Source organism: Phyllostomus discolor, chromosome 13 (genome assembly GCF_004126475.2).
Source record: "Phyllostomus discolor isolate MPI-MPIP mPhyDis1 chromosome 13, mPhyDis1.pri.v3, whole genome shotgun sequence".
In the NCBI taxonomy this organism is placed as follows: Eukaryota; Metazoa; Chordata; class Mammalia; order Chiroptera; family Phyllostomidae; genus Phyllostomus; species Phyllostomus discolor.
The window spans coordinates 58,502,560-58,639,052 of record NC_040915.2 but is presented as its reverse complement, the minus strand read 5'-3'; the positions used below and the strand labels follow the sequence as shown (position 1 = coordinate 58,639,052).

At 49.3% G+C, this 136,493-nt stretch overlaps 2 protein-coding genes, 1 long non-coding RNA gene and 8 gene segments (V, D, J or C); all 11 read right to left on the bottom strand.

Moving 5' to 3' along the window:
• Positions 1-11,124, bottom strand: part of LOC114509438 — a 14,232-nt gene extending 3,108 nt beyond the window's left edge. Inside the window, 1 exon segment of the V gene segment in view lies at positions 11,054-11,124. Coding sequence covers positions 11,054-11,099 — 46 coding nt within the window.
• A 7,891-nt stretch (positions 11,125-19,015) lies between these two features.
• LOC114509436 lies at positions 19,016-19,591 on the bottom strand. The segment is given in 2 exon segments: positions 19,016-19,386; positions 19,495-19,591. Coding segments are annotated over 2 exon segments (468 nt in total).
• A 7,797-nt stretch (positions 19,592-27,388) lies between these two features.
• On the bottom strand, positions 27,389-28,001 carry LOC114509431. The segment is given in 2 exon segments: positions 27,389-27,816; positions 27,933-28,001. Coding segments are annotated over 2 exon segments (474 nt in total).
• A 50,721-nt stretch (positions 28,002-78,722) lies between these two features.
• LOC114509998 lies at positions 78,723-79,550 on the bottom strand. The segment is given in 2 exon segments: positions 78,723-79,338; positions 79,455-79,550. Coding segments are annotated over 2 exon segments (399 nt in total).
• Positions 79,551-83,704: 4,154 nt separating this feature from the next.
• Positions 83,705-85,763, bottom strand: LOC118497839. The segment is given in 3 exon segments: positions 83,705-83,736; positions 85,164-85,547; positions 85,668-85,763. Coding segments are annotated over 3 exon segments (462 nt in total).
• Positions 85,764-90,368: 4,605 nt separating this feature from the next.
• Positions 90,369-106,191, bottom strand: LOC114509430. The segment is given in 2 exon segments: positions 90,369-90,866; positions 106,086-106,191. Coding segments are annotated over 2 exon segments (495 nt in total).
• On the bottom strand, positions 93,436-94,233 carry LOC114509893. The segment is given in 2 exon segments: positions 93,436-94,021; positions 94,140-94,233. Coding segments are annotated over 2 exon segments (390 nt in total).
• Positions 106,192-110,189: 3,998 nt separating the features above from the next.
• On the bottom strand, positions 110,190-115,219 carry LOC114509427 (immunoglobulin lambda-1 light chain-like). The gene is made up of 3 exons (XM_036013656.1): positions 115,093-115,219; positions 114,517-114,969; positions 110,190-110,488 (listed from the first exon to the last, which is right to left on the bottom strand). The coding sequence occupies exons 1-3, from the start codon at positions 115,136-115,138 to the stop codon at positions 110,190-110,192; spliced, it is 798 nt and encodes a 265-aa protein (XP_035869549.1). The 5' UTR covers positions 115,139-115,219.
• Positions 115,220-118,504: 3,285 nt separating this feature from the next.
• LOC114509425 (immunoglobulin lambda-1 light chain-like) lies at positions 118,505-123,349 on the bottom strand. The gene is made up of 3 exons (XM_036013655.1): positions 123,201-123,349; positions 122,670-123,077; positions 118,505-118,794 (listed from the first exon to the last, which is right to left on the bottom strand). Exons 1-3 carry the CDS (start codon positions 123,244-123,246, stop codon positions 118,505-118,507), a joined length of 744 nt encoding a protein of 247 aa, XP_035869548.1. The 5' UTR covers positions 123,247-123,349.
• A 3,686-nt stretch (positions 123,350-127,035) lies between these two features.
• On the bottom strand, positions 127,036-127,335 carry LOC118497945. Its single transcript, XR_004900465.1, has 2 exons — positions 127,251-127,335; positions 127,036-127,145 (listed from the first exon to the last, which is right to left on the bottom strand). It is a non-coding gene; the product is annotated as an uncharacterized LOC118497945 (long non-coding RNA).
• Positions 127,336-133,414: 6,079 nt separating this feature from the next.
• Positions 133,415-133,956, bottom strand: LOC114509424. The segment is given in 2 exon segments: positions 133,415-133,785; positions 133,903-133,956. Coding segments are annotated over 2 exon segments (402 nt in total).
• Positions 133,957-136,493: the final 2,537 nt, after the last annotated feature.

The following is a 136,493-nucleotide window of genomic DNA, read 5'->3' as shown; positions in this document are numbered from 1 at the left end:
ACTTTCCCCTGAGCTCAGCCTGTGGGGCCATGACCAGGCTGGGGTGTCATCAGGACAGTCCAGTGCGAAGGTGGGACTGCACCAAAGGCCACGGATCACGGAAGGGCCTCTGAACTCTGGGTCCTGAGAGGACAACTGCTGTGGGGAAGGCCCCCGAGTCTGGTGTGTTGGGCCCAGGGGTGAGGTGGGGTCTATGGGCCTGGCTTGGGGCTCTGATGGAAGGCTTGCATCTCTCTCCTCTCCGGGCTGGTGCCTCTGCTCAGCCCGGGATCCCTGCAAGTCTCAACATCCATCGTCACCTCCTTCCCTCCTGTTCCTTCTGCCTACAGGAGCCCAGAGGTGTCAGGAGAATGAGCGACCAGTCTGACACAAAAGGTACAGTTAGGGACCCTGAGGGTTCAGGACATCAGTGTGACTCTTTGGGGCTCCTGTGTGGGAGCCGCTGGTGCCTGGACACAGTGCAGCCCGACTCAGCGGCTTCTTCCAGGGCAAACAGCTGATGTTCCAACCAGAAGGGTCCGGTCAGCTGGGACAGTCCAGACCACCCACAGGGCCCTGGAAGGGACCATGTGGCACATCTGAGGAAGAGCCCAGCCCTGAGAAGGCCCAGTGACCCTGCCTGCTGTCAGTCAGCGGAGTTTGTGACACACAGATCCCAGGAACAGTGAGGAACTTGTATTGTCCCCTCTGCTGACACCCACCCGAGCACCCTCTCAAGGGGATGTGCATTTAAATCAGTAATAACATGTAAAGGAAAAGTGTTTGTATAACCTTCCTGCTCAGTGCTGATGGTTTACAGTGTTTGTGTGTAAGAAGGTATTTCACAACAGGTGAAATTTCTTTCTTATTGATTGCTGAATATTGTGTTTATTTTCCTACAGACGTTGTCAAAGATTTTGTTTAATATTGGGAAAAGAATAGCATATACTTTGAACTACTTGTAGAATTATACACCATTTTTATTCATTGTACATTGGAAACTTTTTAAAATATTTTTTAATAAACTCTCACAGTCCCCTATCTACAGATGGTAGTTTCCACCACTTTAAACTTAAATTGACTCCTCACCTCCAAATATTCTCATTTTTCGTGCTTCTGTTACTGATTTGACACTTCCGCAGTCACACCTGTCACAGCAGCTGTTCACAGTGAGGGCCAATGAGAGGATGGCAGCTCTGGAATATCCAGGAAAGAAGCCAGTGGTCACTGAAAGAGATGCAGGACGCCCAGTCAGAGTTTGGGTCTGAGTTGACCAGAGATGGTGCCCCCATTCCAGGGCCTGGGCTTCAGAGCAGAGCCACTCTGTGTCCCCAGCTGATGGGGAGCTGACGTCCTGTTTTGCCTGAGACCTGTTGTCCAGGAAGGGGGCTGTGTGAGGTGCTGTGAGGACATCAGGGGGGGCAGACACATGCACTCCCCAGGGACAGCCCTGGAAATACCTGGCCTAGGGTGGCGGCTCCAGAAGCAGAAGCCACAGGTGTCCTAAGCCCCACATGCTGGGACGTCCACTCCTGGAAGATGAGAAGCAGCTCCTCCTGGTCTCAGGTCCCACAGGCCTGCAGCTCTGTGTGAGCAAAGAGGGCACTGTCACAGGGTGGCTGTGAGAGGCAGCCTTGTCCCCAGCTCTCAGGACAGTGAGGGTCAGGGACCCTGAGATGCCCGACCTGGTCCCATGAATGGATCGTGGGCCACACAGGGTGGATCTATCCTGACTGATGGGCAGGGTGGAGGCCAAGTAGGGGCATGTTGGTGACAACACACACACTGGGCCTTCCTGATGTGCACTGACATGGACACAGCTGGTTTCCGTGTCCCTGATTCTTGCTGACCCATCATCAAGGACTCTGTTCCCAGCACAGCCTCCCCCTGACACACAGGAACTTCCCCTCATTTCAGAAAACTGCACAATGTGTTGCTGCCACAGACAGGCCTCAGAGGCAGCGTTCAAAGGATGTGACAGAAGTTCTCATCACAGTCCCCTGTGGAGGGTCTCAGACCTGAGTTTAGACCAACCAAAATGAGAAGGCAGCTGTCTTATCAGAGGAGTGGGGACTGCCCCGGGGAACTGTACTGCAGGGGACAGCAGGTTTTTGTCTCACTTCCCCACGGCCCTGCAGCACTGTGGGACCACTGCTACTGCCATCCCATGCTGTGCAGTAATAGTCGGCCTCGTCCTCAGCCTGGAGCCCACTGATGGTCAGGGTGCCGACGCTGCCAGACCTGGATCCAGAGAAGCGGTCGGGGATCCCCGAGGGTCTACTGCTAGTACCATAGATGACGGTTTTAGGAGGTTTTCCTGGGAACTGTTGGTACCAATGTACATAATTACCACGCCCAATGTTGGTGCTGCTTCCAGTGCAGGAGATGGTGACGGTCTGTCCTGGGTTCCCAGACACTGAGGGCGGCTGAGTCAGCACAGCCTGGGCCCAGGACCCTGGAGGAGGGAGACACACAGAGATGGTGATTCTGGGTCCAGAGGCAGGAACAGGAAGAAGACCCCCAAGCATCCTCTCAAGGTCTCCTCCCCTATCCCCTTATCCAGTCACCTGTGCAGTGAGCCAGGAGGGTGAGCAGGAGAGGGGACCAGGCCATGGTGGAGTCCATCCCTGAGTCCTGCCTTCTGTGGCCCCACAGCTGAAGCAGAGCTCCTCCAGACCTCTCCCTTCCCCTCTTCATACTCTGAAAGAGGGAGGGCCCACTCATGCAAATGAGACCCCCGCCCCCATTTTTGATCCCTCCCTGGGCCCTCTGTCAGGTACCTATGCCTGGGGATTTCAGGGGGGTTGGGAGAGAGACTGTGTGAAGCCCAGGACATGACAATGTCACAGCTGTATCCTGAGCAGAGGGCACCAGGCAGTGTCAAGTCACAGGTCCCAGCTCTGAAGACCCCAGACCTGCAGAAACAGTCCCTGAGCGCCCCCTGGTGCCCAGACCTAGACACACCACTGTGTGACATGCTGGCTGATTCCCATCACAGACAGATCCTGCCTCCCCACAGCCCTGTTCCCTGACCTGCTTCCTTAGTAGTGGTCCCGGTGCCCCCTATGGGGGATCCCTGTCACTCCAAGACACTTTCATGTCCTAATCATACTCTTCAGGGTGAGTCAGTCCACTTGTCCCTCAACTGGTCTGCGGGGTCAGCACCACGCTGCTGCTTTCACTCATGTCGTCTTCCCTGGAGCCGGGTCAGGCCCAGAGCAGTAACTGTCCCACGGCAGCATGAGCCCTATTTCAGGACAGTTTTATTTTTTACTGTGATTCCTCCCCTGTTAGAAATTAATCACTGTTTCTCCAAGGCACAAAAATACTCTTTCAATGTTTTTCCTTTTTTCAGCAGAAATTAGTATATTTTTATGCATATCATTTTGGCCAAACTTTCCCTATGACCTGGTGTGGGGGAGGTTTGCCTGCAGAGCCCACCCCTCCACTGCAGATGAGAATAAGTCTGCCGAGACATGATCTGCTTGGGGAGGAAAGGTGGCCGATCTCTGAAGGAGAAGGACCAAAAGCCACTTCCTCAATGAGTTTTTATTGCGTTTATTTGCGAAGAAGTACAGGGCCTCTATGTAATGCTCATCAATCATTGTCAGGCACTAATAATCAAACAATAGATAACCTGACCTTGTCTTGGCAGGACCAGCCACACAGTGCCCCCTGCTGTTCTCGGATCCAGGGCCCACCTGCCCCTGGACTACACCCCACACCTCTGGAGGGCAACCAGATTTGGCCCTGGTACCTTTGGGATGTCAGTACCAAGAACAGGGAATGAGTGGGTTTCTCCGTGGGGCTGGAACTAAGACATTATTGTCTCTAGATAACCAATCACTTCCAGGTGACTACATGGATGAGGCATTCACCGTGTTTGTGTCACCAAAATATTTCAGGTTTTCTTGACATGTCCTCTTGCTTCTTCTCCTTGTGCGATGCCACTTCACATATAGAAACATCTTCATCCAAGTTCGAGGCTCAAAACCTTCACCGCACTCTGCTGGTTCACACTGACAGAGAGTCTATGGGATCTACACTTATTCGATGACATGGTCTTCTCGGTGTGCTTTGGAGACACTGCTGTTCCGTTCCCACCCCCGCTGCCCAGGTACTGGCGGGCTGCGTCCCTCTCGGTCTCCGTACTCAGTGCCGTCAGAGAGGACGTGTCCTCCTGCTCTCCTCTCCGGCCTGTCACGTCCCTTCAGTGCTATTCTGATACTTTATTCTTTCCTCCTTTGTCTATATTTTATATTTATGATGCTTTCCCCTTTAATCTCTTTCAGTCTAATCTTAAAATTACGTGCATTCTAAAGACTGAAATCTACACCTTTACTATAAACATCCTTTTGTGTATATTGTTTCTCCTTTTCAATGTAACGGCCTCATTCCACACCGAGTCATAATCAACTCGTGTGAAAATGCCTCCAGTGTTGACCTGGAAGAAAAACCAGAGCTTTCTGGAAATGTCCTTGTGCTTTTCATACTTGATGGAGCTGAGGGTTGCCTCATAGGCTCTAGATGCCAAGAAACTGATGTTTTTTTAAAGCCTTTAAATAATTAAGATTTTTGTTATTAAACTGGTGCTGGTAAAGGTTAAGAGCCTGACAGCCAGGACCTTAAAGGGACAGGGCTCCCTCCTGTTCCTGGGAATCCAGGAGTCGTTTCTCCTGAGATTTCTCAGGAGAAAGAGAACACTCTGCTGTGTGCAGATGTCAGACCTCAAGGAATCATCAGCACATCCTGGGCCAGGCTCAGGGGACCTGAAGCTCCTCCCTGAGCAGCTGTGCAGCAGGGACCACAGCAAAGTCCCACAGCGCCCCCTGGTGTTGGCAGGACACACATCTCCAAGTTCCCTGAAGGCCTTGGAGCCCAGGTGGTCCCTGCAGCTCAGCAGGTCACTGACTGTACCCCATGTCTACGACACAACTCCCCAATACTGCGATTCTGATGCACTGTGTGTAGTCACAGCACAGTCCCTCACTCCATAATGGAGGCCCCACCTGTGCCTCATTCCTGACTGTGAGACACACATGCCTCTCAAATTCCGATGACGCTGTCGTTCTCAATGCTCTGCACACAGTATGTCCACAGTCCCCACATCTCCCTGTCCCACTCCCGGTGGCCACAGGCAAGTTCCCATCTATACTCTCCGGGGCCACGCAGGTTCCCCTGACTGCTGCTAGAGTTTGTCCTCACTTTATTGTGTTCTTTGCATAATTACCAGTTCTATTTCACATGTACACATGTGGTGAGGCCACTCTCTGATCATAAATCTCTCCTACATACCCTCTCTACAGTAATTAAGGGAAAATCTTTGGTATCTCATTCAAGGTTTTGGTGCCGGTCGGCATTGGGTCCCATATCCTCCCTCCCATCTCCCGTCTGCAGCCTGTGAATGAGCACATGTGGACCCTGGGGGCTAAACTGAAACTTACATCTGGACTCTTTGGGGTTAAATACTGGTCCAACACCCTCTCCCATTTCCTAGCATTGTTGTTACGAGAGACACTAGCAAACCTTCACCCTACTGCACATCCAGAAACAGTGTCAGCTTAGACCTACTGGGGGATGACTCTTGGCCATTGGGCAAGGCAGGAGCAGTTCTGAAAGAGCTCACGGCAGGGCACCCCTGCATCCGCTGGTGTCGTCGCTGGCTCTGTTTGGAGCCTCCAACCTCTGCCGTAAGTCCCAGTAAGACGTCCTCAGGAACACCATTTAGCCTGTTTTCCTGAGGGAGGTGGGATTTCGAGATGCCTTGCCTGTGAAGAACCACAGGCTCAGCTACTAGAGCTGGACACTGGCTGTAAGGATGCTCACTGTCCTCTTCTTCCACCTCCCATTCTGGATGCCCCGCCCCTTCACTGAGCACCTGGTCTAGATTTCTCCCTGGCAGGGGGTAGCAGACATCAGTTCCATATGTCCATATGCTCCAATCCCATGTCCTTCTCAAGATGTGGGCTATGTTTTTATTATGTTTCTATTATGTTTCACTCTAACATTTGTCTTCAAAAATCCTAGCTCTATAGTATCACTGATGTTAACCTGAAAACTAAAAGCCAATGTGAGAGGCTACAAGCATGTATTTGGGATAAAAAATCATTGCAAGCCTGGGGCATAGTTTCCTGCAGAAAGCCACATTGTGTTCAATTATGCAGTGAAGGCAGTGGTTTTCATGAGATATGGGAGGAATTAATGTCATGGATAGAAGAGAAATATTTCTATTGGTAATAATGATCCAACAAATAAATTTCTACACTACAAATAAGCAAAGTTATTCTGTAGCTGCACTCCGTGGGTCCAGTTCTAAGGAACGTCTTGAATGGTGAGCCCTGTACTCAGGCTGTCTGCTCCCCCGTCAGCTGTGCAAACAGCTGTCTGGAGCAGGCAGTTGCTTTGACCCAGAACAAAGGTCAGGCATTCCTTCCCTCAAGCACCACAGAGGCTGGAGAAGGAAGACGAACACGAAACCTCCTCTGGGACGGGGGCTCCAGCTCCATTTCCCAGTGGCTCTGCCTCCTCTGCTTCTTTGCACCCGATTGTGAAGTTGTCTTGGTTGTTAAAAGCCAGCCAAGCCACCCTCAGACCTGACTGTCTGTGTGTGTGTGTCCTGGTGGGAATGACCTTTCCTTTGCTGTCCTGCCCATTCCCTGTGATATTGTGGGTGACATTGGCTCCTCTTTTAAAGAGGACTTTGTCTTCATGAAATGGTGGGTTAAATCCTGTCATGGCTTAGAAATGCGGATCTGATTGCACCCCCTGGGGCTGTAGAGAACAACCCTCCTGAGCCCACATTCCCTAGACCAACTTCTGTGAAGAGGACACGGGGTGGTAGAAGCAGAGGGTGCACTGAGCTCTGGGTTTTTGTCTCACTTCCCCCCTGCATGTGTCACTGTGCTGATAGCCACCGTGCCACAGAAAACAATAGTACTCGGCCTCGTCCTCAGGCTGGGCCCCCGACAGGGTCAGGGCAGCTTTGGCCCCGAGGAGGGACCCTGAGAACCGGGCAGGGATCCAGGAGTGTTTGCTGTTTGTATTATAAATCAGTGTGGTGGTGACTTGGCCAGACTTCTGCTGGATCCATTGTGGATAGTTATTGCTGGTGACAGCTCCAGTGCTGGAGGCACAGGTGAGAGTGACTGTCCCTCCTGGGGACACAGTCAGGGAGGGCTCCTGAGTCACCACAGCCTGAGACCTGGACCCTGAAATAAAAACAGACACATGTCAGGGATGAAGAGTAAAGGCAGAGGGACCCCCTCAAAGGCTGGTCTCTAAAGCATCCTCGGACCTGGGCAGAGGGTGAGGAGGGGGAGCAGGAGGACAGGAGTCCAGGCCATGGTGGACACTTTCCAAAGTCCCTGGCCTCAGGCTGGCACTGCTCTCTGGGTGTCCCTTTATCTCCCCCTCAGCTCCCTGGGGGAGGGCTGTGTTTGCTGGGTCATTATGCAAATATGATCCCACAACACCATCAAATTCTGAGTCCCCAGGAGAGTTTTTGGCTTTCCTGTGAACAGATCGCAGTGGTTGCGTGAGCTGTCAGTCTGTCCCTTGAGAGGAAGCACCTGCTGTCAGTCAGGTCTAACTCAGGGCACGCAAGTGGGCAAAGAACTCTTTTTAATGGACCCATTTGAGTGGGTTTCAGCCATGCCCCTGTGAGAAGACCCACAGCGCCCGCTGGTGATGTCCTCTCAGAAACAGTCATGGTGGATGGAACTGCAGAAGGATGGTGGCACTTCCTGAATGAATGAATGAATAAATGAATGGAAAAAGTTGACCTATTCCTGATTTCTTGCATAGAGTTTTCTTTTTTAATTTTACATTTTGTGTTTTAGTTCTATAATTCCCACTTGGTTTGTTCTCGTGACTTCTATTTACATTCGTAGTTTTCTCCTTTCCATTTGTACCAAGAACGCTCACTGTTGCCCTTCAGAGGGATGTCAGGGTCACTGCCAGACTGATGTCTGTCACTGTGTCTCCTCATCACAGTCCTCTCAGTGTCTGTGTCAGGTCACTCTCTATTCTCATCAAGTTTTTACCTCCTGCTTCTTGAAAAATCAGGTGGGGTTTTACTGGATCCAGGACTTTGGGGGGTCACAGGAGGAGCCCCTGAGTCCCATCTCCTCTGTCTTCCCTCAGGCCCCCCTCCTGCGGAGCTGCAGCACAGAAGGTCAGGGGGTGGGTGTTCAGCTCCCACTGGCCCCACAGGGGTGGAGCCCTGATTCCACTGCTGTGTGCTCTGACGCCTTCCTGGGGACAGTGAGGCAGTGGCTGTCACCTGCTGGTTCCCTTCATGCAGGGTGACAGACACACCCACTGCTGGCCCCTGCTGACCTCAGGAAGAGAAGCACAGGGCTGAGGCCAGTTTCTGTGCTCACTCCCCACTAGACTCTTTGGCCCTAGTGACACCAGGGAGGGGAGGGGACACCTGCAGTGCTAACTCTTCTCCCCCATCTCATCCAGTCACCTTTATTCAGTGCTGTTAGTGCTGGTGGGGTTCTATGCTGTGCTCTCCATGGTTCCCACACTCACCATCAGGGGGCGCAAGGGAGCAGACTAGCTTTGCCTTGTGCCTTTTCATTAGGTGTCTTTACTGAGTGATGAAGTTCAAGTTCAGCTCACCCCTGAGTAGCTAGAATCATGAGTGAGAATTTTTTGTCTGGTTAGAGTAACAGGAAAACATGGTCTGGCAAAGTATGTTGGGGAATGTTTCTTTCTCCTCTGTTTCCTTTCAAACTGTGTGGTCATTATTATTTCCCAGTTAAACTGTTTACTAAAATTAACAAAAAGTCTACCTGAGGCCAGATTTGTGTTTTTGAGCTTTGAAACTACAGCGGTAAAGAGCTGTCACGGCAAACAGGAAAGTAAACAGACGCATCTCTCATTCTGTCAGACATCACAGCAGACACACAGGGCACGTCGTCACTCGCTTGTGATTCTACAGCCAGTGTCGAGATGACTACAGATTCAAAATGAACTACACATTGTTGATAGATCAATTAGTCCAGTGATTTTGATTAAGGTGATGTATTCTGAAATATAAAGAGGTGAACCTGTTCAAATCTAATTTGCAATATCGTGTGAATCGTTTCTCGAGTGTGGCCATGACAGACAACATAGTGTTTCCTAACACTCCAAGGTCTCTGGGTCCCTGCCTGGGAGCTGAGGCCCCAGGGAAGCCAGGTCACAGGTGTGGGAACCCTGTATTTGTTGTCATGCCACCAGGAACTCCGAAACCGGGTCCACAGTGATTTTGTTTGCATTAGGAAACCACGTAGCAAATGGGACATTTATGTTGAACCATAAAGACAGACAGGGGTGGGACCGTGAGGTCTCTGGGTTCACAGCACAAGTGATAACAGAAGCCAAAACCTGAGCCAGTGTTGGTCACAGTCAGGGACAGGACAGTGATGGGTCACCAGAGAGGGGAGGGCACATGTTCACTTCACGTCCATGTGGCATGGGAGCTCTTTGTGGCTGGAGGTTATGAAGGCCTGTGACTATGCTAATCAGCCTCCTCATCAGGCTGGTCCTCACAGGTGGTCAAAGAGGCTGTGAGCACCAAGTAGGAGCTGGTGAAGAGGGATGACTCTCAGGGACCTTTGTCCCAGGTCCAAAAGTGGAGTGCGTAAGTGATGTGACTTCAGATTTTGGGACCATTACCATGGCAATGTTCAATGTGTTTGCTGACATACGTTCAGGAGAAGGTCATGTTGGATCTGGGCTCATCAAGACCCCCCACTTGGGGGGGAATATGACACAGGAACAGGGGGAGCACCCACTCCTGCTGCCCCATAGCCCAGTCCACAGCCAGTACTGTTAACATGCTCTAGTGGGTTAAGAGAGGACAAGGGGACAAAGTGCCTGTGGGTTTAGGAAACCCCACTCACAGGGGTCCCCATGGGCCTGAGTGGTGGCAGCTGTGAGAGCATCTCATCCATGGACCCACTTCACCCACGTGCCTGGAGCAGGCTCAGCATTTCCCCAGCACTAGCAGAGCATCCCCACCCTATAGTGACCCAAACAGATATCTCTGGGATACAGGTCACAAATGGCCCCTTTAATAATCCTTTCACATGATTTAGCTGAAGGCTTGGGGACTCAGAAAAGGCTCCAGGCCAGCTCTGTGCATGGAATTCCTCCTGGGCCTGAGTCTGTGCCAAGGATCTCACCTCCTAGCACCTCATCAGTGCTACGCAATGCTTTGCAGCCAGCCTTGTGCTCAGGAGCCTGGAAGGAAGGACAAGGTCACTGCTCTGCCCTCCAGGACAGCAGAGTCCCTGCTGTGGTGGACAGTACCCCACTGGGAGGGACCCCAGGCTCTGGGAAAAAAGAGCTCTCTCCTTATTTCAGGAGAACAGCAGTGTCACGTGCTCTGGTTATACTGCACTTGGGAAACAGGTAACACTTCGGTGACATCATGAATAATTCATTCCGTGTTGGTTCTGTTTTCCTGAGACTTCAGAAACACGGAATAAAACTTTCACACTAGACCCCTTGTAAACCCAGAGATACTTTCAAGTAAGTTTGCATATAGTAGAGCTATTTTAAAATGTTCATTTGTTGTGAACCAAAACTCTTTTAGGCTGAGGTTGTTGTCACTCGTCCCCATCTGTGTGAGTCACTGTGAAAAGCACCATTGTTCCAGTTCCCACAGTGATAGTGGGCGTCGTCCTCAGGCTGCAGCCCCGAGATGGTCAGGAGCCCTGCATTGGCCGAGGTGTCTTAGGATCCAGAGAAGCGCCTGGGGACCCCGGAGCCCTGGTGCTTCTCTGAGTCCGATTTATATGCCAGGAGATACCGGGGAGGGCTCCCTGGCTTCTTCTGGTACCACCATATGTGGTGGTCGACAACACTGATGTCACAGCTGAGGGTACAGGTGAGTCTGGCTGTGGCTCCCAGAGAAGCAGAGAGGGAGGGCAGCTGAGTCACTACACCCTGGGAGAGGGAACCTACAGAAACACAGACACTTGTCAGTGCTGGGGCAGAACCAGGGGAAGTTTCTCAGGAGATGGAGCAGGAAGGGAATAAACTTGGGAACTGAGCCCTGGTCCCCGAGGCCTCTCCCTACCTGTGCAGTGAGAGAGGAGCACGAGGAGGAGAGGAGTCCAGGCCATGGTGCACACAGTCCCTGAGCCCACAGTGGGGCTGGCTGCCCAGGCCTCCTTTTCTCTCCACCCTCTGCCAGGGGAGGGGCCATCCATGCAAATGTGTGTCCACCCTAGGGCTGCCCAGTCCCTCCCTGAGCTTTTGTGCTGGAGCTCAACTCACACCCCAGACAGAAGGCAATGGAGTTTGGTTTCACCCTTTAGGAGAGCCCGGAGAGCAAGCACCTGCTGAAACCGCACAAAGGATATTCCTCAGGAGAATCACGAGGCTAGAGAGGGCACCGCTGCTGAGTCCCCATCAGGGAACACAGAGTTCAGCTTCCAGGCCCAGGCTCCCTTGAGTGAACAGTCCTCACTGACCCCCTGCCTGTACTGCCACCTGCTGGTGACAAGGCACACCTGACTCTCTGGACCAAAACCCTTGAGAGCTCAGGTGGTTTCTGCAGCTCAGCAGGTCACTGACTCTGTTCACACATCCAGGGTCTGGTTCCCAGATACCGTGACTCTCATACTAGTTACTGTAGCATCTCACTTCCGGGGGTCCCCTTCTGTGGGAGGTGGAAACAGGAGCATATATGACAAATTGATTTGGCTTCACCCCCAGTGAAGATGTGGCACAGCACATGCACAGGGAGCTTCCAGTCCCACATGGCAGATGACGGACAGCTGATCCGGTTTGGAGGGCTCACAGGGGCTGCTCGGGGAAACAACATAGAAAGGGGGTTTCTCAGGCCTGGCGTTCATGTGGGATGCTGCTGGGGTCCCCAGTGACGTCAGGTGCTCACCTTGTAACAGGGTGCAGCCGAGAGGAGAGCCTCAAACAGGGATCTGTAATAAGATCCAGAAGAGACTGGAGATAATTGGCTCCACACCACAGGGCCACACCTGCCCAGAATCTGGCAGCTGTAGCCAGTTGTGAGAGGAGCTGGAAATGGGGCTGCAGAGGAAGATTGGCGCCGGGATTTAAACCGAGATGCGGCAGCCATTGGAGGGGGAGAGCCATGCGCAGCCCTGCAAGAGAGAACCACACAGCTTTAGCACAGTGAGACTCTCGCGGCCCTGAGGGAGAGAACCACGCGGCCTTGACGGAGTGGGGACTCCCGCAGCCCTGAGAGGGGGAACCACGCGGCTCTGGCAGAGTGGGGACTCCCATGGTCCGGGGAGAGAGGACCACGTGCCTTTGCCAGAGTAGGGACCCCCGCAGCTTTAGGAGATATGGTACTCCGGACTGGGCAAAGGGGGAAGGAAGGAAGGACTGTGTCTGTTGGTGGGTGCTTTAAGGGACTTTAGGATTTTTGGTGAAGACATTAGGTCCCTACTTTAAGTTTGTATAGCATTAAATAAACGTTTCCTTTTCCTTTTCACAAATCTGTGGCATTGAGAGATGTCTTTCCTGTGGCGGCGGACATAACAGACCTGGGGGCTTCTTTCAGTAATAGCATATCGTCCCAGGCCCCCCTTGTTTGTTCTGTAACAACCTCACTCCCCCTACCAGGAAGGTGGTGTCTCTCTTAGAGCCGCGCTGCCCTGGCTTCAGAGAGCATGACGGGGGGATGTGACACTGTCCTTCCTGCTCCCCTCAGTGTGTCCCGTCTCACCCCTGTGCCCCTTGCTGGCGCTCTTCACTCACCTGCAGCCCCTAGCTACTGTGAAGGCATCTTCCCACACACACAGATGCACAAACTGCTGTGTCTGGGAGGCGACGAGCCCTACACACTCTTCCTCCTCGGCCTTGCTTATGCCAGCCTCCTCCCCAGATGCAGTTTCAGTGCAATAGGGGCCCGGGGTAATCTCGCCGAGACTGCACACCTGAGTGGTCGGGAAGCAGCCCAGTGACGTGCACACCTCCCACCTCCCCCACCCACCCTGGATTCTCTTCACCTCTGGCCACAGGTCTGCCGACCTCAGTGTTCACCTCCTGTGGGCCCCTGACCTCCCCCACCCAAGACTGTCTCGTCTCTAACCTCTTTCTTCTTCAAGGCGCTGTGGCTGCCACTGAACACCGGCCACATGATCTGGTCTCAGCGGCCCAAGCCTCACCTCATGGGGAGTCTCAGTAAAAGCCGTGTGTGGGTGCGTTAGTGTCCTGATGTGCTTGGGAAACAGAAACGTTCTGCAGGAGGAAAACCGTTGGCATGGGTTGACAACCGAAGCCACTCCTCTCTTTGTTATGACATCAAGACTGACCTTGTGCGGGGCCTCAAATTCTGAATGAGACAACTCTATATCAAGAGCTTGTGTACGCAAACGCTCCAAGTTTGGATGGATACGTTTTTAGAAAGAAGCAGTAACTGTACTGTTGTATTCCAGAGATCCCCTCAGGTGGTGGGAGGGGTGGAAAACTGTTACAGAACAAACAAGGGGGGCCTGGGACGATATGCTATTACTGAAAGAAGGCCCCGGGTCCGTTATGTCCGCCGCCAGAGGAAAGACATCTCTCAATGCCAAAGATTCGTGAAAAGGAAAGGAAACGTTTATTTAATGCTATACAAACTTAAAGTAGTGACCTAATGTCTTCACCAAAAATCCTAAAGTCCCTTAAAACACCCACGAACAGACACAGTCCTTCCTTCCTTCCCCCTTTGCCCAGTCCGGAGGACCGTATCTCAGGGAAGGAAATAGGAGTCCATGGCTCAGGTAGTCCTCTGGTTCTTCCCAGGTAGTACTCCCTCTCGACTGGGAGACCTCCCTGGGTTCCCGGCACCCTCGGCTGAGTCACCGGGATCTCTGCTAAAACCAGGTGGTGGTTCCCCCTTCTAAAGCTGTGGGGGTCCCCACTCTGCCAGGCCACGTGGTTCTCTCCTCAGGGCTGCAGGAGTCTACACTCCATCAAGTCCACGTGCTTCTCCTTCTCCTCTCAGGGCCAAGGGAGTCTTCACTCTGCTAAAGCTGTGCGGTTCTCTCTTGCAGGGCTGCGCATAGCCCCCCCACCCCCAATGGCTGCCGCATCTCGGTTTAAATCCCGGCGCCAATCTTCCTCTGAAGCCCCATTTCCGGCTCCTCTCACAATTGGCTACAGCTGCCAGATTCTGGGCAGGTGTGGCCCTGTGGTGTGGAGCCGATTATCTCCAGACTCTTCTGGATCTTATTACAGATCCCTATTTGAGGCTCCCCTCTTGGCTGCACCCTGTTACACAACTACAGTTGGGAGATTCAAGTGGGAATGAGATTGTGAAGGGATTTGGTGCCGTTCTACTTGCTATTTATTCTCCCCACAGAAGGATACCTGGGGATGGAAATTATAGCGAGAACTTGAGAACTTTTTTTCTGAAATCCTAACGTGGAGACAGAGTTAAGACCTGAAGAGCCAGAGGGAGAGAGGAGGGGGCGAGGGGGCAGCAGCAGAGCAGGGCAGGGGAGGGCGGTGAGCGGGGCTGCTCAGTGTGCATCTGCCGCCGTTGTGACCACCTTTGCTGTCGGCTGGTTCACGTACAGAGAAAAGTGTGTCTATAGCCCGGGTGAATGTTAATACATCACTAGGGGCCTCTCATTCTAACACAGGACTCAGACTAGATGGCATGAGATTTATGATGAACATGATTGCCCTGGTTATTGTTGGTTGCTGCTGACAATAACATTTCTTCTTGATTAATCACTGTTACCCACTCCATGGGCACTTGAGTCCTGTTACATCACCCGAGGCTGTTGCTGGGACACCTTGGGAGTACTCAGGTAACAGGCATCATAGTGGGTTACTTTTCCACCTTCAGGGTCAGGTCTGACCACACAGGGGCGTCGCCTGCAGGTGTCATCACAGAGCCTTGACGGTACATGGGGCTCAGAGCCAAGGGCTCTGGGTCCAGAGGTTGTAGTCTCACTTCCTCGTCTTCTGAGCCACTGTGAGTCACTGTAGCTGCTCCCACTGCCATGAGGTGTGCCACAGTAATAGTCCGCCTCGTCCTCAGGATGCAGCCCAGAGATGGTCAGGAGCCCTGCGTTGGCCGAGGTGTCTTTGGATCCAGAGAAGCGGCTGGGGATGCCGGGGCCCGTGTTCTTGTCTGAGTCTGATTTAAACTGCAGCAGATACCGGAGAGGGCTCCCTGGCTTCTGTTGGTACCAGTTTATGTAGTAGCCATCAACACTGAAGCCACTGTTCATGGTGCAGGTGAGTCTGGCTGTGGCTCCTGGAGATGCAGAGAGGGAGGACGGCTGAGTCAGCACAGGCTGGGAGAGGGAACCTGCAGACACAGACACTTGTCAATTAGGGGGCAGAGCCAGGGGAAGCTTCTCAGGAAATGAGCAGGCAGAAAATAAAACAGAACACAGGCCTGGTCCCCGAGGCCCACCCCTACCTGTGCAGTAAGAGAGGAGCACGAGGAGGAGAGGAGTCCAGGCCATGGTGCACACAGCCCCTGAGCCCACAGTGGGGCTGGGCTGCCCAGGCCTCCTTTTCTCCCTACCCTCTGCCAGGGGAGGGGCTGTTCATGCAAATGTGTGTCCATCCAGGGGCTGCCCAGCCCCTCCCTGAGCCCTGGTGCTAGAGCTCAGCTCACACCCCAGACACAGAAGGATGTAGTTTGGCCTCACCCCTTTAAACATAACAGGGATCAGACAAGATCAGGTGCATTCACGGTAGCATGACCTTACAGACTATCTGAATGAACCTCCAACACTAATTGGAAGGAACATAAGCACCCGTATGGTCATGGCCCCATTACTTGCAGTCGCCAAGATATGGAAACAGCCTCAGTGTCCATCAGCAGATGAGTGGATACAATAACTATGGGACATTTACACAATGGAATACAGCTCGGCCATAAAAATAAAGTTTTACCCTTTACAACAGTATGGGTGGACGTGGAAAATTTTATGCTGTGTGAAATAAGCCAGTCAGAGAAAGACAATGAACATATGATTTCACTCACATGTGCAATGCAATGAACGAACTGAACTAATAAGAAAATAAAGACAGACTCTGAGATAGAGATCAGGGTGACAGCTAAGGGGGGAGGGTCAGAGGGTGGAGAGACTGAGCAAAAAGGAAACAGGATTCATGGACAGGGACAAGAGTAGGGTGATTGTGGGGGGAGGGGTGATTAAGGGGGACTGAATGATAATGGAAAAAATATAAGTAAAGAAAGGAAAAGCCTGGGGAGGAATCACCTGCTGAGAGAGCACAAAGGCCTTTGCTCAGAGGATCTGCCAGGCCACAGAGGACCCCTCACCAGAGTAACAATCAGTGAGTTCCAGCCCCTCCCCCAGCCCCAGGCTCCATTGAGTAAAGGGTCCTAGCTGAGCACCTGTGTTAGGAGTCCAGGACAGTCCCACAGCGCCCCCTGCTGATTGCAGCCCACATTCCTCACCATGGCCTGAAGCCCCAAGAGCCCTGCTGGTCTCTGCAGCTCAGCAGGTTGCACGTGGTTCCTTGGGCTTCATTCCTAAAACCAGAACGACTTTATGATCTAGAATTCCACTTGTGGGTATTTATCTGAGAAAACTAAAACATCTTTGAAACACATGTGCAACCCCAGGTCCAGGATAGCATTGTTATACAACAGCCAACATATGGAAATCACCTAAGTATCTGTTCATGGGTGAATGGCTAAAGATCATGTCATTCATAAGATATAATGTTAAATCAGTGTATCAATGTGCCTTTGAGAGAAATGAAATCTTGTCATTTGACATAACATGAATAAATCTTGGGGACATTATGCTTAAAAAGTAAGTCAGAGAGCAAGACAGGTACCATGATCTAACTTATATGTGTAATCTGATCAACAACAACAACAAAAAACTAATAAACACAAGATACAGAGAAGAAATTGGTGGTTGCCAGATGCTGAGGTAGGCTGGGACAGAAATGAGAGAAGAAGTTCCAAGGTACAAATTTGCAGTTATAGCGTAAATCAGGCCCTGGCCAGGTAGCCCAGTAAGTAAGATGTGTTGAGATGAGACAAGGCTGTGGGTTCAACCTGTGGTCAGGACACGTACAGGAAGCAACCGATGAATGTGCAAACAAGTGGAACAACAACATCCACTTCTGTGTGTGTGTCTCTCTCTCACTGTTTCTCTCCTTCTCTGTCTCCCTGTCTCTCTCCCACCCCTTTCCTCCCTCTCTCTCTAAAGTCATTTCTCCTAAGAAGGCATCGTTATTTTGTAGAGTGTTATAGAAGCCAATATCTGGGAAAAGGCAGACTCATCACACTGGGCACCATCATGTGCAATTCCACTCAGTGGACAGGACAATGAAATATTCATGAGTGAACTAGTGCAGGAACAGGCACATTTGTAAACATTTCCCACTGCAATCCTACGTGCCCATGAACCAAACCTGAGTTCATTCTTGTATCTGCAACTCTGACACGTCACTGCCGGGAGCATCACGCCTCCTCCCCCTGGTGATACCTGTCAGTTTCCATTAATAAGGAGAGTAGTCTGACTCCCACCCATGCCCACCCACTCACGTGATTATGTAAGGACAGTGCAGAGCACAGCCACACCTGCACTGTTACCTGTATCCCCCTGGGAATCCACTTTGTCACTCCGAGCACAGTTTTATGTGCAGTTTCCTTTGCTGGTAGTGTGACAGCAGCCCCCACTGTGACAGGTACTTCAGTCAGTAACATTTCTCCACACCCTTCCCCTCAGGGCAGGGGCTCACGCCTTCTCAATCTAAACTGATGGGCTCCTGTCACCCTTCGCATTCCACCAAGGGACCCTCAACCTCCTAACCTGCATGTCAAGTGCACACGTTAAGGTCTATCATTGTGTTTCACAGTTTTCAATGCATTTCACAGCGTCGTAGTGCCATTTAGGAGACATTACACTGTCATACAGAATAATTCAGTTGTTCCTTTTTGTTTTCACACAGTCAAATTTAAAACAGATGTTCCCACTCTCCCTACAGTTTTGCCTCTTCCAAAATGTGACATCATTAGAATCATGTTAAAAATGACATCACCTTTTAAACAGAAGCCCCTTGTTGGAGGACCTCATGGCTGCTCCCGGCTTGGGGTGAGCCCACACACAGCGCTAATACACACCCATGCACGGCCTGTCGGTTGCTCTCAGGGTGGGGAGACTGTTGATAAAGATACGTTAAACTTTCACATGCAGGTGTTTCTCTGAACAGAAATTCCGATTTATTTTTATAATGTCATTTTATTTACTGTAACTTTTAATTGAGATATAATTGATATACAATATTATATTAGTTTCAATGGCACAACATCATCAGTCTATGTTGATAAATATTGCAAATTCATCCGCAAAATGAGTCTACTTAACTTCCCTCACTACACATGGTAACAATGTTTATTATTTCTTGTGCTGCGAATGTTGGGGATCTGCTCCTTCAGCTGCGTTCACACACACACAGCCACAGCATCTCCGCCCCAGTCCCCGTGCTGTCCACGACATCTCCAGAGCATTCATTCCACAACTGGGAATTGGTTCCCTCTCACTGCCTTTACCCACGTGGCCACCTACTTCACCCCAGACCTTTGGGAACCACCAATCTGTTCTTTTTTTATGCTTTTACATGGGCATATATTACAGAAAATGTATTGAAACTCAGAAGACAAAACAAAGCAGTCAGCAGTGATTACACTGAAGGACATTATAAAGTGAGATGCAAACAGCTGACTCATCCTTCACCCACAGCACACACAGTGCTCAGGCCCCATGGTGGGTTCAGGGGCCCAACAAAATGTTTTATTTATTTGAACATCGCAAGAAAAACTGAATGCAAACCAGTCTTGAAGTCAACTGTCTCCATCGTGGGGGAAAACGGATTTTCAGTTTCATTTAGGACACTCAGTCTGGGAAAGTGCTGCTGTGAGTGATTGTGAAGACAGAAGGGAGAGAAGCATCCTCCAATCCCAGAGAGTGTGCTTGGGGGAACCTGGGCCAAAAACATCAGCAAGAGAATGAGCAGAAGTCACAGGGCACAGGCCAAGCCTGAGCAGCAGCTGCTGCAGGGTTCAGCCAGCTCCCAGATGACACAGGGGTTCTTGTCTCACTTCCCCACAGGCCTGCAGCACTGTGCAACCGTTGAGACTTTTATCATGGCTCTGGCAGTAATAATCAGCCTCGTCCTCAGCCTGGAGCCCAGTGATGGTCAGGGTGGCTGAGCTGCCAGACTTGGAGCCAGAGAATCTGTCAGGGACCCCTGAGGGTCGATTGCTATTAGCATAGATGAGGAATTTGGGGGCCTTTCCTGGGAGCTGTTGGTACCATTGCACAATATAACCCCCAATGTTGGAGCTGCTTCCAGTGCAGGAGATGGTGACGGTCTGTCCTGGGTTCCCCGACACTGAGGGTGGCTGAGTCACCACAGACTGAGCCCAGGATCCTGCAAAACAAAGACACACAGAGATGGTGATTCTGGGTCTGGAGACAAACAAGAAAGTACAGCATGAGTTTGCCCAGGGCCCCATCCCCTGTCCCCTTATGCAGTCACCTGTGCAGAGAGCCAGGAGGGTGAGCAGGAGAGGGGACCAGGCCATGGTGGAGTCCATCCCTGAGTCCTGCCTTCTGTGGTCCCACAGCTGAAGCATGGTTTCCCCCAAACCTCTCCCTTCCCTTTGTACTCTGAGACAGGAGGGCGCATTCATGCAAATGAATCCCCAGCCACACCTCCTCAACTATTTCATTCGTCCCTGAGTCCAAACCACCTACCCCTGCCCCAGGACCCTGTGCATGACCCCTGTGAGGTGGGGCTTTGTGAGACCTGTGCATTAGGGAAGTCACATCTCTAAGCCTCAACTGGCTGGTCCCAGCTCAAATCAGCCCAGTTCCCTCAATAGCAACACCTGAGCGCCCCCTAGTGCCCAGGCCCAGATCCCATTGTGTGTGGTGACCAGAACCCAGAAGAGACAGCCTCTGACTTCCCCTTTCTGTCCACTGAAAACTGCTTTACGGCCAGGCCAAGTGTCCTACCTTGTGGCTTCCCCATCACCCCAGGGCACATTAGCATTTAGTGCTGTCCTCAGAGACCTCAGAGTGAGCCTTTCCTCCCCTCCCTGGGCTGTCCGTGCTCACGAATGACATGGTGTCTCTAACATAAACCCATGAGCTAGTGTCAAGTCCAGAACAATGAGCTGCCCCAGGCAGGCATGTCCCCTGCCATAGGGTGAGCAGAGAAAGCTTCCACTGCCCCACTCCTCTGCCCCGTCCTCCTGCCTTAGAGCCAGGCCAGCCCCGCCCTCAGCAGCTTCCTCATTATCTCAGGGCAGACGTTTTGCTGTACACAGACACCCCGGGGCGAGTCTGTCCATGTCCTCCTTGGCTGTGCTGTGGTCAGGGCAGGGGTCTGGCGTCTTGTACAACCTTCTCGGAGACCAGGAGCAAGTCCAGAGCATGACAGCCCCCATAGTTCATGACCTGTTCTGTGTTGGAAACACATTTTCCCTTACATTGACCCTTCCTTTTCTGCCAGAGCTCTCTTCCCTGTGGAAACCCCAGAGCCTGAGAAGATGGGGGTCCTTCTGTCCAGGGATTTGGGGGTGGAGAAAGGAAGCCCCTGTGGATACCCAGTGGGCGGTGGTGTGGACCCCTCAGTGTCTGCCGGGATCTCCTCCTGGAACCAGTGAGCCCCACACGGAGAGCGTGGTTCCCTGTGAGACTCTGTGCCCAGGTCACCGCCATCCATCCTCAGGGGCCTCCCAACCTGACCTTGTCTGCTCCTTTTCCATGTGATCAAACACAGCACATGTGCACTAGGTTCCAGAAGAAAATGACTTTAACACTCAAACTGTTTTACAGGGGATGATGAAAACTGCGTGTGCACATTTGTTGAGAATGGTATAGGAGCCACTCTCTGGCAAAAGGCAGACTCATCACCATGGCGAGCCATCTCTTTCAGCTCTGTGGAAGGACGGGACAATGAAACACAGAGGAGCACAGTGAGGCAGGAACACGCACGTTTATGAACACTCCCATGTGCAATCTCCTGCCTCCATGACACGGAACAGGAGTTTTCTCTGCTGTCTGCAGCTCTAACACGTCACCACTTAAATCCGTCAGGCTCCTCCCCCTGGTGATAACTGTCAGTTTCCATTAATAAGGAGAGCAGTCTGGCTCCCACCTGTGCACACCCACTCACCTGGTTATGTAACCGCAGTGCACAGCACAGCCACACCCGCACTGTTAGCTGCACTTCCTGGGAACTCACTTTGTCACCTGGGCACAGTTGTATGTGCAGTTTCCTTTGTTGTTAGTCTGACTGGTGCCCCTCACCGTCACAGGAACTCCAGTCAGTAACTTTCCTTCCCCCACCTACCCAGGGCGGGGCTCATGCCTTCGATGTGCAAACTGATGGGTGCCTGTCACCTTCCACATTCCACCCCAGTACCCTCAGCCTCCTAAACTGCATGTCATGGGCACACGTTATGGCGTGTCATTGTGCTTCACAGCTTTCAATGCATTTGACAAGGTCACAGTGACTTTAAGTGTAATTACATTGTCACGTAGAATAATTTTATCACTCCTCAAGAAATACCCTGGGTTCACACAGTGACGGCTTCTCCTTCTAAAGCCATGTGTACCACAGGTGCTCATGCTCTCCCTACAGCTGTGTTTTCCAAAACGGGACATCATGAGCACCACACTGTGAATTGCATCCCCTCCTAAAAATGAGCCAGTTCTTGGGGAACATCACCGCTGCTCCCAGCTTGGGGTGAGTCCACACGCAGCTGTAATGCACACCCGTACACTTTCACGTTGGGGAGACTGTTCATAAACACACTTTAAACTTTCACGGGCAGGTGTTTCCGTGGACAGAAATTTGGATTTATTTTCACCATTTCATTTTATTTACTGTAACTTTTTATTGAGTTATAAATGACATACAATGCTATATTAGTTTCAAAGGTACAACATTGTTGTTCTATATGAATACATTGCAAAATCAACACCAGAGTCAGTCTAGCTGACATGTGTCCTCAAACATAGTTACAATTATTATTATCTCTAGTTCTGAGAATGTTGGGGGTCTGCTCCTTTACCTGTGCTCACACACGCACAGCCACTGCATCTCTGCCCCAGTACCCATGCTGTCCACGACATCCCCAGACCATTCATTCCACAACTGGGCTTGGTCCCTTTTCATTCCCTTTATGCACATGGACCACCCGCATCATCTCCCACCAACAAACTATTCTACTTTTATACTTTTTAAAGACTATATTTTGTACTAAAAGTCAGAAGAGAAAGCAAAGCAGTCAGCAGGGATTACACTGAAGGACATTACAACACGAGACGCCAGCAGCGCTGACTCATCCTTCATGCACAGCACACACGGTGCTCAGGCCCCACGATAGGCTCTGGGCCCAACACAATGTTTCCTTTATGTGAACATCACAAGAAAATATTAATACAAATGAGTCTGGAAGTCAACTGTCCCCAGCTGGAGGGGAGATGGACTTTCAGTTTTACTTGGTCCCTTGGTCAGGGAAAGTGCTGCTGTGAGTGACATTAGAGATAGAGGGAGAAGAGAATCCTCCCCTCCCAGACAAGGTCCCTGGGAGAACCTGGGCCCAGGACAGCGGCCAGAGAATGAGCAGAAATCACAGGGCACAGGCCGAGCCTGAGCAGCAGGAGCTGCAGGGTTCACCCAGCTCCCAGATGACACAGGGGTTCCTGTCTCACTTCCCCGCAGCCCTGCAGCACTGTGAGAGCACTGAGACTATCGTCCCATGCTGAGCAGAAGTAATTGGCCTCGTCCTCAGCCTGCAGCCCAGTGATGGTCAGGGAGCCCGAGGTCCCAGACTTGGAGCCAGAGAATCGATCAGGGACCCCTGAGGGTCGATTGTTAGTATTATAGATGACATTTCGAGGGGGTTTTCCTGGAACCTGTTGGTACCAGTGTACACTTCTACCCCCAATGTTGGAGCTGCTTCCAGTGCAGGAGATGGTGACCCTCTGTCCTGGGTTCCCTGACACTGAGGGAGGCTGAGTCAGCACAGCCTGGGCCCAGGACCCTGGAAGAGAGAGACACACAGAGATGGTGATCAGGAGTCTAGAGACAGGAGGAGGAACCCATCTTCCCAGTGTCCTTCCCCTGTCCCCTTATCCAGTCACCTGTGCAGTGAGCCAGGAGGGTGAGCAGGAGAGGGGACCAGGCCATTGCAGCAACCATCCCTGAGTCCTGCCTTCTGTGGCCCCACAGCTGAAGCAGAGCTTCCCCCAAACCTCTCCCTTCCCCTCTTCATACTCTGAGAGAGGGAGGGCCCACTTATGCAAATGAAATGCCCAACACTCTGCTATATTATTCCTCCCTGGGCCCAAACCCGGTGCCTCTGCCTGAGGAGGCCATGGGTGTTTGCAGGGTGGGGCTGTGTGAGACCCAGGGGTTGGGAAAGTCACAGCTGTTAGCCCAGGACAGAGGGCACTAGGCAGTGCCAGGAGGTGGGTAACAGCTCAAAACACCCTGGTCCCTTGAAACAGCACCCAAGCGCCCTCTAGTGTCCAGGTCAGGCACAGCACTATGTGACATGGTACCCAGAACCCATCAGAGACAACCTCTGCATCCCAGGGCTCTCTGTCCACTGAACCCTTGTAGGCCAGGCCAGGGGTCCCCTCTTGTGGCCTCCCCGTCACCTCAGGGCATTTAATGCTCTACTCAGCATTGTCTGGTAGTGTCTGTTCCCAGCTCCCTTGGGACTGGTCAGTGGTCAGGACTGAGGTGCTGTCTCTCACACAAACTCTTAGGCCAGTATCAAGCCCAGAGCAATGCCAGCCCCAATCCTATTTGCTGTCTGACCAAGACTTGACCGTCTCTGTGGTGGAGATCAGGCAGTGTGACTTAGGTCCTCGTCCCAGACCCAAGCAGTCCCTCCCGAAGCCCCTGGGTCTATGGGCAAAAGTGCCTTCGACGGCCCCGTGTTCAGCCTCCCGATGCTCACGAATATTCTCCACCTGAGCCTCAGCCTGTGGGGCCATGACCAGGCTGGGGTGTCATCAGGACAGTCCAGTGTGAAGGTGGGACTGCACCAAAGGCCACGGATCACGGAAGGGCCTCTGAACTCTGGGTCCTGAGGGACAACTGAGTGTAGGGAAGGCCCCCAAGTCTGGTGTCAGGCCCAGGGGTGAGGTGGGTCTGTGGGCCTGGCTGGGGCTCTGATGGAAGGCTTGCATCTCCTTCTCCTCCTCCTCTTGGGCTGGTGCCCTGGCTCAGCCCGGGATCCCTGCAAGTCTCAACACCCATCCTCACCCTCCTTCCCTCCTGTTCCATCTGCCTACAGGAGCCCAGAGGTGTCAGGAGAATGAGCAACAAGCTCTGGACACAAAGGAACAGTTAGGGACCCTGAGGGTTCAGGACACCAGTGTGACTTTTTGGGGCTCCTGTGTGGGAGCTGTTGGTGCCTGGACACAGTGCAGCCCGACTCAGCGGCTCCTTCCAGGGCAAACGGAGTTGACGTTCCAACCAGGGGGTGGCCAGTTAGCGGGGACAGTCCAGACCACCCACAGGGCCCTGGAAGGGACCACGGGGCACATCTGAGGAGGAACCCAGCCCTGAGAAGGCCCAGTGACCCTGCCTGCTGTCAGTCAGTGGAGTTTGTGACACATGGATCCCAGGAACAGTGAGGAACTTGTATTGTCCCCTCTGCTGACACCCACCCGAGCGCCCTCTCAAGGGGACGTGCATTTAAATCAGTAATAACATGTAAAGGAAAGTGTTTGTATAACCTTCCTGCTCAGTGCTGACGGTTTACTGTGTTTGTGTGTAAGCAGGTATATCACAACACGTTAAAAATTCTTTTTTATTGATTGCTGAATATTGTGTTTATTTTCCTACAGACATTGTCAGATAATTTTTTTAGTATTGGGACCAGAATAACATATGTTATGAACTACTTTTTAAATTATACACCAATTTTATTAATTGTAGACTAGAAATTTTAAATTATTTTTAAGGAAACTATCAATTTGGTCTCTAGACTCCTATCTACAGATGGTAGTTTTCCTCACTTTAAACTTCAATGGACTCCTCAGCTCCGAATCTTTTCATTTTTCTTGCTTCTGTTACAGATTTGACACTTCCGCAGTCACACGTGTCATGGCAGATGTGTCAGCAGCCAGCACGAGGGCCCACGACTCCAGGGTGGTCTTGTGTCAGATTCTGGTAGGTTCCTCACTCCTGAGCTGAGGACATTGGCATCAGCCTCCCACTGACCCCTCCACTGCTTGCCCAGAAGGGGCCTGTGTCCCCGGGTAAAGTATCTGCCTGGCAGAATGAACAGACTGGGAATGTGAAACCAGAAAGGATTCCCTTCTCCTCAACACCAGAGACACTGGGAAAGTCTTCAGATCCTCGGAGGGCGCTCAGAGATTGAACAACCGAGTCACTTCTGACATGAAGTCACATGAAGGGAAGTGAGCACAGATGGTGGGACCACAGAGGGAGGGTGGGGGTCGTATATTCAGTCCTCACGCTGGAACACACTGATGCAAACATTTTCTACCAGGCCCTACACATCAGCCTGTTCTCAGGACTGGATGTAAAACTCGTGTGGGAAGTGTTCTTTGCCAAACCTGAAGCCAGACTTTCCATTGAAAACGCTCTGAGACACATGTCCCAGGTCACCCACTCCAGGGCTACTGCTGTCCCCGAGCCACACTGTCCACGTCTGTGGTGCTGCTTCGGCAACAGGTGACCTTGTTCCTGAGACCCAGCCCCACGTGGTGGCTGCATGAGCCAGCACAGCCTGCAGGCAGGAACTGGAAGACACAAATAAAGAGGGAGTGAGATGTGGGGCCCCTGCTTCTTTGTCCCCAGATTAATTTTCTCAAGAACCAACACCCCCAGAGGTTGTGATGGTTCCAATGGGCTCAGAGTGTCGATGAGATTTCAGGAACTTTGTGTGTCAAAATCACCCAGTTCTATCCCTGCTGCTGCCTCTGCCAGGACAGTAGCTCTTGACTGTCTGTCCTGGTCCCAGGCCTGAAGGAGGCTGGGTGAGCAGGGAGAGATGCAGGACCTGTGTGCACAGGGCAGGGACCACACTGCAGGGAGGGGCGGAGCTGGGGCGGGAAGCCTGAGGGAGCCTGAGCCTCAGGGAGCTTCACCTGCATCGGGTGTGATCGGTGAGGAGGAGGGGAATCCAGGACGTGGGGGAAACAACCTGAGCCCTGATCTAGGCCCGGGAACCAGCCTCACACCCTCAGCCCCCTCCGCAGCACATGTGCTGGAAGATCTCGCAGTTAACTAACCGCACGTCCTTCCATTTGGGAGAAACTGTTGTCTCGGGCACACTGACAATTTGGAACCACAAACTAGGATATTTCCTTAAGTTTAAATTTCTTGTCATGTTTTTTTCTTTTCACTGTATCAGAGTATCCTTTCTTTCAGATTGACCCTTAAGTATTTCATGTGTATGTTGTTACGAATAGTCCTGGAACCGAACAAGCCAGTTCTGGTGCCTGCTCCAAAGAAAGCCAATTGGTGAGGCAGGAGCTGGTGCAAAAGACCGAGGTTTGTTTAGGTGCCTTGGGACCTGGGAGATGGGTGGACTCCTGAGTCCAAGCCCATGTCCCCTTCCTGCTCAAGCCCAAAGTTCTTACAGGAGTAGGAAGGGAGGGCTCTTCTCTTCTTTGCTACTGTCTTGTTGGTATTCGGTAGGTCGGGTGATGTCCATTCATCTTACCAGCTATTGGCAGCTCAGTGTAAGTGTGTTGCTTAACCTTTGTCAATAGGGAAGAGACTCCCCGAGTCCCTGACTCTCTCTGGTACCTGGGTCAGTGGGGAGGAGGTGAGGGCTGCAGGACACTCTGTCAGGGACCCTGGAGACCCGCAGTCCTCAGCCCACACCCTGATGCTGGACAAGGTGCCCAGGCATCCTGGGGAGCCCATTTGGAGTCCCGGGAGCATCCCTGGGTCCCAGCCTGCCCACCTGTGCTCTGTGAAGCATCCACATGGCCCATGACTCACAGTGGCCAGCTGGGACCTCACTTCCACTGGCAGCAGCCTATGGTAGCAGTGCTGCTGTTATTTTTACATTCTGAAAGCTCACTGCTAGTATATACAACAGGGTACAGTTCATGCCGACGTGTCGGTTTGCATCACCCAATTCAGACTTGAGCACTCAGACTAGAATCCTGTCTCAGCCGCCCCTCCAGCCTGAGCTGGCCTTGGCCGGGATCAATGTGACTTAACCTCCTCAAATGTCTCTGATGGGAAATGGTTCTCTCTCAGCAAGGAATTTCTGTCTGTGAAACAGTTAACACAGTGAGAACATATGGGCAAGACCCGTTCTAAAGGTTGCACTGAAGGAAAAGACGTGCCATTGTCAGAACTACTGGTCCAAGGAAACTCAGGCGCAGAAGGAAGATCTGACCGCACAGTCAGCGCTGAGCTAGAGCGGGTCAGAGGCACCGGCCAGGGCGGCTGCACTGGGACTGGAAGAGCAGAGAGGAGGTTTCTGTCGCACTTCCTGCTGCATTTGAAACACTGTGCAAGTCTTGGAGTTCCGGTCCCATGCATCACAGTAATAGTCAGCCTCGTCCTCGGGCTGCAGCCCAGTGATCTGCAGAACACCGGAGTTAGTTGAGCTGTCTTTGGATCCAGAGAAGCGGCTGGGGACCCCAGAGCCCTGGCCCTTGTATGAATCTGTGTCGTAGTACAGCAGATACTGGGAAGGGCTCCCTGGCTTCTCCTGCCACCAGGCTATAACATAGCTGCCAACACTGAAGCCACTGCTGAGGGTGCAGGTGAGTCTGGCTGTGCCTCCAGGAGATGCAGAGAGGGAGGGCAGCTGAGTCAGCACAGGCTGGGAGAGGGAACCTGCAGACACAGACACTTGTCAGTGAATGGGCACAACCAAGGAAAGCTTCTCAGAGCTGGAGCAAGAAAGAGATAAACTTTGGAACTGAACCCTGTTCCCGCAGGCCTGTTCCTACCTGTGCAGTGAGAGAGGAGCACGAGGAGAAGAGGTGTCCAGGCCATGGTGCACACAGCCCCTGAGCCCACAGTGGGGCTGGGCTGCCCAGGCCTCCTTTTCTCCCCACCCTCTGCCAGGGGAGGGGCTGTCCTTGCAAATGTGTGTTCATCCAGGAACTGCCCAGACCCTCCCTGAGCCCTGGTGCTGGAGCTCAGCTCACACCCCAGACAGAGAGGATGGAGTTTTGCTTCACCACCTTGAGAGCCCTGGGGGGAAATACCCGTGCCACCACACTAGGTCTCTGCTCAGGGGACTCTGCCAGGCCAGAGGGGAGACAGGTGCTGCACCCTCTTCAGAGACCACAAAGCCTGACCACCAGGCCCTCACTCCTGGGAGTGAACAGTCTTCTCTGAGCAGCTGTGTGAGGACCTCAAGGCTGTCCCACAGCACCACCTGCTGGTCATATGTGTAAAAAACATTTTAAAATAACAAAGCTAAGATTGCTAACCTTTATTTAAAAAATAGATAAAATGTATACTTTCCTAGGAAGATGCAACACCAACCACATCAAAAATAAAATAAATAACAGATTAAATTTCTCATAAAAGTGGAAACTGTTGTGGAACAGCTTCACAGAATGAATTTTTTCACTGTAACATCCAACACATCGTCACAGATATGACGATTCTGAGTTATTTTCGTCGTAATTTCCAGTAACACTTAAAAAGATGTAAAACAGGTTTGTTCTTTTGGAAGCAGTTTTCACAGTGGGAAATGCAGCAGAAATTACAGACCAGTGACATTAAGTACTGAGGCTGGTGCCCGAAATAAAATATGAACAAAGGGAAGCAAAGTAAGGAGTGAATGTGCAATTACAAAGTGTCATCTAATCCAAGTGTTGGCTTTCAGTGTCAGAAATATGTAGTATTATACACCATAATAATACAGCGATAGACAATATACATATTGCTTCCCTTTGTCGTGAAAAACATGTAACAAATTCAACAGCAAATCCATGCAAGCCATATATACATGTATGTCTTATATATTATCAGGTAAATGCGTGATATGGCTTTAGACACCTGGCACGGGTGCAGCAGTGACAGCAGAAGTCTCCCCAGTGAGTGACCTGCCAGCAACGCTACCCAGTCCTGGAAAGAGTCGGCGGCAGTGGGGCAATGGACGGAACAAGAACAGTGGGGAAAACCACTGGCCCATGTGCCGGGGGGTGAACAGACCCTCTGAGCTCTGAGCCACCCCCCAGGTCTGAAGTGACAACCTGCCTCCCATTCAAGCTGAGTCCTCAGGAACATAAATCATCCCATTATGGGGCTTCTGTCTCAGACCCAGGATAACCCCCACTGCACAGACTTCCAGTGCAGGAAGGGATGACCCTCTGCCCAGTGACCAATACACGGAGACAGAGAGCTGGGAGTCTGGGGTCACAGCACCTGGTCCGTGTGAAACTGAGGAGAAGTCGGGTCCTCTGGGGTCCCAGGAGCTCCTTTCTGTAAATTGTGACAAAGGCTCACGACATAAGCACTGACAGAGGAAGCCTCCGGAACACAGTGGTGACACCTCAGAGCTCTGTGTCCTGTGGTTCTGTGGGCAGATTCAGCCCAAGGCCGAGTCCTATTTCTGGAAGCTCACTTCCTCCCTGGAAATGCATTCTGGCTCCTCGTTGTCTACAAGCTCCAACCTGCCCCGGGTTTGGCCAAAGACTCCACAGTGAAAAAGGAGGAGAGGACCCACATTTGAAGCACTGAGGTAGGAGAGCTAGACCCAGGAACTCACGGAGTAATGGTGGTCTCCTAGAGGGAGGAGGGTCACACATAAGTAAGGACACAGTTTCCCCAACTCCTCTAGACGCAGTGAGTGGTTTACCAGCTGTCTGGCTCAGCACCCACACTGTGACACAGCATACTGCTCCCCCTGCTGGTCACAGTGGTCTCCTCCACCTCCTCCTCCTCCTCCTCCAGCCACTGGGTTACCCATACACACACCACACAGACTGGTCTTTTTACACTGGTCTTTACTGATGTTACTCCCAATAGGTGAGAGAGGACCTTTCTAAGTCTCTATGGGAACAGTAATGCACTCACGTTTGAACATTCATCCCCATGGAAAACTATATTTTTTGAAAACGTCCATTTTTGCCCACTGCACCCATGCAGCTCCAACCTTGTTTGCTGTGGCAGACACTGAACATTTATGTAAAAGGACAGGTGGCAGGTGCAACAGGAACACGTGTGGTGACGTTTCCCCGTGTGCATGTTGTGCTGTTCATGGAGTAGGGGGGCCCAAGAAGCCTCTTCAAAACCTTGGAGTGTAGCCTTGTCCAGATGGCTCGGGAGATCAGAGCTCTGTCCCTTACACCAAAGGGTTGTGGCTTCGACCCCCTGTCTGGATACGTACAAGAGGCAAGCGATCAATGTTTTCTCTCACATCAATGTTTCTCTCTCTCCCCCTCCCTCCCCTTCTAAAATCAACAAAAAAAATATTTTGGGATGAAGATTGAGGAAAATGATGGAGTGAAATTGGATCTTTCAGATCAGGCAGGTGATCACCAGGGCAGAGTGGGGACGAGCCCTTGAGTCCGAGGGCAGAGCAGGTGCCCAGGCCAGAAAAGGGGAGGCTGCTGCTGACGACCCCGGGGAACGACTGCAGCAGGTCAGACAGGTGGGCCCTCTGAGCCTGTGTATCAGGGGTCTCCGAATGAAATTTAAAAACACTCCCTTAATTAATCATTGAAATCCATTTTTACCACTTGTTAATTTGTATGAATATTTGATCATGTAGCCACAAATATATTCACCATTATGTTGTCTACATAAATTGGCTAACTGTGCAGGTATACTTTCTTTTCACTTACCTTATTCTTATTAGTCCTTAGTAGTGCACACCGCTGTGGGTTCCCCTGGGGCAGTCAAGTGGTGGGTGCTCTTTGAGGTCCCCACAGGCAGGGTGAAGACGGCGGGCTCAGGGTTTGTGTCTCACTCCCCCACTGGCCTGGAGCTCTGTGGGACCATGGAGGCTGCTGTCTCACGCTGAGAGGTAGTGCTCAGCCTCGGCTTCAGGCTGGAGCCCAGTCAGAGTCACTGCGCTGTGTCTCCCAGGGTCAGAGACTCTCCAAGAGACCTCAGAGGGCCTGTTACTATTCTGTGGGTCAGGACTTGGGGGATGTGGCTCTGGTGGTGCTCCAGTCCCCTCAGTCTGGTAGCCAATGTAGTTTTTGTTTCTAGGTCAGGTGAGGGTGGCCATCTGTCCCAGGAATTTGGCCCCTGCGGGTGGGTAAGTGAGCCCTGCCTGGGCCACAGACACTGTGAGGAGGACAGAGGTGAGGGAGGGCAGGATCGCAGGTCACTGTGAATGAGAGGGACATGGGGCAGACCTGGGTGTGGATCCCACAACCCCAGGGAAGGTGGGCCTCCCCTGAGCAGGGGGTGAGGAGGGTGAGGAGGAGAGGAGTCCAGGGCGCTTTGCAAACTTCGATCTGACCTCTGAAGCTCTGCTGTGCAGACCGAGCTTCCCCATCATGCCTGATACACCTGGAGGCAATGTTTGTTCATTCAGCTAAGCCCTTGTCATCTTCCTGCTCCTGGCCTCCCAGCCTTGGGTCCTCAAGAATCAAGAAGGAGTAAGAGGAGGAGGACATGAGCTGACCTAGAAGGCAGAAGTGCCTTGCTTTTGATCACCCTGGTAGTTAACTAGTTATTAATAAGAAAGAGAGCAAAAACAATTAGACATTGAGCTTAATAAACTGAGGAGCATAAGCCTGCTTGCCTAGCCAGGAAGCTAGAGCATTTACAGACTCATTCACACACTCTAGAAAGCCACTGCCAAGGAGCCCTAATCCTAGGAGCACAGGAAATATCCCCAGGAGCACTGTTCGCCCACTGATATTGGACTGTTGGGGGCGCAGTGAGAGGTAAGAACAGGAGCAACAGAAGTCACAACGGTGGAGGCGGAGGTGTTTGACCGTACAGGCCTGTCAGTCAAAGGAGGGGTGGACCCATCATAATAAGCCCACAAAAGCTTGGAAAGTCGCTTGGTTGTTTTGGAAAAGCTGCTGGTTACAACCACAGGGAACAAAGAAGCCCTCTTTCTCCCCCACTGCCCTCACTCTTGGTGACCTGCTCTTCCCTGTTTGGTCATGTAGTCACTGTCTTGCTCAGGAACACGAGCAACCATATGGTGTGGCAGCCATGTTGGCTCCCCAAAGACCACACAGGGTCAAAGGACTAAGCTTCAAAATGAAACAGAAACTCTGGACACCGGCCTTTGCTTTGGCCCGCTGAAGACACGGTTGGATGTTTTCCATGGAGGAACAGACAGAAACAGACATTGGGAACCCAGGGACAAATTCCTCCTGAATAAACCTTGCCACACCAGAGTCTCCTCCTGTGCGTGGGTCCGCGAAGTGCTTTTCTCACGATCCTGTGCAAGAGCCTGATTTCTACTGGCAACAAGAGGAGCAGCAGTGTCCTGACCCACTATGGAGGTGGGTGGAGCCTTCACACTCAGGGAGGCCCCCTAAAGGCTGGTGCTGGGCCAGGAGCAAAGTCTTTGTAAAGATATTTGATCATGCAGACAACATTTTCTGGTGGGTTATAGACAGTTGCTTGATTGGTATTTTATCAGCTGATAGTCATCAAGCATGCATGGATTCATATAAAGGCCAAGAAGATTGAATTTGTTTGGGGAAACCAATGAATGGCCCTAAAAATGACTTAAAGAACTAAACCATCATGGATATTCTCATTCAAAAGTTATGTAATTAAATTATTTTGTTTTTGTCATAATTTTATCCTCCTGTAAAATATCAGTGTCCCATGGGAAAAGGAAAACTATGTAAAATGAGCTTCTGACTTCAGCAGGCTGCTTTGGTCCAGCGTTTGTCTGAGATAAATCTTGTCATAAAAAAAGCATTAAACAAGTAAGTATTAAAGATTAGAAAACCTGCCCCCCCCCACGAAGTTTGAAATGCATTTATTTTACACGGGTAGCAAATGTGGGGTTTTTTTTGTTTTGTTTTGTTTTGTTTTTTTGTTGTTGTTGTTGTTCATAGAACAAACAATCCACCTCAGTTCTACTCACAGTCAGGCACAATTCCCAATGCTATGTAAACTGTGTAAACATACAGTGCACATTTACACTCTGTCTGTATGTGTTGGGAAACATGTTTCTACGTGGGACCATGCTGAGGAATACAGGCTCGGTGTCAGTCTGCCAGCATCCAATGCTGGCTCTGTTCTTTAATAGTTTATTTCTTGACTGACTGTAAAATGAGAATAAAATGCGTACCTACTGTATGGGTTTTCTATAAGGTTTAATCACAAGAGGTAAGTGTTTGAAGGCCCAGCACACTAAGTCAACGTTCAAAATCTGCCCATTACTATTGCAAGTCATGTACGTCCCAGTGATTACTGTGGACTGTGTGCGTTTCATTTTTAATTGTTCTTGGGCCGTTGGCTGTTGTTGTCATTTTTAGCAGCAGAGCACGTGTGGTGAGTTTAGTGCCTCTTCCTTTCACAGGGGGCTTAATACTAGTAGAGAGATCAGAGGGGCTAAGGCTCCAGTCTTCTTGCATTTAAAGCCCACATTTGAAATGCCTCTGCAATGCCGTTTGCCTTAGAGAATCTCTTGAGCAGGAAATAAGAGGGTACACATTTCCACTCCCCCCAAATTCTCAAAACACTAAATGCCTTAACATTTTCTCAGAAGCTTAATGTAACAACCAATTGTATACTGTATACCGTAAGTAACGGTCTGGCTCTAACACAAAATTAAAAAGCGTGTTCAGAAATCTAGGTACAAACACATTCATGGGAAAGCACGTGACACCACCCTCACAGCGCTCAGAGATTCCAAGGAGCAGCGCTTGGGCTGCCACGGCTGACCCTGAAGACGAAGGAAGAGCGCCACGGAACGAAGCCAGCCAGCCAACACAGGGCGGGGGGAGCAAAGGTGAAAGATGTAAATCATAGTTAACAAAAGAAGAGAATCTGTGTGAGAACAATGGGAAGCCACTGGAAAGTCTTAGGCAGAAGAATAATAGGATCTGACTTTCAGTTTTAAGAGCACATTGGCTTAGAGGGAGAACGAGGGGGCAGGGGTGACTCCTTGGGAGTGGGTGTTGTGTCCAGGAGAGAGACTGATCCCGTGTCCAGCGGCAAGAGTAGGGACGAGGGTGTTAACTGGGAGATGGTGAGAAATGGAGGAGGGGTTTGTCACCAGAACCTACCAATGGGGTGGGCCTGAGGGGACAGGAAAGATGCGTCAACGATGCCACCCAGGGTTTTGTTCTGAGTACCAGGCTGGGTGGTGGAGCTTTCAAGGGAGTCAATAAAGAACAGAACATGGATTCACCAAACAGCGTGGGGTCTGGGGACCTACACGTAGCTCAGTGCTGCTGAAATGCAACACGTGACCCTACCGGGCGAGTAAGAGGAGAGACTAAAATGGAGAAACGCTACATTGTGGAAAGCCTCCTTTCTCGGTGGGCTGTTTTCATACAGGCAAATGGATAGCCTCTGGCCGCTTGCTTCCAAGAAATGGTGGCGTGATGTTGAGAATGCTCTCTCAGGTGTCGCGGCCGAGTTTCAATTACTGGAAACAATGCTGACAGGAGGAGACAGGCGAGGAGGCTGGAGCGAGAAGTCAGGCTGACTAAACATGTCCTCCACTCACCCACTTGTCTGGGAGAGAATTCCCCATGATCAGACATTAGCATTCTTTTTTTGCTAAATCTCTTCATTTTCAATGCCAATTCTAAGGTGCTTTCTGCTAGGGGAAATTATCTAATTCTCTGTTACCCAGTGTGCACGGCATTCTCGTTTTCTCTCCTTTTTCCCCCTTGGAGAGTGTGCAGCTACTGGCTGGCCCTGGAAAGACGATGGGACACATCTCCTGTCAGCATGGCCTTACTGGGGATAAGACCTCATGGAAAAGGAGCCCCCCACTCCCACTGCAGGCACAGAGAGGTCATTGACTTCTAATTACTGAAATAGTATGTCTCAAGGAGGGGGCACATGCCCGCTTTCCAAGGCTACAGGCAATGAGCAAATGGGTTTGAGGCACCATGCAATGGCCCAAGGAGAGAGATGGCCGAGAAGAATGAGGCTTTGCAATCACCTTTGAAGATTCACTTATGGCTTTTGCAGGATGAGCTTCTCCCTATGAAGCCTGGAAGATAGCGCAGTGGTTGGGACCGAGGGATGTCCCTCAACAGTGCGATCCTGAGAAGGGTGTCCCAGAGTCCCATGTGGTCCCCTGATGGCAAGGGGTAAAGAATATCAAAGAAAGGGAAAGAAATAAACTGAGCCCTTCCCTTTGCTGCTCATGGACAGTTATGGTGTGACTGTGTGTGGTGTTGGGTGTAGGGTGAGCATCAGCACTCCAGAGGAGCCCTCGGGTGGATTTCACCTGGGGAGTCCAGGCTAGGGACACCAGACTGTGACCTCACTTCAATCCTGGTAACCGAGCAGCCACATTCTAGAGAAACCCCTATGCAGCTCACTTGACTAGAGACATTTAGACGGACAAGATGTTTTCTTGCTGGGGCCCCAGGTCACACGGCCATGGCCTCAGAAGGGCTTACAGTGACAGCCTCTTTAAATGTCACAGACTTTGGGCCAGCTCTCACTCCAAGAGTCTCTGGCCTTTTTCTTGCAGGGACCCAAGGGAAGCACAGGGAGACCCAGGGTGGTCCCATTCATACCAGGCCACCCTTCTGATCTCTCCTGGGCATTGCCACGCCCCACCCAAGAGTGTGTGTGTGTGTGTGTGTGTGTGTGTGTGTGTGAAGGGGAGAAGTTCCTTAGGGGAGGGCTTGCTGTGAGCAAGAGCAGGCTGAGTAGGGGTCAGAAGCCAGTCATGTTCACACCACAGATCAAGGCTGGCTGGGTGGCGGGATGTGGAGTATGGGGCGGCAGCCTCTGCCTGAGGTTTTCCCTGATCCCTGGAAGTGAAGCTCATTTCCCCCATCCCACTCAGTGGAAGACTGAGCAGACCCAGGGTTGCACTTAATTTAAGAACAGAAGGTCAAATGGTCAGAAGAGGCAGCAAAGAACTGGCAGGGCTCCGATGCCTCCAGATCCGCTGCCGGTCACTGTCATTGCCGAGCTCCCCACAAAGGAGCAGCGAGGGGATGGTCGATTGAGAAGTGAGCAGGCAAGTGTCTCAAACTGCCACCAGGGTCCCATGCAAGCTCAAAGTGACTGCGGCTACTATGGGATCTCCACAAACAGGGCCAAGGGATGGTTGGGGGAGGCCCATCCAGACGCTGCCCAGGCTACTTCCCAGGGTCCTGTCCAGTTTCTCCGTGCAGTTCGGCTTCTGCATCCCTGGCCTATAGCACCACGTCAGCTCCCTTGTTCTTGGCTTGAGAACCTGGAGCCCTCAGATGCAGAGACTGATGGGGAGAAGGCAGTCGTGGGGGAAAGGGAGTGGTGCCTGTGAGCCTATGGGGAGGGTCCTGATCTGAACACCCAGGGAGGACCTCTGATTACTGACTTTGGGTCTGGAGCCAAGTCTGGCCTCAGACCACCCACCTGGAGGACTGCAGGCAGGGAAGACGTGCTGTGCTGGGTCCTGAGCTGACACTTCTCTGGAAGGCTCAGGCTGTGATCTGTCTTTGGGGGGCACACAGAAAGGCAGTCACGTGGGTGATCTTTTTTCCCCTCGTAGCTCCAGCCCCAGCCAGGAAGCAGAGCGGCTCCAGCTTCAGCGCCTGCACATCTTGAGGTGCCAGGCGCAGCGGCAGAAGCCAGTGCAGAAATAAAGGCCACTTCAGAACCAGAGGAACGTCCACCCTCGGCATCCACTCTAGAGCTGCAGGCAACAACAACATCCATTCCATCAGCAGCTCTGCATCAAGTGCCAGCCTGTGGGTGGCTCCTGCAGGAGCTGACAGGGAAATCACCAGTCCTGCCAGAAAAACCATCACCTGCACTTGTACTAGATCGTGTGAAGACCATGAGCTGCCACATGATCCAATACCCAATCTGAGGCAACCACTACCTGAACCTGCAGCCCAGAGCTGGCAAGATACCCAGCGCCCCTGTGGGGAGAACCATCACCTGCACCCACAACGGCTCCTGCAGGAGGGGAGAAGCTGGCACATTACTTAACACCCCTGAAAGCAGAGCTGCTTCTAAAACCTTCTACAAAGCCAGTTATGGAGCTTCTCCTTCCACCTGCTCTCCCACAGAAACCCCCCTTTACCCTTCCCTTTTCGAGCTTTGCTTTCATGTTCTTTATATTTTATATTTTTTACATGTTATGGTTTCACTGATTTCAAATTGAAAATTACACACACTAAAAGTGCTGTTTGAAATCGTACAAGTCACGGGCATCGTGCACCCTTGCGAGGCTGTGCAAACATCACCAAAATATATTTGCAGACTATTTTAACTCTGCAAGTGAAAACCTTTCAGCAAGAGTCTCACTTCCCATTCCTCCTCCCCCAGTTTGCTTCTGGTCTGCGTCCCGTGACCTCTCCTGGATGTTTCCTATAAACGGAATCTTACCACGGTTTTCGTTTTTGCGACTGCTCACACGTTTTAAGAAGGAACTCATTCATTTGTTTCCTGTTTTTATTTGAACTGTCACTTTTGTCATTTGAAAGGGAAACCCAGGGTAAATTAAAGATGAGGTGTGAGGAGACCCATTTAGTCACTGTGTGCATGACCCCCGGGTGAGGACCACTGTGGGGAGGGTGACCCTAACCTGTAGCCAGGCAGAAAAAGGCAAGCTGCCCATGCGCCCAGAACAAAACTAAGAAAAATGCAGAAAGCTGGAAAGAAGAACCACAAACTGGAAAGCAGCCTTATAACCCCAGGCCAGAGTAAGTTTCAACAATCCCCGTGATGCAGAAAACTCTCATAAGTCAGTGTTTTTAAAAATATGAGGACCGTTTGCACTTCAGTGAGAGGCAATGCGCACGCCAGGGCACGACCGAGATGCCTGGCCTCCCCGATGGGGACACACGCACTGTAAGCCCTGGAGGCAGCGCTGTCTCCATCAGACTGGCAGGCTTCAAGTCCGGAGGGGAGCCGCCCTGGGGACAAAGTCAGGAAGCAGAGAACCCAGCAGATCCCCTGGAGAGAGGTGAGAAAGGCGCCTCCCCTGGGGGGATGCTACGCTGAACCCTTCAAACTGCCCCAGGCCCTTATCCCAGGAGGTTGCCCCACAGAAATACTGGCACAATTTTTCAAAGATGTATGTTCAAGAGCCTGTCAGCGCATCGGTGAAACTGACACAAACTGAAGAAAACACAGTCTTTGGAGAGGGATCGGTACCCATCCATCCCAGACCACTTGGAGGAGTGAAGCTCAGCTGCTGCTAGAGTGGGCGCAGGGGTCTCCACGTGCGGACAGATAGAGACCTCAGGTGTCCACATAGGTGAGACACCCGGACCAACCCTGTGCCACCAGGATCCCCCCTCGTTAGACCACGCACGTGTGATTTCAATAGGCAGACCCCCATGTGAGTAAATGAGTTTGTGTGCGACAAAAAAAAAAAGACAGAATGAGAGGTTAAGCCAGAGAGATGCCCCTAAACTACGCATCACGGTCACTTCTGGGGGTGGCGCCTGCAAATCCCTCTTAGGTGGCGGTGAAATTGTTTATAAGGTGCATTACTTTTGTAACTCCAAAAAGATTAAAATATGTGAATATCCATTTATCACTCCTCTGTGGACTAAAGTACATTATTTAGCTTTCATTTTTAAAGTTGCTCATTACAAGGACAACAGGGCTTATTACATAATCAAATAGTGAATTCTGAAAGAAATAAAAATGACGTAAACTTTAGAAAAGGCCCTTCCCTCAGAAGCAGCTCCCTTGCCGGTGGCCGTTGGCAATTCAAGGATAAAAACCAGCTACAGAATTGGGTCGACTTCAGTGCCAAAGACCCCCAAACACATGTCCTGGCTGGTTATAAGACTCCAGGTAGAATCGATGGGTGACATTTATCAAGAATCTCAGAATTTATCAGCAGTGGGTTTGAAAAAGTAACACCGGGCCAAGGAACAGGGGGTGCCCGACCTATGCTTAAAGTGAAGGTACTGTGAAAATTCAAGTTTTATTTTGGCTCATGATGAATAGTCATAGGATTTTTCATTTCCCATATGTAAGACAAAGCTGTACAAAGACCCTTTGTTGTGCGTCTTTCCTGCTCTCTGCCCCTCATTGTTGGTCTTTGCCTCAGCAGAACAATTCAGCACTACCTCTGGTGCCTGGCTCACACCTGTCAACTCTCTCTAAGGAGTTCCCCTCGCCATCCCTCAGTGGATTTGTCATATAGAAAGTCAAAGGCCAAGGGTCAGAATTCTCCAAAACCAGCCATCATTTCCGACAGAGTCCATCCATTAACAAGCTTCAGGAGAAAGCACCGTGGAAATCCAATCATCTGCTCCTGTGTTTTGAACTCATAAAGAGTTAAAAAAAAAAGTGGTGGTGGGAGAGGGGGCATCCGTGGCCATTCTTTTCCAGATTTGGCCACGATGTGGCAACTGTTTTTATAAGGAAAAGGGTGGTTTCTGCTGTGAACACTCTCCTACATCTGAGTTGTTGAACAGCTGTGGCCAGCGGCAGGTGGTGCCCGGAAAGGGGACCCGAGTACGAAGGAACGCCTCAGCCAGAAGACGAGGGGACACTCCAGAGTGGCCGAGGTACAGTAAGTGGGGAGTGAAAAGGCTTTATAGCGATCAGGTGTAAAACTGAGGCATTCTGGGTTACAGCCAAGCGGCGGCTGTATATACCCGTGCTGCATGCCTTGTTACTTGCACCGGCGCTAAAGGCCCAGCCATGCAGCTGGAGCAACTTTTAACCTTGGTACAACGAACTTGCCCTTGGTTTCCTGAAGAAGGCATGGCAAATGAACGTATGTGGGCTCGGGCAGGCCAGAAAACAAGAGAGAGGTATACAGCAGAAGGGTCTGTGAGCATTCCAATCTTTGCCTTCCCTTTGTGGATCCTGATCAGGGAAGCTCTAGGTCCTGTGAAAGAGAGATGTAGGGCGCGAAAAAACAGTGGCTGAAACCCTCGCTACTACTGTAGAGGGATTTACTACTTTGAAGGCAACTGCTCCCCGCGCTGGAGCCTGGTGATGAGCCGCCGCCCCAGAGTTTGAACAAGAATTAGAATGGGAAGCCAGCCGCTGAGGACCAGCAGCAGAGGATGCAAGGGGATGAATCCCCTGATAATTCTGATGAGGAGGATTCAGCAGTAGGATTCATAAAGCAAATGTCTCAACTATCCTCTCGAGACTGAGCTAAGCTCACAGAAGTACTTTCTCCCACTAACCCCTCATCCCCAAAAGCTCCTCCTCCTTATCATAGTCCAGTAGGACCACCAGAAACTACTCCTTTACAAAAGGCTTTACTGATAGCTGCAGATCTGGAAGAGGACATACAGGGATTTAGGCTGTTCCCTATGTTTGAGAAGCCAGATGTAATGCCTTAGAAGCTATAGCCATTGGCTTAGGAGATAGGGTAGAAGCCTTGACTCCCCGTTCCAAGCTGCAACGCCATCCTCAATACATGTATGTCTGTAAAACTCCCGTCCCCTATGATACTTCTATATGGGGCTGAGGCACAATGAAAAACCACCTAATGGGAATTTGGAGTCATGAAAACATAAGTTTAGACCTAAAGCAATTACATTCTGAAATGCTACAAACACAGAATGCACATCTTTCTGTAATTGACCCTGCTCCAATAGTTCATAATCTGCTACAAGAATTACAGGGATTTAGCCCCTTTAATTTGTTAAATCATTCCTTATGGTATCTCATGGGCTTAGGTGGAGCGTTGCTAATTATGTCCTGTACTTTTTCCCTAGTCTGCCAAACACTGCGAGCCCAACTGTTCCGTACGCGAGTGAAGCTGCATCAGGTGCAAGTAGAAAAAAGGAAAGCGGGAGCGGGAGGCATGGAGGGCCAAGCACGATAATGCGTGCCAAGGGAGTCGGGAGCAGGCCTCGGGTCCAGCACAGCCGCCCTAGGCCACAGAAGACTGCCTGATAGACTGTTGTAAGAAAAGAATGGCTTGGCTGCCTGCTACACCACTGTACCAAAAAAACAGGAAATGTTCTTAGAAAAAATTGTGCTTGGCCTTGAGGTTTGTTCTTCTCACGCTCTGCTTCAAAGCTTGCTCAATATACACAGCCCAATTTTACCAATAAACAGTTCCCTCCTCTGCATCCCAGAGAAAGGACTCCACTTGACCCTGCTTTGACTTTGCCTCTTTATTTCTTAATCCCCCATCGCCTTCCCTCGGGATCTGGTCACCCAGCTGCCCTGGTTGTGGCACACAGCGGCACCCCATGCACTCTCCAACCTCCTGTTGGATCCCCTGCATGTTGCAGGCCCTGCAGGTGTGAAATCCAGGGCACCCGTGGACTCCCCTCTCTCCTGCCACCCCCTGCCCTGCCTGCAGCCAGCTCTAGGGTTCAAGGCCAGTGGCGTCGCCAAGCAGCATCGCCAGGACTGTTACCAGGGGAAGAGGCATGGGCAGTGGTTCACCTAGTGCTAAAACAAACCCAAAGCACAAGCAGAGGCAGATATATCTCCTCTGGGTGTGAAATAGCATGCAAGAAAAAGTGTACCATGTCCTTGGGAAGTCATGTTACCTTATCGATAAGAAAAATAAAATGTACACATTCTGCTTTCTTTAAAAACAGAAACTTGTAAAAGTGCACAGCTTTTTTTTCTGACCCTCCCAGTGGTTTTCTTTACTGCTGTTGCAGATGCCTCAAGCATCAGGGATGTTAGTACTGATTCTGGAATGTCAAGCTGGCTGAACAGGGAAAAAATGGCTCTCGTCAAAGTAGCCACTCTACTTCAGAGTCCTGAAACAGGCAAGGGGGTGCGGCTAAAGAAAATGGTCCCCCGTGTGGGAGGTTTATGCTGAGTGAGTCTCTACGGAAATGCTGTGAATCCAGAAGAAAGAGCGTGGTGATCTGGTGTCGGCCAGCACAGCCCAACTGCTGTCCGGCAGAAGGGGTGAGCCCTTTTCACTAATCAATTTGGCCATGATATACCTGTTTTTACAGAGTGCATTTCAGAGGCTGTTAGTAATGCAATCTGTCCTTCTGGGTACCAACGTTCCTGGAAAATCCAGCGTGGTGCGCTCCCAGGGACATTCAGCACACACTGACAGTGTATGAGAAACGCACGTCCTGCGCAGCACCCTGTGCACCAAGCCTGTGTTCAAACCAGGGGTGCCCAACCTTTCGGCATCTCTGGGTCACACGGGAAGAAGAAGAGTTGTCTTGGGCCACACATTAAACACACAAACACTAACGAAAACTGATGAGCAAGGAAAGTCTGTGTGTAATTATCATGATACCCACCAACACAGATAAGCAAAAAAGTCCTCATATAATAACCCTAAGTATGCAGCGGCCCTTTGGATAATCCTTTAAAAAAACATTCATCAGGTCCCGAGCTTGTGATTATTAATAAAGAAAATGTAAATATCTAAGTAATAAAACTAAGTAATGTCAAGTAAATTTACGATTTTGTGTTGGGCCACATTCACAGCCATCCTGGGCCGTATGCCCCCAGCGGGCTGCAGGTTGGACAGCCCTGGTTTAAACTGAAGGTACTGGAAAATTCCAATTAATTTTTACATGATGAATCATCATAGGTTTTCAACTTCCCATATGCAAGAGAAAATGATACAAAGTCTTTGTCTGATTTCTCTCTGTTAGAATGTATTGGGACACGAAGGACCTAAGCCACCAGCTACGCTGCAACAAAGAAGGTGTGCATCACGGCTGAACACCTGACCTTGGGGTTCCCTGTTACCAGAGGCAACGGAGGCAGAGCCGCTTGCACCCTGCTGGAAACCCGTTGACTCCTCGCTGCCCCTCCCCTCTCCCTCAAGCTTTTCCCAGAGGCAAGGCGCATAAACCTGGACTTTAAAAGTCCTTATATCATGTCCTGGCTGGAGTAGTTCAGTGGATTGAACTTGGGCTGTGAACCAAGGGGTCACCGGTTCAATTCCCGGTCGGGGCACATGCCTGGGTTGACAGTGGGGGACACCATTGATGTTTCTCTCCCTCCCTCGCCCTCTTGAAGAAAATAAATAAGTAAAATCTTTTTAAAATCCCCGAATCAGCCATCCCTGATGAGAGAAGACATTGTCTTGCAAACCTGGAGCAGACCAGCTGGGTTACCCACCCTCCCCAGGGATCTGCTACACACCCTTAAAAACTCCTCCACCCGTTCCCGAGCCGCTGCCATCTGCTCAGACTCAACCTCCTGATCGCAGTGTCCTGCCTTGAACAAAAGCCCTTAATTGCAACATTCTGGCTCCTCGCCCTTTCTTAGCCACCTCTGCTCCCTAACACTTTTCCTGCTCCTCTTCTTCGTCATCTATCCTTCACCCAGTAGGATGGTGCAGCAGTTCAGTCCATACTATTCACTAATCACCTTCATCCCCTCTGGCCCCTTGTCCAAACCAAGAAGAGTGCCCTGAGTGGTCTGGAATGAGCAGCCACCGAAGTGCTGACTGCTACACAGTGTGCTGTGTGCCCCCAACTCCGTCTGCCGCCCTGCTGCGGTCAGAGAGTCTGGGGTCCCAGTAAGTCCACTTTTACTGAAGCTACAGAGCAATGTGACTTCGATAGTATTTTTCCTTTCCAAATTCAGACACAAAAGTTCAATCTTGTGTAATTAGCACGATAGAGTGCCTTTGACGTTAGGTTAATATTGACCTGTCTTTGACCATGTGATATCTGATTGAAGAGAACAGTTAGAAATGACAGAATCCATCACAGACTGGATGGTGGAGTCTTTCCTCACAAGTCCTTCCCCACCTTGGATTAAGTAGTTAGCCATTGGAATTCCAATGAACTTGAGTGATACTTGCTCCCCGAAAAGCTTCTGCCTTTCAACAGAGGCCGTCTCTACTTGCTTTTGTGGTCTTTCACCTTTGATTCAAACCCTGTTCCACTTTTTTTTTAACTCATCAAGAAAAAATAGCCCCATGTGAATCCTACAGCTTGGTCCTACACTCCCCAGTGGTGCAGCTGTCTCAAGCATTGGGGATCTTGCCACGTACCCTGAAATTATTCACTGACTGAAGTCAAACAGGAGTTGGCTTGTGTCTACATAGCCACCCTCATTCTGGATACGGCCACTGAATGAGCATGGGGACGTGGTGAGAGAAACGGGCTTCACGCGTGTAGTTCTGTGATGAGAGAACCTCTAAGTAAATTGCTCTGAAACCAGAAGAAAGGGCAGGGTGGTCGGGTGTCAGCCAGCTCAGCCTCGTTGGCGTCGGGAGGAAGTAGTGGTCCCCTTCCTCTAGCGACTCTCTTTCTGATGTCTGCATTTCAACAGAGTAGATTTGGGGGAGCATTAGCGATGATGAAATCTTTCTGGGCACCCTCATGCCGGACGGCACCAACGGGGAACACTCCCAGCAGCAGTCAGAATACACCAGCAATGGGTTGGAGAAAGGAACGCCCAGCCAAGCAGCGGGCCGCCCCCTCCCTGTGTTGGGATTGAAGTTTCTGTGAGAATGTCAATGCCCACATGATTCATGTTGAGTGATGGCAGGTCATTCAATTTCCGAAGAGAAAACTGTACAAAGCTTCTTTGTGGCCTTTAGCTCCTACTTCTCTCCTTTGCTAGCTGTGTCTCACCCACTGGAATGTCCTCCAGCAGCAGCAGCAGCAGCAGCAGAGACCTAACTCCTCAAACCACTTCCACACCCTCCAGTCGGACCACACCCAGCAAAGCTCCCCGCGTCATTCATAATTAGCAACCCCCATACTGTTTTTCTGTGTCCCCCCAGCTCCCCTAACGTTGGTGCCCAGGGTACATGTCTTCATCACTGACACTCTGAGACCCCTTGGAGGCAACTTCTGAAAAGGAAAAGTATCACTGCTCGAGCACGGCCCGCTTCACTTCTCATACAGATGATGTTTGCCTCCTTGGCTTTTTGTTTTTACTTTTAGATCCAGTTCAGATATTATAATGGGACACAGTATCATGTACATGACATACACAGCACCGTAGTGTGCCGGCTTGGAATTTACTGTGAATCTTTCATTATTTGACAGCTGAGAGAAAACATTGTGAAATGGAGCATCTGTCATAAACTAGATAGTGAGAGCTTTTGCTCAGGACCAATTTCTCTGCTTGGATTAAGTGTGTGCATTTTTGTAATTGGGAGTCCAATGTACTTGGCAGGTACGTGCTCCAGGAAAAGCATTTGCTTTTTAACTAGTTTCCTCTACACTTGTTTTTGGAGTCTTTGATCTTTGAGTCAGCCCGTGAGCTCCATCTTTTAAAAAAAAAAACTTAGCAGAGTGAAAAAACAAATACCCCTCGTAAATGTCCACAGCTTGATCTGCCCCTCACAGTGTCTTCCTTTCTACAGCTGCAGACCCCTGAAGCTCAGGGGTAGTGGTATGTATTCTGGAATTACTCACTGGCTGAGCAAAACTGTGTGTTGGCTGTTGTCTCTATAGCCCCCCTAATCCTGGGTCCTGAAATGGAATGGGGGTGCATCTGGTAAGAGAAAAAGAGCAGGGTGATGTGGTGTCAGCCATACAGCCTCCCTGGTGTCCAGAAAGGGGGCGAGTGAGCCCTTCTCCCTAATAAACTTTCCTCCTGGTATTTGTTTTTACGGAGATTTTAGAGAGTGTGTGTGTAGGGTTAAAATCTGTCCTGCTGTGTAATCAGTTTCTAGAAAGGTCCAGTGAAGAATGGTTGCCAGGGGCAGTCAGAATATACAGACAATAATTTTGAAAAAATTACATCCTGCCAAAAACAGGACTGATTATCCAAATGAAGTCACTGTGGAAATTATATTTGCAGTTGATTAAAAATAATGGTAGCTATTTAAGACCTCATATGTAAGGGAAAAATGTGAGAAGGCAAAGCCATATTCTTTTCATTGGCATGAGGAAGATCCTTTTACTTAGCCAAACAGTGTTGCTGCAAGCACAGATGGAAAGATTCACTTAAGAGTCAAGTGTGAGGACAACCACTGCCAGGTTCATCAGGTCTCAGCCAAGGCTGCACAGAGAGTATTAATAGCTCAGAGATCGTGAGTCGGCAAAGTATCAGGACCCACAGACTTAGTCCATTAACCCACCGAAGTGCCAGCCCAGGTGGCCACTTCCCCACTTCGTTGCATTAACTGCTCTTCCAGGGCTGGACAGTTGAAATAACTGCTGGTTCTTGGCAGAGCTATCATGTGACAGTTGGTTTAGAATGTTCCGGGTTCTGAGACAGTTTGAGAGTCAAGCAGACCCCTAGTTCTAATATGGTCCTCTGATCATGAGAGGGACTCAGTTGGGCAAAAGATCCGACCCTAAATATGTCTGTGTGTGTGGCAACGGGCTTGGTTTTCCTAAGGGACCTCACTCAGAGAGGCTTTGGCTGGAGGAAAATGAGCAGGAAGGAGGCTGGTCAAGTCTGAGAATCTTCCTGTCTCAGGTCTTTTTGCCTGTATTTCTTTTCCCAGTTTCAGGCAGGTGGCCTTGATTTCCCCTGAAAGCCTGAACCAGTGGCAAAGATGACAGGTGGGCTCTTTGGTAGAGAAAGAGAAGATACACAAGTATGCATGAGCATAGTTTTATATAAATAAGCCAAAGATGCCCCGCTCATTGGCCCTGATGTTGACTGCACCGTTTGTTAAAAAATCAGACAACCAACTGAGCTACACCCGCCAGAGCCAGACAAGAACATTTATTTTAATATAAAGATTTAGAAGGGCCCTGGCTAGTGTAGTTCAGTGGATCGAGCACAGGCCTGTGAACCAAAGGATCACCAGTTCGATTCCCAGTCAGGGCACATGCCTAGGTTGTGGGCCAGGTCCCCAGTAGGGGGTGTGTGAGAGGAAACCACACACTGATATTTCTCTCCCTTTCTTTCTCCTTCCCTCCCTCTCTCTCTAAAATAAATAAATAAAATCTTTTAAAAAAAGATTTAGAAGGACATCAAGTCTCTAGGGAATTCCTAGAAACCCAGAGGAAAGAGCAGAGTGATGTGGTGTCAGCATCACAGCCTCCCTGGTGTCCGGAATGAGCTTTCCTCCTGATGCCAGTTTTTATGGAGGAGGTTTTAGAGGGTGTTAGTGATGTTCAAATCTGTCCTGCTGGGTAGTAAGTTTCTAGAAAGGTCCGATGAAGAATGGTTCCCAGGCACATTCAGAATATACTTGCAGTACATTTGAAAAAATTACATCTAAAAGTCATATGTGGGTACAGCCACTGACAGCTTCTGTAGGTCTCACGGCAGGCTGAATGGGAAGTGGCTGAAATCCTGAGTCAGCCTTATACCAGGGCCTACAGACTTGATTCCTCAAGCCACCGAAGCCTCAGCCCAGGTGGCCGCTTTCCGTTTGTGGCATTAACTTCCTTTCCAGGGCTGGTCAGTTGAAATAACTGCTGATTTTTGAGAGAGCTATCATGTGACCATTGGTTTGGAATGTTCCGGGTTCTGAGACAGTTTGATGGCCAGGCAGACTGTTGGTCACCAGTGTGGCCCCCTGATCGTGAGAAGGACTAGGGCAAAAGATCTGACCCTGAATATGTCTGTGTGTGGGGGGGGGATGAAAAGGGGGTGTTACAGAACAGACCCTGGGGGGTGAATGATATACTATTACTGAAAGGACCCTCCCTTTTGCTCCGGAGTCCCCTGACCCTGCATTTGATTCGCCTTGCCTGCTGCCAGGAGAAAGATGTCTCTCAATGCCAGGGACTGGTGAAAAGGAAAGATATTATTTATTTAAAAAGTTATACAGACTTAGAGTAATGATGTAATGTCTTCATTAAAAATACCAAAGTCCTTTAGAATACCTACAAACGCACAGTCCTTCCTCCTTCCTTCTTCCCTCTGCCCTAATCGGGGGTACCGTATCTCAGGAAAAGAAGTAGAAGTCCATGGCTCAGGTTCCTGGCACCATCAGCTGTGTCACCACCGAGATCTTCAGTTAATCCAAAACCATGTGGCACCTTCTTGTGGCCCACCAGCAAGACTCCTTTCACCCCTTTTCTTCCAGGCAAAGTCTCTTCTGCTTCCTAAGCCATGTGGCAAAAGGGAGCTCCCAAAGCCACATAGTCCCAACCCAGCATGGCTATGGTGCCTGGGTTTAAATCCCAGTGCCAATCTTCCTTTGCGCCCCATTTCCAACTCCTCCCACAATCATTTACAGCTGCCAGCATTCCCGTATTCATCCAGCTTTACTCAGCTGCCACAGTAAGTCTGGGCAGGTGTGGCCCCAATCATCTCCAAGCTCTCACACAGGCTCTGTAACCAGCGGGAGTTGCCCCCCAGTTACATCTTGGGTATAAATCACTTCCATTCCCCTGGCTTAAAGCATGGCCACAGCTATTTAACATATCCATGAAACCAGTTAAAGGTTATAGATATGTTAAATGACCCCACCAGAGGTTAGCTACAAAGCTGTTGTTATGCAAAACAGCTCTCAATGGCCCTGCTTCATGTGTCCCATCCCTTAGCTCAGACTTGTAGAGGTGAGGACATCCTATATATATCGTTTTCTAATGTTTCCTGGGCACCCTGAGTTCTGGACCCCGTTACAAATCCTATTTGCCCTCCCCGCCTTGACTGCACCCTGTTACAGGGATGCCTGAGTGTTTGTTTTTCCCCAGGGACCTCAGAGAGGCTTTGGTTGGAGGAAAATGAGCAGGAAAGAGGTTGATCAGTTCTGAGAACTTTTTCCTGACTCAGGTGTTTGCCTGCATTTCCTGTTCAAATATCAGGCTGGTGGCTTTGATTGCTCCAAGGAAGCCTGAACCAGTGACAAGGACAACAGATATTGGCTATTCTATGGAGAAAGATAAACTACATGAGATGATACATAAGCAGGGTTTTACATAAATGAACTAAAGATCCCAGATCATCAGCCCTGTGGCTTTTTCACTGCACAGTGGGCTGGACCATGTTTTCAAAAACTACCTGTCCCAACCCCAATTCTGAGTCATACAATTGTTTAAATATAGCTGAAGTAAGCACATCTTAGCCATTTAATTCCTGCCCGCTTTACACAGTGTAAAATCTGCACCACCATTTCCTGGCTGTGAATAAGATAGACCCTGGGGTTGTGAACAGACTCAACCCATGGTAGCCCTTGTGGGTTCTGTGACCCGGAGCCCCTCACTATGCTGCTGAGCAAACTCATGAGATACCTCAGGTCCCTGAAGGATTCCCTTCTCCCCATGGAGCTACCTGCACTTTTTCATTTCTAGGTGGGACCCCATGCTGTCGGCTCTAAAAGGCCTCATCCTGGGAGGGTCTCCCCCTGCATGCAAACTTGTCAAAGCGCTTCCTAAATAAAGCCTGCTGTGTGTGACTACTTCCTTGGTGTGAACATATGTTTCACCTTGATCAGCATGAAATCCCTGAACTCAGTACACAGGAGAGTTGGCACCGATAACTGGGTGATGCATGCTGCAAGGGGTGACAGTGATAGGTAAGGTTTCCACCTGCACCTCACCTACCCAAACTGAATGTTGAATGGTTCCGGCAGAAGAGCATGCAGCCACACTTCTTTATAAATGTGTGGTCCAGTGGGTGTGACTTCAGTCCAACAAGATGCCAACAGCTCTCTCTATTGTGATTTGTTTCCCAGGGTCTTGTCTCAAAGTTACAACAGGAGCTGACACTTTGTTAGGAAATATAGAGGCTGTTTTGGGAAGTAGGTGAGAAAAACAGGCGTCTGGCCAAACACCTGGGTGCACTGTCCACACAGCTCTCTGGAAAGTACTTTTGAAATTCAGTCATTAAGATGATGCAAGCTGCCAGGGGTGGGAGTGGAACAGAGCCCCTAGAGGGGTGGGGGTGTAACTGTAGGTAGTTAACTAGTTATTAATAAGGAGGAGAGCAAAGGGAATTGGACATTGATTTTAATAAATTGGGAAGCATACGCCTGCTTGCTTAGCCAGGAAGCTAGAGCATTTACAGATGCATTCACACGCTCCAGGGCACCACTGCTGAGGAGACTTCATCCTAGGAGCACAGGAAATCAGGAGCACTGCCTGCCCTCAGGTACCAGACTGTTGGGAGTGCTTGACCATAGATACATAAAAGTTCGATCTTCTTCTTGAACAACAAGAGACCAGGCATGAATCTGAGGTTCTATCAGAAGCCGTCCTTGCTTTGGCTTTTCAGGCACTCAAAACGATAGACTGAGACCAGCTTAGTGGTGAGAAAGATGCCCAAGAGAAAGATCCCTCGCTAAACCCACCATACTTGTGAGAAACATGGGCCATGTTGACAGAATGGGAAGCAGGATAGCCTATTGGAACAGAAGCACATGGGAGAAACAAGAGCCAGTCAATTTTCAGGTGGCATTTGTAAATAACATTGCCTATACTCTTGCTGATAGAACCATATGTCTCTCAGAATAGCTTCAGACAGCCAAAGAGGGCAGGGTTAGGTATAAATGAGGACTAGAAGTCCAGGCAGTAAATGATTTCATTCTACAGAATTTGCAGGTTTGGGGCCCTAGCTTTATGACTGTGTGGAGGAGTCCACATAGTTAATCACATCACAGCTTTCTTTTAACTTGATAGAGCTTCTGCTGTACCAGGCAGATAAAAACTGAGAAGGATTCATTTGGTTTTAAGCTTTGGGTGGGAACTGGGTTAAATGGTGTTCCCAGCTCATTTTTAATATGTCACATTCTTAAGCCAAATGAAAAACACCCATCCCATCAAGACTGACACACAACTAGGTTTCACTTTGTATGGAAAGGCTGTATTTTTAAAACATGAAGCATGCCCCAAGGGGTTGGTTATGGCTGAACTTTCACTCCAAGTTGGGTCCTGTATCCCTGTGTGAGTTAATTTTAATGAAAATTGGTAAAACTGCCGTCTATCTCTTGGCTGCCAGCAAGACCAGCTGTGTTTGGAAGTTGATTTTGATTTATTTTTTTCCCAAGGGATAAAGGTGCCTCATCAAAGGCCAGTTCTTGCATCGTGTTTGTAGTGATCCCATCATTCAAACTGGGATACTTTTGAGAGTGAAAGAACTAATATTACTAATTATGCTGGTCGACAGATGTAAAGTAAGGCTGTTACTAGGGAAACTAGGATGGAAGTTCACCCTGCCTGCAAGGAAATGGAGGTGGTTTCTTCCAGTGCATTGACAAAGCGAGAAATGTGCTCTGTCTCAAGGTGCATCGGGTGATGAATCAATGCCACACCCATGCGAGGACCTTATAAATCCCTGGCCACCAAGAGCATTACTGGAAAGAAACACTAGATTGTTACTTATCATTCACCCAAACTTGGTTTAGGATGTTCTCCTTTTTGTGTGACACAGATGTTTTGTGAAATATGACAGAACCTAACAAAAAGTGCCCTCCAGAAGGATTCATGGACATGTCAGATTTTGCATAGAATCCCACAGAAGTCTTTGAGTTTCTACAAAACCACCGAGGAAAATATGAGCCCTAGATCTATCAGTCCTGTAAGGTGTGAACTACACAAAATATTTGTTATTTTTATCAAAGATGTTAAAATAAGTCGAGGAGCACCCCAGCTGGGTGGCTCAATTGGTTGGAGCATCATCCCATACACCAAAATGCTATGGAGTCCATCTCCAGTCAAGGCACATATAGAAGCAACCAACTGAGGTTTCTTACATTGATGATCTCTCTCTCTCTCTCTCTCTCTCTCCCTTCCTCTCTCTCTAAGATCAATAAACATATCCTCTGGTAAGGATTAAAACAAAATAAGTTTAGGAACATGTAACTTACAGAATTTATTGAAATAGACATGATCAAAAGCCATTGTGTAAAAGGTAACAAGCAATATGTGTATGAATATAATTCATAAGTGGTTGCCTCAAATTTACTGCTCTGAATAGGCGTTGTTACAGAACAAACAAGGGGGGGCCTGAGACGATATGCTATTACTGAAAGAAGCCCCCAGGTCTGTTATGTCCGCCGCCACAGGAAAGACGTCTCTCAATGCCAGAGATTTGTGAAAAGGAAAGGAAACGTTTATTTAATGCTATACAAACTTAAAGTAGGGACCTAATGTCTTCACCAAAATATCCTAAAGTCCCTTAAAACACCCACAAACAGACACAGTCCTTCCTTCCTTCCCCCTTTGCCTCGTCCAGAGCACCGTATCTCCTAAAGCTGCGGGGGTCCCTACTCTGGCAAAGGCACGTGGTCCTCTCTCCCCGAACCACGGGAGTCCCCACTCTGTCAGAGCCGCATGGTTCTCCCTCTCAGGACCACGAGTCTTCACTCTGCTAAAGCTGTGCGGTTCTCTCTTGCAGGGCTGCGCATAGTTCTCCCGCCTCCAATGGCTGCCGCGTCTTGGTTTAAATCCCAGCGCCAATCTTCCTCTGAAGCCCCATTTCTGGCTCCTCTCATAATTGGCTACACTGCCAGATTCTGGGCAGGTGTGGCCCTGTGGTGCAGAGCCAATTATCTCCAGTCTCTTCTGGATCTTATTACAGATCCCTATTTGAGGCTCCCCTCTTGGCTGCACCCTGTTACAGCATCACTGACTGACTGTGTACCAACTGGGAGGCCATTAAAGCAATTCATACAATATATTCAGAAGTTAGCACGCCTGATCTCAAGATTACTCCATGAGAGGTGTTAGGTTGTAACAGCAATCATAATTTGGTAATATTCTTTCTTTCTTAATCCAAGTAGGTTTATTTTTTAATGACAAAAAGCTTGTTAATAAAGACACTACATATTGAATAGAAAAATTGTTAAAGCTAGAAGTTAAAGGCACATTGAGGGAGAGTGCTTTTTTAATCCAATTATTTTTCTCTTTCTCTTCTAATTTTAGCTAGGAGGAAGGTTGGGGGAACCCCCTAAAAATGTTCCTTGCCCCCATTCCAAGCTCCCAAGTACACCTCACACCCTGGCCCATCCCTTCACTGGGAGTGAGGTGCTGCGTACCATTTAATCCAATTTAAAGGAATCATTTTTACATATCAACAAAACAAAATTCAAGAAAGTTATTTTAAAGTGTTTTATTACTGACAATTTTAAATAAATCCCTGGTTAACCATCAATACTTCATAAATACAAAAAAAAAATACTACCCTAAAAATCTATACTATAAAAAAATACTATTCCTAGTTCTCTTCAAAAGGCGTAAATACATGGCACCTATAAAAAGAAAATGTAATAGGGGACCTAAAACTAATCTAAGGAATTTAGGGTGCTGCCAGGGAAATACATGGCACAAAAGGCTTTAGAATGTTGTTACTTGTCCAGATATTTTAACACTTTTCACTTTCAAAAAAAAAGTACATAGAGGAATTAGGCTGCCTCACTAATTCTGGAGGTATTTTTTCACGTTTCAAAAGAGTTGACATAATACACACCCCCTTTATTCTCTTTCTTTCTCAATGCACTGAAACGAGCTAATGAAAGAAAAACCTCGTGAAGGGTCCCACACATACCTAGCACTCAGCTGTAAAAAGCACCTAATTCTTCACACTAACGTGATGGTGGCTATTTTACCAATGAGGCCACCAATGAGGCCTTCCTAACAAGGTATATGAGGGAGGATCCCAAAAATAAAAAAAATGTTTATTTATAAAAAATTGTGTGTTCTTACATGTTTAAACTTCAGTCACTTTAAAAGGTACCTTCCCTTTGATCGATACACCTACTGACACAGTTTTTCCATGGCTCCAAACCATTTTTCAACTCATTAATTTTTATACCTTTCAGCACTTCTGCCTTTGTTTGTCTCACCTCTTCCATGTCTGCAAAATGTTTCCCTTTGAGGACTTTTTTCATCCAGGGAAACAAAAAGAAGTTGCTAGGGGAGAGATCGAGTGAATAGGGGGGGTGGGACATAGGGGTCATGCCATTTCTGGTCAAAAACTGCTGAACACTCAGCATGATGGTGGGCAGGTGTACTTATAAGTCACTCACGAAATGGGCAAATGCCTTGAAAGACTCTTCAGAAACATTTCAGTGAAGCCAGACTCAGCCTCTCACAACAATACTAGCTGGCACACTGATTACAGATGGTTCCTAGAACACTCACCTAGGGCGGGCAGTGGGAGCCTGTACTACAAGGGGACTGCCGTCCAAAAGATAATTCCGGTTTTGAGGGGATCCCTCAGGTATGCAGCACCTAGAGATACTTGCTCCAGCTATTAATGAATCAGTCCTATTCAATAGGACTTACTGTGGATTAATTAATCCTCATTTTGGTCCCCAGGGAAAAGGGTTTTAGAGTCTCCGGACGGGATTGAAGAAATGGCTTGTCTTGGATTAGAGACTCAAGGTACCCCTGTTCCTGCTGCTGCGGCTGAGACCTCAGATTTTGTAAGCTTCATGGGGTGCCCCAGTTCAGGTTGGGGCTCCTGAACTGAGACCCCGGGCTGGTGGGACAGCTGCAGTAAATCTGAGCCCATGCGGATCCTCCGGCTCTCTGTTCTCAGGTCTACACCTAACTCACGCTTGCCTCTGTGCCGCAGCCGCTGAGGTCCGAGCTCTCCGTTTCATCTCCTGTCTGCTGTTTTCTGATAGTTCTGGTTGCAGCGGCTGCAGCTTGCACTTTCCTGAGCTTCTGCTCCAACATCTCCATCTTCCTGCACTGGCTCTTTCTTTAACGATCCTTTTCTCACTTACTCAACTGCTGCTTCAAAACGGTTTTCATCTTTCCCTACTCCAAGAGCTGTGTTTGTTTTACGTAGTTGAAAGCTATTTGCTCATCTACGTGGTAATATCTCACCACTGTCTTTTACATAGTTGTTCCGCTGATGTTCAATTTTCCTTTATAGGCCTCAATTTTGTTGGTCACATTTACTACCTTGAATTTAGTGTCAGCCTGCACAGGGATTCCGTCACCAAGGAACAGCGGCCTGACTTCCTCCACTCCTTTCATATAGTTCATCATTGTGCTTTTCTTTTCCACAGCCCCCATTGCTGCTGTGGTTGATTCCAAAACATTACTACCAAAGGAAGACATTGTGCAGTGCGAATGCTAGGGTCCTCAGCAAACAGTCTCCTGGAGTCTGGGCCTTCATTGTCCAGGTTACTGGGAGGGACGGGCAACAAGGAGGCGGTGTGAGGGGCCTGCCAGTTGCTTTCCACATAGGCCCCTGTGGCATGGGTTCTCGATGTCCAGAGTCTGGTCTCAATAGGAGCTGCCTGCACAGCCCAGCACACTTGCTCCCGTCGGCCACTGAGAGGCTGAGTCCTGCCCACAGTAGCTTTGAGTGGCACCACACTGTGAATTGGGCCCCAGAGAGGCACCACGGGCATGCATGGCACACTGGTCTCCAGTGTCACTGATGTTTTAGGTGGTTCTGGTCTGGATGGTGCACCCTGGCTCTCTCGTCTCCAGGGGCCCTTGTCCCCACTCCATTGACACTGAAAGGGAACCATTCAGCACTTTCCCTTCTGGGCATCCTCAGGAGGCCCTTTTCCACTACACTATGCAGAGCTCTGGCCTTTGGCATCCCTACAGCCCTGGTCACCTGCTCTCTGCCATTGTTCTGGGTTGGATCCCAGGATAGGTTGACACAGGAAGATACAGCCTTATGTCTTGGCTCTCTCTTCTCCAATCTGATAAGCTCACTTTCCCAGCTGAGAATGAGAAACCTTGAATGTAGGCCTCTTCTTTAAAGCCAAGAATCGGTAATGGGGGACCTGACCCCCAGAAAAGGAGAAAAGGTTGAGCTGCCTCTGTAAGCATCACACTAAATCCAGGGCGACACACGCTGGCTGCACGAGGGATGCTGGCGGAAGGATTTAAAAAGGAGTGCACGGAAATGCCACTTCTTTTTATCTCCCCCTCATCGGGCACCTGGGGCTGTAGGTCCTGGGCCCCAGGCATCGGAGCGGGAAGAGGGGAGGGGAGGAAGCTTTGGCCTATCAATGGCAAGCCCCTCACTCTTCCCCCATGCATGCATGTCACTCTAAAATATTAGTTTCAGGGGTTTTATAGAGGGAGAAAAACACTAAACGGGATCAAAGTTTTATGTGTCTTCTTCAGTGGTTTTAAATGACTTTTATCATTTATCAGCATTCTAGTTTTTCAGGAAACACTTAATTTTTGTAACCTGAGGCACATGTTCCTAAGAACAAGGATATTTGTCTGGTCCAACCAGACCTTGGTGATGAGTCATAAATTGAAAGCTGCTTTATAGCAAGCTCAATTTAGCACTGTAAACAGAGTGTTGTCCTTGCGTTATTTCTAGTTCTTGGATCTATGTGGTGGTTGTAATAGGTCATATTCTGGCCATTGTCCCCCCTTACCATTGTTACCCAGATATTTTGCAAATTACATAAAAGATTCCTTTTCCACCAAACTCTGTCTCCAGAGTTTTTGCATGTTGGCAGAGCAGTCAGGTATCAGCTCCATTGTGACCCAGGCAGAGGGGTGAAGCCAGCTAAGCTCATAAGTGGGCTATGGCCCCAGTGTGTTTGTTGGTGATGGGAACATTTTTCTTGAAACAAAAAAATATTCTCAAGTTCCTGTGGTGGGCTTGCTGCTGTTATAGTCAGCTGCTGATGCTGGGCCTTGAGGTCTGAGTCCACATGCAGCTCAAGGAGAGCCTAGGAGGTACCAGACTCTGACTCACCACTGGGCTTCAGCATCTTGGTGCTGGATCCTGGCTTTCTCAAGCTTTTTCTCATTGTTGCTTATTTCTCCCCTTCCATAGTGCCATTTGCAATGGCTTTCCACACCTCCGAGATTTTCTTTTTCTCGTGTATTTAAATAAATTATTAAATGTTTTTGGGCATTTCTGAATCCTCTAACCATGTCCTTAGAAAGATGGAAACTCCTCAAATGCAAGGATTCAACAAGAAAATGGATAACCTTAGTTTGTAACATTTTTTTCCTTTATTATTCAGTAGAATCCAACTGTAATATATAGCCTTGACATACTTTGGATTACCTGGGTAGATTTTCAAATATTAGCATAATTTCTTTAGTGGTCTAAGGACTATTTATGTTTTCTATGTATTATTGAGGGAGCTACACTAAGTATATATTTGTAGAAAATTGTCCACTTTATTTAGACTATTAAATATATTGGCATACTATTAATAAGATATAATTATTATTATATTACATCTTATGCTGAACTTATGGCTTCATAGTTGTTCCTAATATAATTTGCAGCCTTTTTCTGTTTCCTTCTTGGTCTTTTCTAAGGAAACATATACATTAGTTTCTTCTCATGTTAACAGCTCTAAATATATTCACATTCAAATACTAGACCCCATGAAAATACATGAATTTGACTTGTGCTCTTCAAACAAACCCAAAGTGATTCTAATAACAGACATGTTAGGCATGTTTTGGTAGATGTGTGAGTTAAACTCAAGACTTATTACAAGCTGCCCATTCTGCTCATAAATAGGACTGTTTTACTCTTACACACTGCCCAAGTCTTTTGTTGTTGTTGTTGTTGTTGTTGACCAATTTAAAAATTTAAGAGCATATGCAAAATAAGTTCAAAGCACACAGCCAAGCAGTAAGCTAATTGATTACTTCCTTCATTAATTCAACAAGTGTCTATGAGACACATACCATGTGCCAGGCCTGATCTGAGGCACACTGCACTGCTGGGCACTGCCCCACTCTTGGCCCAGAGTGTACAGTGCCCCTGTAATCTGAAGTGCCCTTGTAAATGATTTCTAGAAACCCTAAGAAAAACAGAGAGTTCCTAAAGGCCAAATCAGCAACGGGATGAAAACACGGCATCAAAACAATTGGATGGAACTGAAACACTGGGCTTTCTTCTCTCTGCCTCCCTTCAACCTCCGTCCCCGTGCCAGGCTCGTGTCTCCGCAGGCTCCTCTCCTGGTGCCACTGTTTGCACCAGATGAATGTTGCCGAGTGGGAGGACCATTTACTTCATACCATTTAAATTGTTGGTGGAATCTGAGCAGCGTGCATATTTCTTTAACTGATTTATTTTGCATTTCATCACTGTCGTTTCGAATGTATTCTAAGAGAGACTTGATTACGTAGTTATTTCCACTCACATAAGGCCAAATACTTTGGTTTTGAGACTACATAGTGTACAGTGGTATTGCCAAAATCTAGAGGCCAATTGGTTGGTTAGGTGACAGAGAGTTAAAACTTTCTATTTTAACCTGTTGCAAATTACTTTTCTATGGAACAATATGTGGTGGGAAATAGACATTAATTTGCAATCTCCATTATTAATATACATAAAATTATCTAAATATGCTTTGAAGATAGTTCTTATTCCAGTGCCCATTTAGATTTGCCTTTAGTATTTTTTTTATGGGACTTCAGGCATTTCAGAATCGAGTGGTTTTCAGTTAACATCCATCCTGACACAACTGAGCAACTCACAGGCTGTCATCAGCAAGTGCCATTCCCCATCGGTGATCTGTTTGGGGTGGTAGGATGTTTATAAAAATCCCCAAAGAGGTTTTGCACAAAGGGTGACTACTATGAATATTTGTTGAGTGTCTGCTGGGCATTAAACACAAAATACTGAAGATACAGGACTGAGCAGATTCGTCACTGTCCTTTTGGGATTACATTATATTGGTGGACTTTTGTCATGCACTTCACTGCTCCAAGGCAACTCTGAGGCCCCAGCCCAGCTGTGGGACCATCCTCTAGGCACAAACACAAAAGTCAGTGCAGCTAACATTACATGTCAGAAAGTCAACTCTGCCTCCTGCAACTATGGCATGTAAGGCATAGAGATCTGCCTTGAATCAAAACCACAGACAGTTGGTGGAAGGCAGGCAGGAATTGTCTCTGACCTAGCCCCAGCTGAAAGCTCAGGTGAACACACCTGATGTTGAGGGGCTTGGTGAGCCAGCCCTCTAACCTCCAAGACACGCACGATCCTATCAGAGTTAGATGGGTTCATAGATCTCATGGTGTTACAGAACAGACGGGGTGGGGAGGCAATTACTGGCCCACCCAGGGGCGCCAAAAACTGTTACAGAACACACCCACACACAGGGCCAAGGGGGGTTACTATATACTGTTACCAAAAGGACTCCCACTATGTTCGATTGTCTGACACCTTAGGAAAGACGTCTCTCAATGCCAGAAATTTATGAAAAGGAAAGGAAATGTTTATTTAAAGCTATACAGACTTAAAGTAGTGACCTAATGTCTTCATTAAAATATCAAAGTCCTGCCCTGGCTAGTGTAGCTCAGTGGATTGAGCACAGGCTGCGAACCAAAGCATCGCAGGTTCGATTCCCAGTCAGGGCACATGCCTGGGTTGCAGGCCACGGCCCCCAGCAACCGCACATTGATGTTTCTCTCTCTTTCTTTCTCCCTCCCTTCCCTCTCTAAAAATAAATAAATAAAATCTTTAAAAATTTTTTTAAAAAATGGTTACTTAAAAAAAAATATCCAAGTCCTTTTGGATACCCACAGACACCCACAGTACTTCCTTTCCCCACTGCCCTAATTCAGGGTACCATATCTCAGGAAAAGAAGTAAACATCTGTGATTCCGGCCACAGGCACCATCAGCTGTGTCACCAACCAGGCAGGATCTCTAATTAATCCAAAGCCATGTGGCACCTTCTCATGGCCTACTGGCAAGAGTTGTTTCACCCTTCTTCCAGGAAAAGTCTGTCCTGCTTCCCAGGCCACATGGCCAAAGGGAGCAGCCCAAAGCCGCATGGTCCTCTTCTATCAAAGCTGTGGGGTCCCCACTCTGGCAAAGCCACATGGAACCTCCTTAATGGCTGCCATGTCTGGGTTTTAAATCCCCGAGCCAATCTTCCCCTGCAGCCCCATTTCCAACTCCACCCACTATCGGCTACACTTGCCAGCACTCCCATATCCTTTCAGCTTTACTGGGCTGCCAAAGTAAGTCTGGGCAGGTGTGGCCTCATGGCGTGGAACCAGTCATCTCCAAGCTCCCACGCAAGCCCTGTAATCAGGGGGACCTGCTCCTCCAGTTACATCTTGGGTGGAAGTCACTCCCTTCTCCCTGGCTCAAAGGTGACCACAGCTATTTAATATATCTATGCAACCAGTTAAAGGTTATAGATATGTTAAACGACCACACCAGAGGTTAGCTGCAAAGCTGTTGCTATACAAAACAGCTCTCAATGGCCCTGCTCCATGTGTCCCTTCCCCCAACCCACACCTATGGGGGGAAGGGGTTAGGACATCTTATATGTCTTTCTAATATTTCCTAGACACTCCAAGTTGGACCCCATTCCAAATCCCTATTTGGAGCCTCCCTCTTGGCTGCACCCTGTTACAACAGGGCCTCGTGACCAAAGCGCCCCATAGTATGTCTTGTTTGGATTTTAAATTAATACAATAGCTTCAGACTCAAATATTCAACTAAATTTTTTATTTTTAAAATCAACCGGACATTAGCCAGGGTTCATTTAGGTCCTCTGGTGAATTGTCCATTCTATCCCTCTGGACTCACCTACCAGTGTTGAACTACCACAACTTTTCTCTTTTATCTCACTTATTGGGGACATTCTGAGATGCCAGTCACTAAGGATATAAAGGGGAACAAAACATCATTCTTGCCTACAAGGGATCATATTGGCCCAAAAGAAAGATGGACTTTGTTAGGTAGCTGAGGTGGCTAAGAAAGGACCAGGAGCCAAAAAGTTTGAATTAAGGGCTTTCATTTGAGGCGGGACACTGTGATCAGACAGGCCGAGTCCAAGAAGACTGCAGCAGCATGGGAAAGGATAGAGGGGTTTTAAAGGGTGTGTAGCAGACCCCTGTGGAGGGTGAGTTACCTGCTGATCTGCTGCAGGTATAGGTGTTTGCTACAATGTACGCTAATCAGGGATGGCTGGCTCAGGGAGATTTATGGGCCTTGCCTTGAAGGGGGAGGGGAGGGACAATGAAGATTCACTGGGTTTCCAGCAGGATGCCGGTGGCTATGCCTCTGGTAATAGGGAACCTCAAGGTCAGGTGTTCAGACGGTGATGCACACCTCCTTTGTTCCAGCATAGGTGGTGGCTTAGGTCCTCCAAGTCCCAGTTCTAACAGACTTTGGGCTGTTGTAGGAACAGGTATTTTTCAAGAGTATCTCTCTGGCACCATTTTAGTATCTGCCAAAACTGTTCCAAGCACTTTAGGAATTTTGCCAAATTAGAGACACCTCCTCATTCTAGGTGGACCTTACTTTGTGTTGTATAACCACAATGAGATGGAAATTTAGGACAATTAGAAAGACAAGCCAAAGGTCTTTACTGTCCCTTTATGCCTGGAAAAATGTGGGCCAAGCAGTACCAGGAAAACACCAGCTGTGCCCCGCTCTAAGCATGGGCTGCATCTTCCCCACCAGAGCAACTGGCCCAAGACTCCTAAGGCTTGCTCACAATCCACAGCCAAACTGTGGATGAGAGAGACCTGGTTCTCCTTGCTGACACCTGTAAGAATTACAGATCAGCAAATCTAGTAGTGTATAATCAGTTTATTAGTGGCCCATTCCCATGGAAGAGAACGGGACTGGGTAGAGTAGGGGGTGAAAGGCAAAGTTTCAGAGCAAAGTAGGTTGGCAAAAGTAAGAGTGGCTAAAGACCAGGGTGGCAAGCCCCCAGGGAAGCCTGAGGCTGGGGGGCCAGAGACCCAGTGACCAGGGATCCAAGAGCATCAAGAACACCCTAAGCTCCCAAGAGAGAGCAAGTCCTTTGTCCTGAGGACTTATATAGTTGGTGGGATAGGAGGAAAAGAGTTACATATTGATTAACGGGTAAATGCAGTGCCAGCTTTCCTGGGGGAATGTGACTACCCAAACTTAGGTATGTGTGGGGGTTTGTTAGCCCAAATCTTTATCTTGCTCCAGACCCCCCTTGCTCATCATGTTGTGACAGGAGGCAATTAATTAAAATTGGGACACTTTCCAAAGTTATTTATGGGCTCTTTCTGTAAGACTCCCTCATAAAACAGATAGTGACCAGAGGTAGGCAATTCACCAAAGTTGTTTCATGGGCTCTTTCTTTGGGCACGGGGGACCCTCTCCCACATTCAGGCCTTGGGATGAAAGCACAGCTTCAAGGCTTTCTTTCCCAGATAGTGGAAATGCTACATAGAATTTCAAAGACTTCCCTTCTTTCTTGCTAACATAGTTTCTTGTGATGTTGGAATACCTGGCCATATTATGAGACCAGGCTCAGGACTGCTGAGTTAGTATGTGAGACTTGTCTCCTTCCTCCTCCCTGCCTCGGTTTACTGTTTATTCTACCTAATTGGTAAAAGGTGCTTCCTGGCAACCAGGATGCTAGACGCTGGCCAGTGACAGTATTGCAGTCTCAGAGTTCTTCCTATGCTGTCTCCTCTCTCAAAACCAAATGCCATGATCTTGACCAGGTAACAGCTTCAAAGGATGAGGAAGAGCTTTGTCCTTTTGATACCTCCTGGGCCTCCGACTGTGCATTCTGATTGTTACCACCAAACAGTATTTGGGGCCCTGCTTCCTACCGCCACCCCCTCGGCAAAATTCCAGAGGCAAAGGTTTGGTGATAAGGAAAGGAATCCTTATTCAAAAGCTTCACAATTTTGGCACAACAGCCTTCCACATGAGTTAGTCACTTAGGCCTATCAGTTAAGGCTAACCTCCTGGATTCTCCTGTCATTCCCCCTGTTAGTTTTTAGTTGTCTTACTGCTATAAGATTAGTTTACAAACTAAAACAACATAAACAATTTTGGAAGAACGACAGACTTCTGCCTCAGAGCTCATCATCTCCAGAGCACCCAAAGAAGAGTAACCCTGCCACCCTCTGCCAGGCCAGCCCGAACACCACCCTAGGTGCCTAGTCTGCACCCAGAGTTCCTTCCCATCCCGAACATCACCAGCTGGGAAATCAGGCAGCTGCAGCAGAGCATCCAGGCCCCCTCAAGGAAGAGAGAGCCCCAGAGCTGGAGCCAGCCAGTCCAGGAGCCAGAGAGCCCGAGTGGGCGCCCAGAGCCCTTCTTTTATTTCAGATCTTCTTGCCCATAATTCCATGCGCTCTGGAGGCATGCAGCTTCTCAGCCAATCCCACCCTAGACTTTTACCGTTGCTACTCCCTACTTTTTTTCCCCTCCCTACTTCTCCAATGATGTAATCAGTCTCTCAGTATCACGATCACAATTCTTCTGGTGAGTCATGAATGCGTGTGACACTCTCTGTTATAGAACCCCCAAACAACATGCAAGTTTTGGGGACAGAGTTTAATCCCAGAAATTTTATGAAATCAGTACACTTTCTCCCCTGTGTAATATGTAGCATTTCTTTCACAGTGAATTAAGAAGAATAAACAGTGAGCACAGTTTATTAATGCTATGTTTCCCATGACGAGAAGAAAAAAATAATAATGTGTTAAAAGTCGAGGATTTTTGAGGCCCTTGGTGATGGTTAATTTTATATTTTAACTTGACTGAGTTATGGACTACCAAGATAGCTGGTAAAAGCATTATTTCCCAGTGTCTTTGTGAGGGTGTTTCCAGAAGGGATTTGCTCTTGGATCAGTGTCCTGAGATACTGAGTAAAGAAGGTCTGCCCTCACTGACATAGGGGGGTGTCACTAATTCCTGGAGGGTCTGAAAATATTAAAAAGCAGAAAGAGGAGGAATTCATTCTCTCTCTCTCTCTCCCCCCACCCCCCCACACCTCTTCCTGTTTCTTTCTCTCCCCTCTCTCTCCCCACTGCTCCTTAAACTGGGACACCCATTTTCACCTGCTTTTAGGCATTGGAGCTCCTCGTTTTGGGTCCTTTGGATTCCAGGACTTATACTGGTACACCTTACCCCTCCCAGTTCTCAGGCCTTAGGCTTCACACTGGGAGTTAAACCACCAGCTCCCCTATTATCATGCCTTTAGACTTGGACCCAATCCTACCACCACCTTCCCTGGTTCTCCAGCTTGCAGATGGCATATCGTGGAACTTCTCAGTCCCTATAACCATGTGAGCCAATTCCTATAATAAATCTTCTCTTATATATCTCTGTGCATACGTCCTATTGGTTTTGTTTCTCTGGAGAACCCTAATACACCCCTTAAAGGAAAAATTGACCGAAGTCCTCCCATGGCAAACATCTAGCACAGTGCTGCGCACACAGACAGTTTGTGACTTATCACTAATTTTAGTCCTATTGTAGGCTTCTGTAGGAAACAGATATATACTTTCCCTCCACCTTATTCACATTCTCCTTGAGTTTCTAAATAGTACTGAATTCTACATAATTACTAAATTTTTGCCAACCTCTCCCCACTTTGCAAAGTAATGTCAATCTTTGATGCATCCAAATGAGTGACTCATGCATACAGCTTCTTACCTATTGGCTATTCCCGCCCTGTGTGTCAGCGACTCCAGACTGCTGGAATGAAGTGGACACAGGCATGGTGACAACCATGGCCTTCACACAGAGCCAGCAAAGTCATGGGGTGCCTGTTAACCATGACTGAGTTTTCTTTCTGGCCTGCATCCATTTTAGACATCACTATTCTAAGGCTATTATAGTCTTCCCACTTAATTGCACTTGCATGGGAACGTCTCTCTTCTCCCTGAACTGTCACAGACTGCAAGGCAGCCCAAGATCCTCTATGTGGCCAGTAGAGTCAGCTGACATCTGCTCTGCAGACCCAACTCCCTCCAGGGCCAGTCCAAGGTGGAGATTTGGACAGAGGTAGGAGGAAGCCTCTGACTTTGCCTTGGTTTCCAACAGGAAGACCTGGGCTTTGGGAAGGATTCGTTCTTGATTTAAGAACTAATCATTTTACTTATTAGCCCTGAATTAGTTTTCTATTTATTTGCTCTTAGAGGAGAAGAAAGGTAATTAATTGGTACCCTAGAATGCTAACAGACTTAGGATAGGCTATTTCTGCACTGACTGAATTTCACCTTCCAAGACACTTTCTTTTATGATGACGCCATGGGCACATGGGCTTCAAAGGCACACGCAGGCAGAGTGAGCACTGACTCCTGTAGTTCTAACTGCTCTGCTCCCTCAGTGCACACCCCAAGTCTGCAGTTCAGAAGGCAGATCACAATCGAGAATATCCAGCCCATTTTATGGACCAGCTGGCCTCCATTTCCTTCCCAAATGATGAAGGTGAGATTCTATTAAAGGAAAAAAAACACAGAAGGTATATGAGAGGAGAGGTTAAAAGCCACATTAAGTAGGAAGTAAATTTAACCTTAGCAGAAATAAAAATCCTAATACTGAAAATCCTTAGCAAAAAGCGCAACCCACCACTGGGAATGTAATGTAATGGAAGCTGGGTGGTCACGGCAAGGGGCTCGAGATGGGATCTACAACTTGAATGAGAAAGTCAAGATTTGCTGTGACCCACATACATTACACAGTCAGGAGATACCAAGCTGCCGTCCAGCCCAAGTACAACCTAGACTGGCTTCCTTTGCCCAGAGAGCACGAGAGGACACTAGGTGTCAGTGAAAGCAAGAAAATAAAAACAAGTCCTTGGGTTTTGAGGGCTGGTTTTGTTTTTAAGTAGCTTGCCTAAATTTACACCAGGAGACAACACTTCTGGACATGTTTAAGATTAAATAATAATAATAACAACAACAGCAAATACAGAAACTCATAAATATTATCAAAAAAAAGTTCATGAACACTAAAATAAATGAACTCCCAATTTCTCTCATAGCATCAGAGAATATTTTAGTTAACAAATGCCACATTTAAGAGAGGGAAAACAATAACCTCTATTCAACAGATATGTAGCAAACGGCAAAGTGACTTTAATAAACTTGACTGCCAGGTGCATTCCCACCTGGGATCAGCACAAGCATCATGAGTAATGTACAGCTCCTGGAGGCTCACAGCTGTTGATTCATTCCAAACACTTTTGGCTGGCTCTCCCACACTCCCCATGAGAATGATATTGCTTCACATTCTTACTGGCAATAGAGAAGGTCCTGCCCATTGGGAGAATTGCTCGTGCCACACAGATTTAAGTAATTACAGTCCACTCCCTCTAGCCTGTGTGGGACCTAAATTGACCCTGTGTGGGGGAGATCGGCAGCCCCCCAGGAAACTTTATACCTATATGCTTCTGGAGTCACTGTGTCCTTGTGGGGGGCTTCCCTGCACCTTTAAATTAGCTACATTAGGGAGAACTAGCTACCTCTCTCTGCCTCAAAAACAAAATTCCTCCTGAGGAAATAAAAAACAATGTTTGTATACCATGTTATACTTACAAGACAACACTTTCATCCATATTTGATATTAACAGGAATCCTGTTTGTAGGTCAAAAAAATCTATGTCCGTTTTATAGATGAAGAGATCAAGGCTCAGCCATGAACCCAAGTTTGCACATAAATGTTCCATTTGTAATTTTTCTGAGTCAGCTCTAAGAACAAATAAAAATAAACAATGACCCCTATGGCAGAGCAACACACACCATCCAGCTTATTTTATTAGAAAAGGGAAACCTTTCTCACACAAAGTATATATGGCAGCCTAGTGTGCATAAATACGTATATATAAGGAACATGTGTTCGTGTATGTGTGTTTGTGTGAGTGTACCAGTGACTGAATTGGCTGAAGATTAAATAATGGCCTTTGGCAAATGTTGGTTCTATAGAAAGATGAGACAGTCAACACAGAGCTATAAAGTTCCCGTAACAAAAGTCGAGTGTGTGCTGTGAGAGACTGTGGACTACCTTTGAGGGCAAAGATAACGTGTTCGTTCATTCCTCATTCATTCTGCAGTGACTGACTACCTGCTTGGCCAATGGAAGATTAGGGGAATGGCAGAATAGAGGTTGTATTAGTTGCTGCATAATGAATTAACCGCTCAAATGCAACAGCTGAAAGCAAAAAAAATTTACTGTCTCAGAGTTTCTGAGTGTCAGGAGTCTGAAGGAGGCTTTGTTGGGTAGATCTGGCTCAGCGCCTCTCATGAGGTTGCAGTTCAGATATCAGCCAGAGCTGCCGTCATCTGAAGCGTTAACTGTCTGGAGGATCTGCTTCCAGGGCCACCGCTGGGGCTGAGCCCACCGTCCTCAGTTACTCAGCACATGGACATCCCCATAAGACCGCTCACAGCACGGCAGCTGGCCTCCCTAGAAGCATGTGATCGCAGAGCAAGAGAGAGCAACCAAGAAGGGAGCCACCTGACCTTCTCTTTTAATTCATGTGTGTTTGGAGCCTTGAGTTGCCGTGTAAGAAATCCTGCTACCCTAAAGCCACCAGGCTGGTGAGAGCACTGGGAGCAGTCGCACAGACCCCGAGAAAGATGCCAGGGGGCCCCAGCTGCGGCAGCCCTCTGCCCAAACAGCACAGCACCCAGCCACTGAGGGACTCTGAGCCCACCAGAAACTCTGAGCAAGAACCACCTAGCTGGGCACAGTCAGCTCTCAGGACCATCAGAGGTGAGAAGTGATAGTTACCGGGTTTTGAGCCACTACTTCAGGGTGGTTTGTTCCGCAGTAACAGATAACCTAAGATCTTGCGGGAGTAAAAGCTCCTTCGACCTCAACTAACCAGAAAGGGGGATTAAAAGGCAAGGAGCAGCCGGGACATAATCAAAGATGTGGGATGAATGCTGTGAAGAGTTACATCCCAGAAACCAAGAGATCAACATGTTAGTCCATTCAGGCTGCTGCAACAAAGATATCGTAAACTAAGTGGCTCGTGTATTTTTTCACAGTTCTAGAAGCTGGAAGTCCAAGATCAAAGACTGGCAGATTGTCTGATAAAGGCCCACTTCCTGGTTCTCAGGTGGCCATCTTTTCCTTGTGTGCACATGGCAGGAGGGGGCAGGGAGCTCTCGAGGGCTTATTTTATAAGGGCACTCATCCCATTTCTGAGCACTCCGCCCTGATTACCTAGTCACCTTCCAAAGGCCCCATCTCCTAATACTATCGCTTTGGGAGCTAGGACATTAATGCATGAATTATCGGGTGGACATTCAGACCACAGCAGAGAGTTTCAAGAAGGGTGTTACCAAAGATGAGAGAAGCTACACATTACATACATAATTTACAGACTGAAAGGTGCCTGTTTAATAAGATGGATTAGACAATAATGAAGTTTAAAAAAGACCAAAATTGCAGAGAAGAAGTAACCTAGAAAAAGGAAACAAATCAACCTAGCAGAATAAGAAAAAACTTGACTTTGCCCATCTTTTGGATAGAAGCTTCCTTTCCATCCCTCCACAGAGCTCAGCACAAAGATTATCCAAGTATTTTCCCATGCAATCCAGATTCGTTTTAAGTTGGACAAAAGATATCGTATCGTTAAAACAAAATATTGATTGTCTTCCCCAGTTTCCAGGAGGGAAGTCCCTTACAGGACAATGTGTCCTCGGTGGCATCTTTGTCACTCCCATATCTGAGTCCAATTTTTGGTGTTAGTCCATCCCGCACTTCTGCTCTCAAGTGTTAGAAGCTAAAAAAGAAAGAAAAAAAGAGTAATAAATATAAAAGATGGAAACCTAGGAAGAAGCTAAGTGTTGACTTGGTAACTTTCTATATCATGGATAGTTATGCTCAAGATTGTAATTTTGTTATTAACTTAAAGTATGTTCTTGGTTCATATAATAGAATTAACTATGTCCATTTTTTGTGGTGTTCTAAAAAATACCATGAAAAAATGGTACTTTTTTTGTTTTATACAGAAAAATCTGGGCACTCTGTCTCCTGAACAAATTTGCAAACCATTGGTGTAACACATTAATTTGCATGAAGTGAACAAACTCCCAAATTGTTAATATATATTCCCGCAATAAAAATCGGAGGAACAATGGTGCAACAGGATCCTAAAAATGAAGAAATGATGACATTAAGGCCAAAGTCAAGGCCAAGTTTATTAGTTACCACTTACTTGTTTTTTTATTTATTGATATAAGAGAGAGAGGAGATCAGAGGATGGAGGTGAGAGAGAAACATTGATTTGTTGTCCCACCCATCCATGCATTCATTGGTAGATTCTTATATGTGCCCTGACCGGGGATCAAACCTACAACCTTGGCATATCAGGACAACACTCTAACCAACTGAGCCACATAGCCAAGGCTACCACTTACATTTCTCATCAGAAATCTTAGAGTGAGTGTGGCATGGAATGTGCCTTCTAGTAAAAAAGAAGCTCTCTCCTTTGTGCCTAGAGGAAGATGATTGTTGCCAAGGACATAGAATATTCTAGAATGGGAAATGAGATTCTTGAGAGAGGTTGGAGAAACTGGATAATTGAAGAGAAGAATGGATATTTTAGTAAGTAGTACTCTTTCATTTCCCCTATTATTATTCCCAAAATAGCACACTTGAAATGTTTTAGTTTTTTCTAAACTCTATTTTGGGGTTCTGGATTCTGTGTTTTGAATGTTAAACTGCTCCTTACACAGGGTTGCCTGAGTCTTTGGGTTCACAGAGTCTCATCTAGAATTTCAGGTGCTCTCAGGGCCCCTCCCAGGCTGGTCTCTAGGGTCGACTGCAGTGACTTCCTGAGCAGAGAACTTTCTTCTCAATGACCCACTGAGAATGTGTTCTCTCTGCATATCACCCACCACCTCTGGGTAACAACTGAGCAGGCCAAAAAGTTCATTTACTTCTTTTCTATATGATGGCTCCAGTAGTGCTGAGTTGTTCTTAACTTCATTTGAAACAATTTTGTTAGACGGTAATGTGACAGCTGACATGTCAGCATGTGTTTTAAAAAAAATATGGGAATTGGTGAATTTTTCTGCAGCCATTTTAATATTGAAGATGGAAGAAAGTAAGCAACATTTTTGGCATATTATGCTTGATTATTTCAAGAAAGGTAAAAACACAACTGAAACGCAGAGGAAGATTTGTGCACTGTGTGGAGAAGGTGCTGTGACTGATTTAACAAGCCAAAAGTGGTTTGTGAAGTTTCTTGGTACTATTGACAATCTGTCCAAATAATTCTTTGTTGTGAGGCTGTCTTACTCACTGGAAGATGTTTAGCAGCACCCCTGGCCTCTACCCACTAGAAGCCAAGAGTGGGAGATAGCCCACATACTTAAAATATCCAAATCAATAAAGTTATTGGTGAAAATGAAAAGTGCACCTTTTATTTTATAGAAAAAAACTAAGCCAACTTTCTGTCAACCCAATCCATCCTTGGCAAATGGCTCTGCCCTCCTACCTGCAGCTGGGGGCAATTGGTCTCCCAGTCTTAGCCAAACTTCTAAGGACAAGGAACCAAAGGCCTTTATCCCACAGTGAAAAGTTACTCCCCCATCACTGGTATGCCATCATTTTTCCATCCAGCCATCAAATGAGCTGCAAGAATTCCCATTTCCTCCACCCATGGGAGAATTAGCTGGAACTGATTTACAATTCTGGACACCCTTTCCCACCTACCGAGAAAGCGTTTCTCACTGGGTTATTCTCAGCTGTGGCCTTTTTCTGACTCAAGTGTTGAGCGTTCTGGTAGGTGCATTTTGCACCCTGGTTGTGGCCTTAGATGTTGGCATTCATAAGCCTGGTATATTTCTGTCATCACCCACATGCCAAAGCTCGTAAGAAAGCCACATGCGTACTGGGGGAAAGGCAGCTGCCATTTTCTCTAGAGGACAATACAATGCAGAATTGTTTTAGCAACAAGCTCAGCATTGCCTTTGGGGAACAAGAGGTAGAGTTGGAGAGCTAAGGGAGTTCAGGCCAGAGGAACAGGCCCCCTAGAATCAGATACATGAGTCTGACGAAGAAGCTCAAGGAGAGAGCAAAGTTGAAGGCAATGGCAAAAGATAGGGCCTCACCCCTTTCCTCATTTTGCCCAAACCTTTGCCTGATGCAGCACCCAGAAACTTCATCCTTGATTCTGCCTGACAAGGCAGAGGAGTGGAATTAATTTCCAATGCACTTTATGTTGTATAGGCATAGCAGGAACTGATTGGAACAAAAGGAGCCAAATGTAGATATAGAGATAAAGATGTAGATGTAGAGATAAAGGTGTAGGTGTAGAGATAAAGGTGTAGATGTAGGTATCAAAAGCCATTCTACTCAACTTCATTACCTGTTGATTGAAATATCCAACACTTTCCTGAAAGACAATTAGGTGCCCTTTCTATTTTATCAAATAAAAACAAGTAGATAAGACCACTGCTTGAAGGAACACTTTAGACACTGAAAAGAATATGAAATACTAGAGGCATAAATTACCTTGGTACTAAAATTCTCACGTCCCTCACTTTGGGTGAGAAACCAGGGAGTCAAAGCGACTTCATCAAGGTCAGCTGGCTGGTTAGTGAGAATAGTAACTTTGATGTAATTATTTACCCAAAAATCATTCGTCATTTTTCCAGGCATGGTACTGGGCACCTGGGAGTACTAAGGAGAAATAAACTTCACTCTGAGATCCTGAGGGCAGGGGCTATGGTTTCCCACAGGGAGGTCAAGGCTGAAGAGTCACAGCAAGAACCACTCATTTAGCAACTGTGTACACCGTGCATAACTCCACCTCCCCATAACTAATAAATGTAGAATATGTAGAATCATATATCAAATTATATCCCCCATGAATAATATGCGTGTGATGGTGGATAAGTCCAGGGAGATGAGTTCATTCAGGTGCAATGTGCAGAGAGAAAGCAGGACACACGAAACCCAGTCGTGGTCTTGCTTCTCCTCACGAGTCGTCCAAGGTTATCTCCACAAGTAAGTCCTAACCCTGTCAACGCTTTCAAAAGGCAACTGTAATGTGACCATCATAACATTATGTTGCAAAATTTTGTGATGGGAGAGAGTTTTACGTGAATGGAAAAATGTTTATTTATTTATTTATTATCAAATTTATTACCCAATGCTCTGAAATTTTATATTTGTACTGGTTACTGTAAAACAGATTCTGGTACATAACCCAAACATACCAGACTTCAGGGCTGAGGAGGACATGTTTTCCGATAACATGCAAATCACAACAGTTAGAACCCCCTCACCCTTCAACTTGCAATCTTTTCCAGGTTGCCTTAGCCCCTTTGGGCCCTGCTATAACAGAATGCCATAGATGGAGTGGCTTTCAAACAACAGAAATTTACTTCCCACAGATCTGGAGGCTGGAAGTCCAAGATCAAGGCACCAGCAGATGTGGACTCGCTTCCTGGTCCTCAGGCAGCCAACCCTTTGCTGTGTCCTCACATGGCGCAAGGGGGCGAGGGCTCTATTTTATCAGGGCCCTAATCCCATCCACGAGGGTTCTACCTTCATGACCGAGTCACTTCCCAAAGGCCCATGTCCAGGTAACATGACACTGGGGATTAGGGTTCAATGCATACGTTTTGAGGGAAACATAAACATTCGGTGTACAGCACAGGATCTCCTCTTCTAACAGTCTCTGAACATCTCAGGGTCTGGTGTACCCCCTAAATCCCCTGTCAGCAGCCCTCTGATTCTGGACTCTGTAAGAGCTGCCTCTCACCTCCTGAGAGCCACCTGCAAGTGGGGCCGAAGCCCCCCTTCGTACATGGTTGTAAAAGCAAACCATTTAAACAACAGTAACAATAATAACATTCCAGAAGTAATTCAAAGACACTGCACCATCCTCACCCCCTTCTAGCTCCCTTACAAAGAAATTGTACATCACATCCTCTATCCCAGGCCCCTTGCTCAGACACAAAGGTTTATCCTACACCCTAAAACTATGGCTGCTCCATGTACCTCCGCACTTTCATGCCTACACCAAAGGGAGCCCAGACCTCAGAGAAGGAAGGTACCATAGTGCTTCTGGGACTCAAGAAAACTATATAAAACAGTAAATAAATAAGGTGAAGTCAAAGAAAGGAACTAGGGCCCATGGGAGGAAGTTTTAGAAAACTGGGTTTCAGAACAAAATACAAAAAAAAAAAAAACCCATCTTGTGTTATTGTTTAAATGAGAATTACTTAACCATAAACTGAGCCCAACTGTGAATCAGCTCTTCCAGCAGGTGCATGCAGGAGCCCTGATTCAACTGAGAGGCCAGGCCAGCAGCCTTGAGAACAGCCTCTTCCCACAGAGGGGGTCTGCACTGTAATCACCGCACCCAGAGGCGGCTGCCATCTGGGGCCCTCAGGTCCTGAATTCTAAGATGTCAAACTGGGAATGCAAAAGAGTTAAGGTCATAAAAGGGAAATAATCAGTCTGATTTCAGGTAAGATAAAGGTTGAGATATCCTACGATGGCATTTCTGGACAGCGTTTGAGACAGATAACAACATCTGAATTTTGAACCTTCAACCTCCTTCCCTAAGAACTAGTCTTGACATTGGAGCCATGTAGATAATGTTAGAAATGTACAGTGGACCTTCACTACCTGAAATGTCGCTTTAACCGTGTGGAATCATCACTGTGGCAGAAAGACAAGGATGATTCATTTGTAGATATTTGAAACTTCAGTTACTGACTACTTCCTCCTCACTTAAAGAAAAACAACTCATGAGCTTTATCAAACTCAATTCACAGACTGTCCTTATCTCCCTGTGAAGATCACAAGCCTTTCTTTATGCCTATGTATCTGAGGCCAGCTTGTCATAAGCAGTAAGATTTGCAGCTATGTAGCCAAATCCTGGCACCTACTAAGAAGTTGTTCTGATGATACTTCTGGTCTCCTCAGACACCGATTTAAAGCACACAAAGACACCACTTCTTTGCTATCTCCCTCTCCTATCTCAGCAAGGGCATTCTAGCAGCCTCGTTAAGGTATTCAGATTTTCAAACATCAGACCCCACAAAGTAGCTCTCCAGGTTGGAACTTTACAGAGCAGGAGAACATTTTTAGAGTTTAAGATGAAAATGTAATAAAATATAATGCAACAGAAGGAGGACATATTGCTATCCTTTTTGAAAAAATTTTTTAAAAATTGTTGATTAGTCCTCACTGGAAGATTATTCACGGACTTTAGAGAGAGGGGAAGGTAGAGCGGAACATCAATGTGTTTCTGAGCTTGAATCCGGAGAGCTTGAAACCAGTTGCTATTTCAATTCTATTTATATCATGGATTTCTTCTACAACATGGACAAATCATTTCTTCTGCAGTTCAACCATCCCACCTATAAAGTGAAGATGAGATATATACATGTTTTCCCACTTTGCGTTGTAATCACGAGATGCTTGGATTCTTTTCAGGGAATGAACCTAACACCAGAAGCCACATAGACTCTAGCAGCATTTGCATACTCACTGAAGTCAATTTGAAAGACAAACGGGATGTCCTAGAAGCTCATTTGTACAAGATACAACATAATTCCTTGACCATCATTCACTTTGTCTTTGCTGCTTCAGCCTCATTAAAAAGCAGTTTTTAAATGACAGGGAATTACAATCATGTACTCCCTTGTATTAGCTATTTGCTATAATATTACAACTTTTTAGGCAGTTACCAGGTTTTAGTAAGCACAATTTTAAGCACTTTACATATATTAGTCATTAATCTGCATAACAACCCTGTGGTTAATACTATTTTTGCACCCTTTTTACATTTAGGCAAACTAAGACAGAGTGGATAAATATATTGCCCTAGATGTACTGGGTTCCTATTGGTATAAAAAATTACCACAAACAACTTAGAACTGCACACATTTATAAACTTACTGTTGGTCAAGAGTCCACACACATCTTAAAGGGACTTTGCTCAGGGTCTTAATGAGGCTGCCATCAAGGTGTCAGCTGGGCCACCCAGACCCTAAGGAATAGCAAAAGTAGGAAACACGAGTTTGAGCTTCTGTCCCTATACTCTTAACCACTTCCCTGTGCTTGTCAGATCATCCAGGACGGCACACACACTGCCAAGGAGAGGACTTCACCTGCTCCAGCACCCCACGTCTTGGTTGCTGAGCACTGTTGGGTGAGTGTGACTTTACATTATCAACCACCACCTCCCTCCTTAGAGAGAAAGTTTCCTTCAATTCTTGTGTTTTACATTGAGCCTCCTGGGACATCTTCACCTGACCCAAGTGTTTTACTAGAGAAATCTTTTCTTTTCAAAGAAAAGAAAAGGAAGTACAGGTTTTAAACATTCCTTGACTTTTGAAGATAAATATTTACTTTGAAGAAAAGACAAGAATTTAAAACATCTTCCTTAAGACTCTGGTCAAGATGGAGGTATAGGTAAAGACACTTTGCCTTCTTGTGCAACCATAGAAAGAATGACAGCTAGGCCTGAAAACAAGTAACACCAAGAACCATCAGAAAATCAAGCTGTGTGGAAGTCCAACAACCAAGGATTTAAAGAAGCCACATTAATCCAGATGGGTGGGAGGGGTAGAAACGTGCAGAGACAGTTAATGGTTTGAAACAGAGATGAGGCAGAAGCAGAGTGGGCAGTCCCACATTCACGTGTGGTGGATAAAAATAGGGAGGATACCTTGGGAGTGAGTGATCTCCACCTCAGGCCAGATCACACAACCCAGGGTTCCAGCACCAGGGAGATAAATGCCCATAACTTCTGGTTGTAAAAATCAGTGAGGCAGCAGGCAAAACTGCCAGATTTTCAGGAGAATCCACTCAAAGGGCCCAGAAGAACTTAAAATGCGGCAAACCTACCCCTTCTGGGATTCAGCACCATGGCAACTGCTGGAAGGGCACCAGTCACACAGGGTAAATGCCAGGTGAACCCCCAGAAGGCAGGCAGTGACATCGTCCCCTCTCCAAGACCACCCCCCTCACAGAGCCACAAAATGGTAAAGCAGGTTGCCCCACCCTGGTGACTACCAAAGTTTCTGCCTCACACAATCTACAGGTGCCTTTTCTGCAACAGGCCACACTACTGAGACAGGGAGCCAAAGCAGCTCTACCTAATACACAGAAACAAACACAGGGAGGCTGCCTATCTGAGGAGCCAAAGAAATATGGCCCAAATGAAAGAACAGAATAAACCCCCAGAAAAAGACTAAATGAAATGGAGATACTCAACCTATCATATGCAAAGTTCAAAACACGGGTGATTAGGATGCTCAAAGAACTCACTGAGTATGGCAATGAAATAAAAAAAAAAAGACTCAGGAAATGAAAATCACACCAAGTGAAATGAAGAAAAATCTACAGGGAACCAACAGTGACGGGAAAGAAGTCAGGATTCAAATCAATGATTTGGAACATAAAGAAGAAATGAGCATTCAACTAGAGCCGTAAGAAGTAAAAAGAATTCAAAAAACCAAAGACAGTATAAGAAGAGTATGGACATCTCCAAAAGTGTTGACATCCAAATCATAAGGATGCCAAAAGAAGAGGAAGAGCAAGAAGTAAAAAATTATTTGAAAAAATAGTGAAAGAAAACTTCCTTAATTTGGTGAGGAAATAGACACACAAGTTCAGAAAGCACAGAGTCCCAAACAAAATGAATGCAAAGAGCCCCACCCCACAATACATCATAATTAAAATGCCAAATGTCAAAGATAATTAAAATCTTGAAAGCAGCAAGAGAAAAACAGAGGGTTACCTACAAAGGAGTTCTCATAAGACTGTCAGCTATTTCTCAGAAGAAACTTTGCAGACAAGAAAGGACTGGCAAGAAGTATTCAAAGTGATGAAAAGTGAGGACCTACAACCTAGATTACTTTATCCAGCAAAGTTATTTAGAATGGAAGGGCAGAAAAAGTTTTTCTCAGCCAAGGTAAAGCTAACAGACTTCATCAACACCAAGCCATTATTACACGAAAGATTAAAGGGAATTATTTAAGGAAAAAAAAGAAGATCAAAACTATGAAAATTAAAATAGCAACAAACTCACAACTATCAACAACAGAACGTATTTAAAAAACTAAGCGAACAAGAAGAACAGGAAGAGAATCATAGGTATGGAGATCATTTGGATGGCTATCATCTGGGAGGGGGAAGGGGGAGAATGGAGGAAAGGTACAGAGAATAAGAAGCATAATTGGTAACTACAAAATAGACAGGGGGTATTTAGGAGTAGTATAGGAAGCAGGGAAGACAAAAAACTTATAGGCACAACCCATAGACATAAACTAAGGGGTGGGAAGATTGCTGAAGGGAATGAAGGTACCAGGCAGAGGGTATGAAAGGGGGAAAAATTGAGACAACTGTAATAGCATAATCAATAAAATATATTTTAAAATAAATAAATAAAACATGCTACTTAACTACAAAGAACTCTCCCTGGACTTGGTAGGGGGAATAGTTCTCATGAAAAGAGTGAAAAAACATTGAATGAAAGTTTCTCTTTTAATAATCTCTCCCAAACAGAAAGCTGTTTTCTACCTTCTTTTAAAAAGGTTGCTTAGATCCTTAAAATGAATTCCCCAGTGACATGTTCTATTGAGCATCATTGAACACGTTTATCTTCCCATTGTACCTACTCCTTAGAATGAGACTGTTCAGACCAGCTCAGTAAGGTGTGGTCTTCCAATATCTGGGAATTCCGGGCTCCACAAAATTCTGAAATCAGGAGGAAAAAAAAAAACTCAGACTCTATGGTGTCTGAGTTCAGAGAACTATTAGTGAAGCCCAGGCTCGTACCTGGGTACAAACAGGGTGCTCTGCAGAGGGCCACCTGGCCTTCTGGGGACACACATGCTGCACTTCAGCCTTTCCTAACTTCGCTCACAACTGTGGGGCCATGTTGTTGTGGAAAAAAAAAATTCTGTTTGCATTGGAAGAATTGTACCTTCAAACAGAGATATTTTCATTGCCACGAAAATGATAGATACAGCTGGAAGAATGAATCCTCTTGTTTTAACAGCCCAAGTGACAGCAGAAGCAAAATCCTGCCCCGGTATTGGTCACAAGCAGGGACAGGGAAGTGATGGAGCAGGCAGGGGCATCAGAGGCAGGTTGGTCACATTCTCTATGGAGCAGGAGATCTGCGTGGCATTGGCGTTGTGTTCAGCTCCATGACAACGATGGTCAGCCTCTCAGGGGCTGGAGCCCAAAGGTGTCAAAGGGATTCTGGTGACAACATTGTTTCTGGAGAATCAGGTACCTCACTCCTCTCCAGGTCAAAAATGTGGGGACTCTACCTGGGAGCCCTTGGGAATATTATACCAATGCATCTACTGCTTCCTGTGCAGGAGAAGCTCACCTGGGGTCTGGGCTCATCAGCAGCTTCACTGGGGAGGTAACACACGTACATGCTGGGAACTTCCTGCTCCTGATGTCCAACAACCCAGCCCACAGCCTGCATGGCTGGAGAACCTAGGGAAGTGAGAGAGGACAGGGGGACAGTTAGTGCCTGTGGGCTCAGGAGAATCCACTGACAGTCATGAGGTCACCAGTCATGGAGGGTGCTCAAGGGCACAGAGTCCAGGATCAGACTGAAGGGTCTGGGGCTGTGGGGATGTGGAGGAATTACCACAGGATTCGCACGTATGGCATTAATTTGTTGGTGACAGTGACTGTCTGGGTCATCACTTGTACTTGCAGACACAGTATTGTGAAATAATATAGAATGTATATTGGTCTCAGTGCCTGGCTCCTCACACAGACTCCTGGAACTCTTCTACTTTCCTGGGTGACAGATGTTCCTTTTGTTCTAATGCTGTGACCCTGGGTGGGCTCCTGGGTGAGGACTGCTTACTCATAGAGGCATGATTCCAAGACTGTAATTTTGAGACCAGCCCCCCATTTCCTTGAGGAGGGAGAAGGACTCAGGTGGAGTCAGCAAACTAATTGGAACCAAGAAAGAGATCCTAGGAGTCTTTGAGTTATAACCAAGAAGCTTTATTAGACCTGAGGACCTCCTGCGTGTGACCGTCACCTGAAGAGCGGGCAGTCCCGTGGGACGGAGCCCCTCACTGCGGACATGACACCGTCTCCAGGCAGTCGTGTGAGAGCTGAGTTGTGTGGTGGGACATCCAGCTGCTGTCACAGGGGATTGCTTCTTTTTGAAGAAAAATCACTCACACATTTTGTGACAAGAAATATCAGAAGTGAGGGGTTTTATGTGAGTAGAAACCAAGATACTACAGATGAAAGGAAATGAGATTTTTACATAAAAATACTTATTTTGTTAAAATTTACTCCACTCTGTGGGGACGGTCAGTCAGGCTTTGTCATCCCTTCAACAAGGGTGACCGGGGACGCCCTGTGCTCTCACTCATGACCGTGTGCAGCTCCGCCCCTTCCATGGACGTTTCTGACTGCAGAGGAGCCCACCTTGCAGAGGCCTCCACAGAAGCTTCAGTGAGGCTCAGAGCATAACCTCTGGGCCCAGGGGTTTCTGTCTCACTTCCTCGTCATCTGAGCCACTGTGAGTCACTGTAGCTGCTCCCACTGCTGTGAAATATAGCACAGTAATAGTCGGCCTCGTCCTCAGGCTGCAGCCCAGAGATGGTCAGGAGCCCTGCATTGACCGAAGCGTCCTTGGATCCAGAGAAGCGACTGGGGACCCCGGAGCCCTGGTGCTTCTCTGAGTCTGATTTAAAACTCAGGAGATACTGGGGAGGGCTCCCTGGCTCCTGCTGGAACCAACGTATGTAGTAGTCCACAATACTGATGTCACTGCTCATGGTGCAGGTGAGTCTGGCTGTGGCTCCCAGAGATGCAGAGAGGGAGGGCGGCTGAGTCAGCACAGGCTGGGAGAGGGAACCTACAGACGTAGACATTCATAAGGGATGTGACAAGAACCATTATAAAATTGTTTTGAGCAGGAAGAGACAAAATCAGCTTAGGGAAATCTTTTGTTGTTAAATGACCGATCCCTACCTGTGCAGTGAGAGAGGAGCACGAGGAGGAGAGGAGTCCAGGCCATGGTGCACACAGCCCCTGAGCCCACAGTGGGGCTGGGCTGCCCAGGCCTCCTTTTCTTCCCCACCCTCTGCCAGAGGAGGGGCCGTCCATGCAAATTTGTGTCCATCCAAGGCCTGCCCAGCCCCTTGCTCAGCCTTGGCTCTAGAACTCAGTTTAGACCACAACTGAGGAGGATGGAGGTAGGCTTCAACTCTTCGGGGAGCCCTGGAGGAAACACCTGCTCAGACAATACAGAAGTCCATGTGTTCTTGCCTGGCCTCAGAGGACACAGCTGCTGTGTCCACAAGAGTGAGCACAAGCATTGCCCCAGGCTCAGGCTTCTAAGAGAGAATGGGCCTTTAATGAGTGCCTGTGTAGGGAACACAGGTAGTCCAACAGCATCTCCTGCTGGTGACAGAGCACACACCTCTCATGGCCCAAAGTCCTGAGGGCCCAGCTGGTTTCTGCAGCTCAGCAATACACTGGCTCTGTTCACACATTCAGGGTCTGGTTCCCAGATACTGTGACTCTCATACACTGTACTGGTTCCTGGTGCATCTCACTCCCAGGAATCCACAACTGTGGGAGTTGCAAACTTGTATGTAAAGGACAAATTAATTTGGATTTGCATTCAGTGAAGATGTTGCAAAGTAAATGCACAGTGAATTTCATGTCCAATGCCATAGATGACGGACTGTCCATATGTTTTGAAGGGCTCATAGGATCTGCTCAGGGAAATCTCCAGGAATTCACTCCTGGGTATGTGCAGAGGACTATTGAGAAAAATTTCCAGTCACATGATACATGCACACTTTTCAGAGATTTGATTTAATTAAGTGATGGGTAAAAATAATGGTTTTTGAAGGCTATACAATTAATTACCAGTGTAAACTATACCATGCTAATACCTTTCAGGAACTGTCATTTTATCTAAGAGAATGATATTTTGGGCATCTATGACATTGTTCCTTGTCAGGATTTTTCTTGGGAGTCCTCAAGTTTCTTTATATTATAAACAGTATTTTCCCTCCCTGTATTTTCCTTCTCATTGTGCTACATTACTAGCAGGATACCATTTGGGTGTGATGCCTTAGCAGACATGCTGACTGTCTGGGCAGCTGGAGGCAGAGACCAGCACGTCCCTCTATGCCCGGACCCACCTCTGCTGCACCTGTGCCCACGGTCCCATGGTCCCATGCGTCTAGACTCACAGGAATCCTAGTCAATGACAAAGACCAGGATCACTCACTCACCTTGGGCACTGTGTCCTCATGGCACTCCAGGGTCTTTCTCATTCAGCTCAGATATGTCACCCTCTGCTCCAAACCCTCAGGGACTCCCCACTGCTGTTTGCACACAACCCCATATCCTGAGCTCCCTTCAGGGGGCTTCATGTTTGCCCCACCCTCTGCACCCACCACCACACAGCCCCTCCACATGCTCTCGGACCACAACCTCCCTGCTGTTCCTATTGCTTTAAAGCCCTGACTCCTCTCCCTCCCTGGTGTCTGAGACAATATCTCCCCTGTTCTTTGCAAAGAAACAAGACTGAACTTGGAATCGTGGTGATAACACTGGTGTTGGCACCTCAGGGTCTCTCTGAGTCCCAGGACATGCACACGTCACCACAGACTGAAATAAGGAATTATATGTGACACAAATATAGAGAAAGATCAAAGAGTAACCCTCATTGATTTTACCACCTCAGCCACCATCCATCAAGCTCCTATTATTTAATCTTCCACCTTCCATACCTCTCACTTTGCTCCCTACTATGACAACACCCCACACACCGTGTCCCTACATCAGTATGTGTTGTAGCATAAACATGCATTCAATGTCTGCTGTGGTCCAGCCTCGGCGGGGTCTCAGGGTCCATGAAGGATGCACAGCTAAGGCGAAGAGACTGAAGTGAGACACCCGGTGGGGTGCTGGAGGACAGCCAGGCTTTTTGGGCCCAACTGACTCACCAAGAACAATCAATCTTTATTTTCATAGGGGAGGTTATACAACATTCAATGCATAATGTGATTATTAAAACAGAAATGGTTACCACAGAAATAATTTCTCAAAACACAGAAGATTTTACAGATTAATCATGTTAAACAAAGAAATAACTGAAAAGTACAGGAAGTCCCACAGATCGACCATATTAAACAAAGGTTATTTTGACCAAGAGGGTCATTAATCAGTTAGCCAACGAAGCTATACAGGCACAAACTTTCAGGTGCCAATTAGTAACTAGGTATCTATTAAAATTCTAGGAACTGGTCTAAATTAAAAGGGTTCAAGGGGTGATTTATAGGTATATAAAAATCAACTATTATCCATTAAAATTAAATTTATATCAATCAAATAACTAATTTTTGGCCTATATTTTTTGATTTATACATCTTAAAGAAGGGCCATGTTTTGTGTTTGTTTCCAGGTATTGAGATTATTCTTCTCAACTGGAACTCCTTGTGTCTATACACTCCTGTCCGGGGTATGGGAGGGGTAGTGGCTCTAATAAATCTCAAGCTTTCAGGTGGTGACTCCCTAAGAAACATTCCCAGCAACAGCTTCCTTCAGCGTTCTGGCAGTTGGTCTGCCCATAGTTTCATTTTGTCCTTAACTTCCCAGGTGAGGGAAACAGGCAACATTAGGGTTGCTGGGGGTCTCTATTCTGTGGTCAGCAAGTCATTTCGTGCAGAATCAGAGGCATCGTGCAGATTTTTATTATAACACACAGGTATCCAAAACCCCACCACCTATTGCTAGCAGGGACAGGCATACAGGAGGAGATAGACAGGAGATCCGACCAAAGTCACCTCTGCTGTGCAGATGCGTCTCACCCGACCCGACTGTGTCAAAGGTCAGCTGTTGGTCGGCTCCCAACAAATGTCCCAAACTCTCACGAACCAGCAACTGATTTCAATGACTGTCACATAAATTGATGTGTGTTGTAACCTTGGGAATGGTCAGCTGAGGACAGAAGAAAAGACCACCCCCGTGAGCTAATACCTGCCCAGGGCAAGGTGGTTGTTTGAGTGTCTGCTCACATTCCACTTAAATAACAGTCTGTAAGGTCATCAGTTGTCACCTGGGACTAATACACAGCTAAAAGTCCACCATGTGATCAATGAAACGTAATATTCCTTTTCTCAACCCGAAGTCCCACAAAAGACTGTAGTAGGGAAACTCATGAAGGGGGAACGGGGCCTCCTGTGTTTGGAGTCATGAGGTTCAGGGGTGACACATGTGAGCAGGAGGAAGTCCAGACCAGCACACAAGGCCTCGGACCATCATTTATCGGCTCCCTTCACCCACGTCACAGGGCAGAGTCCTGTCTTTGTTCACACATACATTTCCAACCCACAGTTCTTCCTTTATGAGTTTCTGCACTAGAGTACTTTGTGGGACTTTGGGTTGAAAAGTTGAATGTTATATTTCATTGATCACATGGTGGACTTTGAACTGTGTGTTAGTCCCAGGTGACAACTGATAACATTACAAACTGTTATTTAAGTGAAATGTGAGCAGACAAACAACCACCGTGCCCTGGGCAGGTCACATGCTCATGAGGGTCATGTTGTCTTCTCTCCTCAGCATCTGCTCCTCATCCACCCAAAGCTCCTGTCTGTGCTCCAGGACCCACACACACCTGACCCCAAGGGCACGAGACCCTGTCATGTGTTCATTCACCTTGTGTCTCAGGCTTGAAATACACTCCCTACCACAGTAAATGATATAGATGTGAAATATTTTAATGTGCAATGTGTAAAATTTCAAAATATTAACTACACACATACTTTAGCCAAATATTATACTCCACATGTCTGGTGTTTTGTTTGTTAGTTTTATTTAATCTTTATTGTATTTAACCCCTTAACATTTAGTCCCCTTATGCCTTCCTCCCCCCAGCAATCACCATACTATTGTCTATGCCCAGGAGTCCTTGTCCTTTTTGCTCAACCATGCCCACTTCCAAGCCCCACTCTCCCTCCACTAGCTGTCCTCCTGCTGTCCTTCACACGGGTCAACAGGACTTTCCACATGACTAGGTCATGGACTCTGACCTCACCTGAGTCTGTGTAACTCTTTTCTCTAACAGGTGGGAACTCAGAATAAAAGAGAGATGGCACATTAGTCTCCATCCAGCTGACTGACATGAACAGGACTCAAAGGCAAAGTCTGCTTAACAGCTGAGAACTCGTTCTTTTAACCCAGTAGATCTCCACCTCAGGTCATTGGGCCCCCTCATAGGATATCTGGAAATCTGGAGGTGGTTTTGTGGGTCATAACTTAACAAGAGGGTGTCACTGTCATCTTAGAGAAGAGTCGAAAGGACACATCTTGTTACAGGGTACAGCCAAGAGGGGGCCTCAAATAGGGATTTGGAATGGGGTCCAGAACTCAAGGTGTTCACATAACATTAGAAAGATATATAAGATGTCCTTTCCCCTTCCTCCCCACAGGTGTGAGTTGGGGGAAGGGACACATGGACCAGGAACATGCAGAGCTGTTTTGTACAGCAATAGCTTTGCAGATAACCTCTGGCATGGTCATTTAACATATCTATAACCTTTAACTGGTTGCATAGATATGTTAAATAGCTGTGGCCATGCTCTGAACCGTGGGATTGGAGGGACTTCCACCCAAGATGTAACTAGGGGGCAGTTCCCCCTGGTTACAGCACCTGCATGAGAGCTTGGAGAAGATTGGCCCCATCACATGGAGCCACACCTGCCTGGACTTACTTTGGCAGCCCAATAAGCCTGGAATAATAGAGGAATGCTGGCAGGTGTAACTGATTGTAGGAGGAGTCGGAAAATGGGGGTACAGAGGAAGGTTGGCACGGGGAATTAAACCCAGACTCAGCAGCCATGCGAAGAGAGAGAACCATGCACTTACAGCAGAGTGGGGAACCCCACAGCCTTGGTGAAAGAGAACCACGTGGTTTTGGCCAGAGTGGGGACCCACACAGCTTTGAGGTTCACCCCTTGGCCACATGGCTTAGGAAGCAGGAGAGACTTTTCCTGGAAGAAAAAGGGGGTACTAGGACTCTTGTTGATGGACCATAAGACGGTGCCACATGGTTTTGGATTAGCTATAGATCCTGGCCAATGACACAGCTGATGGTGCCAGGAGGCTGAATCACGGACGTGTATTTCTTTTCCTGAGATACGGTACCCCAGTTTAGAGTAGAGGGAGAAAGAAGGACTGTGTGCATCTGTGGGTATCCTAAAAGAGTTTGATAGTTTAATGAAGACATTAGGTCACTACTTTAAGCCTATATATCTTTAAATAAACATTTCCTTTCCTTTTCACAAAACTCTGGATTTGAGAAACATCTTTCCTCTGGAGGCCAACAATGCGAACCTAGTAGGGGATCCTTTCTGTAATAGTATATCATACCCCTCTTGGCCCTATTCTGTAACAATTTGAGTGTCCCACATGCACAGAGCAGACCCTCCACAAGCACTGACCCGCCCCCATTCCACAAACACACAGGCTCACACACCCTGCTCTGAACTACCTCACCCTCAGGAATCCATTGTACAGAAAATAGACAACCAACCTCCCTGACAGGGGGAAAGCTGGAAAGAAAATAGAGGGACTCAGAAACCTCCAATCTCTATACAAACTTTCCAGCAGGAGACAGAAGAGGGCACCACCCTTGGTGAGGACAGGGTGAGTGCAGACCCAGAAGGGGAAGCTCTGGGGGTTTTGGTGTCACTTGCCCCTGACTCAGCAGCACTGTGTGATTACCACTAGTATCAACAGACAGACAGTAGTAGTCAGCCTCGTCCTCAGGCTGCAGCCCAGAGATGGTCAGGACCCCTGCATTGGCCGAGGTGTCCTTGGATCCAGTGAACCGGCTAGGGACCCCGGAGCCCTGGCCTTTTACTGAATCTGTAAAGTAGTACAGGAGATACCGGGGAGGGCTCCCTGGCTTCTGCTGGTACCACGATACAAAAGAGGTGCCAACCCTGGTGCCCCTGCTGAGGGTGCAGGTGAGTCTGGCTGTGGCTCCCAGAGATGCAGACACAGAGGGCGGCTGAGTCACCACATGTTGGGAGAAGGAACCTGCAGAAACACAGACACTTGTCACTGCTCCTGTGGGAACCAGGAAGAATTACTCAGGAGATAGAGGTTGAAGGGAATAAACTTGGGAAATGAGGTCTCATCCCCGTGGCCTGTCCCTACCTGTGCAGTGAGAGAGCAGCACGAGGAGGAGAGGGGTCCAGGCCATGGTGCACACAGCCCCTGAGCCCACAGTGGGGCTGGGCTGCCCAGGCCTCCTTTTCTCCCCAACCCCTGCCAGGGGAGGGGCCGTCCATGCAAATGTGAGTCCATCCAGGGACTTCCCAGCACCTCCCTGAGCCCTGGTGCTGGAGCTCAGCTCACATCCCAGACAGAGGGGGAGGGAGGCTGACTTCACCCTTGGGGAGCACCTTGTGGGGAAGTACATCCTGAGACAACACAAAGGACCCTGCTCAGGGGACTCTGCCATGCCAGAGAGGACACAGCTGTTGAGTCCCCATCTGTGAGCTCAAGGCCTAGACCCCACTCCCATCCCCCCGAGGAGTGAATAGTCCCTGAGGAGCAGCTTGATAAACACCCCCAGGGCAGTCCCACAGCACCCCCTGCTGGTGGCAGTGCCAAAACCTCCCGATATGGCCCAAGGTCCCAGAGCCCAGTTGGTTTGTGCAGCTCAGCAGGTCACTGACTCCGTTCACACATCCAGGGTCTGGTTCCCAGATACTGTGACTCTGACACACTGTACTGGTTACTGGTGCATCTCAGTCCCAGGGGACTCATTCTGGTGAGGCCCAAACATGCACTTAAATAGCTAATTAGTTTGTTTCACCTCTAGTGAAGATGTCCAAAAGTAAATGGAAAGTGGCCTGCATGTCCAATGTCACAGACCAGGGGACCATTCATCTGGTGTGAAGGGCTCATGCGGGGCTCTCAAAGAAATTTTCAGGAGCACTCAGAGTCACGTGCAGAAGAGGCTGACTCAGTAAAAACTTTAATTCATGTGATACATGCATGGTTTCATATCTGACTTGATTCAATGATTGGTAAAGAAAACGGCTTCAAAAGGCTACAAACGTAACAGTGAAAAGTGTAGCACACTAATTCATTTTAGGAATCAACTTTTATTTGTAGTTTCCTCTTATTCTTTATTCTTGGCATTCCACATACCTCTGTTGTGTTTCTGTCTACAATTTAGTCTTAGGTGGCCTAAAAATGTATATATATTTTAAACAATACATTTCCTAGTGTCATTCTCTTATTCGTTATCTGTTTTAGTAGCCAGATGAAAGTGAGGTTGTGACCAGTTGGAAGATGTGCTGCTGAATGTTGGGCAATTAATTCGATCCACAAAGCATCACTTCCTCACGGTGCCCCGCCTCCGGCTCTGATTCACCTGGACCCACGGTCCCACGGCCCCCACACGTCTACTCTCACAGGGCCTCTTAGTCACTAGCCAGGACCAGGAGCACTTGCTCACCTTGGGCTCTGTGCATTCCAAGCACTCAAGGGGTCTCTGTCACCCCTCCACGCTGGGGACCAGGGAGGGCAGACCCAGGACAGGGAGGCCCGGGGGAGTTTTGCTGTCACATCCCAGGGAGTCTGGGGCAGTGTGAGCTTGCAGCCACTACTGTGAAAGAGAAAAAGGGAGTTGGCCTCGGCCTCGGGCTGCAGCCCAGAGATGGTCAGGGGGACAGCCCTGGAGGAGCTGGGGGTGGAGCCAGAGAACCGACCCTGAAGCTGCCCTCCCAAGGGCAGACAGGGCCCGCAGTCCTGAGATGAGCCCGGGGCTGACGATGGGGACTCTACAGGGTGGGTTTGTCATCTTCAACAGGACAGCCCGTGGGAGGGTGGAGGAGGGAGGGCCCAGGGCACCTAATACAGTCATGGGGGTGTCCCCTGAGTGCACAAGGCCTGGACTGCAGCATGAGCAGGGACAATGAATGATTAAGAAAACCTGTCCCTCCCTCTCTCAGCTCCCAGAGCAGCTGCATGACTGGCTCTGACTGACACCGTTTGCTGAGACTCTGCACCTGCCACCTTCCCCCAGACATTTCTGTGTGAGGCAGGGCTTCAATTGCACAGTGACCTTCACGTCCAATGGCACAGAAGAGGGGGCCGCGCACGTGATTTGAAGGGTCACAAGGGCTGCTCAGGGAATTTGCCAGGAGCACAAGCAGGAGCACATGGAGAGGAGGCCTATTGAGCAAACATCACCATTATGTGATGCACACACAGTTTTCACAGATCTGATGTGATTAAGTGATGGGTAAAGAGGATGGCTTTTGAAGGGCTCACATTTAACAGTGGAAATGTAGCATGCTAATTCATTTTGGAAATTAGCCTTTATTCTTCTTTGTTTTCTCTTATTTTTTATTCTTCATGTTCTGCATACCTGTGTCCTGTGTTTCCTGTTAGGACTCTGCCTTAGGTGATGTCACATTTGTTTGTATTTTAAATAAAACTTCCTACCTCAACTTTCTTAGTCATTGTCTCACTTTAGTAACAAGACACCAGTCAGGTGTGACACGTTTGCAGACGAGCTGAGTGTCTGGGCAGTTGGAGGCCGAGACCAGCACATCCCTCTGTGCCCGGGGCCCCCTCTGCTGCACCTGTGCCCACGGTCCCATGGTGCCCACACATCTAGACTCACAGGACTCCTAGTCAATGACTCTGACCAGGATCACTTTCTCACCTGGGGCGCTGTGTCCTCGAGTCACTCAAGGGGTCTTTCTCATTCAGCTCAGATAGGTCACCACCTGCTTAAAATCCTGAGGGACTCCCCACTAATGTTTGCACAGAACCCAACTCCTGGGCCCCAGACAAGGGGCTTCATGGTTGGCCAGCCCTCTCCACAAAACACACAGCCCCTGCACATGTTCTCCAACCTCCAGTTCCCCCACTTCCCTGTTACTTCGGATTCCAGACTCCCCTCCCATCATGGTGTTCAAGGTGACTGTTACTCTGATTAAACTTCTAATCATGGTGACAGCTCACGTTTGGCAAAATCTGAGTGGCTCTCAGTAGTAGTAGAGCACAACACGTCACCATGGACAGTATTAGAGAATTAATATGACAATGTTGAAGTCACACAAACTATAGAGAAGAGTTCAAAGAACCCCTTGCCTCGATTATACCATCTCAACTCCCATCCATAGGACTCCTCTTATTTAACCTTCTATCCTCTGTACCTACTGACTTTTAACACACAAACTCACAGGCCCTGGCTGGTGTGGCTCAGTTGATTGAGAGCCAGCCTGCAAACCAAAGGGTCTCTAGTTTGATTTCCAGTCAAGGCACATGCCTGGTTTGCGGGACCGAGGGGCGTTCTTTTTCTTTTTCTTTCTCTCTTCCTCTCTTCCCCTCTCTAAAAATAAATAAATAAAATCTTTCAAGAAAAAAACAGAAATAACGTATGCCTTCATCAGCACATGTTCTTGCATAAATACACATGTGTTACCCGAAATGTTGGCACAGGACAGCAACAAGTACCACCTCCTGTCACATGAATACATGTGCAGAAATCTCCAGAATGGTCAGCTGACTGACTGCTGTGCTGCGTGAGAGAGGGAAAGGGGAATAGGGCCTCCTGTGTTTGGACTCATGAGGTTCAGAGACGACTCGTGTTAGCAGAAGGAAGTCCACACCAGCACACACGGCCTCGGACCATCACTTACCAGCTCCCTTCACCCAAGTCCCAGAGCAGAATCCTGTCTCATTCACACAGACATTTCAAATGTATGCCTCTTCCACCATGAGTTTCTGCACTAGAGTCCTTTGTGGGACTTTGGGTTAAAAAGTTGATTATTACACTTTGTTGACCAAATGGACTTTGAGCTGTGTTGTACTCTCAAGTGACAACTGATGACCTTACAGACTGTTTTTTAAGTGGAATCTGAGCAGACGCTCAAACAACCACCTTGCCCTGGGCACGTCACGTGCTCATGGGGGTCGTGTTGTCTTCTGTCCTCAGTGTCTGCTCCTCACTCACCTGCTGCTCCTGTCTGTGCTCCAGGACCCACAAACACCTGACCCCAAGGGCACGAGACCCTGTCATGTGCTCATTAACCTTTGTTTCTCAGACTTGAAATGCACTCCCTAATAGAATAAATGATATAGATGTGAAATATCTTTAAGTGCAATGTGTAAAATTTTTAAATATTAACTGCACATGTACTTTAGTCAAATGTTATATTTCACACATTGGGAGTTTGTTTGTTCATTTAATTTAATCTTTATTATATTTTTTCTACTAACATTTAGTCCCCTTATGCCCTCCTCCCCCCAGCAACCATCATACTGTTGTCCATGCCCATAAGTCCTTCTCCTCTTTGCTCAACCCCTCCACGCCTAACCTCACCCTCCTCCTATTACCTGTCCTCCTGCTGCCCTTCCCACTGACTGAGAGGACTTTCCACATGGCTGGGTCAGAGGCTCACTGGGTCTGACCTCATCTGAGTCTGTGTAACTCCTGTGTCTAACAGACAGGAACTCAGAAGCACAGAGACATGGCACACTAGTCTCTGCCCAGCTGACTGGCATGAACAGGACTCAAAGGCAAGGCTTCTGAACAGCTGAGAACACGCTCATGCAACCCCAAGGTTCTCACCCTGGGGTGATTGGGCCCCCTCAGTGATTATTCGGATATCTAAAGGTGGTGTCAAAGGTCAAAACTTAACAAGAGGGTGTCACTGTCATCTATGAGCAGAGCCCAGAGGACACATTTGAGTTTCCCACATGCACAGAGCAGACCCCCCACAAGCACTGGGGAACCCCCATTTGACAAACACACAGGCTCACACACCCTGTTCTGAACTAACTCACCCTCAGGAATCCATTGTACAGAAAACAGGCAACCAACCTCCCTGACTCGGGGAAAGTTGGAAACAAAATAGAGGGACTCAGAAACCTCCAATCTCTACACAGGCTTTCCAGCAGGAGACAGAAGAGGGCACCCTGCTTGGTGGGGACAGGCTGAGTGCAGACCCAGAAGGGGAAGCTCTGGGGGTTTTGGTCTCACTTCCCCCTGAGTCTGCAGCACTGTGTGAGTATAGGCACCATCATCACTACTATAGTAAGACAGACAGTAGTAGTCGGCTTCGTCCTCAGGCTGCAGCCCCGAGATGGTCAGAGAGGCAGTGTTGGAGGAGCTGTCTATGGAGCCAGAGAACCGATCTGGAACCCCAGAGGGTCTTTGTTTATCTCTATAGATCACAGTGGTGGGGCCCCTGCCTGGGCCCTGTTGGTACCAGTGCACATAAACGTTGTCAATGTTGCCACTGCTGCGGGTGCAGGAGATGGTGGCCGTCTGTCCCAGAGACCCTGACACAGAGGCAGGCTGAGTCAGCACAAACTGGGCCCAAGACCCTGCAAGGAGGAGCAGCACAGAGATCAGTGAGGACAGGATAGACCCTCTTCCCAGGGAGGGAGGAGTGTCATAGACCCAGGGGACAAGGTGGTGCCCTCCCAGAATCCCCCTCAGGCCCCACCCGTGCAGTGAGCCAGGACAGTGAGGAGAAGTGCAGCCCAGTCCATGGTGGAGATGCCCCCAGACTCTGCTTCCTGAGCCCCACAGGCAGGCCTGAGTCTTCAGACTTTATGTCATCCTGAGGCTTAGAGTGGGAGGTCTTTATGCAAATCTTCCCTTTTATTGGGTATACAAGCCCCTCCTTTAAATAAGCATGACTCCCACTGTGAAACAGATCAAAGAACCAAAGGGAATCAGACATTATTAAGCATCATTAACTGGGGAGCATAAGCCTGCTTGCTTAGCCAGGAAACTACAGCTTCACTCTCCCCAGGGGATGGCAGCCTTGACCCTCCCAGGGGATGAACACCTCTACCAACACTTGCAGGGAACAGCCCAACCTCCATGTCAGGTTGTCCTGGAGACAGGAGAGTGTTTGTTAGCACATCCCTACTAGAAGCCCAAATGTGCAGGAGCAGGTGCTTCTATGAGGCTTGTGCAATAGGAGCCATGATTGATTACAAGGTTGGTCCAGTACAAACCTGAATAAGCTTAGATGTTGATTGGTTATTTTGAAGAAACATTGGACTTTTTGAAGCCCGAAGTAATACAATGCCAGGGAACAAAGAGTTTCTCTCTCTCTCTCTATCTCTCTCTCTCCCTCTCTCTCTCTCTCTCTCTCCCCCAGGATCAAGCACAAATCCTACTTGTTCACTGCTTCTCTCCCAAGCAACACTGTGAGTCTAGAAGCCCAGCAGGACCCACCACAGATAGTGTGGCCCCTAAAGACTAAGCTGTAATAAGAAACAGAAACTCTGGATACTTACTGGTCTTCGTTCTGGCCTTGTTGAAGACAGTTGAACGTTTTCCATGGCAGGACACATAGACATGTGACACAGGGGCAGGCTTCTGTTTGGACTCAAATAATTCTTCCCACTCCACCGTCTGCCACACAAGTGTCTCAGAAATGCCTTCCTCGTGATCCCATGAAGCAACACCGGAGCAGAAATGCCCACTTGGTCTTCTGGGGTCTCACGTGTTCTACTTGGGCCTTTCCCACCCCACTCAGCACTGGGGGGCTCTTTAGCTGTGGAAGCAAAGCAGTTCTGTGTACATTGGGGGAACTGTATTTTCATCAAAGATATTTTCATTGACCCCACAAAGAAAGAATTCAGAGAATGAAGTTTTTTTTTGACATCACATGTAACATCAGAAGCCAACTGCAGAGCAGGTGTTGGTCACAGGGAATGACAGGGCACTGATGAGCCAGGCAGGGACCGGGAGGGCAGGTTCATCCCTTGTACCCGTGGGGCAGGAGAGCTGTGAGGCATCGGCTTGTGTTCAGCTCTGTACTGATGATCACCAGCCTCTCCCAGGGGCTGGAACTCTAAGGTGGTCAAGAGGTTCTGGTGACAGCACTGAATTCCGAGAATGAGACTCAAACCCAGGAAGGTCCCTCACTGTTCTTCTGGGTCACAAATGTGGGTGGTGTACCTGGGAGGCCTTGGACACATTGCCATGGTCACCTGCAATGTGTCTGCTGCTTCCTGTGCAGGAGAAGGTCACCTGGGGTCTGGGCTCATCAGCAGCTTCATGGGGGAGGAAACCCAGGCACACACTGGGGACTTCCTGCTCCTGATGCCCCGCAGCCCAGCCCGCAGCCTGGATGGCTGGGGAGCCCAGGGAGGTGCGAGAGGACAAGGGGACAGTCAGTGCCTGTGGGCTCAGGAGAACCACTGACAGTCATGAGGTCACCAGTCATGGAGGGCGCCCAAGGGCCCCGAGTCCAGGGTCAGGCAGAAGGGCCAGGGACTGTGGAGGCATTGAAGAGGTAACAAAATGTTCATAGTTATGACATTAATTTGTGGGTTCACATGACTGTATGCATCATCACAGGTACTTGTAGACACAGTATTGAGAAAAGAGAAAATATATATGGGTCTCAGCCTCCTGACCTTGAAAGTTCCTAGGAGACAGGTGTTCCCTTTGTTCTAATGAGGTGTGAGGTGACTCTGGGTAGGCTCCTGGGTGCGGACAGCTCACACAAAAGACACAGGAATGATTCAAAGCTTAGAATTCACACACCTGTCCCCCATGTCCTTGAGAAGGCAGAAGGGCTCAGGTGGAGTCAGCAAACTAACTGAAACTAAATTAGGGACCCTGGGAAACTTCAAGTTACAGCCAAATAGTTGTTCGAGACTTGCAGGCACCCTGCTTGTGACCGGCAGCTGAAGTGCGGGCAATCGCAGGGACAGAGTCCTTCACTGTGGACCCGACACCGTCTCCAGGCAGGTCGTGTGAGAGCTGAGTTGTGTGGTGGGACATCCAGCTGCTGTCACAAAGAATTACTGGTTGTGAAGAAAAATGCCCCCCATATTTGGTGACCAGGTTTGACAGAAGTGAAGGATCCTAACTACAAAACAAGACAACAGGATGAAAGACTGAGACTATTACATAAAAATATCATTCTTGTTAAAATTTACTCTACACACTATGGAGATGGTCAGTCGGGCTTTGTCACCCCCTCAGCGAGAGGGACCTGGGGACACCCTGTGCTCTCACTCATGACTGTGTGCTGCTCCGCCCCCTTCCATGGACGTTTCTGACTGCAGAGGAGCCCACCTTGCAGAGGCCTCCACAGAAGCTCCCGTGAGGCTCAGAGCATAACCTCTGGGCCCAGGGGTTTCTGTCTCACTTCCTCGTCATCTGAGTCACTGTGAGTAACTGTAGCTGCCCCAACTGCCATGAAATACAGCACAGTAATAGTCGGCCTCGTCCTCAGGCTGCAGCCCAGAGATGAGCAGGAGCCCTGCATTGGCTGAGGCATCTTTGGATCCAGAGAAGCGGCTGGGGACCCCAGAGCCCTGGTGCTTGTGTGAGTCTGATTTAAATCTCAGGAGATACCGGGGAGCGCTCCCTGGATTCTGCTGGAACCAGTATATGTAGTAGTCGTCTACACTGAAGCCACTGCTGAGGGTGCAGGTGAGACTGGCTGTGGCTCCCAGAGAAGCAGAGAGGGAGGGCGGCTGAGTCAGCACACCCTGGGAGAGGGAACCTACAGAAACACAGACACTTGTCAGTGCTGGGCCAGAAGCAAGGGAATTCTCTCAGGAGATGGAAAGGAAGGGAATAAACTTGGGCACTGAGCCCTGGTCCCCGAGGCCTGTCCGTACCTGTGCAGTGAGAGAGGAGCACGAGGAGGAGAGGGGTCCAGGCCATGGTGCACACAGCCCCTGAGCCCACAGTGGAGCTGGCTGCCCAGGCCTCCTTTTCTCCCCACCCTCTGCCAGGGGAGGGGCTGTCCATGCAAATGTGAGTCCATCCAAGGGCTGCCAGTCCCTCCCTGAGCCCTGGTGCTGGAGCTCTGTTCACACCCCAGACTGAGGAGGATGGAGGTTGGCCTTGCCCTCTTGGAGAACTGTACAGGGAAGCACCTCTTAGACAACACAGAAGTCCCTTCTCAGGGGACATCATCAAAAACCACAGAGGACACAGCTGCTGATTCCCTTTCCCTGTGCACAGGGCCCAGCCCCCAGGCCCAGCCCCCAGGCCCAGGCTCCTGTCAGTGAGTGGTCCCTAATGAGCAGCTTGATGGGCTCCCCCAGGGCAGTCCCTCAGTGCCCCCTTCTGGTGGCAGTGGCTACACCTCCCCATTCAACCCAAGGCCTTGAGAGCCCAGCTGGTTTCTGCAGCTCAGCAGCTCACTGACTCTGTTCACACCTCCAGGGTCTGGTTCCCAGATACTGTGACTCTGACGCACTGTACTGGCTACTGTGGCATCTCATTGCCAGGGGTCCTCTCCTGTGTGAGATGCAAACATGTATGGGAGTCACCACTTAATTTATCTCACATTCAGTGAAGATGCTGCAAAAGTAAATTCAAAGATTCACATCCAATGTCACAGACCAGGGGAATATTCATCTGGATGGAAGGATTCATGTGGGTGTTTCACAGAATTTCCAGGAACACACTTGGATTCACGTGCGGAGGAGGCCGGCTCAGCAAGCCTTTCAAGTCCTGTGATGCATGTACGGCTTTCACAGATCTGATCTGATTCAATGCCTGGTAAAGAGAATGGCTCTTGAAGGGCTCCCATTTAACAGTGGGAAGTGTCACATGCTAATTCATTTTACAAATTAACTTTCACTCTTCATTTTCTCTTATTTGTTTTCTTCTTCGTGTACTGCCTACCTGTGTCATGTGTCTCTGGTTAAATATTTGCTTTGGGAGTCCTAAAATGTGTTCATATTATAAACAGTACTTTCGCAGCCTGTATTGTCTTACTCATTGCCTCACTTTAGTAGCAAGACAACAGTCGGGTGTGATGCAGTCGCACCTGTACTGAGTGTCTGGGCAGTTGGAGGCAGAGACCAGCACGTCCCTCTGTGCCCGGATCCACCTCTGCTGCACCTGTGCCACGGTCCCATGGTCCGCGCACGTCTAGACTCACAGGGACTCCGAGTCAATGACTCTGGCCAGGATCACTTGCCCACCTCGGGCCCTGCATCCTCGAGGCCCTCAAGGGGCCTTTCTCATTCACCTGAGAGAAGTCACCCCCTGCTTAAGACCTTCAGGGACTCCTCACTACTGTCTGCACAGAGCCCCAGCTCCTGGGCTCCCCTCAGGGGGCTTCCCGATGGGGCCCACCCACCACACAGCCCCTCCACGTGCTCTCAGACGACCGGCTTCCCCACTTCCCTGTTACTTTGGATCCCTGACTCCTGTCCCTTCATAGTGTTGACATGTCCTCTGCTGTCCTTAGGAAGGAGATACGATTGAACTTGAATCATGGTAACATTGATATTTCACCCATTCTGAGTAGCTCTCAGTAGTAGGCACGCACATGTCATCGCAGACAGAATTAGAGAACCAATCTCACAATGTAAAAGTCAGACAAACTACACAAAATAGTTCAAAGCACTGGCTACATCGATGATACGACCTCATCCACCCTCCATAGGACACCCCGTGTTCAATCCTGTCCTCCCTGCACCTCTCACTCTGCTCCCTCATTGACGTTGAAAACACACCCACACACCACGACCCTCATCACCACAAGTTGTAGTGTAAATGTCATTTACATCCCCAAACTCTAAACAGGACAGCAACGGGTCCCAACCACAGTCACATGAATGTACCTGTACAGAAATCAGCGCAATGGTCAGCTGACTGACTGCTGTGCTGAGTGAGACAGGGAAGGGGGAACAGGCTTCCTCTGTCTGTAGTAATGAGGTTCAGAGGTCACACGTGTGAGCAGAAGGAAGTGCAGACTGGCACACACGGCCTCAGACCATCATTTATCGGTTCCCTTCACCCACATCACAGGAAAGAATCCTGACTCATTCACACAGACATTTCAAACCCATGGATCTTCCTTTATGAGATTCTGCACTACAGTCCTCTGTGTGACTTTGAGTAAAGAAAATGAATATTATGTTTTATTGATCAGATGGTAGATTTTGAGTTGTGATTCAGTCTCTGGTGATGATGGCCTTACAGACTGTTATTTAAGTAGAATGTGAGCAGACACTCAAACAACCATTGTGCCCTGGGCAGGTATTTGCTCATGGGGGTCGTCTTGTCTTCTGTCCTCAGTGTCTGGTCCTCACCTACCCACTGCTCCTGTCTGTGCTCCAGGACCCACACACACCTGACCCCAAGGGCACGAGACCCTGTCATGCATTCATTCACCTTGTGTCTCTGGCTTGAAATGCACTCCCTAAGGGAGCAAATAAAAACATTTGAAATGTGTTATCTGCAATGTGCTAAATTTCAATATATTAACTACATACGTATTTTGGACAAAAATGGTACTTTACTCCTGGATTTCTGTTTGGTTGTTTGTTTGTTTCATTTAATCTTTATTAGATTAGTTTCCATTAACATTTATTCCCCTTACACCCTCCTCATCGCAGCAATCACCACACTGTTGCCCAAGCCCATGAGTCCTTTCCTTTGGCTAAATCGAGTCACACCCTGGCCTCACCCTCCCTCCACTAGCTGTCCTCCTCCTGTCCTTCACCCTGACTAAGAGGATGTTCCACTTGACTGTGTCCCAGGCTCTGACCTCACATGAGTCTGTGTAACACGTTTGTGTAACAGACAGGAACTCAGAAGCACAGAGAGACGGCACATTAGTCTCTGTCCAGCTGACTGGCATGAACAGCACTCAAAGGCAAAGGCTACTTAACAGCTGAGAACACGCTCATTTAACCCCGTGGGTCTCACCATAGGGTCACTGGGCCCCCCCAGGGGATATCTGGAAATCTGGAGGTGCTGTCGTGGGTCATAACTTATCAAGAGGCGGTCACTGTCATCTGTGAGCAGAGTCAAAGGACCCATCTGAGTGTCCCACATGCAGAGAGCAGACCCCCCACAAGCATTGACCCGCCCCCATTCGACAAACACACAGGCTCACACACCCTGCTCTGAACTAACTCACCCTCAGGAATCCATTGTGCAGAAAACAGACAACCAACCTCCCTGACTCGGGGAAAGTTGGAAAGAAAATAGAGGGGCTCAGAAACCTCCAATCTCTACACAAACTTTCCAGCAGGAGACAGAAGAGGGCACCCTCCTTGGTGGGGACAGGCTGAGTGCAGACCCAGAAGGGGAAGCTCTGGGGGTTTTGGTCTCACTTCCCCTGAGTCTGCAGCACTGTGTGATTACCACTAGTATCAGAAGACAGACAGTAGTAGTCGGCCTCGTCCTCTGGCTGCAGCCCCGAGATGGTCAGGACCCCTGCATTGGCTGAGGCGTCCTTGGATCCAGTGAAGCGGCTGGGGACCCCCGATCCTTGGTCCTTTAATGAATCACTGTAGTAGGATAGGAGATACCGGGGAGGGCTTCCTGGCTTCTGCTGGTACCAGGATATAACAGAGTAGCGAACACTGCTGTCACTGCTGAGGGTGCAGGTGAGTCTGGCTGTTGCTCCCAGAGATGCAGAGAGGGAGGGCGGCTGAGTCACCACAGGCTGGGAGAGGGAACCTGCAGACACACAGACACATGTGAGTACTGGGGTTCTGAACCTGAACGTTTGGGATTCTGAACCAGAGAGGTTGCCACAGACTGAGTGCGGGTCTGTGTCTCTGAGGCCTGTCCCCACCTGTGCAGTAAGAGAGGAGCAGGAGGAGGAGAGGAGTCCAGGCCATGGTGCACACAGCCCTCCTGGGACCCCTGAGCTACAAATGAGCTGCCCCAGGCATCTCTTATCTCCTTCAGTGACCTCAGGGAGGAGGAGCTCTTCCTGCAAATTTGCTTCCCATACTGGAGATCTTTGCTCCACCTAGAGGACCAGCTGAGCTCTGCAACTAGCTTCTTTAGACAAAGGGGGCTAAATGGATGTGTCTCCAAGTTTGCCCCCTGGGAGTGTCTAGGAAGGAAGCAGCTGCTGGGATCTTACACAGACCAGTGAGCAGGAGACTCTGCTCAGCCCAGAGAGGACACAGCTGCTGAGTCCCCACCAGCAAACAGGCACCAATACCCAAGCCCTGGGGCATTTGGGGAATTTCACAGCAGGGGCACCCACTGTGTGTCTACCATGGCAGAACTCCACAGCACCCCCTGCTGCCCACTGGAAAGACAACAGTTTCTTGGGGGAAATAATGATGTTGGCCTGAGAAGCTGGTCATGGCATTCCAGAAACATCTGCTGGCCATACCCTTTACTGTCCCATGGTAATTGATTTTAATAAACATTGTTTTCAACTGAGGAATTCCTAGGTTTTTATGTGGAAGAGGTGTGGAAAATATGACCACCTTACAGTGTGGCCAAGGCTGCCATCAGCTGGGTATGCAGAGGACTGTAGGGACAAAGACTGGAGCAGCTCATCCAACCGGCAGGAGGTGACCAGGGACCTGGCTTTGTATGGAGACTGGTGGTCCTGCTGGTGCTCAAAGAAAGGGAACGAAGAGATGCAGCAAAGTCAAATATAAAGTGTTGGGAACTGGCAAAACTTCTGTCAAGGTAAGAAAAATCCAAACCTGTAGATAATTGTCACAAGGGTTTATTTGAGCCAAACTGATGACAATTGCTGGGAAGCAAGATCTCAAATCCTTCCAAGAACAACAGTTTGCAGTTTCCTCTGTGACTTGAGATTAAAGAGGGAACACAGGAAGGTTACAGGAAGGCAGGAGAAAGCAAGGTGGGGATCAGGTTACTGGAGAGTTAAGAAAGATTCTGTGCTGTCTTGGGGGTGGGAGAAGGAGGGGCCTGAGAAGAGGCCTTTTAAAACCAGGTTACCCTAGAAGCACAGACACAAGGGACAATGGAGAGGACTTGCTTAAGGTAAAGGAGCTCCTTTTACTAAAGAATTTCTGTGCCTGGGGTGTGACCCCCTCCATGACCTGCTGGGTTAGGAATCTGTGATCAGATCACCCTGTGAGGTTGCTTTCCCCAGAACCCCTTGTTTTCATCCACACGTCTCCTATTTCTGGGCCTCACCTTTCCTGGAGGCTTCTGTTGTCCTGCTCCATCATATGTTTTTGCTGTCGCTTCTCCTGCCACAGAAGGTGTTGTCCTGACTCCCTTACCCCTCCTCAGGTCAGCACCTCCTGGGCAAAGGGCCCTCAAAGGTCAGCGTAATGGATACTCCTGATGGTACTTAGAAAAATGCATCCGTCATTTCAGGCTCTTTTCTCCTTCCTGTTCCTTCGCAGTTTCAGCTTGAAGAGCTCTAACATGTTACAATGTCTGCCTATTAGGGACATTTTCTATGAAAGCCCAAGGCTTGGTTTTCCTCTGCATTAGGTAGCCCCAAAATGAGGGGAAATCTGCTCTCCTAAAATGTAGTACGGAAAATTCACTCCATTGCCTAGCATTACTGAATGAGGACCTGCCATGTAGATTTTATAGATGTTTTTCCTCATCTTATTTTTATTAGCTGGCCCTCTTATGAAAGCAACATCTGTCTCCTGTTAGTTAGGAGGCAGAAGTGTACACTGCTACTGTTTATTATTCAGAGGGACCTAGGCAGTGGCTGTCCACGGAGGTCTTTACTTCTCACCAAGATGGGTGGGGTGAACAATACAGATAATAAGGAGGGTCAGGTTCCTCGTTTCAAGGATTTCCATTGAAACATCCTTAAGGTTTGGAAGAAGCCCATGTTCTTTGATTAATTCATTGTCAAAGATTTACTCAAGGAAGCTTGACCAGGCATAATGAATGTGCATAATTCCTGTGGGAAACTCATTAAAAACCCATAGAATACAAGAAAAACTCCTAGGCCTCAGGCCGCCCACTGAAATCCTGTGTGGGGAGGGAGTCGGGTGTGGTCTCATCACATTTCGCTCAGGGCGGCATCGCAATCGAACCCCAGATGGCCTCCACCCTCTCCGCGGCACCCTTCCCGCTCCTCGTGTGTTCCTCATCTGTCTCTCACGTCACACTCCTCCAACACTTGGAAGCTTAGAAGGACATGTATGATTCCACTGTGTTTGCGACGCAGGACATTGGAAATGGCCTAGAAGTGTGTTTGGGGCTCAAATCAGGCTCATTTGTTTCTTGACCCGTGAGGCAGAGTCAAGATATTGGTCAGGGCAACCGTCATGCACAGGCTGGGCTGGGGCTGGTGGATCAGCTTCCAGTATGGCTGAGTCACAAGGCGGGTGGCAGGAGGCCTCAGTTCCTAGACACAGGAACCCCTTCCTAGGGCTCCTTGGGAGTGTTGACAACGTGGCAACTGCCTTCCCCAGAGTGAGTGACCTGAGGACACAATGAAAGGCTGGTGGCCTAGCATGGGACATAGTCATTGACACACAGTCATTTCCTCAGTATCCTGTGGGCACACAAGTCATCACTATTCACTGTGTACAAGGGCAGGACCTCCAGGAGACAGTGAACTTTGAGGGCACCTTGGAGATTGGCGACCACATCTGGTCAGCCCACACCAGACACAGACCTGGGGTTGCAGAGGCTTCCGACAGAGTGGAGCAAACCCTGAGGCCACCAGGAGCGATGGAAATCCCACCTGGTCACCACAGAATAGTGGCCTGGGGACCGCAGTGATTGGGGTCCTGTTCAGTCTGCGTATCCAGGTCTCCTTTTTATCCCTTTTATCATCATCACTCCCGGGTTGTTGCAAATCAGGGCATACAAGCGTTCCACTCCAGAGTTGTATCCAAATGCGCCGTGGCTCACGGGACACAGCAAAGACTCTCCACAGGGCGTTCACCCATGCACCGCCTTTGTCCCTGGGCTCCTGGCAAGTGTCGTAGGCCTGTAGCCGCCTCTTGTGGTTGAGGAGACGGGCCGTGCACACATGGGAGACGTCGGTGCCTGGAGAGCTGGGTTAAGGGAGCCACGGAGGAGGCACCACCGACGGGCACAGAAGGGCGCTTTGCAGAGGGCAGGAATAGCAGCCACATCCACGATGGGATGCTGTTTTGGCAAATGAAAGTTCATTTGACACATGTCGTGTTCATTCCCACTCCAACAGCAAGGGTGACATGATTTTTAAACATCTACTTCCTCTAAGTTGAAAAATTGTAAAAACAAAGACTGGAAGTTCCACTACTACAATTTCCACCACCACCAGTGAAGTGCACACGAAACCCGGGCCACATTAAGTCATAATTGATGTACGATCTTACCTTCATCCTTTTCATATATTCAAACTCCAGGGGAAGAATGAACTCCATGGGAACAATGCCCTGTGGTTTCAAGACTCCTCTTCACTTCATCCAACACATTTGCGGCCCTTTTCCATGGTGATTGACTTGAATGTGTAACTGAATCTACAACCAAAGTGCACTGTATTGCTTCACATGCTATACCTGAACCGTAGGTTCCATCCAATGACTTGCAGGAAGTGCTGGTGACAGGCAGAGCACCCATGACGAGGGACTGAAGGAGTGCCAGCCTTGGTGTCCTACAGGCTTCCCTGGACCTGGAACACGTCCATCCAAAGACCCTCCTCGTCCACCCGGCCTCCCCTTGACTCTGGAAACTAATGGGAGTCAGAACCTGTCCTTTCCAAATGCCGCAGCCACAGTCTCCTTTCCTTTTGGCCCCTAAGTCCATTGTCATAATTGAATTTTACTCCTTAGTGTTACATTTCCCAGAATGCTACGGGCCAGGACATCCCTGGTGCTGCCAGCACTGGCTGGGAGAGGGAAGGTGCAAACACGGACAAAGGTGGGTGGTGAGGGAGAAAGCAGAGGGAAGCTCACAGGGATCTGAGTCACGGGTGATGACTCTGCTTGGAAACAACACCCCAATCTCCACAACTTGTCCCTACCTGTGCAGTGAGAGAGAGGAGCACGAGGAGGAGAGGGGTCCAGGCCATGGTGCACACAGCCCCTGAGCCCACAGTGGGGCTGGGCTGCCCAGGCCTCCTTTTCTTCCCCACCCTCTGCCAGCGGAGGGGCCGTCCATGCAAATGTGTGTCCACCCAAGGGCTGCCCAGCCCCTCCCTGAGCCCTGGTGCTGGAGCTCAGCTCACACCCCAGACACAGGGGAATGGAGCTTGGCTTCACTTCTTGAAATAACCCTGGAGGAAGTACCAGTGAGCCAATGAAAAGGATCCCAGGACTCTGCCAGGCCTGAGAGGACACTGCTGCTGAGTCCCCATCAGTGAGCTCAGGGCCCAGCCCCCAGGCCAAGGCTCCCATTAGTAAATGTGCCCTTCTGAGCTCCTTGGTAGGCACCCCACAGTGCCCTCTAAAGGTGACAGAGACACAGCTCTTCATGGACCAAAACCCTGACAACCCAGCTGGTTCATGCAGCTCAGCAGGTCACTGACTCTGTTCACACACCCAGGGTCTAGTTCCCAGATACTGTACCCTGACAGGCTGTACTGGTTACTGGTGCATCTCGCTCTCAGGGGTCCCCTTCTGTGTGAGGTGCAAACATGTATGTAAATGACAAATTAATTTGATTCACCTCCAGTGAAAATGTTGCAGAAGTAAATGCAAAGTGACCTGCATGTCCAATGTCACAGACCAGGGGACCATCCATCTGGTCTGAAGGGGTCCTAAGGGTTTCAGAGAAATTTCCCTGAACACATTCACAGGCATGTGCAGAGGAGGCCAACTCAGCAAAGTCAAGTGATACATGTAGGGTTTTCATAGGTCTGACCTGATCGAATGACAGGTAAAAACAATGACTTTCAAAAGGCTCACATTTAATGCTGGAAAGCGTATTACGCTAATTCATTTTAGGAATTAACTTTTATTGCTAGTTTACTTTTATTATTTATTCCTACTGCTCTGCATACTTGTGTAGTGTGTTTCTTGATAGGACTTTGTCTTAGGTGACGTATATTTGTGTATATTTTAAATAAAACTTCCTACCTTAATTTTCCTACTAATTGTCCCACTTTACTAACAAGTTAACAGTTGGATGTGATGCATTTGCAGACGAGCTGAGTGTCTGGGCAGTTGGAGGCAGAGACCATCACGTACCTGTGTGCCCGGGTCCACTGCTGCTGTACCTGTGCCCACGGTCCCATGGTTCCCACACGTCTAGACTCACGGGGATTCCTAGCCAATGACTCTGGCCAGGATCACTTGCCAACCTCGGACACTGTGTCATCCAGACCCTCAAGGGGTCTTTCTCATTCACCTCAGACAGGCCAGCCCCTGCTCAAAACCCTCACTGACTCCTCACTGCTGTTTGCAAAGAACCCCAACTCCTTAGCTGTCCTGGGGGCCCTCATGGTTGGCCCCATCCCCCCACAGCCACCACACAGCCCTTGGACCTCCAGCTTTCCCCAGTTTGCTGTTACTTCAAACCCTGGCTCCTTTGCTTTCATGGTATTCAAGGTGTCTCCTCCTCTGTCCTTTGGGAGGAAATAGGATTCACTTGAATCATGGTGACAGCACACATTTTGGCCATTTTCAGTGGCTCTCAGTCGTAGGGCACCAACACAATAACAGACAGAATTCAACAATGAATATGGAATTGTGGAAGTCACACAAACTACACAAAAGAGTTTACAGAGCCACCTAAACCCATTATACCAGCCCAACCACCAACATAGTTCTCCTCTTATTTAATCTTCTATCTCCTGTATCATTCATTGTGACCCCTCACTAACGATAAAAACACATGCACACACCAGGTCCCTTATCAGCAATATTGCAGCACTAACATCATTTATGTCCCAAACACTTCCCCAGGACAGCAACAAGTTCCAACCACCGTCACATAAATGTCCTGTGTTGTCATCTCCAAAATGGTCCGCTGACTGACTGCTGTGCTGAGTGAGAGAGGGATGGGGAACAGGCTTCCTGTGTCTGGAGTCATGAGGTTCAGGGATGACACGTGTGAGCAGAAGGAAGTCCAGACCAGCACACATGGCCTTGGACCATCATTTATTGGCTCCCTTCACCCACGTCACAGGGCAGAATCCTGTCTGGTTCACACAGACATTGGAAACCAAAGGTTCTTCCTTTATGAGTTTTCCTACCAATGTCATTTGTGGAACGTTGTGGTGAGAAATGAAGATTACTTTTCATTGATGACATGGCAGACTTTGAAATGTGTGTTAGTCTCAGGTGACAACTGATGACCTTGCAGACTGTTATTTAAGTAAAATGTGAGCAGACACTCAAACAATCATCGTGCCCTGGGCAGGTATTTGCTCCTGGGGGTTGTGTGGTCTTCTGTCCTCAGTGTCTGCTCCTCCCCCACCTGCTGCTCCTGTCTGTGCTCCAGGACCCACACACACCTGACCCCACAGGCACGAGACCCTGTCATGTGTTCATTCACCTTGTGTCTCAGGCTTGAAATGTACTCCCTAAGAAATTAAATGAAATATATATGAAATATTTTATGTGCAATGTGTGAAATTTCAATATATTAACTGCATACGTATTTTGGCCAAAAATGGTACTTCACTCATTGATTTATGTTTGGTTTTTTGTTTGTTTCATTTAATCTTTATTATATGAGTTTCCATTAACATTTACCCCCCTTACACTCTCCTCACCTCAGCAACCACCACACTGGTGTCCATGTCCATGACTCCTTTCCCTTTGCTCAATCCTTCCACCCCCTAAGCCCCACCTTCACACTACCTGTCCTCCTGCTCTCCTTCACACTGATTGACAAGACTTTCCACAAGACTAGGCCGAAGGCTCTGACCTCACTTGAGTCTGTGTAACATATTGTCTCACAGACAGGAACTCAGAAGCACAGAGACGGCACATTAGTCTCTGTCTACCTACCGGCATGAACAAGACTCAAACGCAAAGGCTGCCTAACAGCTGAGAACTCATCCTTCTATCCCAGTGGGTGTCACACAGGGGTCATTCGCCCACTCAGGGCATATCTGGAAATCTAAAGGTGGTGTCGTGGGTCATAACTCAACAAGAGGGTGTCACTGTCATCTATGAACAGAGCCCAGAGGACACATCTGAGTGTCCCACATGCACAGAGCAGACCCTCCACAAGCACTGACCCACCCCATTCCACAAACACACAGGCTCACACACCCTGCTCTGAACTAACTCACCCTCAGGAACTCATTGTACAGAAAACAGGCAACCAACGTCCCTGACATGGGAGGAAGGTGGAAAGAAAATGGAGGGACTCAGAAACCTGCAATCTCTACACAGACTTTCTAGCAGGAGACAGAAGACAGCACCATCCTTGGTGGGGACAGACTGAGTGCAGACCCAGAGGGGGAATCTCTGGGGGTTTTGGTCTCACTTCCCCCTGAGTCTGCAGCACTGTGTGAGTATAGGTACTAGGACTATCACCATAAGACTGACAGTAGTACTCAGCCTCATCCTCAGGCTGCAGCCCCGAGATGGTCAGGGAGGCAGCACTGGAGGATCTGTCTATGGAGCCAGAGAACCGATCCGGAACCCCAGAGGGTCTTTTGTTAACTTGATAGATCACAGTGGTGGGGCCCCTGCCTGGACGGTGTTGGTACCAGTGCATATCGTTGCTCCTAATGGTGCCGCTGCTACGGGTGCAGGAAATGGTGGCCGTCTGTCCCAGAGACCCAGACACAGAGCCAGGCTGAGTCAGCACAACCTCTGCCCAAGACCCTGCAAGGAGGGAGCAACACAGAGATCAGTGAGGAAGAAGCGACCCTGTTTCCAAGGATGGAGGTGAGGTCACCAACCCAGGGCACAAGGTGGTGCCCTTCCAGAATCCCCCTCAGGCCCCACCTGTGCAGTGAGCCAGGACAGTGAGGAGAAGTGCAGCCCAGTCCATGGTGGAGACACCCCCAGACTCTGCTTCCTGAGTCCCACGGCCAGGCCTGAGTCTTCAGACTTATGTGTCAGCCTGACCCTTACAGTGGGACGTCGTTATGCAAATCTTCCCTTTTATTGGCCCTTGAAGCCTCTCCTATAACCAAACCAGGACTCCTGCTGACACCAAGAGATCATAGAAGTGGGAGGGCTACAACCCAAATATGACACTGAAAGAGGCAACAGTCAGGAGCATGACTCACAGCTGAGGAATGTGGGCACGGTTGCCCTCTGGTGGAAACAGTAGACATGGCACCCTCGGGCTGGTGCTGGTGCTCAGGGTCCTGCCCTTCTCCTGGCCCAGATATTGTGCCCCTCCCAGTCCCAGCCTTTTCACACTGGTTCCATTCACTTAGAAGTGTGCATGTTAGGCTCCTTCATGTCCTTCTGAGGCCTGAACAGTCATTTATGGCTGTTGCCAATTCTATTGTTCCATTGCGTATGGACCAGAGTTTTTTTCGTTAATTCCTTCACATCTTGAAGGACATACCAGTTGCTCTGTGAGTTTTAACAAATGTGAATAAATGAGTTGTAAGTTCATGTGCATATGCTTCTTTGAACACAAGTCACCGATTTAAGTAAAGACTTAGGAGAGTTGTTTCTGTGTTGTATCACACAAGAGTGTGTTTAACTTTTTGAGAAGCTGCCAAAGTGTCTTCAAAGGTGCCCATGGCTGGGGCGTCCCCGCAGCACGAATGAGAGTCCCTGCCGCCCCACGGCCTGGGAGCCTCTGCTGTCCTCAGAGTGTGAGTGTTTTCTGTGCTGATGGGAACCTGGTGGTCGCTCATTGTTACACATGTAATTTCCCAGTAACACCTTATGTCCACCATCTTTTCACATTGATCTCCCAGTTGTACATGTTCCTTAGTCATAAGATTGTTCAGAACTGCTGAGTGAGGGGGGAGGGTGACATTCTCCACTACATAAGATTTTGAAGTCTCCACAAAGGTCTTCCATCAGGGGAAAACAAGACCTCTGTGGTGTCAGAGCTCAGAGAATGTGAGTGAAACCCAGGTGGTACCAGGAAACACACAGGTTGCTGTGCACGTGTTAGGTGGGTGTGAACAATGGAAGGAAGGAAGCAAAGGGAATCAGACATGATTTAGCATCATCAACCAGGGAGCATCACCTGCTTGCTTAACCAAGAAGGAGTCTCTCTCTCTCTTTCTCTCCCAGGAGCACACACTCAACCCCTTTGTTCCCTGCTTCTCTCCATAACGACAATGTGAGTCTAACAGCCAAGCAGGGCCCAGAGCAGGTGGTGTGACCCTGAAAGACTAAGCTTTAATAACAACCAGAAACTCTGGATACTGGTCTTTGTTCTGGCCTTACTGAAGACACTGTCGACCATTTTCCATGGCAGGACAGACAGACATGTGGCACAGGGGCAGACTTCTATGAGCAGCCTTCTCTCCTGCTCATGTGTCTGAGAAATGCTTTTTTCATGATTCCATGGAGCAGCACTGGAGCACAAACACCCACCTGGTCCTCTGGGGTCTCACATGCTGCACTTGGGCCTTTCCCAACCCCACTCAGCACTGTGTGACTCCTTTACTCTGGAACCAAAGCACATCTGTGTGCATTGGGAGAACCATATCTTCAAATGGTGACATTTTCATTCACACCAAAAAGAGAAAATTGAGAGAATAAATTTTTTTGTTTTAAAAGCACAAGTTGTTGAGAACCACCCTGCCTGGTTTCAAAAGCTCTAACCACCCCACCCCCAAATGGCTAAGGCTGAGTGAGTGCCCTTTGGACCATAAGCCACTAAGGAGACAAAGCTTACCTCCTTGTCAGGAGCACCGCTTCTGCTCCTTTTACTTCACCCTGCCTGGCCCCCAATGCTTGATCAGTTGGACAATGCTGAGTAAGATTCCTCAAGGGGGGAACGACCTAAGACAGGCACAATCACAAAGATATCCCAGGGAAGTACTTGGGGAGCTATAGCAAAAGGGGGTGATGGGCCCTCACCCCTTGACTTTGATATAGCCTGAGGCCTCATTCTGTCTTCTGAGAAGTGTCCTAATCACTTGGCTGCCTTCCTTCCTCTGCCTGACTTAAGCCTGAAACAATGCTTTAAGCCTGAAATAATGCCGGTGATGAGTGCAGCCCTGTGCTGGAAAGAGCGGGTTCCCTAGTGTGATCAGGCCTAAGAAAGAGTATATAAAATCCTGTGACACCTGCTTTGTTTAGAATGCTCTCAATTAAATGACAAGGGTCCAAGCCAGCAGTGAGTTTCTTCCTCAAAGTTTTATGGCTCTTTAGCTATCTGACCCTGATTCAAAATAGGCCCTCAGAGTTCTTTGTATGTTACCAGTTGTTTGATCCTTACTGCCTGACCATGATTAATAAGCTTTACCTGTATTCTTGTGCAAAACCAACCCAATAGAAGCCCATTCAGGAAAAGGCCCTCGGCCCTTCCCCCTTGAGAGATCAGACATCTTTCCTCCATGAGCAGATTCTGTCTTGGGATCCTGTCTGGTAGATTGATTCTCATCTGTGGCAGCTGGGGGGCCCTGCAGGTGGAGCACCCCCACAACAAGTGACAGCAGAAGCCAACTCCAGAGCAGGTGTCAGTCACAGGGAAGGATGGGGACTGATGAAGTGAGCAGGGGCTGGGAGGGTAGATCTGTCACTGTCCCCATGGACACACCATCCTTACGACCATCGTTGTGGCATTGGGGTTGTGTTCAGCTCTATAACAACCATCACCAGTGTCTTCTAAGTTGGGACCCCAGAGGTGGTCAAAGAGGTTCAAATGACAACAATGAATTCAGAAAATGAGAATCAAACCCCTGGATGTTCCATCACTGTTCTAATAGGTCATACCTGTGGGGGCTTCTACCTGGAAGCCTGTGGAAACATTCCCATGGTCACCCCACATGTGTCTGCTGCTTCCTGTGCAGGAGAAGCTCACCTGGGGTCTGGGCTCATCAGCAGCTTCATGGGGGAGGAATCCCAGGCACCAACTGGGGACTTCCTGATCCTGATGCCCCGCAGCCCAGCCCACAGCCTGGGTGGCTGGGGAGCCCAGGGAAGTGTGAGAGGACAGGGGCACAGTCGGTGCCTGTGGGCTCAGGAACCACTGACAGTCATGAGGTCACCAGTCATGGAGGGTGTCCAAGGGCACAGAGTCCAGGTAAAACTGAAGGGCCTGGGGCCGTGGGGTTGTTCCACAAGTAACAAAAGAGTCTGAATTATAACACTAATTTGGGTGACAATGACTGTCTGGGTCATCATTTGTAGTTGCAGACACAGGGTTGGGAGATAATAGAGAATTTATATTGGTCTCTGCCCCTGGTTCCTCGCACAGAACACCTCACCATGAAATATCCTGGGTCATAGGTGCTCCTTTCGTTCTAATGAGGTGACCGAGGGTGGGCTCCTGGGGGAGGGCTGCTCCCTCATAGACAGAGGCAGAATACGAAACCAGGAATTTGCACACCTGCCTCCCATTTCCTTGAGGAGGGAGTAAAGTTCAGGTGCTGTCAGCAAATTAATTCCAATGAAGGGAGGGAACATGGGAAACTTCCATTTATATCCAATGCGTTCATGACACCTGGGCCGTCCTGCTTGTGACCAGCATCTGGGACAGAGCCCTTCTCTTCAAACCCGAACCGTCTCCAGGCAGTCGTGTGAGAGCTGAGTTGTGTGGTGGGACATCCACCTGCTGTCACAGGAAATTCCTTACAGAAAAAAAAAAAATGCCCCACATTTGGTGACCAGAGTGTCAGAAGTGAAGGGTCCTGACTGCAAAACAAGACATAATAGGATGAAAGAAATGAATTTTTACTTAAAACTATTGTTCTTGTTCAAATTTACTCCAACACTGTGGGGACAGTCAGTTGGGCTTTGCTACCCCTTTAGCGAGAGTGACCCGGGGACGCCCTGTGCTCTCACTCATGACTGTGTGCTGCTCCCTCCCCTTCCATGGACATTTCTGACTGCAGAGGCCTCCACCAAAGCCTCAGTGAGGCTCAGACTATAACCTCTGGGCCCAGGGGTTTCTGTCTCACTTCCTCAGCATGTGAGCCACTGTGAGTCACTGTAGCTGCTCCCACTCCAATGATTTGTAGCACAGTAATAGTCGGCCTCGTCCTCAGGCTGCAGCCCCGAGATGAACAGGAGTCCTGCATTGGCCGAGGCATCTTTGGATCCAGAGAAGCGGCTGGGGACCCCGGAGCCCTGGTGCTTCTCTGAGTCTGATTTATACTCCAGGAGATACCGGGGAGGGCTCCCTGGATTCTGCTGGAACCAGTTTATGTAGTAGCTGCCAACATTGAAGCCACTGCTGAGCGTGCAGGTGAGTCTGGCTGTTGCTCCAGGAGATGCAGAGAGGGAGGGCGGCTGAGTCAGCACAGCCTGGGAGAGGGAACCTGCAGAAACACAGACACTTGTCAGTGATGGGGCAGAACCCGTGGAAACTTCTCAGGAGATGGAACAGAAAGGGAATAAATTTGGCAACTGAGCCCAACTCCCCGAGGCCCAACCCTACCTGTGCAGAGAGAGAGGAGCACGAGGAGGAGAGGAGTCCAGGCCATGGTGCACACAGCCCCTGAGCCCACAGTGGGGCTGAGCTGCAGAGGCCTATTTTCTCCCCACCCTCTGCCCGGGAGGGGCTGTCCATGCAAATGGGTGTCTACCCAGGGACTGCCCAGCCCCTCCCTGAGCCCTGGTGTGGAGCTCAGCTCACACCCATACCAAGGAGGATGGTGCTTGGTGTCACCCCTTGGGGAACCCTGGGAGGAAGCACCTGCTGAGACCACACAAAGGTCCCTGCTCTGCAGACTCTGCCAGGCCTGAGAGGACACAGCTGCTGAGTCCCCATCAGTGGGCACAGGGACCATCCCCCAGACCCAACCCCCAGGACAGAATGGTCCCTATGACCAGCCTGGTAGGCACACCAGGGCAGTCCCACAGCGCCCCCTGAAGATGGCAGAGCACTTACCACTTCACGGACCCAAACCCTGAGAGCCCAGCTGGTCTCTGCAGCTCAGCAGGTCACTGACTCTGTTCACACATCCTGGGTCTGGTTCCCAGATACTGTGACTCTGAGGCACTGTACTGGTTACTGGTGCATCTCACTCCCAGGAATCCACAACTGTGGGAGGTGCAAACGTGACTTAGATAACAAATTTGGTCTCATCTCCAGTGAAGATAATGAAAATGTAAATATACAGTGAGCTTCCTGGTCAAGGTCACAGAAAAGGGATCACTGATCTCCTGGAAGGACTTGTAAGAGTGTTCAGTGTCATTCCCAGGAATACACTCAGAAACATGTGCAGAGGACCATTCACCTAACATTTCTAGTCATGTGATGCACGTAAGTTTTCATGGATTTGATTTAACTTCTCAGAAAAAGTACTACCTGTGGAAGTCTCCACAGCTACCAGTGGAGTGTGCAGTGTGCCTACTCAGTGTAGGAGCTGCCTCTTATCTTAGTCTGTGGAGTTCTGCGCATCTGTGTCATGTGATTCCTGTTAGGATTTTGTCTTGGCTGTTTTAAAATGTGTTTATATTACAAACAGAACTTTCTCAGCCTGTAGTGTATTACTCATTGTCTCACTTTAGAAGCTAGGGAACTGTCAGGTGTGATGCGTTCGCACCTCTGCTGAGTGTCTGGACATTTGGAGGCAGAGACCAGCACGTCCCTCTGTGCCCGGATCCACCTCTGCTGCACCTGTGCCCACAGTCCCATGGCCCCACACGTCTAGACTCACGGGGACTCCTAGTCAGTGACAGTGACCAGAATCACTTGCTCACCTTGGGCGCTGTGTCCTCAAGGCACTTGAGGGCTGGTTCTCAGGCAGATCAAGGAGGTCACCTGCTGCTTAATACCGTCAGGGACTCCCCACTGCTGTTTTCACAGAACTCCAACTCCTGAGCTCTCCCAGGGGGTTCATGGGGGAGCCCCACTCGCTCCCCTGCACCAGGCAGCACCTTCCTCTGGGTCAGACCTCCAGCTTCCCACACTTCCCTGTTACTTCAGATCCCCGAGTCCTGTCCCTTCATGGTGTCCCAGACAGTTCCTCCTCTGTCCTTTGGAAGGAAATAGGATTAAACTTGAGTCACGGTGACAAGTCACATTCTGGCAAATCCCCGTGGCTCTCAGTAGTAGGGCATGCACGTGTCATTGCCGACAGGGTTAGAGAAATAACATGACAATGTGGAACCCACACAAGCTACAGAGAAGTGTGTAAGATCTGTGCACACCGATCCCGCCCCCACAGCCCCCATCCACAGGGTCCCGCTTGTCCAGTCCTCTCTATCGCTCACTCTGCTCCCTCGCTGACTGTAACAAACACATCCACACTGCACCTCTCTTCACTGGGATGTACTTTCACATAAATACAATTTATGTCCCCAAACTCTTGCACAGGACAGCAACTACTGTCGAACTACTGTCACATAAATGTACGTGTGTAGAAACCTCGGGAATCGTCAGCTAACTGATGTAGGAGACTGTTCTGTGTGGTGTGGGCCCAGTACACCCTCGCACATGCACAGGACCCAGGCCCACGGACAGGTTCTCCCCTGGGGAATCAGGCCTGCAATGTACTTAGGCCACTATGAGTCCTGCTTTTTACTAAAACTCCCTCACCCTGAATTGAGGACATTTACTGCAAAGCAACTTCCTAAAATCTGTGCTAAACCATCCAAGGACCAGTGTAACCTGTCCAACTACTTTTGTCTTTTCATTTGCAAATATCCCTCTTCTGTGATGTGATTAACAGCATTGGCTCCTTTGTTTTCTGTAAAAGGCAAACAGCCTGTGAATAGTTAATGAGGACCTCCTTGTCATGTGCCCAGTAAGACAATTAAAGCCATTGGAGCAAGGGCAGAGGCTCCTGATCCCCTTGAGAGAAAAGCCATGCTGTCCCTTTTCCCCCACTGGATTCAGTAATCCGTGTGAATGTCTCATTTCATCCATAATGACTCGGACCCCACAAGCTGGGATCCATATCAAACTGAGTCCTGTGCTGAGTGACTGAAGGGGGAACAGGGCCTCCTGTGTTTGGTGTCACGAGGTTCACGGATGACATGTGTGAGCAGAAGGAAGTCCAGACCAGCACACACAGCCTCGGACCATCATTTATTGCCTTCCTTCACCCATGTCACAGGGCAGAGTCCAGTCTCGCTCACACAGACATTGCAAACCAATGGTTCTTCCTCCATGAGCTTCCCCACTAGAGTCCTTCGTGGGACTTTGGGTTGAGAAGTTGAATATTATGTTTCATTGACCAGATGGTGGACTTTGAGCTGTGTGTTAGTCTCAGGTGACAACTGATGACCTTACAGACTGTTATTTAAGTGAAATGTGAGCAGACATTCAAACAATCATCCTGCCCTGGGCAGGTATTTGCTCCTGGGGGTCATCCTGCCTTCTGTCCTCAGTGCCTGCTCCTCCCCCATCTGCTGCTCCTGTCTGTGCTCCAGGACCCACACACACCTGCCCCCAAGGGCACGAGACCCTGTCATGTGTTCATTCACCTTTGGGTCTCAGCCTTGAAATACACTCCCTAATAGAATAAATGATGTCGATGTGAAATATTTGCAGGTGCAGTGTGTAAAATTTCAAAATATTAACTGCACACACATACTTTAGCCAAATATTATACTTGACACATTGGGAGTTTGTTTGTTCATTTAATTTAATCTTTAGTATACTTTTTCCACAACGTTTTGACCCCTTATGCCCTCCTCCCCCCAGCAACCATCATACTGTTGTCCATGCCCATAAGTCCGCCTCCTTTTTCCTCAACCCCTCCACGCCTAACCTCACCCTTCTCCCTACTACCTCTCTTCCTGCTGCCCTTCACACTGATTGACAGGACTTCCCACATGGCTGGGTCACAGGCTCACCCAGAGGCTCACTGGGTCTGACCTCATCTGAGTCTGTGTGACTCTTTTGTCTAACAGACGGGAACCCAGAAGCACAGAGAGATGGCACATTAGTCTCTGTCCAGCTGACTGGCATGAATAGGGCTCAAAGGAAAAGGCTGCCTAACAGCTGAGAACTCGTCCTTTTAACCCAGTGGGTCTCACCCTGGGGTCATTGGGCCCCCTCAAGGCATATCTGAAAATCTGGAGCTGGCGTCATGGGTCAATGCTTAACAAGAGGGTGTCACTGTCATCTATGAGCAGAGCCCAGAGGACACATCTGAGTGTCCCACATGCACAGAGCAGACCCTTCACAAGCACTGACCCGCCCCCATTCCACAAACACACAGGCTCACACACCCTGCTCTGAACTAACTCACCCTCAGGAATTCATGGTACAGAAAACAGGCAACCAACCTGCCTGATATGGGGGGAAGATGGAAAGAAAATAGAGGGACTCAGACACCTGCAATCTCTACACAGACTTTCCAGTAGGAGACAGAAGAGGGCACCTGCTTGGTGGGGACAGGCTGAGTGCAGACCCAGAGGGGAAGCTCTGGGGGTTTTGGTCTCACTTCCCCCTGAGTCTGCAGCACTGTGTGATTGTAGACACCACCACTAGAGTAGTAAGACTGACAGTAGTAGTCGGCCTCGTCCTCAGGCTGCAGCCCCGAGATGGTCAGGGAGGCAGTGTTGGAGGATCTGTCTATGGAGCCAGAGAACCGATCTGGAACCCCAGAGGGTCTGTTGCTATCATCATAGATCACAGTGGTGGGGCCCCTGCCTGGGCGCTGTTGGTACCAGTACACATAGCTGCTCCCAATGTTGCCGCTGCTGCGGGTGCAGGAGATGGTGGCCTTCTGCCCTAGAGACCCAGACACAGAGCCAGGCTGAGTCAGCACAAACTGGGCCCAAGACCCTGTAAGGAGGAGCAACACAGAGATCAGTGAGGACAGGACAGACCCTGTTCCCAAGGAGGGAGGTGAGGTCATCAACCCAGGGGACAAGGTGGTGTCTTCCCAGAATCCCCCTCAGGCCCCACCTGTGCAGTGAGCCAGGACACTGAGGAGAAGTGCAGCCCAGTCCATGGTGGAGACGCCCCCAGACTCTGCTTCCTGAGCCCCACAGCCAGGCCTGAGTCTTCAGACTTATATGTCAGCCTGACCCTTAGAGTGGACGTCGTTATGCAAATCTTCCTTTTTATTGGCCCTTGAAGCCTCTCCTATAACCAACCAGGGCTCCTGCTGACACCAAGAGATCATAGAAGTGGGAGGGCCACAACCCAAATATGACATAGAAAGAGGCAACAGTCTGAGACAGGACTCACAGCTGAGGAATGTGGGGCACAGTCGCCCTCTGGTGGATACAGGAGATATGGCGCCCTCTGGTTGATGCTGGTGCTCAAGGTCCTGCCCTTCTCCTGGCCCTGATCCTGTGCCCCTCCCAGTCTCAGCCTTTTCACATTGGCTCTGTTCACTTAGAAGTGTGCATGTTAGGCTCCTTCGTGTGCTTCTGTGGAGTGAACACTCATTTATTGACGTTGCGATTTACATTGTTCCATTGCATATGAACCAGAGCTTGTTTCATTAATTCATTCACTTCTTGAAGGTCTTAGCAGTTGCTCTGTAAGTTTTAACAAACGTGAATGAATGAGCTGTAACTTCATGTGCATATGCTTCTTTGAACACAGGTCACCGATTTAAATAAAGACTTAGGACAGCAGTTTCTGTCTTGTATCACACAACAGTGTGTTGAACTTTGTGAGAAACTGCCAAAGACTCTTCAAAGGTGCTCATGGCTGGGGCGTCCCTGCAGCATGAATGAGAGTCCCTGCCGCCCCACAGCCTGGGAGGCTCTGCTGTCCTCAGAGTGTGAGTGTTGGCCGTGCTGATGGGAACCTGGTGGTCCCTCATTGTTACACATGTAATTTCCCACTAACACTTTATGTTCACCATCTTACATGTTTATTCCTAGTTGTTCATGTTCCTGAGTCATAAGACTGTTGAGAACTGCTGAGTGGGAGGGAGGGTGATGTTCCCCACTACAGAAGAATTCGAAGACAGCACAAAGGTCTTAAATCAGATGAAAAACGAATTCTCTGTGGTTTCAAAGCTCAGAGAAGTATGTGTAAAGCCCAGGCTGGTACCAGGGATCATGCATCTTGCTGTGCACGTGTTAGCTGGGTGTGAATAAAGGAAGGAAGCAAGCAAAGGGAGTCTGATATTATTAAGCAAAATCAACTGGGAAGCATAAGCCTACTTGCTTAGCCAGGAAGCTACAGCTTCACTCCCCCCAGGGGATGGCAGCCTGACCCTCCAAGGGGATTAACGCCCTGGCCTCTCCTTGTAGGAGGAGCATCCTGGTTCCCAAGGAACAAAGAGACCTCTCTCTCTGTCTGTCTGTATCTCTCGCTTTCTCTTTCTCTTTCTCTCTTCTGCCTCTTCCAGAAACATGCAATCACCCCATTTGTTCACTGTCTCCATAGCAACAATGTGAGTCTAGCAGCCAAGCAGGGCCCAGAGTTGATGGTGTGGCCCTGAAAGACAAAACTATAATAACAACCAGAAATTCTGGATACTGGTCTTTGATCTGGCCTTGCTGAAGCCACAGTTGAACATTTTCCATACCAGGACAGACAGACATGTGACACATGGGAAGCCTTCTATTTGAACTCAAATAAATCTTGCTGCACCACAATCTCTTGCTCATGTGTCTGAGAAAGGCTTTTCTCCTGATCCCATGAAGCAAGGCTGGGGCACAAACGCCCACCTGGTCCTCTGGGGTCTCACGTGCTGCACTTGGGCCTTTCCCAGCCCCGCTCAGCACTGGGGGGCTCTTTTGCTCTGGAAGCAAAGCAGTTCTGTGTGCTCTGGGGGAACCATATCTTCAAATGGAGATATTTTCATTGTCACCACAAAGAAAAATTGAGAAAATATAGTTCTTTTGTTTTAAAAGCACAAGTGACACCAGAATCATAATCCAGAGCTGGTGTTGGTCACAGGCAAGAGGCAGGGGACTCATGAGCCAAGCAGGGGCAGGGAAGGGACATTTGTCATATTTCCCCATGGCACAGGCCATCGTTGTGCCATTGGGTCATGTTCAGCTCTGTACCCATGATCATCAGCATCATCTAAGGCTGGACCCCAGAGCTGTTCACTGTGGTTCTGGTGACACAACAGAATTCAGAGAATGAGACTCAAACCCAAGAAGGTCCCTCACAGCTCTTCTAGGTGACAAATGTGGGGGCTCTACCTGGGAGCCCTTGGACACATTGCCATGGTCACCCCCCATGTGTCTGCAGCTTCCTGGGCAGGAGAAGCTCACCTGGGGTCTGGGCTCATCAGCAGCTTCATGGGGGAGGAAACACGGGCACACACTGGGGACTTCCTGCTCCTGATGCCCTGCAGCCCAGCCCACAGCCTGGATGGCTGGGGAGCCCAGGGAAGTGTGAGAGGACAGGGGGACAGTCAGTGCCTGTGGGCTCAGGAGAACCCACTGACAGTCATGAGGTCACCAGTCATGGAGGGTGCCCAAAAGCCCAGTGTCCAGGGTCAGGCTGAAGGGCCTGGGGCCGAGGGCATGATGAAGACATAACACAAGATTCTCACTTATGCCATTAATTTGTGGGTTCACATGACTGTCTGGGTCATCACTGGTACTTGCATACATGGTTTTGCAAGATAAGAGAAAATATATATTGGTTTCAGCCTCCTGCCCTTGACATTTCCTGGGAGACAGGTTTTCCTTGTGTTCTAAAGAGGCGGCTCTGGGTGGGCTCCTGGGTGAGGACTGGTCACTCATAGACAGAGGCAGGATGCAAAGCCAGGAATTTACAACCCTGCCCCCCGTTTCCTTGAGGAGGGAGAAGAGTGCAGGTCGAGTCAACAGATTAATTGAAACAACTGGTGGGACCCTGGGAGCCTTCAAGTTAAAGTGAAGAATTCGTGAGACACCGGAGATGTCCTACAGGTGACCGTCACCTGAAGAGCAGGCAGTCTCATGGGACTTGGCTCTTCTGCTGTGAACCTGACACCGTCTCCAGGCAGCTGTGTGAGACCTGAGTTGTGTGGTGGGACATCCAGCTGGTGTCACAGGGAACTGCTTGTTGTGAAGAAAAATCCTCCCACAGCTGGTGACCAGATGCGACAGAAGGGTTCTGTGTGGGCAGAAAACAAGACACAGCAGTAAGATAACCCTCAGATTTTTACTTTAAAATATTTATTCTGTTAAAATTTACTCCAGATTCTGTGGGGATGATCAGTTGGGTTTTGTCACCCCTTCAGCGAGAGTGACCGGGGACGCCCTGTGCTCTCACTCATGACTGTGTGCTGCTCCACCCCTTCCATGGACGTTTCTGACTGCAGAGGAGCCCACCTTGCAGAGGCCTCCACAGAAGCTTCCGTGAGGCTCAGAGCATAACCTCCGGGCCCAGGGGTTTCTGTCTCACTCCCTCGTCATCTGAGCCACTGTGAGTCACTGTAGCTGCTCCCACTGCCATGAAATGTAAGACAGTAATAGTCGGCCTCATCCTCAGGCTGCAGCCCAGAGATGGTCAGGAGCCCTGCATTGGCCAAGGTGTCCTTGGATCCAGAGAAGCGGCTGGGGACTCCAGAGCCCTGGTGCTTGTGTGAGTCTGATTTATACCCCAGGAGATACCGGGGAGGGCGCCCTGGATTCTGCTGGAACCAGTTTATGTAGTAGCTGCCAACACTGAAGCCACTGCTGAGGGTGCAGGTGAGTCTGGCTGTGGCTCCAAGAGATGAAGAGAGAGGGGGCGGTTGAGTCAGCACAGGCTGGGAGAGGGAACCTGCAGACACAGACACTTGTCAGTGCTGGGGCAGAACCAGGGGAAGTTTCTCAGGAGATGGAACAGAAAGGGAATAAACTTGGGAACTGAGCCCTGGACCCCAAGGCCTGTCCCTACCTGCGCAGTGAGAGAGGAACAGGAGGAGGAGAGGGGTCCAGGCCATGGTGCACACAGCCCCTGAGCCCACAGTGGGGCTGGCGGGCCCAGGCCTCCTTTTCTCCTCACCGAGGGGCTGTCCATGCAAATGTGTGTCCTTCCACAGGCTGCCCAGCCCCTCCCTGAGCCCTGGTGCTGGAGCTCAGCTCACACCCAGACCAAGGAGGATGGTGCTTGGTGTCACCCCTTGGGAGAACCCTGGGAGGAAGCACCTGCTGAGACCACACAAAGGTCCCTGCTCTGCAGACTCTGCCAGGCCTGAGAGGACACAGCTGCTGAGTCCCCATCAGTGGGCACAGGGACCATCCCCCAGGCCCAACCCCCCAGTACTGAATGCTTCCTAATGACCAGCTTGGTAGGCACACCAGGGCAGTCCCACAGCGCCCCCTGAAGATGGCAGAGCACTTACCACTTCACGGACCCAAACCCTGAGAGCCCAGCTGGTCTCTGCAGCTTAGCAGGTCACTGACTCTATTCACACATCCAGGGTCTGGTTCCCAGATACTGTGACTCTGAGACACTGTACTGGTTACTGTGGCATCTCACTCCCAGGAATCCACAACTGTGGGAGGTGCAAACGTGACTTAGATAACAAATTTGGTCTCACCTCCAGAGAAGATGATGAAAATGTAAATATACAGTGAGCTTCCTGGTCAAGGTCACAGACAAAGGGATCACTGATCTGGTGGAAGGGCTTGTAAGAGTGTTCAGTGTCATTTCCAGGAATACCCTCATAACAGGTGCAGAGATGGACCGTTCACCTAACATTTCTAGTCATGTGATGCATGTAAGTTTTCATAGATTTGATTTAACTTCTCATTAAAACTACTGCCTGTGGAAGTCTCCACAGCTACCAGTGGAGTGTGCAGTGTGCCTACACAGTGTAGGAACTGCTTCTTATCTTAGTCTGTGGAGTTCTGCACATCTGTGTCAGATTATTCCTGTTAGGATTTTGTCTTGGCTGTTGTAAAATGTGTTTATATTACAAACAAAACTTTCTCAGCCTGTATTGTATTACTCATTTTCTCACTTTAGTAGCAAGGTAACAGTCAGGTGTGATGCGTTCGCACCTGTGCTGTGTGTCTGGGCAGTTGGAGGCAGAGACCGTCACGTCCCTCTGTGCCTGGATCCACCTCTGCTGCACCTGTGCCCACGGTCCCATGGTCCCCACATGTCTAGAGTCACGGGGACTCCTACTCAGTGACTCTGACCAGAATCACTTGCTCACCTTGGGCGCTGTGTCCTCAAGGCACTTGAGGGCTGGTTCTCATGCAGATCAAGGTGGTCACCTGCTGCTTAATACCCTCAGGGACTCCCCACTACTGTTTTCACAGAACCCCAACTCCTGAGATCCCTTCAGGGGGTTCATGGGGGAGCCCCACTCTCTCCCCTGCACCACATAGCACCTTCCTCTGGGTCAGACCTCCAGCTTCCCACACTTCCCTGTTACTTCAGATCCCTGAGTCCTGTCCCTTCATGGTGTCCCAGACAGCTCCTCCTCTGTCTTTTGGAAGGAAATGTAACCGGAAGACACCAGCGTTCGAGCTGCCTGTCACTACCAAATCCAGTAAGCAATGGCAGTGATTGAATCTTTTATAGGCACTTTATTTAGATGGCCGGCGATCTGAGAAGATGGCGGGCTCACACCCTAACAAACCATCTTCCTCTTTTTTTCCCCAGCCAGACCTTTTATAAGGGGGTTGGGGGAGGGCAAACAAGGTATTAGCAAAAGCCTTTGAAATTCCACAGTTGCCTCCAAGGGGGAAGGGTAGTCGCTTGCTTCTTCCTGGTACAGACGTCTCCAAGAGATCATCTGCTTACTCTTAGGCGCCAAGATAGGCCTTATCTGTTGTTACTGAAACAAAAACTTAACATGCACATTACTTGCTAGATTTATGACTATTTACCTTAAGCTAAATTTTCCCAAGTCTTAAGCCCCTATCATAACCTGTCCAACTCCCTTTGCCTTTTCATTTGCAAATATCCCTCTTCTGTGATGTGATTAGCAGCATTGGCTCCTTTGTTTTCTATAAAAGGTAACCACCTAAAGTGAGCCTGTGCATAGTTAATGAGGACCTCCTTGTCATGTGCCCAGAAAGACAATACAAGCTCATTGGAGCAAGGGCAGAGGCTTTTGCTCCCCTTGAAAGAAAAGCCATGCTGTCCCTTTTCCTCCACCGGATTCGGTAATCCGTGTGAATGTTTCATTTCATCCATAATGACAAGAACCTCACGACCCGGGGTCTGAATCAAACTGACTGCTGTGCTGAGGAAGAGAGGGAAAGGGGAACGGAGTTTCCTGTGTTTGGAGTCATGAGGTTCAGAGGTGACACATGTGAGCGGAAGGAAGTCCAGACCAGCACACACGGCTTCAGACCATCATTTATCAGCTTCCTCCACCCATGTCCCAAGGCAGAATCCTTTCTTGTTCACACAGACATTTCAAACCAACGGTTCTTCCATTATGAGTTTCCACACTAAAGTCCTTTGTGGGACTTTGTATTGACAAGATAAATATTTCATTGACCAGATGGTGGACTTTGAGCAGTCTGTTAGTCTCAGGTGACAACGATGACCTTACAGACTGTTATTTAAGTGAAATGTGAGCAGACACTCAAACAACCACCTTGCCCTGGTCAGGTCACGTGCTCATGGGGGTCGTGTGGTCTTCTGTCCTCAGTGTCTGCTCCTCACCCACCCGCTGCTCCTGTCTGTGCTCCAGGACCCACACACACCTGACCCCACGGGCACCAGACACTGTCATGTGGTCATTCACCTTTGTGTCTCAGGCTGAAATGCAGTCCCTAAGGGAGCAAATGAAAACATATGAAATATGTTATCTGCAATGTGTAAAATTGCAATATATTAACTGCACAAGTATTTTGGCAAAAAAATTGTACTTCACTTACAGATTTCTGTCTGGATTTTTGTTTGTTTTATTTAATCTTTATTTTATTAGTTTCCATTAACATTTACTCCCCTTACACTCTCCTCACCTCAGCAATCACCACACTGTTGTCCATGTTGACGAGTCCTTTCCTTTTGCTCAATCCCTGAACCCCCTTCACTCCCAAACCCACACTAGCTGTCCTTCTCTGTCCTTCACACTGATTGACAGGACTTTCCACAGGACTAGCTCAGAGTCTCTGACCTCACCTGAGTCTCTGTAACATATTGTCTCACAGACCAGAACTCAGAAGGACAGAGAGACAGCGCATTAGTGTCTGTCCAGCTGACTGGCATGAACAGAACTCAAAGGCAAAGGATGCCTAACAGCAAAGAGCTCGACCTTTTACCCCAGGGGGTCTAACCCTGGGAAGATTGGGCCCCCTCAGGGAATATCGGAAATCTGGAGGAGGTGTCGAGGGTCATAACTTAACAAGAGGGTGTCACTGTCATCTGTGAGCAGAGTCCAAATTACCCATCTGAGTGTCCCACATGCACAGAGCAGACCCCCCACAAGCACTGACCCACCCCCATTCCACAAACACACAGGCTCACACACCCTGCTCTGAACTAACTCACCCTCAGGAATTCATTGCACAGGAAACAGACAACCAACCTCCCTGACAGGGGGAAAGTTGGAAAGAAAACGGAGAGACTCAGAAACCTACAATCTCTACACAAACTTTCTATCAGGAGACAGAAGAGGGCACCTGCTTGGTGGGGACAGGCTGAGTGCAGACCCAGAAGGGGAAGCTCTGGGGGTTTTGGTCTCACTTCCCCCTGAGTCTGCAGCACTGTGTGAGTATAGGTACCACCACTACCATAGTAAGACTGACAGTAGTAGTCAGCCTCATCCTCAGGCTGCAGCCCTGAGATGGTCAGGGAGGCAGTGTTGGAGGAGCTGTCTGTGGAGCCAGAGAACCGATCCGGAACCCCAGAGGGTCTGTTCTTATATTCATAGATCACAGTGGTGGGGCCCCTGCCTGGGCGCTGTTGGTACCAGTACACATAGTTGCTCCCAATGTTGCCGCTGCTGCGGGTGCAGGAGATGGTGGCTGTCTGTCCTGGAGACCCAGACACAGAGCCAGGCTGAGTCAGCACAAACTGGGCCCAAGACCCTGCAAGGAGGAGCAACACAGAGACCAGTGAGGACAGGACAGACCCTGTTCCCAGGATGGGAAGAGATGACATCAACCCAGGGGACAAAGTGGTGCCCTCCCAGAATCCCCCTCAGGCCCCACCTGTGCAGTGAGCCAGGACAGTGAGGAGAAGTGCAGCCCAGTCCATGGTGGAGACGCCCCCACACTCTGCTTCCTGAGCCCCACAGCCAAGCCTGAGTCTTCAGACCTTTATGTCATCCTGAGGCTTAGAGTGGGACGTCGTTATGCAAATCTTCCATTTTATTGGCTGTCCAAGCCCCTCCTTTATCATAGGCTTGGTCTTCCACTGAGAAGAAGAGATCACAAGAGTGGGAGGGCTTCAACCCAAGGATGACACAGGAAACAGGCAAGAGTCAGGGGCAGGACTCGCAGCTGAGGAATGGGAGGCACGGACGCCCTCTGGTAGAAATAGGAGACATGGTACCCTCAGCTGGTGCTGCTGCTCAGGGTCCTGCCCTGCTCCTGGCCCTTATCCTGTGCCCCTCCCAGTCCCAGCCTTTTCAGCTTGGCTCCATTCACTTAGAAATGTGCATGTTAGCTTCCTTCATGTCCTTCTGTGACTGAACAGTCATTTATTGATATTGCAAATCATATTGTTCCACTGTACAAATACACAGTTTATTGATTTCTTCACCTATTGAAGGAGACAGCAGTTGCTTTCTAAGTTTTAACAGACATGAACAAATAAGGTGTAACTTTATATGCACATAAACTGCTCATTTGAAGGCAAGTGACTGATTTAAATAAAGGCTTAGGAGAATGATTTCCATGTTGTATCACATAAGAGTGTGTTTGACTTTGTGAGAAACGGCCAAAGACTCTTCAAAGGTGCCCATGGCTGGGGCGTCCCAGCAGCACCAATGAGAGTCCCTGCCACCCCACAGCCTGGGAGCCTCTGCTGTCCTCAGAGTGTGAGTGCTGGCCGTGCTGATGGGAACCTGGTGGTTCTTCATTGTTACACAGGTAATTTCCCAGTAACACCTTATGTTCACCATCTTTTCACGTTGATCTCCCAGTTGTACCCGCTACTTAGTCATAGGACTGTTCGAAACTGCTCACTGGGGGGCGGTGGGGGAGTGAGGTAGCATTCCCCAGTGGGTGGGAATTCAAGGTCTTCACAAAGGTCTTAAATCAGGTGAAAACAAATTCTCTGTGGGTTCAAGGCTCAGAGAAGGGTAAGTGAAGCCCAGGTGGTACCAGGAAACACACGGGTGGCTGTTCACGTGTGAGCTGGGTGTGAATAAAGGAAGGAAGGAAGCAAAGGAAGTCAGACATGATTAAGCATCATCAACCAGGGAGCACCACCTGCTGGCTTAGCCAGGAAGCTACAGCCTCACTCTCACGGAAGAATGGCAGCATTGTCCCTCGCAGGGGATGAACACCTTTCCCCACACTTGCAGGGAGCAGCCCAGCCCCCGTGCCGGGTTGTCCTGGAGACCAGGGGAGGGTAAGCACATGGGCACCAGAAGTTCAAATGGCACAGGAGAAGGTGCTTCTATGAGGCCTGTGCATTCAGAGCCATGATTGGCTAGAAGTTTGGTCCAGTGCAAAGCTGTGGAAGCTTGGGAAGTTGACTGGTTATTTGAACAAGTATTAGGCCTTTCTAAGCCTGGTGTAACACAATACCAGGGAGCAAAGAGTTTCTCTCTCTGTCTTTGTCTCTCTCCCCCAGGAACACACAGTCACCCCACGTCTTCACGTGTTCTCTCTATGTGGACAGTGTGTGTATAGCAGCCGACAGGAGCCCACAGCAGACCTGGCGGGATCCAAAGGACTAAGCTAAATATGAAACAGAAACTCTGGACACTGGCCTGTGTTCTGGCCTTGCTGAGGATACAGATGAATGTTTTCCAAGGCGGGACAGGCACAGATGTGGCAGAGGGGCAGGCTTCTCTTTCCACCCGCACAAATCTTCCCACACCACAATGCTATGCGGGAGTCTCTTCTCACGGCCCCATCAGAGAACACGATTTCTGCCAGCAGCGCAAAAGGCCGCCGGGGTCTGGGGTCACACATGCTGCTCATAGGCCTCTCCTGCCCCCTCTCAGAACTGTGGGGCTTTTTTGCTCTGGCAGCAAAGCACTTCTCTTTGCATTAGAAAAACCATATCCTCAAACAGAGACATTTTCCTTGACTCCACAAAGAAAGAATTGTGAGAATGAAATGTTTTTATTCAATAGCACAAATGACAACAGGAGCAAACTCCTGAGCTGGTGTTGGTCACTGGCAGGGACAGGGGACTCATGAACCAAACAGGGCATGGAGGGCAGATTTGTCACATTTCCCCAAGGAACAGGACATCATTGTGGCATTGGTTGTGCTCATCTCCATGACGATGATCATCAGTGTCTCTGGGGCTGGACCCCTGAGGGATCAACAAGGTTCTTTCACAACATTCAATTCAGAGAATGAGGTTCAAACCCCAGGTGGCCCCTCATTACTCTTCCAGGTCACAAAAGTGGCAGCTCTATCTAGGAGGCTTTGGCATGGTTGCCAAGATCACCCACCATGTGTCAGCTGCTTCCTGTGAAGGAGAAGCTCACCTGGGGTCTGGGTTCACCAGCAGCTTCATGGGGGAGGAGACATGGGCACAAAATGAGGACTTCCTGCTCCTGATGCCCCACAGCCCAGCCCACAGCCTGGATGGCTGGGGAGCCCAGGGAAGTGCGAGAGGACAGGGGGACAGTCAGTGCCTGTGGGCTCAGGAGAACCACTGACAGTCATGAGGTCACCAGTCATGGAGGGCGCCCAAGGGCCCAGTGTCCAGGGTCACGCTGAAGAGCCTGGGACTCTGGGGTTGTTCCAGAAGTAACACAAGATTCTGAATTACAACATTGATTTCAGTAACAATGACTGTCAGGGTCATGATTTGTAGTTGCAGACACAGTGCTGTGAGATAATAGAGAATTTATATTGGTCTCTGCCCCTGGTTCCTCACACAGAACACCTCACCATAAAATATCCTCTGTGACAGGTGTTCCTTTCGTTCTAATGAGGTGACTCTAAGTGGGCTCCTGGGTGCGGACGGCTCACACAAAACACACAGGGATGACTGGAAACTTGGAATTCACAGACCTGTCCCCCATGTCCTTGAGAAGGCAGAAGGGCTCAGGTGGAGTCAGCAAACTAACTGAAACTAAATGAGGGACCCTGGGAGCCTTCAAGTTACAGCCAAATAGTCGTACGAGACTTGCAGGCTCCCTACTTGTGACTGGCAGCTGAGGAGCAGGCAGTCCCGTGGGACAGAGCCCTTCACTGGGGACCAGACACCATCTCCAGGCAGTTGTGTGGTGGGACGTCCAGCTGCTGTCACAGAGAATCACTGGTTGTGAAGAAAAATGCCCCCATATTTGGTGACCAGATGTGTCAGAAGTGAAGGATCCTAACTACAAAACAAGACAACAGGATGAAAGACTGAGACTTTTACATAAAAATATTATTCTTGTTAAAATTTACTCCACCCACTATGCAGATGGTCAGTCGGGCTTTGTCACCCCCTCAGCGAGAGGGACCTGGGGACGCCCTGTGCTCTCACTCATGACTATGTGCTGCTCTGTCCCCTTCCACGGATGTTTCTGACTGCAGAGGAGCCCACCTTGCAGAGGCCCCCACAGGAGCTCCCATGAGGCTCAGAGCATAACCTCTGGGCCCAGAGATTTCTGTCTCACTTCCTCGTCATCTGAGTCACTGTGAGTAACTGTAGCCGCTCCAACTGCCATGAAATACAGCACAGTAATAGTTGGCCCCGTCCTCAGGCTGCAGCCCACAGATGTGCAGTAGCCATGCATTGGCTGAGGCATCTTTGGATCCAGAGAATCAGTTGGGGACCCCGGAGCCCTGGTGCTTATCAGAATCTGGTTTAAATCTCAGGAGATACCGGGGAGGGATCCCTGGCTTCTGCTGGTACCAGGATATAACAGTTTCCAACACTGATGTCACTGCTCAGGGTGCAGGTGAGTCTGGCTGTGGCTCCCGGAGATGCAGAGATGGAGGGCGGCTGAGTCACCACAGGTTGGGAGAAGGAACCTGGAGAAACACAGACACTTCTCACTGATGTGGCAGGAACAAGAAGAATTACTCAGGAGATAGAACATAAAGAGAGTAACCTTGGGAACAGAGGCCTGTCCCTACCTGTGCAGTGAGAGAGGAGCACGAGGAGGAGAGGGGTCCAGGCCATGGTGCACACAGCCCCTGAGCCCACAGTGGGGCTAGCCCGCCCAGGCCTCCTATTATCCCCACCCTCTGCCAGGGGAGGGGCCATCTATGCAAATGTGTGTTCATCCAGGGGCTGCCCAGACCCTCCCTGAGCCCTGGTGCTGGAGCTCAGCTCACACCCAGACAGAGGGATAAAGGTTGCTTTCACCTTTTGGGAGCACCTTGTGGGGAAGTACATCCTGAGACAACAAAAAGAACCCTGCTCAGGTGACTCCTCCATCCCAGAGCGGACACAGCTGTTGGGTGCCCATCTGTGAGCTCAAGGCCCAGACCCCAGACCCATCCTCCTAGGAGTGAATGGTCCCTGATGAGCAGCTTGATAGATGCCCCCAGGGCAGTCCCACAGCGCCCCCTGCTGGTAGCAGTGACAAAACCTCCCCCCATGGCCCAAGGTCCAGGAGCCCAGCTGGTCTCTGCAGCTCAGCAGGTCACTGACTCTATTCACACATCCAGCGTCAGCCTCCCAGACACTGTGACTCTGATGGTTACTGAACTGGTGGTTACTATAGCATCTCACCCCAGGGGTCTGGTGCTCTGGGAGGTGCAAACATGCACTGTTATGGCTAATTAATTTGCTTCACCTCCAGTGAAGATGTCCAAAAGTAAATGCAACGCGGCCTGCATGTCCAATGTCACAGACCAGGGAACCATTCATCTGGTCTGAGGTAGTTGTGCGGGATTCTCAAAGACGTTTCCGCTGCACATGCACAGAAGCATGTGCAGAGGAGGCCGACTCAGCAAGCATTTCGATTCATGGGATGCAAGTACGGTTTCATAGATCTGACTTGACTGAATGATTGGTAAAGAAAACGGCTTTGAAAGGCTTCACATTTAATAGTGAAAAGTGTAGCACACTAATTCATTTTAGGAATTAACCTTTATTTGTAGTTTCCTCATATTTGTTCTTGGCATTCTGCATATCTCTGTTGTTGTTTTTTCTACAATTTAGTCTTAGGTGGCCTAAAAATGTATGTGTTTTAAACAGTACTTTTCCTAGTGTCATTTTCTTATTCGTTGTCTCTTTTAGTAGCAAGATGAAAGTGAGGTTGTGACCTGTTGGAAGATGTGCTGCTGAATGTGGGGCAATTAATTCGATCCACAAAGCATCACTACCTCACAGTGCCCCACATCCGGCTCTGCTTCACCTGGGCCCACAGGCCGCGGCCCCCACATGTCTCTCTCACAGGGTCTCTTAGTCAATAGCCAGGACCAGGAGCACTTGCTCACCTTGGGCTCTGTGCCTTCCAAGCACTCAAGGGGTCTTTGTCAGCCCTCCACACTGGGGACCAGGGAGGGCAGACCCAGGACAGGGAGGCCCTGTCACATCCCCGGGTGAGTTTTGCTGTCACATCCCCGGGAGTCTGGGGCACTGTGAGCTTGCAGCCACTATCATGAGAGAGAAGAAGGGAGTCGGCCTCGGCCTCTGGCTGCAGCCCGAAGGTCAGGGGGACAGCACTGGAGGGGCTGTGGGTGGGGCCAGAGGACCGACCCTGAAGCTGCCCTCCCAAGGGCAGACAGGACCCGCAGTCCTGAGATGAGCCCGGGGCTGAAGGTGGGGACTCTACAGGGTGGGTTTGTCATCTTCAACAGGACAGCCCGTGGGAGGGTGGAGGAGGGAGGGCCCAGGGCACCTGATTCGGGCATGGGGTGTCCCCTGAGTGCACACGGCCTGGACTGCAGCATGAGCAGGGACAATGAATGATTAAGGAAAACTGTCCCTCCCTCTCTCAGCTCCCAGAGCAGCTGCACAACTGGCTCTGACTGACACCGTTTGCTGAGACTCTGCACCTGCCACCTTCCCCCAAACATTTCCGTGTGAGGCAGCATAAACGGCCGTGGTGTCTGGGTCCCCCAGGCCTGACCAGACTGTTATATGACAGCCCTGTGGGGGACACTACACACATTGTGTCTTTGTCCTGGGACACCGTCAGGTCCTTCCAGCACAGCTGCCATGCAGATCCCTGTGTTAGGGACTTCCTGAGTGCAGCTGAGCTGGGCCTCCTACTCTTCTCTTTCTACAGTTCTGAGTTATACCATCTTCCTAACAGCCCTTGACATAAAAGGCTCAGATCCCTCTCACCTGTGACACACGAGGTGGCTGCAGATGAAAAGTGTAAGAGTTGAAAGTGTCATCACAATGAAGTTCATGAAACCCAAGTCGAGGGGACAGTGTGTCCACCCAGGGGGAGCTGGTCAGATCGTGTCCTGGGTCATCCTCTGCCCTGGGGTGACAATCTGCTCCCTGGGGTCCGGTGGGACTGAGCCCCAGTCCATGGGGGCCCAGCTTGTGGGGATCCCATGTGAGTGATTCACACTCTCTGAGCCTCAGAGTCTAATGGCAGGAGATGGAGGGAAAACCTCGCATGGAACACAATCAGTACCTGTCCACAGCATTTTGTACTGTGGTCAGTCTGACCGTGTCAGAGCACAGCCACACGGTGCAGGTCAGACGTGTGGTGCAAGCCTTCCCCTTTGCCCTGGTTCCAGGATGCTCCCTCTCCCTCAGAGCAGGGCCAGCATGCATCCAGGCCTGCAGGGGGCGCTCGTGACTGTGGGTGAAGAAGATGGGCCTTTCCCTCCTCCTGAGTCTCAGCTGTACCTGCACCAGGTGAGGCCACAGAAACCTGGGACTCCTAAGGACGCAGGAATGTCGCAGGATGACCTAGACCCTAATTTTCCTCAGGAACGTGAGGCTGCTTGGCCTTCACCCACAAGCACTGACGCAGGAGTCAGGGCTCTGTGAAGGTCACCAGGGTCCCACTGCTCTGGGTGAGGAAGGGCTGCCCTGGGCCACACCCACCCAGGGTCCCTCTTCACTCTGTGTGTGTGGTGGGGGCGTGGTGAGTGAGTGTGACAGCCGAGTCTCAGACACAAGCAGGGCAGGGATGTGAGGGGCTGGCTGGCAGCACAGGGGAGGGTCTGTCTGGTGCCCATGAGCTCCAGCAGCACCCAGAGCTTCCAGGAAGGAGGCTGAGGATTGGCTATGAGCCTGTGAACAAGGACCCTCCATCATCACAGCCCAGGATCTGCTGGATCCAGTTTCCACAGCATCTGCCCACGTTGCTCAGGTCCCCAGGAGATGCAATAATGAAGCTCAGAACACATGTTCAGGCTATGATGACCTCTGACGAGCCCCAAGTGAGCACCAGGCCTCACACACAGCCCAGAGTGACACACACTGCAGGGTCTGGAGTCACAGCCCACAGGACGCCTGGCCCCAGAGAGAAGGGACCCTGTGCTCTCCAGGGCTCGCTCCCCTGACACCCAGGACTGATCTCTGTGTGGGGAGGTGGGCAAGGGGGAGCACCCATGGAGCAGCCAGACCTCATTGAGTCTCACTTCGATGATTCTGCTTCAATCTCCTTACCCCTTTGTCCCTGCTACAGGGGTCCCTTGCTTGCAGATACCTTCTGTTACCCTGGACAGAGAGGTGAAAAACAAGAGGTTCAGAAAGCACAGGAGATGAGAAGCATCAGAAGCCAGGTGAGGGACACGACAGTCAGAGGCATTGGGTGACAGGTGCAGACCCAGACGGTCACAGGGGCGTGGGGCCCGAAGCTCAGGGCCTGGGTGGGCAGGTCTTCCTCACCTGTCTGGGGGTCACCCAGTCCTCTCAGCATCAGTCCTGAACCACTGTAGTGGGAAACCGGGGCCTCACTCACTGGTGGACACGGAACTGGTCGGAGCATAAGAGGGAAGGCCCTGGCCTCTTCTGAAAGGCGTGAAGGGGCCTCGTCTGAGAAGGTCTGGTCTGCACAGTCGGGATAACCTGAGTGATGGGGGGACAGAGCAACCTTCAGTCCACACACAGGCAACACCACGTCCAGCCCAGGGATCGGGGTTCAGGGCGTTTCCCAGCTGCCCTGACAACAGGACCAGGGACACTCATGTCACTGCTGTTTCCCGATGATGAAGATTCTGCCTCCTGCACACTCTGACCCTGAGGACCCTGGGTCAGCAGTGGTTGAACCCTGACTCCTAGAGAAACAGAGAAGCCTAAGAAATGCAGAGTCCAGAAGAAGATACACTCAGAGAGGAGGGGTGTGTGTATTTGTGTGTGTGTGTGTGTGTGTGTGTGTGACAGACAGACAGAAACACTTTGCCCCAACACCCTCCGGGAGCCTCTCGCTCAGTGTCTGAGCCTGAGGACAAGTGGCCTCCTGTCATCTGACATCCTCTCCCCCCCTGAGGGGGTTCTCTGAGGAAACCTGTCCTTGGGGCAGGTTCTCTGTGTGACCCTTCAGGGCCTGGCTCCCAGCACTAAGGAGACCAGGGTGTGGAAGGCTGCTTCCTTGGGGCCAGGATGAATCTGAGGGGAAAGGAGGCATTTGGAGCAGATCAGCTCTGGTCACCATTGCCCCTCACGAGAGCCCAGGTCCTGTGGGGGCGGGAAATCTGGGCACCTCCCGCCCACAGGCCCAGCGTCCTCAGCCGTGGGGTCCCAGGACTCGGGGAGCCCAGGACAGGAGTGCACACAGCCCCTTGTTTTCTCCTGACACCACCACCCACCACACAGTGCCCTGTGGTCCCTGGTGCCTCCCTGGGGGTGACCAGGACAGAGTGTTCCCATTTATTTGGGAAAAGGACTGAGGCCTGGGACATCTCCAGTCAAATGAGTGTGTGGCCGAGTTCAGCCTGATGTTCTCAGGAAACGCGTGTTCTCGGGGACAAGGACACACTGGACATGCCTGTGAAGAGCGGGGCGTGTGAGGCCTCAGTAACTCTGCAGCAGGAAACACCAGCACCTCAGCCACCCCTGTGGGCTCAGACTCCACCGTTAAACACACACTTCGTTTTCAGGACAATCAAGGATCGTGTTGTCACGTGAATGAGACTGACAGTGGGTGGTGGGGGGTGGACAGCTGCAGCTTGGGGAGCAGCTCGGAAATGAGATTGTGGAGGGACTACACGTGGATTTATTTCTGTTCATTCCCCTCCCTAGAGACCCAGCCCTGGGGAGTGACACCCACAGAAAGGACTTCTCACTTTTCTCAGAAACCCTCGCGTGGAGATGCAGTTAATCCTAAGAAGCCAGAGGAGGAGGGAAGAGGGGAGAGGGGGCAGCAGAGGAGCAAGGGCCAGAGAGGGGAGGGCGGTGGCGGGGCCTGGTCAGTGCGCGTCTGCCGGGGTTCTGACCAGCGGTCCCAGGTGTGTTGAGAGAAGGAGAAAAGTCCGTCTGTGACCAGGGTGGACATTAGCGTGTCAGTGTGATGCGTCATGAGTAACACAGTACTCGCACATCACGGCCTTAATTGGGGGGGTGACAGTGACTGCTCATCCTTTGTAGTTGCAGACACAGTTTGTGAGGGAACAGAAAATCTATATTGGTTTCAGTCCCTTTGCCTTAACACAGAACTCCTGAACCCCTCAGATTTCCTGGGTGACATGTAGCCTTTTGTTCTAAAGAGGTGGCTCTGGGTGGGCTCCTGGGTGCGGACAGCTCACTCACAGGCAGAGGAACGGTTCCAAGCGTGGAATTTTCAGAACTGCCCCGCAGTGTTGAGGAGGGAGACGGGCTCAGGTGGAGTCAGCAAACTAATTTAATCCACAACAGGGACCCTGGGAGCCTCTGAGTTAAAGACAAGAAGTGGTATGAGACCTGGGCACGTCCTCCTTGTGACTGTCACCTGCAGAGCGGGCAGTCCTGTGGGACGGAGCCCTTCACTGCGAACCCGACACCATCTCCAGGCAGTCGTGTGGGAGCTGAGTTGTGTGGTGGGACATCCAGCTGCTGTCACAGGGGATTTGCTCATTGTAAACAAAATGCCCCACATTTGGTGACCTGAGTGTCAGAAATGAGGAGTTCTGACTGCAAAACAAGACACAACAGGAAGAAAGAAATGCATTTTTACTTAAAACTATTGTTCTTATTCAAATTTACTCCAACACTGTGAATACACTGAGTCAGGCTTTGTCACCCCTTCAGTGTGAGTGACCAGGGACGCCCCGTGCTCTCACTCATGACTGTGTGCTGCTCCGCCCCCTTCCATGGATGTCTCTGACTGCAGAGGGGCCCACCTTGCAGAGGCCCCCTCAGAAGCTTCACTGAGGCTCAGAGCATAACCTCTGGGCCCAGGGGTTTCTGTCTCACTTCCTCAGCATCTGAGCCACTGTGAGTAAGTTAAGCTGCTCCCACTGCCATGAGCTGTAGCACAGTAATAGTCGGCCTCGTCCTCAGGCTGCAGCCCAGAGATGAGCAGGAGCCCTGCATTGGCCGAGGTGTCTTTGGATCCAGAGAAGCGGCTGGGGACCCCAGAGCCCTGGTGCTTCTCTGAGTCTGATTTATACGCCAGGAGATACCGGGGAGGGCTCCCTGGATTCTGCTGGAACCAGTTTATGTAGTAGCCACCAACACTGAAGCCACTGCTAAAGGTGCAGGTGAGTCTGGCTGTTGCTCCCGGAGATGCAGACAGAGAGGATGGCTGAGTCAGCACAGGCTGAGAGAGGGAACCTGCAGACACAGACACTTGTCAGTGATGGGGCAGAACCAGGGGAACCTTCTCAGGAGATGGAGCACGAAGAGAATAAACTTGGCAACTGAGCCCTGGTCCCCGAGGCCTGTCCCTACCTGTGCAGTGAGAGACGAGCACGAGGAGGAGAGGAGTCCAGGCCATGGTGCACATGGCCCCTGAGCCCACAGTGGGGCTGGGCTGCCCAGGACTCCTTTTGTCCCCACCCTCTGCCAGGGGAGGGGCTGCCCATGCAAATGTGTGTCCATCCAGGGACTGCCCAGCCCCTCCCTGAGCCCTGGTGCTGGAGTTCAGCTCACACTCAAATCGAGGCAGATGGAGGCTGACTTCACCCCTTGGGACACCCCTGAGGGGAATCACCCCTTGAGACATCACAGAGGCCCCTTCTCAGGGGATATTATCAGGCCCCAGAGGACACAGCTGCTCAGTCCCCGTCAGTGTGCACTGGTTCCAACCACCAGACCCAGGCTCCTATTCGTGAATGGTCCCTAATGAGCAGCTTAGTGGGCACCACAAGACAGTCCCTCAGTGCCACCTGCTGGTGGCAGTAGCAACACCTCCCAACGTGACCCAAATCTCAGGCTGGTTTGTGCAGTTGGGCAGGTCACTGAATCTTCACACCTCCAGGGTCTGGTTCCCATGTGCCTCTGAGACACTGTACTGGTTACTGCAGCATCTCACTCCCAAGAATCCACAAGTGTGGGAGGTGCAAACTTGTACGTAAATGACAAATTAATTTATTTTCACACCCAGTGATCATATGGCAAAGGGAAATGCACAGTGACCTTCACGTCCAGTGTCACAGATCAGAGGGCCACTCATCTGGTTCGAAGGCTCTTCCGGACTGCACAGAGCATTTGCCAGGAACACACTCAGGGGCAGGGGCAGAGGAGGCCTATTCAGCAAAGATGTCAAGTCATGCGATGCACGCACAGTTTTCACAGATGTGATTTGATTGAGTGATTGCTAAAGAGAATGGCTTTTGAAGGGCTCACATTTAACAGTGGAAAGTGCACCATCCTAATTCATTTTAGAAATTAATCTTTAGTCTTCTTTGTTTTCTCTCATTTTTTATTCTTACTGTTTTACATACCTGTGTATTCTGTTTCTTGTTAGGATTCTCTCTTAGGCGATGTCACATTTGTTTGTATTTTAAACAAAACTTCCTACCTTAAGTTTCTTATTCATTGTCTCACTTCAGGAGCAAGACACCATTCGGGTGAGATGCGTTCGCACCTGTGCTGACTGTCTGGTCGGTTGGAGGCAGAGACCAGCACGTCCCTCTGTGCCCGCATCCACCTCTGCTTCACCTGTGCCCACGGCCCCATGGTCCCCACATGTCCAGACTCACAGGGACTCAGAGTCAGTGACCCTGACCAAGATCACCTGCTCACCTGGGGAGCTGTGCTCTCAAGACACTCAAGGGATCTTTCTCTTTCACCTCAGACAGGTCACCCCCTGCTCAAAACCCTCAGGGTCTCCCCACTGCTGTTTGCACAGAACCCCAACTCCTCAGCTGTCCTCAGGGGCTTCCTGTTGGCCTGCCCTCTCCACCCACCACACAGCCCTCCATGTGCTCTCAGACCTCCGAGTCCCCACCTCCCTGTTACTTCAGATCCCGGACTCCCCTCCCATCATGGTGTTCAAGGTGACTGTTACTCTGATCTTTGGAAAGAAATAGGATTGAACTTGAAATCATGGTGACAACTCACATTTGGCCAAATCTCAGTGGCTCTCAGTAGAAGTAGGGCACATACACGTCATCCTGGACAGAATAAGAGAATTAATATAACAATGTTGAAGTCACACAAACTATAGAGAAGAGTTGAAAGAACCACCTGCATTGATTACGCCACCTCAACCCCCATGCATGGGACTCCTCCTGTCTAATCTCCTATCCTCTGTATCTACTGACTTTTAAACACAAACTCACAGGCCCTGGCTGGTGTGGCTCAGTGGACTGAGTGCCAGCCTGCAAACCAAAGGGTCTCTGGTTGGATTTCCAGTCAAGGCACATGCCTGCTTTCGGGCCAGGTCTCTGGTAGGGGGCGCTCAGGCGACAACTACACACTCATGTTTCCTTTTCTTTCTCCCTCTCTCCCTTCGCCTGTCTAAAAATAAATACATAAAATCTTTTTTTAAAAAAGAAAACAAAACAAAACAGAAACACACAACATGTTCCTTCATCAGCATGTATTCTAGCATAATTACCCATGTATGTTCTCAAATGTTGGCACAGGACAGCATGGAGAACCACCTCATGTGACATGAATGTACGTGTGTAGAAATCTCCAGAATGCTCAGCTAGGTGACTGCTGTGCTGAGTGAGGGAGGGAAGGGGGAACAGGCTTCCTGTGTTTGGAGTCGTGAGGTTCAGAGGTCACACATGTGAGCAGAAGGAAGTCCAGACCAGCACACACGGCCTCAGACCATCACTTATTGGCTCCCTTCACCCACGTCACAGGGCAGAATCCTGACTCATTCACACAGACATTTCAAACCCATGGATGTTCATTTATGAGTTTCTTCACTAGAGTCTATTGTGAAACTTTATGTAAAGAAAATGAATATTATGTTTTATTGATCAGACGGTGGATTTTGAGTTGTGAGTTAGTCTCTGGTGATGATGGCCTTACAGACTGTTATTTAAATGAAATGAGTGCAGACACTCAAACAACCATGTGCCCTG

Coding starts and splice junctions, on each gene's coding strand:
- LOC114509427 (XM_036013656.1), bottom strand. CDS start 115,138: ATGGACTGGGCTGCACTTCTCCTCAGTGTCCTGGCTCACTGCACAG. Junction 114,970..115,092: donor TGTCCTGGCTCACTGCACAG/GTGGGGCCTGAG, acceptor TCCTCCTTACAG/GGTCTTGGGCCCAGTTTGTG. Junction 110,489..114,516: donor AGTCTGTGTAGAGATTGCAG/GTGTCTGAGTCC, acceptor CATCTCCTGGAG/CAACAGCCAGACTCACCTGC.
- LOC114509425 (XM_036013655.1), bottom strand. CDS start 123,246: ATGGACTGGGCTGCACTTCTCCTCACTGTCCTGGCTCACTGCACAG. Junction 123,078..123,200: donor TGTCCTGGCTCACTGCACAG/GTGGGGCCTGAG, acceptor TCCTCCTTGCAG/GGTCTTGGGCCCAGTTTGTG. Junction 118,795..122,669: donor AGCCTGTCCCCACCAAGCAG/GTGCCCTCTTCT, acceptor TTGGAGCCACAG/CCAGACTCACCTGCACCCTC.